This window comes from Salmo salar, chromosome ssa09 (genome assembly GCF_905237065.1).
Source record: "Salmo salar chromosome ssa09, Ssal_v3.1, whole genome shotgun sequence".
NCBI lineage: Eukaryota > Metazoa > Chordata > Actinopteri > Salmoniformes > Salmonidae > Salmo > Salmo salar.
The window spans coordinates 106,671,343-106,815,521 of record NC_059450.1 but is presented as its reverse complement, the minus strand read 5'-3'; the positions used below and the strand labels follow the sequence as shown (position 1 = coordinate 106,815,521).

The 144,179-nt window shown below is 42.7% G+C and overlaps 1 protein-coding gene and 1 long non-coding RNA gene across 5 annotated transcripts; one reads left to right on the top strand and one right to left on the bottom strand.

Moving 5' to 3' along the window:
• Window positions 1-40,056: 40,056 nt before the first annotated feature.
• masp1 (MBL associated serine protease 1) lies at window positions 40,057-124,407 on the top strand. 4 transcript variants are annotated; one of them, XM_014213411.2, is made up of 11 exons: window positions 40,057-40,215; window positions 40,606-40,834; window positions 49,277-49,454; window positions 49,823-49,954; window positions 67,628-67,824; window positions 86,239-86,386; window positions 87,199-87,320; window positions 105,632-105,710; window positions 109,345-109,482; window positions 122,255-122,329; window positions 122,568-124,407. In XM_014213411.2, exons 1-11 carry the CDS (start codon window positions 40,190-40,192, stop codon window positions 123,449-123,451), a joined length of 2,208 nt encoding a protein of 735 aa, XP_014068886.1. In that variant the 5' UTR covers window positions 40,057-40,189; the 3' UTR covers window positions 123,452-124,407. The 4 variants fall into 4 exon arrangements, with proteins under 4 accessions (XP_014068886.1, XP_014068887.1, XP_045580254.1 ...); XM_014213412.2 differs by lacking the exon at window positions 49,823-49,954; XM_045724298.1 differs by lacking the exons at window positions 86,239-86,386; window positions 87,199-87,320.
• Window positions 78,956-81,855, bottom strand: LOC123744699 (uncharacterized). The gene is made up of 4 exons (XR_006771104.1): window positions 81,632-81,855; window positions 81,466-81,502; window positions 79,678-79,782; window positions 78,956-79,243 (listed from the first exon to the last, which is right to left on the bottom strand). It is a non-coding gene; the product is annotated as an uncharacterized lncRNA (long non-coding RNA).
• Window positions 124,408-144,179: the final 19,772 nt, after the last annotated feature.

Below are 144,179 nucleotides of genomic sequence, written 5' to 3'. Positions count from 1 at the left end.
AAACCGCGGACTCAGCTTCCGGCGGGGCAGGCGGAGGGGCAGGTTTCTGGTAGAGAGCCAGACCCTGTCCCCCGGTGTGAACACTGGGGCCTCACTGCGGTGACGGTCTGTGCCAACATTCTGGCATCGTACGGCGCGCTGAAGGTGGATGTGAGTGGCGTCCCAGGTCTCCTCCGCGTGCCGGAACCAGTAGTCCACCGCAGGAGCCTCGGTCTGACTCTGATGCCAAAGAGCCAGAACCGGCTGATACCCCAACACGCACTGAAAGGGAGAGAGGTTAGTGGAGGAGTGGCGGAGCGAGTTCTGAGCCATCTCTGCCCAGGGCACGAACGCCGCCCACTCCCCCGGCCGGTCCTGACAATAAGACCTCAGAAACCTACTCACATCCTGGTTAACTCTCTCCACCTGCCCGTTACTCTCAGGGTGAATACCTGAGGTAAGGCTGACAGAGACCCCCAGACACTCCATGAACGCCTTCCAGACCCTTGACATGAACTGGGGACCCCAATCAGACACTATATCCTCAGGTACCCCGTAGTGCCGGAAGACGTGAGTAAACAGAGCTTCTGCCATTTGTAGAGCCGTAGGGAGACCAGGCAAAGGGAGGAGAGGACAGGACTTAGAAAAACGATCCACAACGACCAGGATCGTGGTGGAAGATCGGTTATGAAATCCACTGACAAGTGTGACCACGGCCGTTGTGGAACAGGTAAGGGTTGTAGCTTATCTCTGGGTAGGTGTCTAGGAGCCTTGCACTGGCCGCACACCAAGCAGGAGGAAACATAAACCCTCATTTCCTTAGCCAAGGTGGGCCACCAGTACCTCCCACTAAGACAGCGCATCGTCCGACCAATCCCAGGATGACGAGAGGAGGGTAACGTGTGAGCCCAGTAGATCAATTGGTCGCGGACAGCAGACGGAACGTACAGACGCCCAGCTGGACACTGAGGGGGAACGGGCTCTGCACGCGTCCAGCTCCCACACTACCGGTACCACCAAACAAGAGGCTGTGATTATGGGAGTGGGATCATGGACCGCTCCTCTGTGTCATACAGCCAGGACAGTGCATCTGCCCGTTCTGGGAACCTGGTCTGTAAGACAGGGTAAACACAAAATGGGTGAAAAACATGGCCCACCTTGCCTGGCGAGGATTCAGTCTCCTCGCCTCCCGGATGTACTCCAGATTGCGGTGGTCAGTCCAGATGAGAAAAGGGTGTTTAGCCCCCTCAAGCCAATGTCTCCACGCCTTCAAAGCCCTGATGATAGCCAACAGCTCCCGGTCCCCCACATCATAGTTTCGCTTCGCCGGGCTGAGAAGAAGGCACAGGGGCAGAGCTTAGGCTACGTACCCGAGCGCTGAGAGAGCACAGCTCCTATCCCAGCCTCAGAAGCGTCGACCTCCACTATGAATTGCAAAGACGGATCCGGATGAGCCAACACAGGAACCGAGGTAAACAGAGCCTTCAGTTTCCTAAAAGCCCTGTCCGCCCCAGTTGACCACTGCAAGCACACCGGACCCCCCTTCAGCAGTGAAGTAATGGGAGCAGCTACTTGACCAAAACCCCGGATAAACCTCCGGTAGTAATTGGCAAACTCTAAAAATCGCTGCACCTCCTTAACCGTGGTGGAGTCGGCCAATTACGCACGGCTGCAATGCGGTCACTCTCCATCTCCACACCTGGATAGGTGATATCCTAAGAAGGAGACGGACTGTTGAAAGAACAGGCATTTCTCAGCCTTGAAATACAGGTCATGCTCTTACAGGCGACGAAGCACTCTGCGCACCAGGGACACATGCTCGGTGCGTGTAGCGGAGTAAATTAGAATGTCATCGATATACACCACTACACCCTGCCCGTGCAGGTCCCTGAAAATCTTGTCTACAAAAGATTGGAAGACTGATGGAGAATTCTTCAACCCGTACGGCATGACGAGGTACTCATAATGCCCTGAGGTAGTACTAAATGCTGTCTTCCACTCATCTACATCTCGGATACGCACCAGGTTGTACGCACTCCTGAGATCCAGTTTAGTGAAAAAGCGTGCCCCGTGCATTAACTCAATCGCTGTGGCGATCAGAGGTAGCGGGTAACTGTACCCCACCGTGATTTTATTGAGACCTCGATAATCAATGCATGGGCGCAGACCTCCATCCTTCTTCTTCAAAAAAATGAAACTCGAGTTGATGGGTGAAATGGAGGGCCGAATGTACCCCTGACGCAGGGATTCGGAGACATATGTCTCCATAGCCACCGTCTCCACTTGCGACAGGGAATACACGTGACTCCTGGGAAGTGCAGCGTCTACCATGAGATTTATCGCACAATCCCCCTGTCGATGGGGTGGTAATTGAGTCGCCTTCTTTTTACAGAAGGCGAGAGCCAAATCGGCATATTCGGGGGGAATGCACACGGTGGAGACCTGGTCTGGACTTTCCACCATAGTAGCACCAACGGAAACCTTTACACACCTACCTGAGCACTCTCACGACCACCCCGTGAGAGCCCTCTGTGGCCAAGAAAAAGTAGGGTTATGACAAATCAACCAAGGTAGACCCAGCACCACGGGATACGCAGGAGTGTCCATAAGGAAAATACTAATTTTTTCTTTGTGATTCCCCTGCGTCACCATTCTCAAAGGAGCTGTGACCTCCCTGATTAACCCTGACCATAATGGTCGACTATCTAACGTGTGAACGGGGAAAGGCACATCCACGGGTACAATGGGGAAACCTAAACTATGAGCAAAAGCTTGATCAATGAAATTCCCAGCCGCGCCTGAATCTACTAGCGCCTTATGCTGGGAACGTGGGGAAAAATCAGGAAAAGTAACAGACACAAACATAAGTGCAACAGAGGGCTCTGGATGAGAATGATGCCTACTCACCTGGGGTGGCGCCAGAGCGCCCTGCCTGTTACCTCGATTCCCAGAGGAACTTACCCGGCACCGACCAGCAGTGTGACCTCTGCGGCCACAGATGATGCGCGAGCGGGAACCCCCTCCGGTCTCCCTGTGCACCCCCTCTCCCAGTTCCCTGGGTCTAGGAGAGGGGGTGCGGGAGGATGGAACAACCAGACCCCGATCTGGACGTCCGCGAGCAGCCAGCAGGTTGTCCAGCCAGATGGACAGATCCACCAGCTGGTCGAAGGTGAGGGTGGTGTCTCTGCAGGCCAGCTCCCGACGGACGTCCTCACACAGACTACAGCAGTAATGGTCGATCAGGGCCCTGATGGAACTGGGTGGATCGTGGCCAGGAAAAGGTCTAATTGGAGTAGGAAAACCCGGCAGGTAGCAGCACTTCCGTCGTACCCCTGAGGCATGGATAGACGAATGCCACCGGGTTCAGGTTGAGAAGGGGCGCTCATGATAGACACCGGTTGGGCTGGTGGAGGCGCTGGAAAAACTCCCTGTCTCTCCCAGCGGTCCATATTCTGGACAACGCGATCCATGGTGGCGCATAGATGGTGAAGCTTCTCCGCATTCTCCTGGACGCGCTCCTCCACCTTCATGTTCAGGGTACCCTCTCCTGCTGACTTCATATTTTGGTCTGAGATTCTGTCATCGACATGTGTGTAGGTGGCAAGGAAGTCAGGCACAGGAGAAACCAGCTTGGTATAACGAGTTATTTAATAAAGAATAAACAAACACAAACTCCAAAACCAACGTACATAAAAATAACATGGGTAAAAAATACCCGTAGCTCACCAATACAAAATACACGAAACCGATAACAAACAAAACAATCTCGGACAAGGACATGAGGGAAAACAGAGGGTTAAATACACAACATGTAATGAATGGGATTGAAACCAGGTGTGTAGATAAACCAGACAAAACCAATGGAAAATGAAAAATGGATCAGTGATGGCTAGAAGACCGGTGACATTGACCGCCGAGCACCACCCGAACAAGGAGGGGCATCGACTTCGGCAGAAGTCGTGACAGGGGATCCTGGTGAGATTAAGGTGAAGGGAAAACCGGTCACCTCTTACCTCCATTCTACTGGCTAATGTACTGTACAGTCACTTGATAATAAGATGGATGACCTCCGATCACGGATCTGTTACCAACGGGATTCTCGGAACTGCAATATTGTTTGCTTTTCAGAAAAAGGGCTCTCAGACAATATACCCCCCATGGCTATCCAACTCGATCGATTCTCCATTCACCGGGTGGACAGAAAAGGGAGATGGGGAAATGGAGGGGGGGAAGGGTTTGTCTCTTCATGAACTCCAACTAGTGTGCTAATTCCAGCTCGGTGGAAGTGTCTACACACTGTTTACCTGTCTTGGAATACCTGATGGTCAAATACCCTTCTCCTCCCGAGGGTGTTTTCAACAGTTATTGTGACTGCGGTATACATTCCACCTCAGGACAATAAAAACAACAAGCTAGCGCTTAACGAAATGTACAAGGCTATAAACAAGCAGGAAACCCTACACCCAGAGGCTGCATTTATTGTTGCTGGTGATTTTAATTCAGCGTCACTAAGATGCCCAACTTCCATCAACACGTCTCCAATATCACTAGGGGCGATAAAGTCCTCGACTACTAATATTCTACCCACAAGCAAACATACAAGGCCCTCCCTCGTCTGCCATTTGGCAAATCAGATCATGACTCCATACTCTTGTTGACTCCATACTCTCTGTTGACAAGCAGAAGCTGAAACAGGAAGTACCCGTGATTTGCTCTGTTGAGTAATGTTCACCAGCATCAGAAGGTATGCTATAGGACTGCTTTGCTAGTGCTGGAAGATGTTTCGAGACTCCGCCGATAACATCGAGAAGCTAACCACCTCCTTCGCAGAGTCATCAAACAAGCAAAAGGACAATATAGGAATAAGGTGGAATCATATTGCACAGGCTCCGATACCCGTCACATGTGGCAGGGGCTACAGTCCATTATGGATTACAAAGGATGACCCAACCGTGATCTGCCCAACCACCCCTCTCTACCAGACAAACTCAAAGCGTTTTGAACACGCTTTGACAAAAACAACAATCGAGCCGGGTGTGAGGGCCGTCACCAACCCATAGGACTGGGTGATCTTGCTCTCCAAGGCCGACGTGAGAAGGGTCTTTAATCAAGTCAACACCCTCAAGGCCCGTGGGCCCCAACTGTACTCCAGGGCCTGTCATGCCAAATAATGTCCCCCGGAAAATAGTGTCCCCCTCTACGTCACAATGGGATTCGATAAACTATTAGCGTCCGTTGCTATATTAGAATTTTGGAGATCATTACAGCCTAAATTATGTTCTTTTCATCATGGCTATGCAAACAAGGCTGATTTCCACAACAATTTCGCTGTTAAACAAGTTTGTTTTGCTAATAAAATGAAAACATTAATTCTATCTACTTTTGGGTACCTTGTTAACATTACAACATGAAATCCAGGCCTTATACGTTGCTACGTTTCGAAAATTGCAAAGAAAATATGTATTCTACTTGACACTTTAAAGTTACTTACCTTACAGATGACGAAGTCAGCTAATTTCCACTCCATTCATATGCAAATCCATTTGATTCATACACTGGCTTGTCTGGCTGTCATGTTTTTATTTTAACCTGCCCTTCCCTTATCTATAATGAAATAATATAATTTCAGTAGTCCTCTATGATTAATGTTTTTCTATGTCGCATAGCTCATTAGTGCGCCCCAGTGGTTGAATATATATGTATCTATTGTAGGTCCTAGGATAGAACAATGAATAATGTGGAACAAATAAGTACCATAAAAGGATACCTTATAACTTACAATAATTATTTTTTATTTCACCTTTTTTTAACCAGGTAGGCCAGTTGATAGCAAGTTCTAATTTACAACTGCAACCTGGCCAAGATTGAGCAAAGCAGTGCGACACCAACAACACAGACTTACACATGGGATAAACAAACGTACAGTCAATAACACAATAGAAAAGTCTATATACAGTGTGTGCAAATGTAGTAAGATTAGAGAGGTAAGGCAACAAATAGGCCATAGTGGCAAAATAATTACAATTTAGCAATTAAACACAGGAGTGATAGATGTGCAGAAGATGAATGTGCAAGTAGAGATACTGGGATGCAAAGGAGCAGAAAAATAAATAACAGTATGGGGATGAGGTAGATTGGTGGGATATTTACAGATGGGCTGTGTACAGGTGTAATGATCGATAAGCTGCTCTGACAGCTGTTGCTTAAAGTTAGTGAAGGAGATATCCCAACCCCGGCTAACCACTCCGCACCCCCCGCAGCTACTTGCCCAAGCGTCCCCTGCTTCTCCTTCACCCAAATCCAGACAGCTGATGTTCTGAAAAAGCTGCAAAACCTTGACCCGTACAAATCAGATGGGCCAGACAATCTGGACCCTCTCTTTCTAAAATTATCTGCCACCATTTTTGCAACCCCTATTACCAGTCTGTTCAACCTCTCCTTCGTATCATCCGAGATTCCTAACCCTAACTCCTATTCAAAGGGAGAGACACTCTAGACCGAAACTGTTACAGACCTATATCGATCCTGCCCTGCCTTTCTAAAGTCTTCGAAAGCCAATTTAACAAACAGATCACTGACCATTTCGAATCCCACCGTACCTTCTCCGCAGTGCAATCCGGTTTCTGAGCTGGTCACGGGTGTACCTCAGCCACGCTCAAGGTACTAAATGATATCATAACCGCCACTGATAAAAGACAGTACTGTGCAGCCGTCTTCATCGACCTGGCCAAGGCTTTCAACTCAGTCAATCACCACATTCTTATCGGCATGCTCAACAGCCTTGGTTTCTCAAATGACTGCCTCGCCTGGTTCACCAACTACTTCTCAGATAGAGTTCAGTGTGTCAAATCGGAGGGCCTGTTGTCCGGACCTCTGGCAGTCTCTATAGGGGTACCACAGGGTTCAATTCTCGGGCCGACTCTTTTCTCTGTATATATCAACAATGTTGCTCTTGCTGCGGGTGATTTCTTGATCCACCTATACGTAGAGAACACCATTTTGTATACATCTGGCCCTTCTTTGGACACTGTGTTAACAAACAATGCCATAAAACACTCCTTCTGTGGCCTCCAACTGCTCTTAAACGCTAGTAAAACTAAATGCATGCTTTTCAACTGATCGCTGCCCGTACCCGCCGCTCGACTAGCATCACTACTCTGGACGGTTCGGACTTTGAATATGTGGACAACTACAAATACCTAGGTGTCTGACTAGACTGTAAACTCTCCTGCCAGACTCATATTAAACATCTCCAATCCAAAATTAAATCTAGAATTGGCTTCCTATTTCACAAAACAAAGCCTCCTTAATAACTCACGCTGCCAAACATACCCTCGTAAAACTGACTATCCTACTGATCCTCGACTTTGGCGAAGTCATCTACAAAATAGCCTCCAACACTCTACTCAGAAAATTGGATGCAGTCTATCACAGTGCCAGCCGTTTTGTCCCCAAAGCCCCATATACTACCCACCACTGTGCCTGTATGCTCTCGTCGGCTGGCCATCGCTACATATTCATCGCCAGACCCACTGGCTCCAGGTCATCTATAAGTCTTTGCTAGGTAAAGCTCGCCTTATCTCAGCTCACTGGTCACCATAACAACATTCACCCGTAGCATGCGCTCCAGCAGGTATATCTCACTGGTCACCCCCAAAGCCAACACCTGCTTTGGCCGCCTTTCCTTCCAGTTCTCTGCTGCCAATGACTGGAACAAATTGCAAAAATCGCTGAAGTTGGAGACTTATATCACTCTCACTAACTTAAAGCATCAGCTATCTGAGCAGCTCACTGATCACTGCAGCTGTACACAGCCCATCTGTAAATAGCCCATTCAATTACCTACCTCATCCCTATATTGTTTTAATTTACTTTTTTGCTCTTTTGCACACCAGTATTTCTACTTGCAGACCATCATCTGTACAACTATCACTCCAGTGTTAATTTGTTAAATTGTAATTACTTTGCTACTATTTATTGCCTTACCTCCTTACGCCATTTGCACACCATGTATATAGACTTTTTCTATTGTGTTATTGACTGTACGTTTGTTTAATCCATGTGTAACTCTGTTGTTGTTTATGTCGCACCGCTTTGCTTTATCTTGGCCAGGTCGCAGTTGTAAATTAGAACTTGTTTTCAACTGGCTTACCTGGTTAAAAAAAGTTGAAATTAAAAAAATATATATGTCTCCAGCTTCAGTGATTTTTGCAATTCGTTCCAGTCATTGGCAGCAGAGTACCTTAATGAAGGTGCCAAAAGGAGGAGTTGGCTTTGGGGGGTGTCACGCCCTGGCCATAGAGGGTTTTATTCTCTATTTTGGTTAGGCCAGGGTGTGACTAGGGTGGGCATTCTATGTCCTTTTTTCTATGCTTTGTATTTCTTTGTTTTGGCCTGGTATGGCTCTTAATCAGGGACAGCTGCACATTGTTGTCGCTGATTGGGAGCCATACTTAGGCAGCCTGTTTTCCTTTGGGGTTTTGTGGGTAGTTGTTTTCTGTCTTGTGTGTTCACCTGGCAGAACTGTTGGCTTTCGTTTTCTTGTATATTTAAAGTGTCATTAAAGTTAATATGAGCACTTACCAAGCTGCAGCTTGGTCTCCTCTGTCAGACGATCGTTACAGGTGATGACCATTGAAATATACCAATATAATAATGAACACCTTATGAAACAGCTGTGAAAACCAACCTGGCAATATTTAAGATTTTAACCTGTTGTGGATAGGGGGCAGTATTTTCACGGCCGGATAAAAACGTACCCGATTTAATCTGGTTACTACTCCTGCCCAGTAACTAGAATATGCATATAATTAGTAGATATGGATAGAAAATACTCTAACGTTTCTAAAACAGTTTGAATGGTGTCTGTGAGTATAACAGAACTCATATGGCAGGCAAAAACCTGAGAAGATTCCAGGCAGGAAGTGGCCTGTCTGACAATTTGTAGTCCTTCTGTTGCATCTCTATCGAAATTACAGCATCTGTGCTGTTACGTGACACTTTCTAAGGCTTCCATTGGCTCTCTAAAGCCTTTAGAAAGTGGAATGACGCGTCTCCTGTCTCTGGACAAAGTACAGCAGCAGAGTTTGTAAGTGGACTGCCTGGGGACAGTGCGCATTCACAAGACCTCACTATTTTTTTTCTTTCACTCTTTGAATGAATACAACGTTGCCCGGTTGGAATATTATCGCTATGTTATGAGAAAAATAGCATAAAAATTGATTTTAAACAGCGTTTGACATGCTTCTAAGTACAGTAATGGAATATTTTGAAATTTTGTAACGAAATGCGCTCGCGCGTTACACTTTGGATAGTGACCTGAACGCACGAACGAACAAAACGGAGGTATTTGGATATAACTATGGATTATTTGGAACCAAAACAACATTTGTTGTTGAAGTAGAAGTCCTGGGAGTGCATTCTGACGAAGAACAGCAAAGGTAATCCAATTTTTCTAATAGTAATTCTGAGTTTAGGCTGCCACGACGTTGGCGGTCTGAATAGCTAGCCTTGATGGATGAGCTATGTACTCAGAATATTGCAAAATGTGCTTTCGCCGAAAAGCTATTTTAAAATCGGACATAGCGATTGCATAAAGGAGTTCTGTATCTATAATTCTTAAAATAATTGTTATGTATTTTGTGAACGTTAATTGTGAGTAATTTAGTAAATTCCCCGGAATTTTTCGGTGGGTATGCTAGTTCTGAACATCACATGCTAATGTAAAAAGCTGGTTTTTGATATAAATACGAACTTGATTGAAGAAAACATGCATGTATTGTATAACATAATGTCCTAGGAGTGTCATCTGATGAAGATCAAAGGTTAGTGCTGCATTTAGCTGTGGTTTGGGTTTTTGTGACATTATATGCTTGCTTTGAAAATGGCTGTGTGACTATTTTTGGCTGCGTACTCTCCTGACATAATCTAATGTTTTGCTTTCGTTGTAAAGCCTTTTTGAAATCGGACAGTGTGGTTAGATAAAGGAGAGTCTTGTCTTTAAAATGGTGAAAAATGGTCATATGTTTGAAAAATTGAAGTTTGGGTTTTTTTGAGGAATTTGTAATTCGCGCCACGCCTATCATTGGATATTGGAGCAGGTGTTCCGCTAAGTACAAATTCCTCTAAAATACAAAAACTTCAATTTCTCAAACATATGACTATTTTACAGCATTTTAAAGACAAAACTCTCCTTTATCTAACCACATTGTCCGATTTCAAAAAGGCTTTACAACGAAAGCAAAACATTAGATTGTCAGGAGAGTACCATCCCAAAAATAATCACACAGCCATTTTCAAAGCAAACATATGTCACAAAAACCAAAACCACAGCTAAATGCAGCACTAACCTTTGATGATCTTCATCAGATGACACTCCTAGGACATTATGTTATACAATACATGCATGTTTTGTTCAATCAAGTTCATATTTATATCAAAAAACAGCTTTTTACATTAGCATGTGTTGTTCAGAACTAGCATACCCACCGCAAACTTCCGGTGAATTTACTAAATTACTCATGATAAACGTTGACAAAATACATAAATTATTTTTAATTATTATAGATACAGAACTCCTTTATGCAATCGCGGTGTCAGATTTTAAAATAGCTTTTCGGCGAAAGCACATTTTGCAATATTCTGAGAACATAGCTCGGCCATCATGGCTAGCTATTTTGACACCCACCAAGTTTGGGGCTCACTAAACTCAGAATTACTATCAGAAAAATTGGATTACCTTTGCTGTTCTTCGTTAGAATGCACTCCCAGGACTTCTACTTCAACAACAACATGTTGTTTTGGTTCCAAATAATCCATAGTTATATTCAAATAGCTCCGTTTTGTTTGTGCGTTCAGGTCAGTATCCGAAGGGTGACGCGCAAGTGCATTTCGTGACAAAAATTCAAAATATTCCATTGCCGTACTTAGAAGCATGTCAAACGCTGTTTAAAATCAATTTTTATGCTATTTTTCTCGTAAAATAGCAATAATATTCCAACCGGGCAACATTGTATTCATTCAAAGGCTGAACGAAAAAAATGGAGTAGTCTCGTGAATGCGCATCTCAGTCTCACTGTCCCCAGGCTGACCACTTACAAATTCTGCTGCTATTCTTTGCCCAGAGACAGCAGACACCCCATTCCACTTTCTGGCGGCTTTAGAGAGCCAATAGAAGCTGCTGTATTTTCGATAGAGATGCAACAGAAGGACAACAAATTGTCAGACAGGGCACTTCCTGTATGGAATCTTCTCAGGTTTTGGCCTGCCATATGAGTTCTGTTATACTCACAGACACCATTCAAACAGTTTTAGAAACTTTAGAGTGTTTTCTATCCAAATCTACTAATTATATGCATATTCTAGTTTCTGGGCAGGAGTAGTAACCAGATTAAATCGGGTACGTTTTTTATCCGGCCGTGAAAATACTGCCCCTATCCCAAAGAAGTTAAAGTTCAAGCTGCATACAAACAGTAAGCAGCTACAATAACAGTTAGCTAGCTAGATAAACAGAAAGCAGCAACAATAACAGTTAGCAAGCTAGATAACATTAGCTAAATAAAACTGTCTGGCTGAGGTAAATAAGTAGCTAGCAGCTTAAATGATATATTCCTATTTAACAATATTTTGTTGTTTAAAGACAAATATACACTACTGGGCAAAAGTTTTAGAACACCTACTCATTCAAGGGTTGTTCTTTATTTTTACTACTTTATACATTGTGGAATATAATTTTACAATCCAGGGTTACTCCAAGCAGTTTAGTCACCTCAACTTGCTCAATTTCCACATGATTTATTAAAATATTTAGTCAATGATTTGTCCCAAAACAGCCCCCAATGCTTTTAGTTTTAGAAATATTTAGGATTAACTTATTCCTTGCCACCCACTCTGAGACTAACTGCAGCTCTTTGTTAAGTGTTAATCTACAATATGCAGATGACTGTGCTCCCCTCTCCATGCAGCACTAACTAAACGTGGTCTCCTCCATTTACAACTCCATCGGCCTCACCATCAACATCAAGAAGGTTCAAATCATTGTGCAACAACTCACCCCCCATCAAGAATTGCCCACCTTCCAGATCGACATTCCACAACTCAAAGATGTGCCTCACTTCACCTCAAGTCCAGGGTATTCCAGAACAGGAAACTGACAATACCCTCCATTATACAAGGCAGTGTGCATATCAACCTGAAGCCTGGACACTGTACAGAAGGTACATCAAAATCTTGAGGCCTTTAACATCTGATGTCCACAATGGATTCTGGGCCTAAAATGGGAGGACAGGGTACCCTACAAATCAAATCAAAACAAATTGCATTGGTCACATACACGTGATTAGCAGATGTTATTACAGGTGTAGCGAAATGCTTGTGCTTCTAGCTCCAACTGTGCAGTAATATCTAACAAGTAATTTCTAATAATTTACACAACATATACCCAATACACAAATCTAAGTCAGAATGAATTAAGACAATATACATATGGACGAGCGATGTCAGAGCACAACGGACTAAGATACAGTAGAAAAGTATAGAAAACAGTATATACATATATGAGTAATGCAAGATATGTAAGCATTATTAAGTGAATGAGTTACCGTAGAATAATATAGAAAACAGTATATACAATGGGGCAAAAAAGTATTTAGTCAGCCACCAATTGTGCAAGTTCTCCCACTTAAAAAGATAAGAGAGGCCTGTAATTTTCATCATAGGTACACTTCAACTATGACAGACAAAATGAGAAAAAAAATCCATAAAATCACATTGTAGGATTTTTTATGAATTTATTTGCAAATGATGGTGGAAAATAAGTATTTGGTCAATAACAAAAGTTTATCTCAATACTTTGTTATATACCCTTTGTTGGCAATGACACAGGTCAAACGTTTTCTGTAAGTCTTCACAAGGTTTTCACACACTGTTGCTGGTATTTTGGCCCATTCCTCCATGCAGATCTCCTCTAGAGCAGTGATGTTTTGGGGCTGTCGCTGGGCAACATGGACTTTCAACTCCCTCCAAAGATTTTCTATGGGGTTGAGATCTGGAGACTGGCTAGGCCACTCCAGGACCTTGAAATGCTTCTTACGAAGCCACTCCTTCGTTGCCCGGGCGGTGTGTTTGGGATCATTGTCATGCTGAAAGACCCAGCCATGTTTCATCTTCAATGCCCTTGCTGATGGAAGGAGGTTTTCACTCGAAATCTCACGATACATGGCCCCATTCATTCTTTCCTTTACATGGATCAGTTGTCCTGGTCCCTTTGCAGAAAAACAGCTCCAAAGCATGATGTTTCCACCCCCATGCTTCACAGTAGGTATGGTGTTCTTTGGATGCAACTCAGCATTCTTTGTCCTCCAAACACGACGAGTTGAGTTTTTACCAAAAAGTTATATTTTGGTTTCATCTGACCATATGACATTCTCCCAATCCTCTTCTGGATCATCCAAATGCTCTCTAGCAAACTTCAGACGGGCCTGGACATGTACTGGCTGAAGCAGGGGGACACGTCTGGCACTGCAGGATTTGAGTCCCTGGCGGCGTAGTGTGTTACTGATGGTAGGCTTTGTTACTTTGGTCCCAGCTCCCTGCAGGTCATTCACTAGGTCCCCCGTGTGCTTCTGGGATTTTTGCTCACCGTTCTTGTGATCATTTTGACCCCACGGGGTGAGATCTTGCGTGGAGCCCCAGATCGAGGGAGATTATCAGTGGTCTTGTATGTCTTCCATTTCCTAATAATTGCTCCCACAGTTGATTTCTTCAAACCAAGCTGCTTACCTATTGCAGATTCAGTCTTCCCAGCCCGGTGCAGGTCTACAATTTTGTTTCTGGTGTCCTTGGACAGCTCTTTGGTCTTGGCCATAGTGGAGTTTGGAGTGTGACTGTTTTAGGTTGTGACAGGTGTCTTTTATACTGATAACAAGTTCAAACAGGTGCCATTAATACAGGTAACGAGTGGAGGACAGAGGAGCCTCTTATAGAAGAAGTTACAGGTCTGTGAGAGCCAGAAATCTTGCTTGTTTGAAGGTGACCAAATACTTATTTTCCACCATAATTTGCAAATAAATTCATAAAAAATCCTACAATGTCATTTTCGGGATTTTTTTCTTCTCATTTTGTCTGTCATAGTTGACGTGTACCTATGATGAAAATTACAGGCCTCTCTCATCTTTTTAAGTGGGAGAACTTGCACAATTGGTGGCTGACTAAATACTTTTTTGCTCCACTGTACACATGAGATGAGTAATGCCAGATATGTAAACATTAAGTGACTAAGATACCGTAGAATAGTATGGTATACAGTATAAACATATGAGAAAGCTACAACTGAACACAATCCATCAGCATTGATGCACTCCTTGCCCAAAGACACCTGTGGTGGCTGGTGCACATGCCTCCTCAGCTCCTCCCTCTGCAAATCCTTTTTGGCCAGCTGAAGAATGGACAGAGGTCTGCTGGGGGACAAAATAAGCGCTTCAAGAACCACATCAAGACTATGCTGAAGCTGTGTGGCATCCAGCCTTTAAACCTGGAGAGCCTAGCAACCACCGCCATACCTGGCGTTCCACCTGCCACCTGTGTGTCACACACCTCCAGGACATAACCACAGAGAGGAGACTAGAATTGCATGTGCAATGACACCAGCATGCAACAGGGGCACCCATCTCTGGTGGAGAATTCATCTGCCCCTCATATGGCAAACCATGCAGGTCTTGCAATGGCATAAACTCAATCACTCTCAATTACCACAACTGGGAGCAAGGTCATCATCAACATCAATGGACAGTCATAACAAATGTGTATGTGTGTGTGTTTCAGAGCATTAACAGAGTGAGAGAGTCGCCACCCTACTTACAGGTGATGAGATGAATTGAAGAACCTCAATTTACATTATTTACCATTGACCTCCCACAGCACATCCTCATTTATTATACTACAGCGCCCGATGATGTCACTCATTCCCAACCCTTGATGAGAGAGGAGCCAATCGATCATGGCCTTATCCCTCCCCATCTGAAGATGCTTCTCCGATTATAATGACAGCGAAACCCTGGCGGTGAGGATATTTTAAAAGAAACTATTGAACCTTTAATTTAACTAGGCAAGTCAGTTAAGAACAAATTCTTATGTACAATGATGGCCTACACCGGCCAAACGCGGACAACACTGGGCCACTTGTGCGCCACCCTATAGGACTCCCAATCACGTCCGCTTGTGATACAGCCTGGAATCGAACCAGGGTGTCTGTACACCTCTACCACAGCGATGCAGTGCCTTAGACCGCTGCGCCACTCGGGAGCTCCAAATAATTGCCTGGCACTGGGCGTGAACTCATGATGCGCAGTGTCGAAACTCAGACCACTTCGCTACTGCAGTTCACAATGCTCTAAGGATGAAGTGAATGAAGAGAGTGTGATAGGCATTGCATTGGACGCCACATCCCCCCGAAGGGATTTATTTGAAGATGCTCATGTGAGATTACCTGGCCCTCTTTTTCTCCCACCTCTGTTCTCGCTCAATCAACTCTCGGAAGGTGCTAAAGGACATCAGGTCACACACACCGGCAGCTTTTGACTTTGGTCTCCTGTTAAAATCCCAAAGAGATGTGAAGAGGCCACAAGTGCAAGGGTTTAACTGCCTTGGGGGACATGAGCAAAAAGGAGGATGAGGAGCGAAGATGTAAGAGAGGTTGGGATAGAGGGAGTCCCTACTGTCCCGTAATATCTTGTGGTATACCCTGATGGAGAGAGCAGGCAGAAGAAGAAATAATAAAGGATGAATAAATTAAGGGAGAGATTGATAAACGGCTTTCTGGTTTATTGTTCTCTGTATGAATGAGGCCATTACCAACACAAAGGACACAAAGTCTCTTAATTCTGTCAATCAGGAAAACAAAGCAGCAGAGGGAATATGGTCTGTGTAGATAGTGGACCCCCTAAACCCCTGGACTACGCAGTAACAACCCTCCCATCCCCGGCCTGACAATCCCTCTACAATAACCCAACAACTCCCCTGAGCCTTCAGCCTGCACACACGCACACACACCACACACACAGAGTCCCATACACTGGCCATACAGCCACGACACAGTACAACAGTGAACGCCACAGCATAAATACACAGCATTAACTTTCCTCCCAAACTGTGAGCCTCCAAAACCCAATCCCACTTAATGTGCACTGAGACAACACTGATCATTTCAACAAGGATTACATGTTAAAGGGGTAATCTGCAGTAGCTACAGTGAGGGAAAAAAGTATTTGATCCCCTGCTGATTTTGTATGTTTGCCCACTGACAAAGAAATGATCAGTCTATAATTTTAATGGTAGGTTTATTTGAACAGTGAGAGACAGAATAACAACAAAAAAATTGAGAAAAACGCAAGTCAAAAATGTTATAAATTGATTTGTATTTTAATGAGGGAAATAAGTATTTGACCCCCTCTCAATCAGAAAGATTTCTGGCTCCCAGGTGTCTTTTATACAGGTAATGAGCTGAGATTAGGAACACACTCTTAAAACCTCTTACATCTACACGTTCCGCTAGCGGAACACCTGCTCCAATATCCAACTATAGGCGTGGCGTGAAATACAAACTCCTCGAAAATCCGAAAACTTCAATTTTTCAAACATATGACCATTTTAAAGACAAGACTCTCCTTTATCTAACCACACTGTCCGATTTCAAAAAGGCTTTACAGCGAAAGCAAAACATTAGATTATGTCAGCTGAGTACCCAACCAGAAATAATCAGACACCCATTTTTCAAGCTAGCATTTAATGTCACAAAAAACAAAACCACAGCTAAATGCAGCACTAACCTTTGATGATCTTCATCAGATGACACTCCTAGGACATTATGTTATACAATACATGCATGTTTTGTTCAATCAAGTTCATATTTATATCAAAAACCAGCTTTTTACATTAGCATGTGACGTTCAGAACTAGCATTCCCACCGAACACTTCCGGTGAATTTACTAAATTACTCACGATAAACGTTCACAAAAAACATAAATTATTTTACGAATTATAGATACAGAACTCCTTTATGCAATCGCGGTGTCCGATTTTAAAATAGTTTTCGGTGAAAGCACATTTTGCAATATTCTGAGTAGATAGCCCGCCATCATGGCTAGCTATTTTGACACCCACCAAGTTTGGTACTCACCAAACTCAGATTTACTATAAGAAAAATTGGATTACCTTTGCTGTTCTTCGTCAGAATGCACTCCCAGGACTTCTACTTCAATAACAAATGTTGGTTTGGTTCCAAATAATCCATAGTTATATCCAAATAGTGGCGTTTTGTTGTGCGTTCAAGACACTATCCGAAGGGTAAAGAAGGGTGACGCGCCCGGCGCGTTTCGTGACAAAAAATGTCAAAATATTCCATTACCGTACTTCGAAGCATGTTAAACGCTGTTTAAAACCATTTTTATGCGATTTTTCTCGTAAAAAAGCGATAATATTCCGACCGGGAAACCCTGTTTTAGTTCAAAGACTAAAAATCTAAAATGGACTCTTCGCGTGCACGCACGCGCCAGTCTCATTGTTCTCAGATCGACCACTTACCAAATGCGCTACTGTTTTTCAGCCATGGCCTGCAAAGTCATCATTCAATGTTCTGGCGCCTTCTGAGAGACTATGGGAGCGTTAGAAAATGTCACGTTACAGCAGAGATCCCCTGTTTTGGATAGAGATGATCAAGAAGGCCAAGAAATAGTCAGCTTCCTTTTTGGAATCTTCTCAGGTTTTGGCCTGCCAAATGAGTTCTGTTATACTCACAGACACCATTCAAACAGTTTTAGGAACTTTGGAGTGTTTTCTATCCAAAGCTAATAACTATATGCATATTCTAGTTTCTGGGCAGGAGTAATAATCAGATTAAATCGGGTAGGTTTTTTATCCGGCCGTGAAAATACTGCCCCCTATCCATAAAAAGTTAAAGGGAGTGCTCCTAATCTCAGCTTGTTACCTGTATAAAAGACACCTGTCCACAGAAGCAATCAATCAATAAGATTCCAAACTCTCCACCATGGCCAAGACCAAAGAGCTCTCCAAGGATGTCAGGGACAAGATAGTAGACCTACACAAGGCTGGAATGGGCTATAAGACCATCGCCAAGCAGCTTGGTGAGAAGGTGACAACAGTTGGTGCGATTATACACAAAAGAACTGTCAATCTCCCTCGGCCTGGGGCTCCCTGCATGATCTCACCTTGTGGAGTTGCAATGATCTTGAGAACAGTTTGGAATCAGCCCAGAACTACACGGGAGGATCTTGTCAATGATCTCAAGGCAGCTGGAACCATAGTCACTAAGAAAATAATTGGTAACACACTACGCCGTGAAGGACTGAAATCCTGCAGCGCCCCCCGCAAGGTCCCCCTGCTCAAGAAAGCACATATACATGCCCGTCTGAAGTTTGCCAATGAACATCTGAATGACTCAGAGGACAACTGGGTGAAAGTGATGTGGTCAGATGAGACCAAAATGGAGCTCTTTGGCATCAACTCAACTCGCCGTGTTTGGAGGAGGAGGAATGCTGCCTATGACCCCAAGAACACCATCGCCACCGTCAGGGGCGGAAATCCCGGGGGGGACGGGGGGGACACGACCCCCCCATCCTGGGAAAAATATGATTTGTCCCCCCCAATATATCACTGAAACATAACTATGTAATTTAAATAATATTAATAATATGCAATGAAAGCAATTGTGCTGATTATAGACACTTAATAGCGCGTTTTTAAGTTTCAAAAGATTACGACCCCCCCACCCTTTGCCTCAATGGTTTAATCCACTGCCAGTTCCTTAGTTGGCAAGGTAACAGAGGGGTCTGTCTACTGTCTGAAAGGCACTCAATGCACGTAACTGACGTGAGGTTAATCCAGTCAATTGCGCACACACACTAGCTAAATATGCAGAGCTAGCGCGCAAATATTAACTATTAAGCTAGCTAGTACCTATTCCATTTATGTGGCGTCGTCAAAGATGGAATCATTGCTATCGTCAATTTATTTCAAGATCAGCATGCAGATGATGGAAGTTAGTGCTTCAAAGTCCCTGTGATAAGGTTAGCGATAAACTGAAGTCCAAACTGAACAGAACTACACTCTCTTCTACCATTGTCTTAAATATACTTAATGGTATCGTTGCAAAAGCTAAATTGTCGCAAGGGAACTTTTATTTATTAATTTTATTTCACCTTTATTTAACCCGGGTAGCAAAGATTATAGCAAACACCACTAAAACTGAATTGGTGCTCGCTAGCTTTGCAAATTCAGCTATTGTTGGAAGCCAGCCAATATGAAACAAACTATTAAAATTACAAAAGGTTGCAGCATATGTTGTGTAAATGGTGAACTCATACAGCTGTCAACTCTTGTCATTTTAATCCGTTTCACATTTGCTCGCTAGCTTTTAGATCGAAGCCCAAATAGAATGATAGAAGATGATAGAAGCCCATCTCCTACTGTAAATAACCTACACACTGTGTGTGTGTGTAGCCAGCCAGGTAGAAAAATGGCAGAAAAATAAAAGACGGACATCAGAGTATTTTTCAATACACCAAAACGCATAGTAAGAACCCTAGTAGCCTAATATCTCAAAGACTAGTTGATAAAATGTTCATAAGAAAGAAATGAAATTCTAATGGAAATGTTTCACAATGATGTCATAAGGCAGAGCAGGCAACAGATGGCACACAGACAGCAGAGTTGGGGACAGATATGCAGGGACAGACTGGCAGAAACAGGGAGTCTCAGGTAAGTTTGTTGAGTCTTTGTTTGGCAACGTTATGAAAGGTTCTCAATTCTTTTGACTTGTAAAATAGGAACATAATTAGAAAATGCCATGGATACCCCCACTCTCAACTTAAACTGGTGACTGAACTAAGATTTGTTAAAGGCAATGGTATTGCTGTTGTGATTAGTTGTGTAGTTTTGGGTACCGGTAGTTAGGAGTACGGCAAACACCTTATTTATTTGGTTCCTCAATATACATTTACCATATTACAATGTAGGCTATGTGTTACAGCACTACTTTTGGTGTCCCCCTCAGGAATTGCTCTTGAGAAAATGTCATGTAATTGTCCCCTCCAAAGTTGATATGAGATTTTCGCCCCTGGCCACCGTCAAACATTGAGGTGGAAACATTATGCTTTGGGGGTGTTTTTCTGCTAAGGGGACAGGACAACTTCACCGCATCGATGGGACGATGGACGGGGCCATGTACCGTCAAATCTTGGGTGAGAACCTCCTTCCCTCAGCCAAGGCATTGAAAATAGGTTGTGGATGGGTATTCCAGCATGACAATGACCCAAAACACGGCAACAAGGCAACAAAGTAGTGGCTCAAGAAGAAGCACATTAAGGTCCTGGAGTGGCCTAGCCAGTCTCCAGACCTTAATCCCATAGAAAATCTGTGGAGGGAGCTGAAAGTTCGAGTTGCCAAACGTCAGCCTCGAAACCTTAATGACTTGGAGAAGATCTGCAAAGAGGAGTGGGACAAAATCCCTCCTGAGATGTGTGCAAACCTGGTGGCCAACTACAAGAAACGTCTGACCTCTGTGATTGCCAACAAGGGTTTTGCCACCAAGTACTAAGTCATGTTTTGCAGAGGGGTCAAATACTTATTTCCCTCATTAAAATGCAAATCAATTTATAACATTTTTGACATGCGTTTTTCTGGAATTTATTGTTGTTATTCTGTCTCTCACTGTTCAAATAAACCTACCATTAAAATTATAGACTGATCATTTCTTTGTCAGTGGGCAAACGTACTGTCACGGTTGTCGTAGGGTAAAGACCAAGACGCAGCGGGAAAATATATACTCATCTTCTTTTTATTTAGTGAAGAAGGGAAACACAATAAATGTATACAAACGAACTGGACAGTCTTGTCAGGAACACAGCTAAACAAGCACAATCTCCCACAAAAACCCATGAAAAACAAACTCCTAATTATAGGACCCTCAATCAGAGGCAACAATAACCAGCTGCCTCCAATTGAAGGTCCAACCCCAATAAACTAAACATAGAAATACAAATGACTAGATAGAAATATACTAACATAGAACAATGACTAACAAACCCCGGACTAATAAATCAAATACCCCTCTACCTAAACACATACACAAAACACACCCTGAACCACATAAAACAAACACCCCCTGCCACGTCCTGACCAAACTACTATAACAAATAACCCCTATACTGGTCAGGACGTGACACGTACAAAATCAGCAGGGGATCAAATACTTTTTTCCCCTCACTGTACATCCATTATCGATATGTACCCATTGGTTCAACTGTCATTCAACTGTCAAAACCCAAAATATAAGCTTTTTTTACTCCAATGTTTGTAAACAAAGTAAATGTAAACAATCACTATATAGGCTCAAAACATGATTAGTACTATACTTTTGATATCATGGATGGTCAGTTCCTACATCCATAGCTTTGAGAGTGGTTACATTTCTCCAGGCCTATCCCTCAGCTTTTTAGCGAAACAGTGGCAGGCAAACACTTTGTTATTGTTTCAACTGCTGATTGTCACTTTATGGGCAAGATACTATGAGAATGCATAGAATGGGCCCATTATACAACCAGACACTGTGCTAAAAACTGACTAACCACATTGACATTACACTTAACAGACAAGACTGAAGCACTTTCCTGTCAGAGTAAATACACAAACCCAAAACAAACAGCTTATTAGATGTGTCTGCCAGAAGTTGATGTCACCGTAACATTTCAATATCAGACTGACAGATACTGTAGAGTCATGCAAAGTACTTGCATGAGTTGTAACAGACGGACAAATCTGATCGATGTTCATTTTGTGTATGATTCGATCAGAAGTTAATATCTGACTAATGCCGGATTCATTGTTTTGTTAATTTACTTAACAAATTCTCTTTCTCCCTCATTAGTGTTGAGGTTTGTTGTTGAGAAGCCGACCAAAGTAAATGGTCCATTGGGTTGCGAGGGGCGGCAGTGGTTCATATTAAGCATGTATTGATTAGTGGGGTAAGCTAACGAGAATGAGCATACTCTTAATGTGCAAAGAGTAATAGCTCTCCCATTGTTTTATAACAAAGTCATGCAAGATGGAACACAGTCCTTACTCATGGCGATGGTGTTGAAAAGTGAGGGATTGGGAGACACCCAGGTAGACAAGGGTGAGCAGAGAGAGAGAGAGTATCTTTTTTTGTCCTTTTAGTACTTCAATCAAAGCATTTTAATTCCACCCTGGTCATATGCCGAAGCCTCCCGGGATTCCTCAGAATTGACCACTTAACAGCTGCTTTTATGTAAAAAACAGCTCCTTTACCGCTCGAGGGCCCCCTACAATTGGCATACAATTCAAGGTGAATGGTAGGGAATTAGGTTGTGCAGCCTAGCAGTGACGATAGGAACCTCAAGGCACAGACCGCTGCACAGAGGATGAACAGCACCCCCTAGTGATTCAAACACAGATGTACTCTATCTACCAAGGTGCATGTCCTTTCTCTTTACTATAACAATCATGAACCTTTTCTAAATGGAATGTACACAATCATTCATAGGGTAATATTTAATTCATAGGATCAACTTTTTAATCGCTAGTCCCAAGAGATCTATGCTGTTGACACACACACACACACAAACTCACACTGAGCTCACACCTAACAGGAAACTGTATCGTCAGACAGTCCTATTTAGTCTTATTCCCAGAAATTCCCAGAAAATGCAAGAAAATGCTCTTTGAAATACATTGTGTATATCCGCACGCACAAGAAAGCACATGCACACACACACATTATTTTTTTATATATATTATTTCTTACATTGTTAGCCCAGAAAATGTTGTGTTATTACGTACAGACGGAAAGAACTAATGGATATCAGAGCGGCTGTAACTCACCAGCACAACCAGCATTATGACCAGGAATACAACTTTCCAGAAGCGGATCCTTTGTTCGCACCACGCAGTGCATTTGAACTGATTCCAGAGGCCGATCCAAAACAACGCCGGCGGAAATAAGGGAATCGGAGCAATCTTCTAATCCGACTTAGGAGGTGCTCACACCACCCACCGCTTCCAAGTATATTACTTGCTAATGTTCAGTTTCAGGATAGCAAAGTTGACGAGATCAGGGCAAGGGTTTCTTTCCGGAGAGACATCAGGGATTGTAACATATTCTGTTTCACGGAAACATGGCTAACTCGGGATATACTGTCGAAGTCGGTCCAGCTATCTGGATTCTCAGTTCATCACGCCGACAGGAATAAACATCTCTCTGGGAAGAAGGAGGGCGGGGTGTATGTTTCATGATTAACAAATCATGGTGTAATTGTGATAACATACAGGAACTCAAGTCCTTCTGTTCACCCAACCAAGAATACCTCATTATCAAATACCGACCATATTATCTCCCAAAAGAATTCTCTTTGATTATAGTCACAGCCGTGTATATCCCCCCTCAAGCCAATACCACGACGGCCCTCAAGGAACATCACTGAAATTTATGCAAACTGGAAACCATATACAGTGAGGGAAAACAGTATTTGATCGCCTGCTGATTTTGTACGTTTGCCCACTGACAAAGAAATTATCAGTCTATAATTTTAATGGTAGGTTTATTTGAACAGTGAGAGACAGAATACTAGACCGCTGTTACTCCAACTTCTGGGATGCATACAAGGCCCTCCCCCCTCCCTCATTTCGGCAAAATAACCTTTCACTCAACGTCAAAAAAACAAAGGAGATGATCGTGGACTTCAGGAAACTGCAGAGGGAGCATCCCCCCCATCCACATCGATGGGACAGCAGTGGAGAATGTAGAAAGTTAAGTTCCTCGGCGTAAACATCACTGACAAATTGAAAGGGTTCACCCACACAGACAGTGTGGTGAAGAAGGCGCAACAGCGCCTCTTCAACCTCAGGAGGCTGAAGAAATTTGGCTTGTCACCTAAAACCCACAAACTTTTACAGATGCACAATTGAGAGCATCCTGTCGGGCTATATCACCGCATGGTACGGCAACTGCACCGCCCTCAACCGCAAGGCTCTCCAGAGGCTAGTGCGGTCTGCACAATGCATCACCGGGGGCAAACTACCTGCCCTCCAGGACACCTACAGCACCCGACGTCACAGGAAGGCAAAAGATCATCAAGGACAACAACGAATCGAGCCTCTGCATGTTCACCCCGCTATCATCCGGAAGGCGAGGTCAGTGCAGGTCCATCAAAGCTGGGACCGAGAGACTGAAAAACAGCTTCCATTTCAAGGCCATCAGACTGTTAAACAGCCATCACTAGCACAGAGAGTCTGCTGCCCATATACACAGACTTAATCATTGCCCCCTTTAATAAATGTAACACTAGCCACTTTAATAATGTTTGCATATATTACATTACTCATCTCATATGTGCATACTGTATTCTATACTATTCTACTGTATCTTAGTCTATGCCGCTCTGACATTGCTCGTCCATATATTTATATATTCTTAATTCCATTCCTTACTTAGATGTGTGTATTGTAATGAATACTTATTAAGGAAAAAGGTGTAGATTCACGCGCATAGCGCACGGCAGGTGTTTATTTCGCAGGAATCGTGGTCACAGGCAGGCAATGGTCATACACAGGTAGGCAAACAGGCAGGTGAATCAAAACTAGGACTGAAGGCTATAACTGGTTCTCACAAACAAGCTAAGAAAAGGCTTAGTAGAGTCAAAACTAACAATACCTCACAAAGGCACAAAAAGAATGAACTGAACTAATTAAGGAGCTGATGAGACCAGGTAAGTAACTAACACAGGTGAAATCAATGAACAGGGCTAAGTTCAAGAACACAACGAAACAGAACACAAGGTTGACTAAGAAAATAATTACAGAACCTTATGTTGTGAAATTGTTAGATACTACTTATTAGATATTGCTGCACTGTCGAACTAGAATCACAAGCATTTCGCAACACCCGCAATAACATCTGCATGTGACCAATAACATTTGATTTGACACACACACACACACACACACACACACACACACACACACACACACAGACAAACAATAATGCAAAGCACTGATTAGCCTCTTTCAGAACTACAATCTTCCTTTTTTGCTTTGCAAAAAGCTTTTGTTGAACTGAAATTAGTACTTAATGCAGGTAAAACTAACTACATGTTGATTTCCAAAAAGCTGAAAAATGTATCTGATGATTATTGCATATGTATTTGGATGGTGCCCACAATGATCGTGTCCCGGTTTATAAATGTCTGGGTATCTGGATTGACAAAAAGCTATCTTTCAAATTCTAAAAGTTGCACTCACGAACCAAATTTGGTCACATACAGTACCAGTCAAAAGTTTGGACACACTTACTCATTCCACGGTTTTTCTTTATGTTTTACTATTTTCTACATTGTGGAATAATAGTGAAGATATCAAAACTATGAAATAACAGATATGGAATCATGTAGTAACCGGAAAAGTGTTAAATAAATATATATTTTATATTCTTCAAAGTAGTCACCCTTATCCTTGATGACAGCTTTGCGTGAATGAGTAGGTGAGTCCAATCTTTTGACTGGTATCTATGTGCAGATACTGTATGTGTACCATGTCAATGCTCTCTCTCTCTGCTGTGTGTACATGTGCATCGAGGTTCCAATGAGCCGTTGGGCCCGCCCAACCTCATTGGATAGTACTGGGCAGGCCTTGACCAGCGTTCTTCTTTCACTGTGCAACCTCATTGGAACTGATCACATGTTTATGGCTTCTCCAGAAAGAAAAAAAAAGTCATGCACAGAGCTATCTCACTCGATTAATCTGGCCCGGGCTCCCAGGTAGGCGTATGTTGCACCTGGTGAAAGCTGACAAAAGGGACAGAATTAACCCCCTTGAGTTGATTGACCCACCGTTTCGTCAATCTAAGTAACATAATACAAAAATAAGTAAAGAAATAAAACAACAGTAAAAAGACATTTGAAAATAAGAGTAGCAAGGCTATATACAGACACCGGTTAGTCAGGCTTATTGAGGTAGTGTGTACATGTGGGTATGGTTAAAGTGGCTATGCATATATGATGAACAGAGAGTAGTAAATTAAAGTGACTATGCAATATGGCACGCCAACCAAATTTACTACTCTCTGTTTACTACTCTGTTCTAGCGAGCACGAGGACAGATGCAGAGCCTCGGTCTGACACCATTAAATGGGTTTAATGGGTTTAAAAACAAACTCCACAACCAAAGTACAAAATAACCTGGGTAAAGTATTCCCGTCGCACACCGATACACAAACTATGCATGCCATATTTGATTTCTAGACCAACAGTTCTTTATTTTATCTTTCCTGTTTTTATTTTGATCCACCTGTTGGTTTACTTCCTGTCTTTGAGTGTGGTGTGTGTTTTACTTTTGTTTGCCTGTTCTTGGGTAAGTTTACTGGGCGACCATGTTGGGCATCTTTTAGGTCCCAGTTGTTGTTGCTAGTACATTTTCAGTGGGTGTCTTTCAGAACCCATCCTAAAACCACCTGTTTCATTTTAGTTGTGGCTAGTGACTCTGGTTGTGGCCAGTGACTCGCACAAACTCTTCTGTTTGAGCGACATTATTTTATCTTGCTGGCGAAGTAACAAAATGGGGGCTCATCCGAGATATTGTTTCCCATGAGTATGGTATTCGTTCTGATCACCTACTCTGAAGCTCTGCTGTGCCCAGTTATTTGAGTGTTCAAAATACACTTTTGTGGTTGAGTTTGTCACTGAAATCAACTTTGAGGGGTTATAAGATTGGTTAAGTCATTTTGAAAGTTGCATAAAAAAGCCATGGACTGGATGGAAGCATTTGTGGAAAACCCAACATGGGAGATGTTAGATAAATGTATGACGGTGAATCTGCTCATCGTTGCAAAGCATTATGACATCAAAGTTGCAAATGCCGACTCAAAAGCAGTAGTCTATACTGCTTTGGTGGAGGAGGAAATGCTTCCCGAGAGGGAGAATGATTAAAAGCGGGCTACAGGTAGTGGGGTGAGTCCTATAGACATGCAAAATTGGAGCAACAGTGATTAGTTGGAGCTATCCCTACGCAAAAAGCAATCCAGCGAACTCGCCACCTACTGCAAGGTTTCAGTCCTTTTCTGCAGTGCACAAACAAAGATTGCAGAAATCATATTTTTTTTGTATCTGCCAGTTTGTCATTCCTGCCATGAGAAAGGACACATTGTCTCTGTGTCCTAAATTGAAACAGAATATTTAGATTTTTCTTGTGGGAGCACTCCAGCACATTAAGTCTCTGGTTGGAACTATATGTATGTATAAAAGTTAAATAAAATAAATATACATACCACCATTCAAAAGTTTGGGGTAACTTAGAAATGTCCTTGTTTTTGAAAGAAAATAACATTTTCAGCAACCATCACTCCTGTGTTCCAAGACAGATTGTTCTTGGAAAAGAAAAAGCCATAATTCAGACTGGCCAATAAAAGATTAAGATGGGCAAAATAATAGACACTGGACAGAGGAACCCTGCCTAGAAGGCCAGCATATCGGAGTAGCCTCTTCACTGTTGATGTTGAGACTGGTGTTTTGTGGGTACTAAACTCAGCAAAAAAAGAAATGTCCTCTCACTGTCAACTGTGTTTATTTTCAGCAAACTTAACATGTTTAAATACTTGTATGAACAGCAAGTACTACAGCAGTTGGGTGTAACCCACTGCCCCTCTAGTGCCTACCACCCAGAGTCTCAAGGTGCTCTTAAGAGATCATAAGCCCTGAAGTCTGTTGAGAGCTTACTGCATTGAGTTTGAGAAAGACTGGGATGAAGGGGTCCCTCTTGTGCTGTTTGTAGCGCAGGGGGAGGTTCAGGAATCTTGGTTTCAGTCCGAATGAGCTTGCGTTTGGACATCATGTCAGAGGTCCTTTGAGCTTGCTGAGAGAGTTGTTGTTGCAGGGCGACACCTTAAACACAAAAATAAATCTGTTGGAGCACGTTAGCGCTTTTCAGTACAGATTGCTCTGTGCCTGTTAGTTTGCCAGTGAGAGTCTGGAGAAGGCACAAAACTAAATTTAAAGTTTGGTATGATAAAAGCTCGAAACCACATTTTTGAGGTTGGTGACCAAGTCCTGGTTTTGTTACATGTTCTGGGGTCACCTTGGGAAGCTTGCTTTTCAGGCCCTTACTCCATAGTGAAAAAAACTGGTCATCTGGATTATATCATATCCACACTGGAGCGCAGGGAACCAACCTGGCTGTGTCATTTCAACATGTTGAAACCATACTTTGCTACGGTCAGGTAGTGATGTTCTGCTTATGGCCACTGCTGTCACCGTTGACTATAGTCTTCCTCAAAAACACGAGGAAAGCCCAGTATCCCTGGTGCCTGTGGGACAGCTGAGTAATTCAGAGATTCTAGAAAACCTTCATGTCTTTTTGGCATACTTGTCTCTGGAGGAAAAAGGCGTCATTGTTGCACTGCATTTAGAATCTATTTTTATTCTCAGATGTGCCAACTCAGACAAATGTACTATAGTATGACATTTACGTTGAGGACTCTTACATGATCAAACAACATGCCTATCGAGTGAACCCTGAAAAGAGAGAGAAGCTCTGCAGTGAGGAGGAGTTCATGTTTGAACACAACATTGCAACAGTCTGGCCCCATTTAGCTCAGTTGGTAGAGCATGGCGCTTGCAATGCCAGGGTTGTGGGATTGATTCCCGTGGTGGACCAGTACGTATAGTCGTGGCCAAAAGTTTTGAGAATGACACAAATATTAATTTTCAAAGTCTGCTGCCTCAGTTTGTATGATGTCAATTTGCATATACTCCAGAACGTTATGAAGAGTGATCAGATGAATTGCAAAGTCCCTCTTTGCCATGCAAATGAACTGAATCCCCCCAAAAACATTTCCACTGCATTTCAGCCCTGTCACAAAAGGACCAGCTGACATCATGTCAGTGATTCTCTCATTAACATAGGTGTGAGTGTTGACGAGGACAAGGCTGGAGATCACTCTGTCATGCTGATTGAGTTCGAATAACACACTGGAAGCTTCAAAAGGAGGGTGGTACTTGGAACCATTGTTCTTCCTCTGCCAACCATGGTTACCTGCAAAGAAACACGTGCCATCATCATTGCTTTGCACAAAAAGGGCTTCACAGGCAAGGATATTGCTGCCAGTAAGATTGCACCTAAATCAACCATTTATCGGATCATCAAGAACTTCAAGGAGAGCGGTTCAATTGTTGTGAAGAAGGCTTCAGGGCGCCCAAGAAAGTCCAGCAAGCGCCAGGACCGTCTCCTAAAGTTGATTCAGCTGCGGGATCGGGGCACCACCAGTACAGAGCTTGCTCAGGAATGACAGCAGGCAGGTGTGAGTGCATCTGCATGCACAGTGAGGCGAAGACTTTTGGAGGATGGCCTGGTGTCAAGAAGGGCAGCAAAGAAGCCACTTCTCTCCAGGAAAAACACCAGGGACAGACTGATATTCTGCAGAAGGTACAGGGATTGGACTGCTGAGGACTGGGGTAAAGTCATTTTCTCTGATGAATCCCCTTTCCGATTGTTTGGGGCATCCGGAAGAAAGCTTGTCCGGAGAAGACAAGGTGAGCGCTACCATCAGTCTTGTGTCATGCCAACAGTAAATCATCCTGAGACCATTCATGTATGGGGTTGCTTCTCAGCCAAGGGAGTGGGCTCACTCACAATTCTGCCTAAGAAAACAACCATTAATAAAGAACGGTACCAACACATCCTCCAAGAGCAACTTCTCCCAACCATCCAGGAACAGTTTGGTGACGAACAATGCCTTTTCCAGCATGATGGAGCACCTTGCCATAAGGCAAAACTAAGTGGCTCGGGGTGGCTCGGGGAACTAAGTTGCTCAGGGACAAAACATCGATATTTTGGGTCCATGGCCAGGAAACTCCCCAGACCTTAATCCCATTGAGAACGTGTGGTCAATTCTCAAGAGGAGGGTGGACAAACAAAACCCCACAAATTCTGGCAAACTCCAAGCATTGATTATGCAAGAATGGGCTGCCATCAGTCAGGATGTGGCCCAGAAGTTAATTGACAGCATGCCAGGGCAGATTGCAGAGGTCTTGAAAAAGAAGGGCCAACACTGCAAATATTGACTCTTTGCATCAACTTCATGCAATTGTCAATAAAAGCCTTTGACACTTATGAAATGCTTGTAATTATACTTCAGTATTCCATAGTAACATCTGACAAAAATATCTAAAGACACTGAAGCAGCAAACTTTGTGGAAATTAATATTTCTGTCATTCTCAAAACTTTTGGCCACAACTGTACTCACTACTGTAAGTTGCTCTGGATAAGAGTGCTAAATGACTCAAATGTATAATTAGTTTGCCCTTTATGTTAGTACCTAAGGCGGATGGGTCACTGTGGTTTTGTTACGATTTTCGGAAACTCAATGCCGTTACTAAGTCGGACTCGACCCTTTGCCCAGGTTTGATGATTGTGTGGGCCATGTTTGTGCTGCTAAGTATGTTAGCAAGTTCAATCTGTTGAAGGGATATTGACAGGTCCCTCTCACTGAGCGTGCCAAAGATTTGTCTGCTTTTGTCAGTCCTGATGGTGCACATCGTGCTACTTGGCCTGGAAAATGCTGAGGCATATTTAAACGATCTTGTCGTATTTAGCACCACCTGGCTCCATCACCTTCAGGATATTAGGAGTCTGTTCAGGCGTTTCGCAGCTGCCAACCTGACAGTTAACCTGTCAAATACCAAAATTGCCAGAGCAACAATGAAATATCTCGGCAAGGTGGTGGGGCAAGGGAACGTCCAACCGGTCCTGGTAAAAGTGGAGGCCATCAATAACCTTCTAGTGCCAACTTCTCGCCAGGGACTGAGCCAATTTTTGGGAATGTTTGGCTGCTACCAGGCTTTTTGGAATAATGGGAGGGGTGCCGGGGTTCTTGCACCACTTACAGATTTGGCCAGTCTGAAAGTAATTTTCCGCTGGAGCCCCGACTGTCAGGAGGCTTTTGAGAAGACAATGTAAGAGCAGGGGCTATGCTCCTACAGAAAGATAACAATGTTGAGCACCTGGTGGTCTTTACCAATCATAACCCTCTCATTTTCCTGCAAAAGACGAGGTCCACAAACCGCTGACTCCTTCGATGGAGTCTCAAATTTCAGGAGTTTCCCCTTGACATCAGACATGTCTGTGGTGAGGACAACTTGGTTGCTGATTGTCGATCAAGGGTGGGCAGTCAATAAGTTGTGTTCAGCCAGTGTGTTGCCCTGGCTCACAATTTATTTTGACTGCATGTTTTTCCGTATTGGAGATGAGTTTCGTTTTGATTGGGCTCGTTCCAAGGGGATGAGACTTTTAGAAACATATTTACATTTACATTTACGTCATTTAGCAGACGCTCTTATCCAGAGCGACTTACAAATTTGTGCATTCACCTTATGATATCCAGTGGAACAACCACTTTACAATAGTACATCTATATCTTTTTTGGGAGGGAGGGTAGGGGGGGGAGGGTTAGAAGGATTACTTAATCCTATCCCAGGTATTCCTTAAAGAGGTGGGGTTTCAGGTGTCTCCGGAAGGTGGTGATTGACTCCGCTGTCCTGGCGTTGTGAGGGAGCTTGTTCCACCATTGGAGTGCCAGAGCAGCGAACAGTTTTGACTGGGCTGAGTGGGAACTGTGCTTCCGCAGAGGTAGGGAGGCGAGCAGGCCAGAGGTGGATGAACGCAGTGCCCTTCTTTGGGTGTAGGGACTGATCAGAGCCTGAAGGTACGGAGGTGCCATTCCCCTCACAGCTCCGTAGGCAAGCACCATGGTCTTGTAGCAGATGCGAGCTTCAACTGGAAGCCAGTGGAGTGTGCGGAGGAGCGGGGTGACGTGAGAGTTCTTGGGAAGGGTGAACACCAGACGGGCTGCGGCATTCTGGATGAGTTGTAGGGGTTTAATGGCACAGGCAGGGAGCCCCGCCAACAGCGAGTTGCAGTAATCCAGACGGGAGATGACAAGTGCCTGGATTAGGACCTGCGCCGCTTCCTGTGTGAGGCAGGGTCGTATATGCGAATGTTGTAGAGCATGAACCTACAGGATCGGGTCACCGCCTTGGTGTTAGCGGAGAACGACAGGGTGTTGTCCAGGGTCACGCCAAGGCTCTTAGCACTCTGGGAGGAGGACACAATGGAGTTGTCCACCGTGATGGCGAGATCATGGAACGGGCAGTCCTTCCCCGGGAGGAAGAGCAGCTCCGTCTTGCCGAGGTTCAGCTTGAGGTGGTGATCCGTCATCCACACTGATATGTCTGCCAGACATGCAGAGATGCGATTCGCCACCTGGTTATCAGAAGGGGGAAAGGAGTAGATTAATTGTGTGTCGTCTGCGTAGCAATGATAGGAGAGACCATGTGAGGATATGTCAGAGCCAAGTGACTTGGTGTATAGCGAGAATAGGAGAGGGCCTAGAACTGAGCCCTGGGGGACACCAGTGGTGAGAGCACGTGGTGCGGAGACGGATTCTTGCCACACCACCTGGTAGGAGCGACCTGTCAGGTAGGACGCAATCCAAGAGTGACCCGCGCCGGAGATGCCCAACTCGGAGAGGGTGGAGAGGAGGATCTGATGGTTCACAGTATCAAAGGCAGCAGATAGGTCTAGAAGGATGAGAGCAGAGGAGAGAGAGTTAGCTTTAGCAGTGCGGAGAGCCTCCATGACACAGAGAAGAGCAGTCTCAGTTGAATGACCAGTCTTGAAACCTGACTGATTTGGATCAAGAAGGTCATTCTGAGAGAGATAGCAAGAGAGCTGGCCAAGGACAGCACGCTCAAGAGTTTTGGAGAGAAAAGAAAGAAGGGATACTGGTCTGTAGTTGTTGACATCGGAGGGATCGAGTGTAGGTTTTTTGAGAAGGGGCGCAACTCTCGTTCTCTTGAAGACGGAAGGGACGTAGCCAGCGGTCAAGGATAATTTGATGAGCGAGGTCAGGTAAGGGAGAAGGTCTCCGGAAATGGTCTGGAGAAGAGAGGAGGGGATAGGGTCAAGCGGACAAGTTGTTGGGCGGCCGGCCGTCACAAGTCGCAAGATTTCATCTGGAGAAAGAGGGGAGAAAGAGGTCAAAGCATAGGGTAGGGCAATGTGAGCAGGACCAGCGGTGTCGTTTGACTTAACCTCTTGCATCTAGACGTTCCGCTAGCGGAACCCCGTTCCGCCAGCGGAACCCCTAGCCAACAGCCAATGCCATCGCATGGCGCGAAATACAAAACCAACTAAAATACCACAATTCAATTTTCTCAAACAATCAATTATTTTACACCATTTTAAAGATAAGACTCTCGTTAACCTGTTGGGGCTAGGGGGCAGTATTTGCACGGCCGGATAAAAAACGTACACGAAATAAACTGGTTACTACTTTTGCCCAGAAACGAGAATATGCATATAATTAGTAGATTTGGATAGAAAACACGCTAAAGTTTCTAAAACTGTTTGAATGGTGTCTGTGAGTATAATAGAACTCATATGGCAGGCCAAAACCTGAGAAGATCCCATACAGGAAGTGCCCTGTCTGACAATTTGTTCTCCTTCTGTGGCATCTCTATCGAAAATACAGCATCTCTGCTGTAAGGTGACATTTTCTAAGGCTTCCATTGGCTCTCAGAAGGCGACAGAAAGTGGAATGTCGTATCTCCAGTCTCTGTGCGAAAAACAGCAGGAGATTTTGTGAGTGGTCAGGCTGAGAACAGTGACACTGGAGATGCGCGTTCAGGTGAATTCCCCATTTTTTTCTTTCAGCCTTTGAATGAATACAACGTCGCCCGGTTGGAATATTATCGCTATTTTACGCGAAAAATAGCATAAAAATTGATTTTAAACAGCGTTTGACATGCTTCGAAGAACGGTAATGGAATATTTAGAATTTTTTTGTCACGAAATGCGCTCGCGCGTCACCCTTCGGATACTGACCTGAACGCACAAACAAAACGGAGGTATTTTAATATAACTATGGATTATTTGGAACCAAAACAACATTTGTTGTTGAAGTAGAAGTCCTGCGAGTACATTCTGACGAAGACCAGCAAAGGTAATCCAATTTTTCTTATAGTAAATCTGAGTTTGGTGAGGGCCAAACTTGGTGGGTGTCAAATTAGCTAGCCATGATGGCCAGGCTATGTACTCAGAATATTGCAAAATGTGCTTTCGCCGAAAAGCTATTTTAAAATCTGACACCGCGATTGCATAAAGGAGTTCTGTATCTATAATTCTTAAAATAATTGTTATGTATTTTGTGAACGTTAATCGTGAGTAATTTAGTAAATTCACCGGAAGTTTGCGGTGGGTATGCTAGTTCTGAACATCACATGCTAATGTAAAAAGCTGGATTTTGATATAAATATGAACTTGATTGAACAAAACATGCATGTATTCTATAACATAATGTCCTAGGAGTGTCATCTGATGAAGATCATCAAAGGTTAGTGCTGCATTTAGCTGTGGTTTTGGTTTTTGTAACATATATGCTTGCTTTGAAAATGGCTGTGTGATTATTTTTGGCAGGGTACTCTCCTGACATAATCTAATGTTTTGCTTTCGCTGTAAAGCCTTTTTGAAATCGGACAATGTGGTTAGATTAATGAGAGTCTTGCCTTTAAAATGGTGTAAAATAGTCATATGTTTGAGAAATTGAAGTTATAGCATTTTTGAGGAGTTTGTATTTCGCACCACGCGAATCCACTGGCTGTTGACGTCCCACCTTGCCCAGGGAGGTTAATCTAACCACATTGTCCGATTTCAAAAAGGCTTTACAGTGAAAGCAAAACATTAGATTATGTTAGGAGAGTACATAGACACAAAAAACCACACAGCCATTTCCAAGCCACTAGCATGCATCACAAATACCCAAAACGTGATGTTCAGCCAGCCTCAGTACTGAGCTATTGACCTGCTATGTTCTACATATTATAAATTGTGTTCATGCAGGGCTCCCTTGTAAAATATGTCTTGGTCTCAATGGGACTCTCTTCTAAAATAAAGGTGAAATTAAAAATAACTACTTGACTTCTGTTTCATGTGACTACCTCTCTAAACACACAGGACTCAGGAATGCAAAGCAGGAAGGCTAATCGGCTAATTAACACATACTTACTCTGTCATGCTGAGACTAAACTAAGAGGCTGGGTTGGTCAATAGCTCAGTACTGAGGCTGGGTCTATGTAAATTACATCTCCCTCCCAAATTTTGCACTTGTAAATAATAATTTATTCAACTTTGATAGCTCTATCCATTACATAAAGACATCTCAAAGCACTGTAAAGCAACAACAAAAAACAAGCAATTTAAAACATGAGTATATCTACGGTCAAGAGACTGAAGGTTGAGAAAGTTAACGGGTTAATTGAGGTTAGCGGAGGGAGGAGATGGTAAAAGGGGCGAGATGGGAGCAGGCAGGCAGCACGTTGTCATCACGGTGTATCGCCATCCACGCTGTCTGTGGGTTCATAGCATGACTCAGTCAGATGAAGTTAGAGTTCCGTACCAGCCACTGGACTAGCTAGCTAGCTACTCTTCACTACTACCAAAATGCAGCACCCACTTTGGTAATGCTACGGCAGTCACGAGGCGCCAGAAAGCACACCACACTTCTATAGTACTTCAGAAGTAGCCTTATTACGTAGTCCTCCATATAGTCATGCTCATCTTTCAACTCTGTACACCTACAGTTGAAGTCGGAAGTTTACATACACCTTAGCCAAATACTTTTAAACTCAGTTTTTCACAACTCCTGACATTTTAGGTCAGTTAGGATCACCGCTTTATTTTAAGAATGTGAAATGTCAGAATAATAGTAGAGAATGATTTATTTCAGCTTTTATTTCTTTCATCACATTCCCAGTGGGTCAGAAGTTTACATACACTCAATTAATATGTGGTAGCAATGCCTTTAAATTGTTTAACTTGGGTCAAACGTTTTGGCTAGCCTTCCACAAGCTTTCCACAATAAGTTGGGTGAATTTTGGCCCATTCCTCATGACAGAGCTGGTGTAACTGAATCAGGTTGGTAGGCCTCCTTGCTCGCACACGCTTTTTCAGTTCTGCCCACACATTTTCTATGGGATTGAAGTCAGGGGTTTGTGATGGCCACTCCAATACCTTGACTTTGTTGTCCTTAAGCCATTTTGCCACAACTTTGGAAGTATGCTTGGGGTCATTGTCCATTTGGAAGACCCATTTGCGACCAAGCTTTAACTTCCTGACTGATGTCTTGAGATGTTGCTTCAATATATCCACATCATTTTCCTGCCTCATGATGCCATCTATTTTGTGAAGTGCACCAGTCCCTCCTGCAGCAAAGCACCCCCACAACACGATGCTGCCACGCCCGTGCTTCATGGTTGGAATGGTGTTCTTTGGCTTGCAAGCATCCCCCTTTTTTCCTCCCAAAATAACGATGGTCATTATGGTCAAACAGTTATATTTTTTTTTCATCAGACCAGAGGACATTTCTCCAAAAAGTATAATCTTTGTCCCCATGTGCAGTTGCAAACCATGGTCTGGCTTTTTTATGGCAGTTTTGGAGCAGTGGCTTCTTCCTTGCTGAGCGGCCTTTCAGGTTATGTCGATATAGGACTCGTTTTACTGTGGATATAGATACCTTTGTACTTGTTTCCTCCAGAATCTCCACAAGGTCCTTTGCTGTTGTTCTGGGATTAATTTGCACTTTTCGCACCAAAGTACGTTCATCTCTAGGAGACAGAACGCGTCTCCTTCCTGAGTGGTATGACGGCTGCGTGGTCCCATGGTGTTTATACTTCCGTACTATTGTTTGTACAGATGAATGTGGTACCTTCAGGCATTTGGAAATTGCTTCCAAGGATGAACCAGACTTGTGGAGGTCAACAATTTTCTTTCTGATGTCTTGGCTGATTTCTTTTGATTTTCCCATGATGTCAAGAAAAGAGGCACTGAGTTTGAAGGTAGGCCTTGAAATACATCCACAGGTACAACTCTAATTGACTAAAATGATGTCAATTAGCCTATCAGAAGCTTCTAAAGCCATGTTGTTATTTTCTGGAATTCTCCAAGCTGTTTAAAGGTACACTCTTAAACTTCTGACCCACTGGAATTGTGATACAGTCTATTATAAGTGAAATAATCGGTCTGTAAACAATTGTTGGAAAAATGACTTGTCATGCACAAAGTAGATGTCCTAACCGAATTGCCGAAACTATTATTTGTTAACAAGAAATTTGTGGAGTGGTTGAAAGACGAGTTTTAATGATTCCAACCTAAGTGTATGTAAACTTCTGACTTCAACTGTATGTACTCGGGCTTCTCTCCATCTTCAACCTCCGGGCAGTAGGCATAATTAAATCAAACCATTGCATGATAGCCAGCTAATATTAGCTAGCTGGATAGCCAAAAACCAACCGTCAACTTCAGTCTTAAACGTACTGGATTAGAAACTATTCAGCGGACAGTTCATTAATAAAATAAAGTTTGCAGGGAAAAATGCTATAAAAACAATTATGACAAATATTTACAAAATGTACAGGAGCTCTCTGCTTAGGTAACCTCATGGCGCCATGACAACGACGGAACCACTTTTTCACTTCCATTCATTGATTTGAAAGGAAATTACTGGTACAGTACGAGCCCACTAAGCCCACTCTCTAGCCCCTGCCTCCACCAATCCAATGCTTTTAGATTTTTGGGAAGTATGGGAGAACCGGGACAAAGGTAACACTTTTAGTTGTTTATATTACTCAGAAATCAAGAGAGCTTGAGACAACATTCTATGACAAACAACTTATGTCTTCTACCATTAGCAACTGTAATTTAATTTATCGGGTAAATTAGTTGAAATTAAATACACAGAACAGAACTACTGCAATGTTACTTTTGTTCCTGCCGGTAGCACAGATGGACACAGCCTTGGGACGGAAGTAACAGCTGGCTTATCTCCATATTTCTGGTTTTAGTACATTTGTTGAAAGTAACAAGTTATCAGCCATAATTTCATGTTTTTGTCGATTTTGAGTAATGAATGCTATAGGGTCGAAATTTATGAAAATGAACCATGCGTCAACATCGCAATGTTGCACAACCCCAATATTTTGCCTTACAATATTAATTGTACTAAAATGATCACAAAATAGCTATATTAACCATACATTTCTCATCTCACTTTAATGGGAATGTAGTAGCATATGTTTATCACCATTTTCAATGACTATTCATGTTGTGCCCTCCAGCTGTCCTTGTCATGCACACTTCTCATGTCTTGATAGAATAAAATGTTTTATTCTCTTCACAAATGGCAAACTCATCATGCTTATCACATTTCCATAGCATGACACAAGGTAATTGACCCTCAGAATCATAGATGTATATTTTAAGTCAGTCAATCTGGAACATTTCAAGAACTTTGTTTTTGTGACTGCACTTGAAGAAACTTTCAATCAAGTGCTATGATGAAACTGGCTCTCGTGAGGACTGCCACAGGAAAGGAAGACCCAGAGTTACCTCTGCTGCAGAGGTTAAGTTCATTAGAGTTACCAGCCTCAGATTGCTGCCTAAATAAATGCTTCACAGAGTTCAAGTGACAGACACATCTCAACATCAAATGTTCAAAGGAGACTGCGTGAATCAGGCCTTCATGGTTGAATTGCTGCAAAGAAACCACTACTAAAGGACACCAATAAGAAGAAGAGACTTGCTTGGTGTAAGAAACGCAAGCAACGGACATTAGACTGGTGGAAATCTGTCCTTTGGTCTGATGAGTCCTAATTTGAGATTTTTGGTTCCAACCGATGTGTCTTTGTGAGACGCAGAGTAGATGAACGGATCTCCGCTTTTGTGTTGTTCCCACCATGAAGCATGGGGGAGTTGGTGTGATGGTGCTTGGCTGGTGACACTGTCAGTGATTTATTTAGAATTCAAGGCACACTTAACCAGCATGGCTACCACAGAATTCTGGAGTGATACGCCATCCCATCTGGTTTGCGCTTAGTGGGACTATCATTTTTTTCCCAACAGGACAGTGACCGAGCATTTGACTAAGGAGAGTGATGGAGTGCTGCATCGGATGACCTGGCATCCACAATCACCCAATCTCAACCAGGCTGAGATGCTTTGGGTTGAGTTGGACCGCAGAGTTAAGGAAGAGAAGCCAACAAGGGCTTAGCATATGTGGGAACTCCTTCAAGACTGTTTGAGAGAATGCCAATAGTCTGCACAGCTGTCAAGGCAAAAGGTTGCCACTTTGAAGAACCTAAAATATATTTTGATTTGTTTAACACTTTTTTGGTTACTACATGATTCCCTATGTGTTATTTCATAGTTCTGATGTCTTCACTATTATTCTACAATGTAGAAAACAGTAAAAATAAAGAACCTTTGAATGAGTAGGTGTCCAAACTTTTGACTGGTACTGCAAATACTATATTTATTTATTCACAAAAGTAGTGCACTGGGCATTTACTAGTCCTGTATTAGCAGACAGATGTAGCCAGTAGATATTTTTTTTATCCCCAGTTCAGAAAGTCCCTCCTTATTTCAGTCAGTTTTCCTCTGTTTGACGTCTATTGAATATGAATACGAAATAGAGTTTTGCCTCACAAGTATGTTTGTGTGAGAGAGAAAGCGGGTAGAGTGATGGGGTAAAGATATGAAGGGAGGTGTCATCAAAAACACTCAAGAGGATACAATGCCTAGTCAACTGAGTCCTTGACAACTTTTGCAACGGAAGTGGATGTCATCTACAGTTGAGCCTGAGACCTGCAGACTTGTGTTAGCTCCAAGGTAATGTCTAGGCTTTAGGTCAGCGGGCTAAAACAATGGCGCCTAAATCCCTGGATTAATCCAGTCATCACAAAGACATACTATCCAAACAAAACCAGTGCAAATACTAGACATCGAAGATAAAGCAAAGCAAAACAAAAACAATGCAGGTCCTTCCTCCCAGGAATCTTGTAAATGCAATCGTATTTGAAGGAAAATTGATAGGCTTATTTAAAGCAATAGACTACTGCCTCTGCTAGAAGTGGAATATTGGTTACACAACTGCGGTGTTGTCCCAATCTCCAGCTGTTTCCATTCTGAATGTTGCGCATGCGGTTGGTAGAAGTGACGTGATCACTGGTTCGGAAAGTGTGTTCGTGTTTGTGCAGGGATGTCGTGTTCAAAGAAGCTCAGCTGTTTCGCACAGTAAGCGGGACATGGCTGCAACTTCGGCAATGATGGGGTAGGTGTAGGCTCGTATATACTTTTCAGATTGTCCTCTAAAGTAACCCACAGTAGCAATAACCTAAAATGTTTATGGGATTGTTATTGTTGTGGTTTGTTTTAAATGAATAACTGTTTATTCTGTCGCTGCATTGGGGGGGGGGTTGTGAATTCAAAATTGCTGTATCGAACAAGCTTTGTGATTTAGCCTACTTTAGTCTTAAACTAGGATACACATTTTGTTGGGGGAAACGATCAGAAATAACGTTAAGAAAAATATACCCCAAAACGAAAGTTTTTCCATCTATGTCATAGTCATTTGAGTTGCGATTTACTTTCCTTTGAGACAATTAGTTTTTATTATAACATGTCGATAAAGATAGATTTATCATAATACCTCTCTCTCCAGAGTAATACCGTTCCTGTTAGACCTACTGTCCATGGTCCCCGCTGGAGCTCAGGTAATTTCTCTGAGTGACATGTATGGCACGATCAACTCTCCGAACTTTCCAGAACCCTACCCTAAAGAGTCCGAGGTCCGCTGGAACATAAGCGTTCCCGACGGGTTCCAAATCAGACTTTACTTTCTGCACTTCGACCTAGAACCCTCCTACCTCTGTGAGTACGACTATGTCAAGGTAAGTGAATAGTGACTGCGTGTGTGAGTAAATGCCTCGAAAAGGGACACATTTCACATGTCCCACCTGGATTTAGTTCAGTCAATTCAATTATGAATTTAAATTCATTTTCAACTCTTATGACAAACATTTTTATTCTTTGAAGAGCTTTTTTTTGTAATAGAATATTTGCCTGCCTGGCACAATAGACCCTGGCATATTGCTAAACTATTTGGCATTAGTTTGTTCCTGAGAAGGTGTATGGGTTTAGCCAGCCAAAGATGTCAGTGTGCCAGCATGGGTCAGTGTAATAGGCTATGCCAGTGAAGAGAAGGATGATGTGCCAGGCGGCACTGGCGCAGGAGCCTGGTCGGAGCTGGTGCCAGTTCGGGTTGGTTTGCCAGGCTTTGGTGCCTGACCCATCTTTTGATTTCTAGGAACCAGAGTTATGCCAGAATGGTTGGAATTCTGAACAGGGTTTAGCATAGCAACAGTATAAGCAGCATGGAACTGTAGTGTGGAGTGCTCTTACTGCAGCAAAGCATTTGGGGGAAATGCTCCTGTCCCTTTTGTCTCTCTGCTGTGTCTGACACAGTATCTTCGGCCATGGTCCGATTCTACCCTTTTCCCAAAATGTGCTAATGAAGTGTGCTCTTCTATACTTTATGATCTGTTGTAAAACTGTGCGCATTAACTCCACCTGGAAAATGCACTCCATTTGCCTTTTGTAGTCACTATAGCACTCTTTATTTCCTGTGTAATTTGGCAATATTGGAATTAGGCCACGGCAGTTTGTAAAAGAAAGAGCAATGGCATATTTGATCACATTTCTGTAGGTGTGGGCAGAATGTTTCGATATTTTGCAGTGACCTTTTCAAACTAAACATAGCAAGTGCCTATCAAATTTTATGTCACAAATGCCGAATACATTGGTTGTAGACCTTACAGTTAAATGCTTACTTACAGCCCTTAACCAACAATACAGTTTTAAGAAAAGTAAGTGTTAAGTAAAAAAAGAACAAAAATTAAAGAGTAGCAGTAAAATAACAGTAGCGAGGCTATATGCCAGTTGGTACCGGTACAGAGTCAATGTGCGGTGGCACAGGTTAGTCAAGGTAATTGAGGTAATATGTACATGTGGGTAGAAGTAAAGTGACTATGCATAGATAATAAACAGAGTAGCAGCAGTGTAAAAGAGGGGGTTGGGGGATACAATGCAAATAGTCTGAGTAGCCATTTGATTAGTTGTTCAGGAGTCTTATGGCTTGGGGGTATAAGCTTTTAAGAAGCCATGACTAGTGTGGCTGGAGTCTTTGACAATTTTTAGGGCCTTCCTTTGACACCGCCTGGTATTAAGGTCCTGGATGGCAGGAAGCTTGGCCCCAGTGATGTACTGGGCCGTACGCACTACCCTCTGTAGTGCCTTGCTGTCGGATGCTGAGCAGTTACCATACCAGGCAGTTATGCAACCAGTCAGGATGCTCTCGATGGTGCAGCTGTATAACTTTTTGAGGATCTGAGGACCCATGGCAAATCTCTTCAGTCTCCTGAGGGGGAATAGGCATTGTCGTGCCCTCTTCACGACTGTCTTGGTGTGTTTGGACCATGATGGTTTGTTGGTGATGTGGACACCAAGGAACTTGAATCTCTCAACGTGCTCCACTACAGCCCTGTCGATGAGAATGGGGGCGTGCTCGGTCCTCCTTTTCCTGTAGTCCACAATCTCCTTTGTCTTGATCATGTTAAGGGAGAGATTGTTATCCTGGCTCCACATGGCCAGTTCTCTGACCTCCTCCCTATAGGCTGTCTCATCGTTGTCACTGTTGTGTCGTCGGCAAACTTAATGATGGTGTTGGAGTCGTGCCTGGCCATGCAGTCATTGATGAACAAGGAGTACAGGAGAGGACTGAGCACACATGTTGAGGATCAGCATGGCAGATGTGTTGTTACCTACCCTGTCCACACATTCTTCAAGATTGATTGTATATTGGAAACAATTTAAAAGTAGGCTACAGCCCACATTTATATGCAAACAATGAATTGTTGTTTTAATATTTTGTTTATCTATAGATTTTTGTGTTTCTATGTCCTGTCTTGGTATAGGCTCTGAGATTAAATGGGTTTATTATGTTGCACTCCTATTGCACAGCAATACTGTAGCCTACATGTACTGTCAAATATTTTACATACTGTAAGCTACCAGTCTATCTACTGTGTTGGCAGAATGTTAAAAAAAAGTATTCAGTAATTTATGGACTGTGACAGTTTCTGAAAGAGAAACCAATGGCACATTCTGTCAGCACAACGTTTGACTGATGTAAGGGCTGTCTTCAGGAAAGGACCAAAATGCAGCAGAGTTAGTATTCATCCTTCAATTTAATTGGAAAGAACACTATACAAAAACAAAAACAAGGAACCTGACAGCCAACAGTCCTGTCAGGTGCAACCACACTAAACAAGAAACAATTACCCACAAAACCCAAAGGAAAAACATGCTCCTTATGTGTGACTCCCAATCAGCAGCAACGAGCACCACCTGTGCCTGATTGGGAGCCACACACATGGCCCAAAACAAAGAAATACCAAAACATAGAAAAAGGAACATAGAACGCCCACCCAATGTAACACCCTGGCCTAACCAAAATAAAGAACAAAAAACCCCTCTCTATGGCCAGGGCGTTACAACTGAAACCATGTTTTACATTGACTTTTCCCCCAACCTCAATATGCTGGACTGCCCACGAGTTCTGAAACATTGTCTAGGCTACTAAAAACAAATTGAAATTACAGTAGGCTACATAGAGTAGTAACATGCATACATCTAAGTAAAATATACACTTTCATGATGCATTGCCTATGGGATCATTCACACCCTTTGACTTTTTCACATTTTGTTCTGTTACAGCCTGAATTTAAAATTGATTAAATGTAATGTTTTTTTGTCACTGGCCTACATAATGTCAAAGTGGAATTGTTAAAAGAAAAGTAACAAATTAAAAAAAATGTAAAGCTGAAATGAGTTTTAAACCTCGTTGTTTGGCAATCCTAAATGGGTTCAGGAGTAAAAATGTGCTTAAAAAGTCAAATGATAAATTGCATAGACTCACACTGTGTGCAATAATAGTGTTTAACATGATTTTGAATGACTACCTCATCTCTGTACCCTACAAATAAAATCATATGTAAGGTCCCTCAGTCAAGTAGTGAATTTCAAACGCATATTCAACCACAAAGACCATGGAGTTTTTACAATCCCTTGCAAAGAAGGGCACCTATTAGTAGATGGGTAAAAATACAAAAAGCAGACATTAAATATCCCTTTGAGCATGGTGAAGTTATTAATTACACATTGGATTGGTGTATCAATACATCAAGTCACTACAAATCTACAGGTGTCCTTTCTAAGTCAGTTGCCGGAGAGGAAGGAAACTGCTTAGGGATTTCACCATGAGGCCAATGGTGACTTTAAAACAGTTTAATGGCTGTGATAGAAAACTGAGGATGGATCAACAAAAATCTAAATGCAAAATAACAATTTCAAAGATTTTACTAAGTTACAGTTCATATAAGGAAATCAGTCAATTGAAATAAATTAGGCCCTAATCTATGGATTTCACATGACTGGAAATAAAGAGATTCCTCTGTTGATTAGATACCTTAAAAAATAGGTAGGTGCGTGGATCAGAAAATTAGTCAGTATCTGGTGTGACCACCATTTACCTCATGCAGCGCTACACGTCTCCTTCGCATAGAGTTGATCAAGATGTTGATTGTGACCTGTGGAATGTTGTCCCACTCTTCATCAATGGCTGTGTGAAGTTCCTGGATATTGGCGGGAACTGGAACACTCTTTCGTTCACATCGATCCAGAGCATCCCAAATGTGATCAATGGGTGACATGTCTGGTGAGTATGCAGGTCATGGAAGAACTGGGACATTTTCAGCTTCCAGGAATTGTGTACAGATCCTTGCGACACGAGGCTGTGCGTTATACTGAAATATGAGATGATGGCGGCAGATGAATGACACAATGGGCCTCAGCATCTCGTCACGGTATTTCTGTGCGTTCAAATTGCCATAGATCAATTGTCTTCGTTGTCCGTAGCTTATGCCTGCCCATACCATAACCACACTGCCACCATGGGGCACTCTGTTCACAATGTTGACATCAGCAAACCGCTCGCCGATACGACGCTATACACACTGTCTGCCATCTGCCGGGTATAGTTGAAACCGGGATACATCCGTGAAGAGCACACTTCTCCAATGTGCCAGTCATCATCGAAGATGAGCATTTTCCCACTGAAGTCAGTTAGGATGCCAAACTGCAGTCAGGTCAAGACCCTGGTGAGGATGACGAGCATGCAGATGAGCTTCCCTGAGATGGTTTCTGATAGTTTGCATAAATTCTTCCACAATTTCATCAATTTCAAGAATCCGGATGTGGAGTTGTGTTTACACGTGGTCTGCGGTTGCGAGGTCGGTTGGACAAACTGTCAATTTCTCTAAAACGACGTTGAGAAATTATAATTTAATTATCTGGAAACAGCTCTGGTGGACATTCGTGTAGTCAGAATACCAATTGCATGCTCCCTCATCTTGAAACATCTATGACGTTGTGTGACTATTGCACATTTTAGAGTGGCCTTTTATTGTCCCCAGTAAAAGGTGCACCTGTGTAATGATCAGGCTGTTTAATCAGCTTCTTGATATGCCACACCTGCCAGGTGAATGGATTATCTTGGAAAAAGAGAAATGCACAATTAACTTTTTTTCACAAAATTTTAGTGAAATAAGCTTTTTGTGAGTATGGAACATTTCTGGGATATTTTATTTCAGCTCATTAAACATGTTACGCCTATATTTTTGTTCAGTGTCGTTACACCACCATACTAACCTAATTGACAGAGTGAAAAGAAAGCCAGTACAGAACAAAAGTATTCCAACAAGGCACTCAAGTAATACTGCAAAAAATGTGGCACAGCAATTACCGTCATTTCAGGACTATTAAGCGCACCTGAATATAAGCCGCACCCACTGAATTAAAAAAAAGATATATATTTTGAACATAAACAAGCCGCACATGTCTATAAGCCGCAGGTGCCTGCCTACCGGTACATTGAAACAAATGAACTTTACACAGGCTTTAACGAAACACGGCTTGTAACAAAAATAAATAGGCTTTAACGAAACACGGCTTGTAACAAAAAATAAAAAATTAGCAGTAAGCTTTAGTTGTCTTTTTGCACTGAGTCAATTCCTCACGCTGCTGTTTCCAACGTCTTATCATCGACTCATTAAGACCAAGCTCCCGTGCAGCAGCTCTATTTCCTTTTCCAACAGCCAGATCAATCGCCTTCAACTTGAAAGCTGCATCATATGCATTTCTCCGTGTCTTTGCCATGATGAGGGTGACAAAATGACTACCGTAATCAGAATGATCGGAAGTTTGAGAGCGCTCGATTTAATCTAAACAGTAAACAAAAAAGTTGTTTGACCCTAACCCGTTCGGCAATTTCATTGGTCCAATGAAAGCTTCATGCCGCCAAAAAACTGAGCACGTCACAGAATGTGTTTTTTTGAGAGAAAAAAAATTGAAAGTGGGAAAAATCCATATATTAGCCGCGTCATTGTTTAAGCCGCGAGGTTCAAAGCTGGGAAAAAAGTTGCGGTTTATAGTCCGGAATTTACGGTAATGTTTTGTCCTGAAATAGAAAGTTATGTTTGGTGCAAATCCAATACAACACATTACTAAATACCGCTTTCCATATTTTCAAGCATAGTGGTGGCTGAATCATGTTATGGGTATGATTGCAATCATTAAGGACTGTGGAGTTTTTCAGTATTAAAAAAAAAAAATTGAATGGAGCACAAGCAAAATGCTAGAGGAAAACCTATTTAAGTCTGTTTTCCACCAGACACTAGGAGATGAATTCACCTTCAGCAGGACAATAACCTAAATCACAAGGCCAAATCTACAGTGGAGTTGCTTACCAAGAAGAATGTTCCCGAGTGGCCAAGTTAGTTTTTTACTTAAATCTGCTTGAAAATCCTGTGGCAATACTTAAATTATTGTCTAGCAATGACCAACAATCAATTTGACAGAGATTGAATAATTCTGTAAAGAATAATGGGCAAATATTGTACAATCCAGGTGTGCAAAGCTCTTAGACTTACCCAGAAAGACTCACTGCTGTAATCGCTGCCAAAAGTGATTCGAACGTGTGAATACTTAAATTAGATTTCTGTATTTCATTTTCAATACATTTGCAACAATTCTAAAAACATGATTTCACTTTGTCATTATGGGGTATTGTGTGTAAATAGGTGATTTGTTTTTATATTTAATCCATTTTGAGTTCAGGCTGTAACACATCACAATGTGGAATAAGTCAAGGGGTATGAATACTTTCTGAAGGCACTGTATTTACATAGCCCCAATGAAATGAGAGATGCGTATGGTAATTTGTTGTATGGTTACCTCAGAAATATGAACCCATCACTGCCAGAAAAGGTGAGAAATTTATTCCGCAATGGTTATAAAAATTAAATGTATTGGAAATAAATTCCTTGATTTGTTCTTCTCAGTAACGACAAATGGCTGCATCTTATGTTTTTATGAAGCGTGTCATCATATCCCCCATTTGCACAAAATACTTACCTGTTTGCAATACAGTACTTCAACCACTATAAGATATGCGAACACATGGTCTAACGTTTTCTTGGAGGAAAGGACATTTTTCAAGAAGCACCAATCAAATGCTTTTCAATGCATGAGGAAGTGAAGGGTAGAGAATTGGAACACAACCAGACTGTCATTACATCCCCTATGAGAACCAGAAAATAGCTGAGAGAGAGTGGCAAATTGTATGGATAATTCTTCTGCAGAACCAATCTCCCGCTGGGGGTAATCAAGTTACACTAATGTTGAGGGGCTGTGTGTGTGTGTGTGTGTGTGTGAGAGAGACTGAGAGGCTGTGTGTATGACAGACAGGCAGGTCAGCGTGCTGGTGTCCTGCCAATGGTGTTATTAGCATTCATTCCACTGTGACTCTGAAGCATTCACTTCCCACCAAGCTCATATTCATATTCAAATAACCCTACAGGGCACCACCGCAATGCACCCAGCGCCACACCAGCAGCCAGACACAAAAGGACAATAGAGGAACCAGATGACTGCTTTTCCACAATGCAATGCATTCTTGTCTGTGTTTTACAAGGGGGTGATTTTGTGTCTGGGTGGGTGGTGATTGTGTGTATGCGCTTGTTTTTATGTTTGTTGTAAGGCTTGATCATTACCGTCACTGCCACGCCACACATTATTTATCTCTGAAATCACGTGTTCCAATGCCCCTCCAAAATGTTACCTTTTTATGCATTGCCACTCGATGCTGATCTTGGGTCAGTTTGGCATTTTTCCCACTAATGGCTAAGGTTAGAATTGGATCTGTATCTAGTGGAAACTTTACCCCAGAGCGCGTCCAAACTCTAATAACGGCATAAGTAGCCTCCCAATTCCCACCGCCAAATTCACAGCTCATCAATGAGGCTCTTTTGGTTCCATTGTGAGGCGTCTGCTTGAATTCAACCACTTTGTCCAGACCCCCACTCCCTGGGGTGCAGCATGCATAGGGATCCTTGTGCATGCGCACACACACACACTCAGACGCTCACACACACAACACTACTCATCTACCCACAGTTCTCAGTCCTGCGACCAGTGACCGACACAGATAACATTGTGTTGTCCTCTCCTTGAATGAAGATGTACTGTATATGTCTGATGCTGATCTGTGAGTGTGTGTGAATGTATGCTTGCACATTTACATCAGAGTGAATAAGCACACAATGGAAGTGTTTTATAATATCTGTGGTATAACTGTGATTGGTGCTTTGCTTGTAGTTGTAGAAATGTTATAGTGTTGTGTGGTATTGGGGCTGTGGCCAGTGTGGCTATGCTTGCACAAAAGTGTCTCTTAATCTCCCACATGCTGCTCTGTTGTAGCTGGGGTTAACCGACCGTTCACTGACACACTCAGAGTAAACATGCTATCAGAGACCCAGATAAGACTGGTGTTCTAAAAAGTGTTTGTGCGTACATCTGTTTCACACACACACACACACACACACACACACACACACACACACACACACACACACACACACAGAGAGATGGTGAGAAACGGGGGAGATATTTGGAATGGATTAATTAGTTGAAAAAAGGGCCATTTATCGGTAATCATTAGAAAACTTAAACAAAAATATTCATTAAAACATTCCAATATTAATCTGAAATGCGATTTATGAAAAGCTTTACATGAGAAAATCAAGTCAATAGCTGATAAAGGTGGCAATTCATGTCAATGCCATGTACTGTAGGCCTACATATTTTTGTGTGTGTCTGCATACGTGCAGCTGTATGTGACTTTGTGCTCACACGTCTATTCTACTCTTTCTCTGCAGGTGGAGGCTAATGGAGAGGAGCTGGCAGTGTTCTGTGGGCGCGAGGACAGTGACACAGAGCAGGTCCCAGGAGAGCAGGTCATCAGCTCCCCTAGGAGCTCCTTCAGTGTCTCCTTCCGGTCCGACTTCTCCAATGAGGAACGCTTCTTGGGCTTCGAGTCCCACTACAACGCTGTCGGTGAGCGGCCTGTACTATCACTTCCATTCATTGTTAGCTAATGGTCACTAAAGTTAGCTGAAGTTTGTAGTGGCTGTTTAAAGGAAACCGGACCATGGATGACAGTCTTTTATGGCCCATAGACTACTTTTAGGGTGAGGAACCATCTAACACTGTTAATCAGTGTTCTTCAATACTGGGCCAGGCTAGACCCATAGGTTGTTCAGGCTTTTTTTCTAGCCCAGCACCAATAGGATATAATAGTTAATAAAAGTTCATTTGTATTCTATTTTAACACAGCTATTCAGCTAATCAAGGGTTAGGTGATTAGTTGAATCAGGTATGTTAGTGCAGGGTTGAGCAAAAAGTTTCTCTTTCTCTCTCTCTAGACGTGGATGAGTGTAGGGACAGGAACGATGAGGATCTATCCTGTGACCATTTCTGCCACAACTACATCGGTGGCTACTACTGCTCCTGTCGCTATGGCTACCTGCTGCACTCTGACAACAGGACTTGTCGAGGTATTGTTTACCTTCTCCCCAAACTCATAGCCGCAGGTTCTAGGCTTTTCATCTTTGCAAAGTATAGTTGGGGACACTAAAGAGTATATTTTCTATGACACGCTCTCACTAGGAGACGATAAAGCGCTGTGTTACACACACGACCTAACTGTATTTGTGAATAACTGTCAATTATGATGCATTATATGTTGAAGATTCCCCATTCCAAGCCCTTTTTTGAGTGCATTCCAACCTCCTTCCCTACATGCCAACTGTTTTTGATGTTGACATTTTTATTGTGTGTCGACAATACATTTCGGGAGGGGGAAACAAAGTGTTTAGCCGCTAATGCTCTGCGAAATATGAATGTATTTATGAAGGCAGTACGATTCCAATGTATTGGCCTATCGGATCTTTCCCCCAATGTGTTAACAGCAAAAACCACGTGGAATCTAATCTTCGAGTAAAATGTATTGCACATTCATAAACTCAGCAAAAAAATAAACATCCCTTTTTCAGGACCCTGTCTTTTAAAGATAATTCGTAAAAATCCAAATAACTTCACAGATCTTCATTGTAAAGAGTTTAAACACTGTTTCCCATGCTTGTTCAATGAACCATAAACATTTAATGAACATGCACCTGTGGAACGGTCGTTAAGACACTAACAGCTTACAGACGGTAGGCAATTAAGGTCACAGTTATGAAAACGTAGGACACTAAAGAGGCCTTTCTACTGACTCTGAAAAACACAAAAAAAAAAGATGCCCAGGGTCCCTGCTCATCTGCGTGAACGTGCTTTAGGCATGCTGCAAGGAGGCCTGAGGACTGCAGATGTGGCCAGGGCAATAAATTGCAATGTCCATACTGTGAGACGCCTAAGACAGTGCTACAGGGAGACAGGACGGACAGCTGATCGTCCTCGCAGTGGCAGATCATATGTAACAACACCAGCACAGGATTGGTACATTGGAACATCACACCTGCGGGACAGGTACAGGATGGCAACAACAACTGCCCGAGTTACACCATGAACGAACAATCCCTCCATCAGTGCTCAGACTGGCCGCAATAGGCTGAGAGAGGCTGGACTGAGGACTTGTAGGCCTGTTGTAAGGCAGGTCCTCACCAGACATCACCGGCAACAACGTCGCCTATGGGCACAAACCCACCGTCGCTGGACCAGACAAGATTGGCAAAAAATGCTCTTCTCTGACGAGTCACGGTTTTGTCTTACCAGGAGTGATGGTCGGATTTGCGTTTATCGTCGAAGGAATGAGCGTTACACCGAGACCTGTACTCTGGAGCGGGATCGATTTGGAGGTGGAGGGTCCATCATGGTCTGGGGCGATGTGTCACAGCATCATCGGACGGAGCTTGTTGTCATTTCAGGCAATCTCAACGCTGTGCGTTACAGGGAAGACATCCTCCTCCCTCATGTGGTACCCTTCCTGCAGGCTCATCCTGACATGACCCTCCAGCATGACATTGCCACCAGCCATACAGCTCGTTCTGTGCGTGATTTCCTGCAAAACAGGAATGTCAGTGTTCTGCCATGGCCAGCGAAGAGCCCGGATCTCAATCCCATGGAGCACGTCTTTGACCTGTTGGATCGGAGGGTGAGGTCTAGGGCCATTCCCCCCCAGAAATGTCTGGGAACTTGCAGGTGCCTTGGCGGAAGAGTGGGGTAACATCTCACAGCAAAAACTGGCACATCTGGTGCAGTCCATGAGGAGAAGATGCACTGCAGTACTTAATGTAGCTGGTGGCCACACCAGATACTGACTGTTACTTTTGATTTTGACCCCCCCCTTTGTTCAGGGACATATTATTACATTTATGTTAGTCACATGTCTGTGGAACTTGTTCAGTTTATGTCTCAGTTGTTGAACCTTATATTCATACAAATATTTACATATCAAATCAAAGTTTATTTGTCACGTGCGCCGAATACAACAGGTGAAATTCAACAGTGAAATGCTTACTTACATATTACAATATTGCAAAAAAGGTGTTAGGTGAGCAATAGGTAAGTAAAGAAATAAAACAACAGTAAAAAGACAGGCTATATACAGTAGTGAGGCTATAAAAGTTGCGAGGCTACATACAGACACCGGTTAGTCAGGCAGATTGAAGTAGTATGTACATTTAGATATGGTTAAAGTGACTATGCATATATGATGAACAGAGAGTAGCAGTAGCGTAAAAGAGGGGGTGGTGGGTGGCGGGACACAGCCCGGTTAGCCAATGTGCGGGAGCACTGGTTGGTCGGCCCAATTGAGGTAGTATGTACATGAATGTATAGTTAAAGTGACTATGCATATATGATAAACAGAGAGTAGCAGCAGCGTAAAAAGAGGGTTTGGGGGGTTGGGGGGGGCACACAATGCAAATAGTCTGGGTAGCCATTGAATTACCTGTTCAGGAGTCTGATAGCTTGGGGGTAAAAACTGTTGAGAAGCCTTTTTGTCCTAGACTTGGCACTCCGGTACCACTTGCCATGCGGTAGTAGAGAGAACAGTCTATGACTGGGGTGGCTGGGGTCTTTGACAAATTTTAGGGCCTTCCTCTGACACCGTGGTCCTGGATGGCAGGCAGCTTTGCCCCAGTGATGTACTGGGCCATATTCACTACACTCTGTAGTGCCTTGCGGTCAGAGGCCGAGCAATTGCCGTACCAGGCAGTGATGCAACCAGTCAGGAAGCTCTCTGTTGCAGCTGTAGAACCTTTTGAGGATCTCAGGACCCATGCCAAATCTTTTTAGTTTCCTGAGGGGGAATAGGCTTTGTTGTGCCCTCTTCACGACTGTCTTGGTGTGTTTGGACCATTCTAGTTTCTTGTTGATGTGGACACCGAGGAACTTGAAGCTCTTAACCTGCTCCACTGCAGCCCCGTCGATGAGAATGGGGGCGTGCTCGGTCCTCCTTTTCCTGTAGTCCACAATCATCTCCTTAGTCTTGGTTACGTTGAGGGATAGGTTGTTATTCTGGCACCAAACGACCAGGTCTCTGACCTCCTCCCTATAGGCTGTCTCGTCATTGTCCGTGATCAGGCCTACCACTGTTGTGTCGTCTGCAAACTTAATGATGGTGTTGGAGTCGTGCCTGGCCATGCAGTCATGGGTGAACAGGGAGTTCAGGAGTGGACTGAGCACGCACCCCTGTGGAGCTCCAGTGTTGAGGATCAGCGTGGCAGATGTGTTGTTACCTACCCTCACCACCTGGGTATGGCCCGTCAGGAAGTTCAGGATCCAGTTGCAGATGGAGGTATTTTAGTCCCAGGATCCTTAGCTTAGTGATGAGCTTTGAGGGTACTATGGTGTTGAACGCTGAGCTGTAGTCAATGAATAGCATTCTCACATAAGTGTTCCTTTTGTCCAGGTGGGAAAGGGCAGTGTGGAGTGCAATAGAGATTGCATCATCTGTGGATCTGTTGGGATGGTATGCAAATTGGAGTGGGTCTAGGGTTTATCGGATAATGGTGTTGATTTGAGCCATTACCAACCTTTCAAAGCACTTCATGGCTACAGACGTGAGTTCTACGGGTCTGTAGTCATTTAGGCAGGTTCCGTTTGTGTTCTTGGGCACAGGGACTATGGTGGTCTGCTTGAAACATGTTGGTATTACAGACTCAATCAGGGACATGTTGAAAATATCAGTGAAGACACCTGCCAGTTGGTCAGCACATGCCCGGAGCACACGTCCTGGTAATCCGTCTGGCCTCGCAGCCTTGTGTTTGTTGACCTGTTTAAAGGTCTTACTCACGTCGGCTACGGAGAGCGTGATCACACAGTCGTCCGGAACAGCTGATGCTCTCATGCATGCCTCAGTGTTGCTTGCCTCGAAGCGAGCATAGAAGTGATTTAGCTCGCCTGTTAGGCTCGTGTCACTGGGCAGCTCGCAGCTGTGCTTCCCTTTGTAGTCTGTAATAGTTTGCAAGCCCTGCCACATAAGACGCGCATCGGAGCCGGTGTAGTATGATTCAATCTTAGCCATGTATTGACACTTTGCCTGTTTGATGGTTCATTGCAGGGCATAGCAGGATTTCTTGTAAGCTTCCGGGTTAGAGTCCCGCACCTTGAAAGGGGCAGCTCTACCCTTTAAGCTCAGTGCGAATGTTGCCTGTAATCCATGGCTTCTGGTAGGGGTATGTACGTACAGTCACTGTGGGGATGACGTCCTCGATGCACTTAATGATAAAACCAGTGACTGATGTGGTGTACTCCTCAATGCCATCGGAAGAATCCCGGAACATGTTCCAGTCTGTGATAGCAAAACAGTCCTGTAGTTTAGCATCTGCTTCATCTGACCACTTTTTTTATGGACCGAGTCACTGGTGCTGTCACGATCATCATATAAATAATTGGACCAAGGTGCAGCGTGAGTAGAGTTACACATTTTAATGATAGTGAAACTTCTCAAAACAACAAAGATATAACGATGTGAAATACGTAGCGCACATAAGCACACATACAAAACAATATCCCACAACGCAGGTGGGAAAATTGAACACACTAAGTATGATCTCCAATTAGAGGCAACGATTATCAACTGCCTCCAATTGGGAACCATACACATACACCAACATAGTATATTTCTATCTAGAAACCCCCCAGTCACACTCTGACCTATTACACCATAGAGAACCCCGAGGGCTCTCTATGGTCAGGGTGTGACAGGTGCTTCCTGCTTTAATTTTTGCTTGTAAGCAGGAATCAGGAGGATAGAGTTGTGGTCAGATTTACCAAATGGAGCGCGAGGGAGAGCTTTGTACGCGTCTCTATGTGTGGAGTACAGGTGATCTAGAATTGTTTCCCTCTGGTTGCACATTTAACATGTTGATAGAAATTTGGTAGAACTGATTTAACCTCTATGGGCTAGGTGGGACGCTAGCGTCCCCCCCGTGGTGCACTCCATCAACAGCAGGTGCATTTCAAGAGCGGCAAATTTGAATCCAAATAAATGTCAAAATTCAAATTTTTCAAACATACAACTATTTTACACCCTTTGAAAGATAAACATCTCCTTAATCTAACCACGTTTTACGATTTCAAAAAGGTTTTACGGCGAAAGCATACATTTAGAGTATGTTAGGACAGTACATTTACAAGAGTTGTGTGTAATGTTTTGTCAATTCAAAGACAGGGTCACCAAAACCATAAAACCAGCTAAAATAATGCACTAACCTTTTACAATCTCCATCAGATGACACTCCTAGGACATTATGTTAGACAATGCATGCATTTTTAGTTCTATCAAGTTCATATTTATATCCAAAAACAGCGTTTTACTATGGCATTGATGTTGAGGAAATCGTTTCCCTCCAATAACCGGCAGTCAAGTCAACACCACAAATTAAATAATTAAAATTAGAAAACATTGGTAAAATATTATATTGTCATTTAAAGAATTATAGATTTACATCTCTTGAACGCAATCAACTTGCCAGATTTAAAAATAACCTTACTGGGAAATCACACTTTGCAATAATCTGAGCACTGCGCCCAGAAAAATACGCGTTGCGATACAGACTAGACGTCATGTTGGGGAGATCTAAAATCGAAAATACTATGTAAATAATCCATTACCTTTGATTCTCTTCATCAGATGTCACTTCCAGGTATCACAGGTCCATAACGAATGTAGTTTTGTTCAAAAAAGCTCATCATTTATGTCCAAAAATCTCCGTCTTGTTAGCACATGATCTAAGCCAGCCGGACTTCTCGTCATGAACGAGGGGAAAAAATATATTTACGTTCGTTCAAACATGTCAAACGTTGTATAGCATAAATCATTAGGGCCTTTTTAACCAGAACATGAATAATATTCAAGGTGGACGAATGCATACTCTTTTATAACGTATTGGAACGAGGGTACCCAACATGAACTCGCGCGCCAGGTGTCTAATGGGCCATCATCGTTCCATGGCTCTTGTTCGGTCAGATCTCCCTCCAGAAGACTCAAAACACTTTGTAAAGGCTGGTGACATCTAGTGGAAGCAATAGGAAGTGCCAAAATATTCCTCAGCCCCTGTGTTTTTCAATGGGATAGGTTTAAAGGTAATACAACACATCAGGTATCCACTTCCTGTCAGAAAATGTCTCAGGGTTTTGCCTGCCAAATGAGTTCTGTTATACTCACAGACACCATTCAAACAGTTTTAGAAACTTTAGAGTGTTTTCTATCCATATATAATAAGTATATGCATATTCTAGTTACTGGGTAGGATTAGTAACCAGATTAAATCGGGTACATTTTTTTTATCCAGCCGTGCAAATACTGCCCCCTAGCCCTAACAGGTTAAGTTTCCCTGAATTAAAGTCTCCGGACACTAGGAGGGCCACCTCTGGGTGAGTGGTTTCCTGTTTGCTTATTTCCTTATACAGCTGACTGAGTGCGGTCTTAGTGCCGGCATCTGTCTGTGGTGGTAAATAAACAGCCACAAAAAGTATAGTTGAAAACTCTCTAGGCAAGTAGTGTGGCTAACAATTTAGAGACTTCCTTAGATTTTGGGCACCAGCTGTTGTTTACAAATATGCACAGACCCCCCCCTCCCCCCCCGTCTTACCGGAGTGTGCTGTTCTATCTTGCCAGTGCAGTGTATATCCCGCTAGCTGAATATCCATGTCGTCATTCAGCCACGATTCCATGAAACATAGGATATTACAGTTTTTGATGTCCCGTTGGTAGGATATTTGTGATCGTACCTCGTCTAATTTATTGTCCAATGATTAAACGTTGGCGAGTAGTATTGACGGTAACGGCAGCTGTCCCAGTCGCCTCCGCTGGGTCATGACCAGGCATCCGGCTCTTTGTCCTCTGTACCTGCGTCGCTTCCTCTTGCAAATAACAGGGATGTCGGTCCTGTGGGGTGTTTGGAGAATGTCTTGTGCGTCGTCTTTGTTGTAGAAAAAAATCTGTCTAATCTGAGGTGAGTGATCGCTGTCCTGATATCCAGAAGCTCTTTTTTGCCATAAGATATGGTTGCAGAAACATTATGTACAAAATATGTTACAAATAACGCGAAAAAACCCCACATAATAGCACAATTGGTTGGGCGCCCGTAAAACTGCTGCCATTTCATCATATGTTAAGTTTGCTGAAAATAAACGCATTTGACAGTGAGAGGACGTTTCTTTTTTACTGAGTTTACATGATTCCATTTGTGTTATTGCCAAGTGTTGATGTCTTCACTATTCTACAATGTAGAAAATAGTAAAAATAAAGAAAAACCTTGGAATGAGTAGGTGTGTCCAAACTTTTGACTGGTACTGTAATATATCGTTTGGGTATATTGTGTTTGTTGTATTATTAAAAACAGTTGTGGGAAGCACAAATTAATCACCCAGAAAAACAGCTACATTCCTCCACAAATAAGTCCCCAATGAATACTTTAAATTTCCCGAACGGCATTAAGAACATTAAGAATCACCTAGCTTGTTGGAGACCCTAGGAACCTCAAACGTTAACCAATCCTGTGAACGGGTTGGGCAACTCAAGTGTCTTTACTTAAACAGAAAAGTTAGATAAGACGGAAGTTTATGGAGTAGGGCCTTGTCAGCAAAAAGGGAGCAATGTAGAGGTCTACGGGTCTTTAGCGAAGTCCAGCAAACCTTTTAATACAGGATGCAGTGATGAGAATCAAAACTGTCACCTGTAACAAAACTAAGGGCACTACAGTAGATGGCTTCCAAAGGTTTTAAGAGAATTATCAGCTTGACTTCGATAAATAATAATCACCATAATTAAGAACAGATAAAAGTTGACTGTTTAATCTGCTACCTACTGATTAGAGAAAGGCATGATCTGTTTCTGAAGAAAAAGGCAACTTTTAAATCTTAGCTTCTTTACCAGGTCATCTATGTTTTTTAAATCCATAAGTATTTATATGAAGGGAACACGCACAGACTGACACATTTTCAGGATGTCATCAACATAATTGGGTAAAAACATAGAATTATTATTTTTTTTTTTTTACAAGAGAGCCTTGTCTACATTACAATAAAAGCAGAATAATAAAACAGTATAATTCAGCAAACAATAAACCAAAGCAATCACATTCATCTACATAGAGGTCCTCAATCAACAAGGTCTGCCCTGAAAAAACATGACTTTTTGGCAGAAAAAGGAGACTTAAAATTAAATAAAATGTTATGTCACATGCTTCTTAAACAACAGGTGTAGACTAACAGTGAAATGCTTACTTACTTCCCAACAATGCAGAGAAAAAAACTAGAAATAATATAAAAATGATACACAATGAGTACATTTTACTCATTTAGCAGACGCTCTTATCCAGAAGTAATTAGGGTTAAGTGCCATGCTCAAGGTCACAGATATTTTTTTTCACCTAGTCAGCTTGGGGATACGAACCAGCAACCTTTCAATTAATGGCCCAACGCTCTTAACCGCTAGGCTACCTGCCGCTGGGCTACTGGCTACCTGCCACCTAGTAAGGATAACTTGGCTATATACACGGGGTACCAGTATTGAGTCGATGTGCAGGAGTACGAGATAATTGAGGTAGATATGTACATATACTGTAGGTAGGAATAAAGTGACTAAGCAACAGGATAGACAAACAGTAACAGCAGCGCATTTGAGTCAAAAGACTCATCAAATGCAGATAGTCCGGGTAGCTATTGGTTAACTATTTAGGAGTCTTTTGGTTTGAGGTAGAAGCTGTTCAGCGTCCTGTTGGTTCCAGACTCGGTGCATCTGTACCGCTTGCCGTGCGGTACCAGAGAGAACAGTATGACTTGGGTGGCTGGAGTCTTGGACCATTTTTATGGCCTTCCTCTGACACCGCCTGGTCTGGCTGGGACCTTGACCCCAGTGATGTAATGGGCCGTACGCACTATCCTCTGTAGCGCCTTGCTGTCGGATGCCAAGCATTTACCACACCAAGTGGTGATGCAGCCAATCAAGATGTTCTCAATGGTGCAGCTGTAGAACTTTTTGATATGGATGTGGGCGTGCTTGGCCCTCCTTTTCCTGTAGTCCACGATCAGATCCTTTGTCTTACTGGTATGTTGTGAGCCATGACCAGTCTTTCAAAGCATTTCATGGCTACAGATTTGAGTGCTGCAGGGCGATAGTCATTTAGACAGTTTTCCTTGGTGTTCTTGGGCACAGGGACTATGGTGGTCTGCTTGAAACATTTAGGTATCACAGACTGGGTCAGGTAGAGGTTGAAAATATCAGTGAAGACACTTGCCAGCTGGTCAGCGCATACTCTGAGTACACGTTCTGGTAATCCGTCAGGCCCTGCAGCCTTGTGAATGTTAACCTGTTTAATGGTCTTACATCGGCTACGGAGAGTGATCACACAATCGTCCGGAACAGCTGGTGCTCTAATGCATACTTCAGTGTTGCTAGCCTCAAAGCAAGCATACATGATACACGGTATTTAGTTTTAGATAGGTTTGCGTCACTGGCCAACTCACTGCTGGGTTTCCCTTTGTAATCTGTGATAGTTTGCAAGCCCTGCCACAACTGACGAGTGTCAGATCCGGTGCAGTAAGATTCAATCTTGGTCCTTTATTGACGCTGTGCCTGTCTGATGGTTCGTCATAAGGCGTAGTGGGATTTCTTATAAGCGCCCGGATTAGTTCCAGTTCCTTGAAAGCGGTAGGTGAAGCCTTTAGGTGCATCGATGGCATCGTCTCACAGTGACTGTATGTATATACCCCAACCAGAAGCTATAGATTATAGGCAACATCCGCACTGAGCTAAAGGGTAGAGCTGCCGCTTTCAAGGAGCGGTACTCTATCCCGGAAGCTTATAAGAAATCCCGCTATGCCCTCCGACGAACTAAGATTGAATCGTATTAGACCGGCTCCGACGCTCGTCGGATGTGGCAGGGCTTGCAAACTATTACAGACTACAAAGGGAAGCACAGCCGCTAGCTGTCCAGTGACACGAGCCTTCCAGACGAGCTAAATGCCTTCAATGCTCATTTCGAGGCAAGCAACACTGAGGCATGCATGAGAGCATCAGCTGTTCCGAACGACTGTGATCACGCTCTCCATAGCCGATGTGAGTAAGTATCACGTTCTAGGGAAGACCCAGATGCAGACAGTGTCGAAGTAACAACATTTTATAACTAGAACAGGGGGCAGGCAAAATGACAGGTCAAGGGCAGGCAGAGGACAGTAATCCTGGGTGGTGGGGCAAGGTACAGGACGGCAGGCAGGCAGGCAGGCTCAGGGTCAGGGCAGGCAGAATGGTCAAAACCGGGAAAACTAGAAAACAGGAACTATAAAAAAGACAGGAGCAAGGAGAAAAACGCTGGTAGGCTTGACGAACAAAACAAATTGGCAACAGACAGAGAACATAGGTATAAATACACAGGAGATAATGAGGGGAGATGGGAGACACCTGGTGGGGGGTGGAGACAAGCACAAACACAGTTGAAACAGATCAGGGTGTAACAGTAAGACCTTTAAAACAGGTCAACATTCACAAGGCCGCAGGGCCAGACGGATAACCAGGATTTATACTCCGAGCATGCGCTGACCAACTGGCAAGTGTTTTCACTGACATTTTCAATCTGTCCCTGACTGAGTCTGTAATACCAACATGTTTCAAGCAGACCACCATAGTCCCTGTGCCCAAGAACACTGAGGTAACCTGCCTAAATTACTACCGACCCGTAGCACTCACGTCTGCAGCCATGAAATGCTTTGAAAGGCTGGTCATGGCTCACATCAACACCATTATCTCAAAACCCCTAGACCTACTCCAATTTGCATACTGCCCCAACAGATCCACAGATGATGCAATCTCTATTGCACTCCACACTGCCCTTTCCCACCTGGACAAAAGGAATGCCTATGTGAGAACGCTATTCATTGACTACAGCTCAGTGTTCAACACCATAGTGCCCTCAAAGCTCAACACTAAGCTAAGGTACTGGGACGAAACACCTCCCTCTGCAACTGGATCCTGGACTTCCTGACAGGCCACCCCCAGGTGGTAAGGGTATGTAACAACACATCCGCCACGCTGATCCTCAACACGGGGGCCCTTCAAGGGTGTGTGCTCAGTCCCCTCCTGTACTCCTTGTACTCGCTGCATGGCCACGCATGACTCCAACACCATCAAGTTTGCAGACGACACAACAGTGGTAGGCCTGATCAACGATGACACGGAATATAGGAAGGAGGTCAGAGACCTGGCCGTGTGGTGCCAGGATAACAACCTCTCCCTCAGCATGATCAAGACAATGGAGATGATTATGGACAACAGGAAAAGGACCGAGCATGCACACATTCTCATCAACGGGGTTGTAGTGGAGCCGGTTGAGAGCTTCAAGTTCCTTGGTGTCCACATCACCAACAAACTAACATGGTCCAAGCCTAATCCCCCTCGGGAGACTGAAAAGATTTGGCATGGGTCCTCAGATCCTCAAAAAATTATACAGCTGCACCATCGATTGCATCCTGACTGGTTGCATCACTGCCTGGTATGGCAACTGCTCGGCTCCGAACGCAAGGCACTACAGAGGGTTGTGCGTACGGCCCAGTACATCACTGGGGCCAAGCTTCTTGCCATCCAGGACCTCTATACCAGGCGGTGTCAGAGGAAGGCCCTAAAAATTGTCAGACTCCAGCCACCCTGATCATAGACTGTTGTCTCTGCTACCGCATGGCAAGCGGTACCGGAGCGCCAAGTTTAGTTCCAAAAGGCTTTTTAAAAGCTTCTACCCCCAAGCCATAAGACTCCTGAATAGCTAATCAAATGGCTACCCAGACTATTGCCGTCCCCCCCCACCCCTTGATTGGGCCCAATTCTGCCGTTATAGGCCACTACACTAAGGCCTCTATGCTTAGCACTCAGCATTAAGGACATGGATTGGGGGTAAGGCCCTGCTTTAAACTAGCATTTTGTCCAGGGTGTACTTCTACACCAAGCTGCCTCACACTACAGAAACAGGAGATATATTCCTGCCCTATGGGCTGTTTTGGCTTGGACAAGGCTACTTCCACTAGGCTATTTGTTATGACAGGTTGCCTTTTTTGAGTGCACTGGGTGAGGTAAGAGCTGATACAGGTGCAGGTGTCCCAGACAAGGATAGAGAGAGAGACTTGAGGTTGCGTTTTAGAGTTTTAGCTCCCATTTATTTTCTCCCATTAAAAATCATCCATTTAATTCCATTGACTTATGTGCTAAAAATAAACAGTAAAACATTCACTTCAGCACATTTTACAACATAAATCCTTCTCATACACATAATGACACAATCTCAGAAAGCTGGTAGCCAAATGTCTCTATTGCCTCCTCACCATGATGTAGGATGACTGATCGCTTAAAATAACTTGTGGTGAGCAGTTTGGGCAGTCAAGGTAGAGGACCCCCATTTTGGGTTTGTCGGTGCTGACCATAAGGAGCCGGGTATGGCGCAGGGGAAATTGGGGTTTGGGTTTGAAACCCATTAGTCTGTGGACGAGGAGGTGGTTTCGGGGCAGGTGTAGGAAGAGGCCGATAAGGTGATGGTGAAGGAGATCGTGGTGATGGTGACTGATACTGTGATCCATCCGGATCTTGAACCTCCATCTCTGACTCATCTTGAACTCCTCCTGATCCGGACCTGGATCTTGAACCTGTGACTCCCCCTCTATCTCCTCACTGGAAGAGGAGAATGACAACATGACAGGTTGTGATGCTCTGCCTGCTCCTGTAAGCCCCTCCTCCCGCTGTTGAAGAGGGCCATGAGCTCTATGGTGGGGGTCAGGCACAACCCTTTGTGGTTGTTGCGCTGGATCAGGTTCACGGCTTTCCTGTTGGTTCATTTCTATGAAGGCTGCTATCATCCGAGCATCCTCCAGATCCCTTTCAGCTTGCAGTAGACGTCGCTGTCTTTCTAGACGTTTGGCTATGGTTTCACGTGCTTCAAAGGCTTGTCATGTTTGAGTGTCCAAATGCCTACACTCTTAATCAGCTTGAGTGTCCTCTATGATTTGGCGTTGACCTCTAGTTCAAGGAGCATCATACACTTCCTGAGAGCAGCAGCTTGAGTTACTCAGGGCCTCTGATGGGACTCCACCCCATGCACTCCCACAGCTCTGAGATGACTGGTATGAAGAGAGGCCCTCCATACTCATTGAATGAGATGATTTAGTGGATCTTAGAGATTTAACAGAACATTGCTCTGATCCCCCATTGTGCCTCTTCCATGAGGTGTCTTCCAGAGACTGGTGAAATAGCAGGCCTTCATGTGTTGGGGCATCCATCTGCTCTAAGGAAGAGTGCTCTAAGGAAGACCGTGTGGCCGCTGCCACTCTAACCTGGTGGTCCCAGCGCGCACGACCCACGTGGCGTTCCAGGTCTCCGGCAGCCTCTGGAACTGCCGGTCTGCGGCCAACAAGGCAGAGTTCATCTCAGCCGATGCTAACCTCCAGTCCCTCGACTTCTTGGCGCTGACGGAAACATGGATTACCACAGATAACACTGCTACTCCTACTGCTCTCTCCTCGTCTACCATCGTGTTCTCGCATACCCCGAGAGCATCTGGCCAGCGGGGTGGTGGCACTGGAATCCTCATCACTCCCAAGTGGACATTCTCTCTTTCTCCCCTGACCCATCTGTCTATGGCCTCCTTTGAATTCCATGCTGTCACAGTTACCAGCCCTTTCAAGCGTAACATCCTTATCATTTATCGCCCTCCAGGTTCCCTTGGAGAGTTCATCAATGAGCTTGACGCCTTGATAAGTTCCTTTCCTGAGGATGGCTCACCTCTCACAGTTCTGGGTGACTTTAACCTCCCCATGTCTACCTTTGACTCATTCCTCTCTGCCTCCTTCTTTCCACTCCTCTCCTCTTTTGACCTCACCCTCTCACCTTCCCCCCCCCCCCTACTCACAAGGCAGGCAATACGCTTGACCTCATCTTTACTAGATGCTGTTCTCCCACTAATCTCATTGCAACTCCCTTCCAAGTCTCCGACCACTACCTTGTATCCTTTTCCCTCTCGCTCTCATCCAACACTTCTCACTCTGCCCCTACTCGGATGGTATTGTGCCGTCGCAACCTTCGCTCTCTCTCTCCCGCTACTCTCTCCTCTTCCATCCTATCATCTCTTCCCTCTGCTCAAACCTGCTCAAACCTTCTCCAACCTATCTCCTGATTCTGCCTCCTCAACCCTCCTCTCCTCACTTTCTGCATCCTTTGACTCTCTATGTCCCCTATCGTCCAGGCCGGCTCGGTCCTCCCCTCCTGCTCCGTGGCTCGATGACTCATTTCGAGCTCACAGAACAGGGCTCCGGGCAGCCGAGCGGAAATGGAGGAAAACTCGCCTCCCTGCGGACCTGGCATCCTTTCACTCCCTCCTCTCTACATTTTCCTCTTCTGTCTCTGCTGCTAAAGCCACTTTCTACCACTCTAAATTCCAAGCATCTGCCTCTAACCCTAGGAAGCTCTTTGCCACCTTCTCCTCCCTCCTGAATCCTCCTCCCCCTCCCCCCCCTCCTCCCTCTCTGCGGATGACTTCGTCAACCATTTTGAAAAGAAGGTCGACGACATCCGATCCTCGTTTGCTAAGTCAAACGACACCGCTGGTCCTGCTCACACCGCCCTACCCTGTGCTCTGACCTCTTTCTCCCCTCTCTCTCCAGATGAAATCTCGCATCTTGTGACGGCCGGCCGCCCAACAACCTGCCCGCTTGACCCTATCCCCTCCTCTCTTCTCCAGACCATTTCCGGAGACCTTCTCCCTTACCTCACCTCGCTCATCAACTCATTCTTGACCGCTGGCTACGTCCCTTCCCGTCTTCAAGAGAGCGAGAGTTGCACCCCTTCTGAAAAAACCTACACTCGATCCCTCCGATGTCAACAACTACAGACCAGTATCCCTTCTTTCTTTTCTCTCCAAAACTCTTGAACGTGCCGTCCTTGGCCAGCTCTCCTGCTATCTCTCTCAGAATGACCTTCTTGATCCAAATCAGTCAGGTTTCAAGACTGGTCATTCAACTGAGACTGCTCTTCTCTGTGTCACGGAGGCTCTCCGCACTGCTAAAGCTAACTCTCTCTCCTCTGCTCTCATCCTTCTAGACCTATCTGCTTCCTTTGATACTGTGAACCATCAGATCCTCCTCTCCACCCTCTCCGAGTTGGGCATCTCCGGCGCGGCCCACGCTTGGATTGCATCCTACCTGACAGGTCGCTCCTACCAGGTGGCGTGGCGAGAATCTGTCTCCGCACCACGTGCTCTCACCACTGGTGTCCCCCAGGGCTCTGTTCTAAGCCCTCTCCTATTCTCGCTATACACCAAGTCACTTGGCTCTGTCATATCCTCACATGGTCTCTCCTATCATTGCTATGCAGATGACACACAATTAATCTTCTCCTTTCCCCCTTCTGATAACCAGGTGGCGAATCGCATCTCTGCATGTCTGGCAGACATATCAGTGTGGATGACGGATCACCACCTCAAGCTGAACCTCGGCAAGACGGAGCTGCTCTTCCTCCCGGGGAAGGACTGCCCGTTCCATGATCTCGCCATCACGGTTGACAACTCCACTGTGTCTCCTCCCAGAGTGCTAAGAACCTTGGCGTGACCCTGGACAACACCCTGTCGTTCTCCACTAACATCAAGGCGGTGACCCGATCCTGTAGGTTCATGCTCTACAACATTCGCAGAGTACGACCCTGCCTCACACAGGAAGTGGCGCAGGTCCTAATCCAGGCACTTGTCATCTCCCGTCTGGATTACTGCAACTCGCTGTTGGCTGGGATACCTGCCTGTGCCATTAAACCCCTACAATTCATCCAGAACGCCGCAGCCCGTCTGGTGTTCAACCTTCCCAAGTTCTCTCACATCACCCCGCTCCTCCGCTCTCTCCACTGGCTTCCAGTTGAAGCTCGCATCCGCTACAAGACCATGGTGCTTGCCTACGGAGCTGTGAGGGGAACGGCACCTCCGTACCTTCAGGCTCTGATCAGGCCCTACACCCAAACAAGGGCATTGCGTTCATCCACCTCTGGCCTGCTGGCCCCCCTACCTCTGAGGAAGCACAGTTCCCGCTCAGCCCAGTCAAAACTGTTCGCTGCTCTGGCACCCTTATGGTGGAACAAGCTCCCTCACGACGCCAGGACAGCGGAGTCAATCACCACCTTCCGGAGACACCTGAAACCCCACCTCTTTAAGGAATACCTGGGATAGAATATAGTAATCCTTCTAACCCCCCCCCCCCCCCAAAAAAAAAAGATATAGATGTACTATTGTAAAGTGGTTGTTCCACTGGATATCATAAGGTGAATGCACCAATTTGTAAGTCGCTCTGGATAAGAACGTCTGCTAAATGACTTAAATGTAAATGTAAATGAGAGTGTTGAGCCAGATAGCTGCTGTGGTTGTTTGGATAATCTCTTCTGAGATCGGTTATGTGGGGGTAAACCTCATTGTCTCTCAAATGGGTTGAGGGCTGTTTCCCCATCCAGCTCTTTCCACCCAAAACCGGCTCCTCTTTAGGCATAGCTCTTGCTGGATGTTTGTTTGCTGCACTTGACTGTGAGACAGTGAAGGTTCCACTTGCTTGCAGCTCACATGTGCAAGGCCTAGCTATGGGAGAGTCAGGTTGAGGTTTGCCATTGAGGTCCCCATCCATGGGAACACCTGTATCCCACTCCATATCCGGCCAAAGAACCACTTGTTATAGCAGCTTGCCTATTTTGAATGCACTGGGTGAGGTAGGAGCTGATTCAGGTGCAGGTGTCCCGGTTACAGGACAAGGATAGGGAGAGAGAATTTAGGTTGTGTTTGAACTCCCATTTATTTAATCCCTTTAAATCATCCACAGGGTATTGGACACACAGATAACATAAATAAAATTGATAATGCTGGAGAGGTTCTTTACAACTGCCTGGATTGTTTGTCACAGAACTAAAAGACAAAGGAACTCAGGTATTTAACAAGGGAAATTGGTTGAAGGTGTGCTCAGAGCATAGAGATGTATTGAGATCTCTAGTGCCCAAAAGCCTGTAAAACATGGGAAGCGCTATTTGAGGACTGATACGTAGTGATTTCTACACATCTCTATGGCTTAGAGGCACCTGCATTCAAAGGGACAGTTAACAAAAAGTGTGAGAAAAATTAGAGCCTTTTCCACACTATTAGTGCTAGATTCCTTGTTCTGTGCCACAAGACCAAGTGAACTGGTTGTATTGTGGACCATCACTGACCACGTCATCACCCTTCTATGGCACCTCTGGGACATTAAGCAACCTTCAACGCACCCAAATCCTGTGTGTGTGTGCGCGCCCGCTCACATGCATTTGTGCATGAATGCGTGAGTGATTGTGTGATAGTTAGAAAGGTCTGTTTTGTATCCATTCACTCCCCTCTTTCTATCTCACTGATAGCCGTCACTGATTGATGACAAATATTTACATTCAAGCAGCTGAAGATATGTGAAAAATGTCTGTTTAGTTCAGAGAGTTAGAGTATGTGTTGCAGATTCTATAATCTTCTCTTACTGCTCCAGTTGGTTCACTGTGCATGTTCAAAACTGTCACTGGAAATAAGACGTGTGTGTTCTATGCACTGTGTCTATAAATGGGTTATTACAGTATGTTGTGTGTATGGTGGATTTTCATGAAACTTGTGGAGTATTTATCACACATTATCATAAATCCTATTTTATTAATGTGTGCATAGAATGTATTGATTGATTAATTGTGTGTGTGTGTGTTCCAGTGGAGTGCAGTGATAATGTGTTTACGGAGCGGTCGGGGGTGCTTTCCAGTTCCGACTTCCCCAACCCCTACCCCAAAAGCTCTGACTGCCTGTACCACATTAAGCTGGAAGATGGATTCTTGCTCAGCCTGGAGTTCGACGACACCTTCGACATTGAGGACCACCCTGATGTCACCTGTCCCTACGACTATGTCAAGGTTTTTCTATTTATTTTGATTTGTATTCAACCTTTATTTAAAGGGAGTCATATTGAGACATGTCTTTTTTCCAAATGAGCCCAGTAGTACAAGAATACACATATTAAACATGAAATGTATCAATAAATAATAATAGTAATAACAATCAGACAGTTTCCCAATTTCCCACCCCAACAAGACAATAAAAGTTTTAAAATGCCCTTAAGTGACCAGAAGGCACTAGGAAATCTAATCTGTGTCCTGAAATTCGTTCCATGTATGTGGTGCGTAAAAACTAAAGGGCATTTTACCTAGATCAGTAGCAACAAAAGGAATATCAAGAATTAGCCATTCCTGGGAGTGAGTGAGGTATTTTGTTCTTCTGTATGTTAGAAGCCGTGTAAATGAACAGAAGGCAACGGATGTCTTCAAGTGGCCACACACCTCTCCAAAGTGTGCACAGTTCCTAAGTAATTTCAATACACTTTTATGACTCAAGGAAAGAGCTTTCAACTATTAGGTGCTTTTTTTGTGCTCTCTTGCTGTGCCGTTAAGGAACTGAAGCGAGGACACTTGTAGTGTGTTGTTTGGAACACAACCCTCCATCCCCACTGTTTTATTTTACACAATCCAAAAACGTTCCATTACAAATCGCAAACTGGCTCAGGTCGGCGTCATTTGAAATCTAACTTTATTGGCAACATGACTAGCTAAGTCAGGGATGGGCAACTGGTTGCCTGTGTAGGCCCGTGGATCAATTTCCCCAAATAAAAAAATAATAATATTGAAATAATGGAACTAAGTCGGGCTATCAACCTTCTGTTGAGAGTTAGCATAGTAGTTTAAAAAAAAAAAAATGTGGTTGTGCATCAGTCACTCAATTAGCCCATGTCAGCAAACATTTCTGAGACTGCTAAGTTATTCAACTGGCCAGCTATCTAAACTTGCATTAATCATGGTCAAATTACCCACCGGCGGGCCCCCATTTATTTTGTTTGTCACTCTCACTCAGGTATCTTATTAAAAACTGCTAATATTTATCTCCACCCTATGGCAAAACATGTAGAATTTCAGCAAGCTTCCTTTAAAACTGCAACATGTTCTCTACGCCTGATGGAAAAATGTGTAGAACTGCAGGAAATGAACTCTAAAACTTATTTACATTTTTTTTTTTAATTGCATAGGGCCCCCAAAAGGCTAGGGCTCTGACTGGGTATGGATGTGGGTACACAGACCAGTGAGCCACTGCAGCCCCTCATAATGAGTTCTGAGATTTGTTGGCCCCACCCCCATCCAAATTGCCCATCCCTGCTCTAAAACTTATTTTGTTTATCTTTGTGGTCAAGAGGAAAAATGTTTTGCTGGCAAGGTGATTTTGCTTAGGGCCCCCAAAAGGCTAGGGCCGGCTCTGACTGCATGTGTGGGTATGGATGTGGGTACGCAGACCCGCAAGCCATTGAGGCCCATAGTAATTTTTTGTGGTCCCCACCCCCTTCAAAGTTGCCCATTCCTGAGCTAAATATAAAATACAATCTTACTTTCACAAGGCGCTTCAGATAAATACACTTTTGGTAGTGCTTTTGGTGTGCCAAGAATGGAGTCTTCTACTGTTAATTTACTCCACCATAGTGGAGAACATTCTGTTCAGAACAACCTGGGGTTATGATGCAATGTCATCCCTGTAACTGTGAAATAGCGATCATGAATGTCGATAGGCCTACTGTAAATTACATGCGTTTTGTTATATGGAAAAGTAAAGAGCACTTTGGACTCAAAGCTGTATTTATTTTAATCCTTGACGTCTCATCTATCAGAACACACTTGCCCCTCACAGGTTAGCGTTTTTCGTCATAAATCTTGTGCTGGAGGCAGCTCTGCCTTGAAGGGAGAATTATGTGATTGATTGATTTAATAGGGAGGGCGGAGCTTCCATTTTAAACAGGCTGCATGCTCTGAGAGGACATTTGACCAGTCTGCTTTTACAGTGAGTGAGCATTTATAAGTGATTTATTGCATGATTATGGTTTTATAGATAATTGTATTTCTCATTTGAAAGTTGTTTCTATTCTAATCTCACAAATAAAGTGAACATTTTATATCTTGTTCACTAACTGTCCTGCCTAGCTGGTGGTGGTAAGATTTGTTAGCTAGCAAACTGGCTAGATGCTATTAGCAAAAAGTATTGTTGCTGTATTCTGATTATAGCAATCATTTTGCTAACATAGCCACATCATTAGCTAGCAATCTAGCAGGCTAATTGGGGAAACCACATTTAGCAAAGTTCTGTTTCGCAAGAAAAGGGTAACTACATTTTTAAAAATCAGACTATTAATTGCATTGTATAGATAGCATGAGCTAATAGCCCATGATGCCTTTCTGTCATAGTATCTTCCCTGGAAGCAGCACAGTTCATACCTTCTCTGTACATCTGCCCTCAGAGTAGCAAGAACATTGCTTACTCACCTCAACCTTACTCTCTCTCTGAGGTAGCAAAGCCAACAGTATCACTCATTCTGCCATAACTTTCTCCAATGCAGAACAACAATTGCATTACTCCTCTCCAAATTAATCTTCCTCTGAGGCAACAAAACAAAAAGTATTGTCTATTCTATAGCATAGCCTTCCTCAGAGGCAGCAGTGTTTTCAACGTAGCAATTCTACTCTAGTAACCTCATCTGAGGTAGCAATAACTGTACTAGATTACTTAAATTTTATTATCCTCCCTGGAGGCAGAAAAAAAGCCTAAGATGCCTTTCTGTCATAGTATCTTCCCTGGAGGCAGCAGCTACTTTTCCTGGGGTCCTGCAACATTAAGGCAGTTATATACAATTAAAAATATTACTTGACATTACATTTCATAACCCTTTTCACAACACATTAAGTGTGTGCCCTCAGGCCACTACTCTACTACCAAGTACTGTATCTACAATACAAAATCCATGTGTGTGTGTAGAGTGCGTGTGTTATCATCTGTGTGTGTCCACAGTCCCCGCTGTTCAATAAGGTGTATTTATTTGTATTTCTTTATCTGATTCTACTGCTTGCATCAGTTACCTGATGTGGAATAGAGTTCTATGTAGCCATGGCTCTATGTACAGTGAGGGAAAAAAGTATTTGATCCCCTGCTGATTTTGTACGTTTGCCCACTGACAAAGAAATGACCAGTCTATAATTTTAATGGTAGATTTATTTGAACAGTGAGAGACAGTATAACAACAACAAAATCCAGAAAAACGCATGTCAAAAATGTTATAAATTGATTTGCATTTTAATGAGGGAAATAAGTATTTGACCCCCTCTCAATTTGAAAGATTTCTGGCTCCCAGGTGTCTTTTATACAGTTAACGAGCTGAGATTAGGAGCACACTCTGTCCACATAAGCAATCAATCAATCAGATTCCAAACTCTCCACCATGGCCAAGACCAAAGAGCTCACCAAGGATGTCAGGGAAAAGATTGTAGACCTACACAAGGCTGGAATGGGCTACAAGACCATCGCCAAGCAGCTTGGTGAGAAGGTGACAACAGTTGGTGCGATTATTCGCAAATGGAAGAAACACAAAAGAACTGTCAATCTCCCTCGGCCTGGGGCTCCATGCAAGATCTCACCTCCTGGAGTTGCAATGATCATGAGAACGGTGAGGAATCAGCCCAGAACTACACGGGAGGATCTTGTCAATGATCTCAACGCAGCTGGGACTATAGTCACCAAGAAAACAATTGGTAACACACTACGCCGTGAAGGACTGAAATCCTGCAGCGCCCGCAAGGTCCCCTGCTCAAGAAAGCACATATACATGCCCGTCTGAAGTTTGCCAATGAACATCTGAATGATTCAGAGGACAACTGGGTGAAAGTGTTGTGGTCAGATGAGACCAAAATGGAGCTCTTTGGCATCAACTCAACTCGCCGTATTTGGAGGAGGAGGAATACTGCCTATGACCCCAAGAACACCATCCCCACCGTCAAACATGGAGGTGGAAACATTATGCTTTGGGGGTGTTTTTCTGCTAAGGGGACAGGACAACTTCACCGCATCAAAGGGACGATGGACGGGGCCATGTACCGTCAAATCTTTGGGGAGAACCTCCTTCCCTCAGCCAGGGCATTGAAAATGGGTCGTGGATGGGTATCCCAGCATGACAATGACCCAAAACACACGGCCAAGGCAACAAAGGAGTGGCTCAAGAAGAAGCACATTAAGGTCCTGAAGTGGCCTAGCCAGTCTCCAGACCTTAATCCCATAGAAAATCTGTGGAGGGAGCTGAAGGTTCGAGTTGCCAAACGTCAGCCTCGAAACCTTAATGACTTGGAGAAGATCTGCAAAGAGGAGTGGGACAAAATCCCTCCTGAGATATGTGCAAACCTGGTGGCCAACTACAAGAAACGTCTGACCTCTGTGATTGCCAACAAGGGTTTTGCCACCAAGTACTAAGTCATGTTTTGCAGAGGGGTCAAATACTTATTTCCCTCATTAAAATGCAAATCAATTTATAACATTTTTTACATGCGTTTTTCTGGATTATTTTGTTGTTATTCTGTCTCACTGTTCAAAAAACCTACCATTAAAATGATAGACGGATCATTTCTTTATCTGTGGGAAAACATACAAAATGAGCAGGGGATCAAATACTTTTTTCCCTCACTGTAGCACTGTGCGCCTCCCATAGTCGTCTGCTCTGGACTTTGTGATTGTGAAGAGACCTCTGGTGGCATGTCTTGTGGGGTATGCATGGGTGTCCAAGCTGTGTGCTAGTAGTTTAAACAGACCGTTTGGTGCATTCAGCATGTCAATACTTCTTACAAAACAACTGGTATGAAGTCAATCTCTCCTCTAGTTTGAGCCATGAGAGATTAACATGCAAATTATTAATGTTAGCTCTCCGTATACATTTAAGGGCCAGCTGTGCTGCCCTGTTCTGAACCACTTGTAATTTTCCTAGGTCCGTCTTTGTGTGCCCTCACCACACGACTGGACAGTAGTCCAGGTATGACAAAAATAAGGCCTGTAGGACCTGCTTTGTTGATAGTGTTAAGAATGCAGAGCAGTGCTTTATTATGGACAAACTTCTCCCCATCTTAGCTACTGTTGAGTCAACATGTTTTGATCATGACATTTTACAACCCAAGTTAAGATGACTGTCCCAAAATAAAGCGTTGCTCTGCCTTAACAGCACTATGAACAAGGCAGGTCCTACAGGCCCTCGTTTTGTCACACCTGGACTACCTCAAAGAGGAAAATTGCAATTGGCTCAGAACAGGGCAGCACGTCTGGCTCTTAGATGTACATTAATAATATACATGTCAATCTCTCCTGGCTCAAAGTGGAGGAGAGATCGACTTCATTGCTACTTGCATTTGTGAGAGGTATTGACATGTTGAATGCACCGAGCTGTCTGTTTGAACTACTGGCACACAGCTCAGACACCCATGCATACCCCACAAGAGATGCCACCAGGAAGGACTATGGGAGGCACACAGTACTACATAGAGCAATGACTACATGGAACTCTATTTCACATCAAGTAGCTCTTGCAAGCAGTAAAATTAGATAGAACAAACACCTTATGGGGCCTCCCGAGTGGCGCAGCGGTCTAAGTCACTGCATCGCAGTGCTTGAGGCGTCACTACAGACCCAGGTTCGATCCAAGTCTGTGTCACAAATGGTCGTGACCGGGAGTCCCATAGAGTGGTGCATAATTTACCCAGCTTTATCCGGGTTAGTGGAGGGTTTGGCTGGGGAAGCTTTACTTGACTCAACGTACTCCTAGCGACTCCTTGTGGCGGGAAGGGCGCCTGCAGGCTGACTTTGGTCGTCAACTGAAGTCTTTCTTCCGACACATTGATGCAGTTGGCTTCCGGGTTAAGCGGGTGGTTGTTAAGAAGAGCGGTAAGGCGGGTCATGTTTCAGAGGATGCATGACTTGACCTTCGCCTCTCCCGAGACTGTTGGGGAGTTGCAGCGATGAGACAAAATCGTAATTGAATCGCAATTGGATATCACAAAATTGTGGAGAAAAATACCTTGTGAAGCAACACAAACATAGGCACAGACACATGCATACAAACACATGATAACATACACACATGTACACATGGATTTTGTGTTGTAGATATGTGCACACACATAATGTGTTGTGAATATTGTAATGTTTTTAAAATGGTATAACTGCCTTTTTTTCTGGACCCCAGGAAGAGTAGCTGCTGCCTTGGCTTTTAGTTTTTGAAATATTTAAGACTAACTTTTTTCTTGACACCCATTCTGAAACTGACTGCAGCTCTTTGTTAAGTGGTTGTGCTCATGAGTAAGCAGGGGAAATGCCGGATGGGGGCTCTGCCCCCCATTAGACTCTGAGAGTTTTGTGTTTTTTTTTAATACCTGTAACTGCCATTTCCTGCAATTTAGAGCCAGGCTTATGAGAAATAAAGTTACAAAAAAAATAAAAAGACATAGTGTAACAGCCAGTCTACAAGGTGACGCAGCGCCCCTCTTACATTCTTTTTGGAGAACCTTGTTTTTATGTATTTTGTTTTCCAACAGGTGCCTAGCCCCCTCTCCGGAGTTTCCACAGCCCTTGAGGCCTCCCTTTCTGTTCTATTTTTGCTTTTTTTTAAGGGATATTGTACAGTCTTCAAATTTGGTATAATACTTTCAGTAGTAGGTTATTTCTGTTTTCTGTTACTCGTATCTGGCATCTACTTCTACGCCTCCCTATCTGCTAAACTTTGTAAGCATATTTGGGAATAACTTTGGAATATTCACTGGGATGCAACATTGTGTGTTCTGATTATTTGCCTGTTCTGAGAACTATTCCTGTTCTGATCGTTGCATTTCTAACTACATTTCCACTATTGAATAGGCAGAAGAAATCCCACACAGAGCTTTAGTGCAAGCCTTCAACAATCAATGTGGCAGATTATTTAAGGCTTGTTCTAAAGCTTTGTGTGGGATTGCGTCTGCCTGCTGTGTATTTCTCACTGCATTACCTTACCCAAACCAATCAGCTTCACTCTAATCACAAAAGCTGTGTTCGAATACTCATACTAACAGCACTAACCATACTATTTGTGACGTATGTAGTATGCTTATTGGTCTTAGTATGGATATAGTTAGTATGCCAATAGTTCCCGGATGTCGTACTAAATTTGCCAAAATTCGAAGTATACAAGCAGTGGACACTATTTCCGTGCTTTTAGGGCCCATAATGCAAAAAGGGCGTGGCTTCACAACATTTTCAGATTTAAGAAAATGGTGGTAAATATGCAGCCGAAGCCCAACGAGTGGATACAAATTCATTGCTTTAACTAATTATGACAAATGTTGAGCAATGTAATGAAGTAATGACTTTTCAAATAAGTTATGTTACACGTTATGTTGGCTGACAATTTATTAGCTACGCTATCCTTAAAAACCGCATACCATTACAGCAGCATGTACCGGTATGTTAGCTAGCTACCTAACGTTAGTTGGCTACTAATACAACGAACTTGCCAGTATATTAACTATATGCTATCTAACAAACTACCCAATGTTTATTGACTTGATTATTCACTTAATTCTTAGCTTAGCTAAGTGGTATAGTCATTGCGCGTTCTCAATGGACATTGTTAATTTGGGTGCTTTCATAAATTCACACTGGCTATCTACTCCAATTTCAGATCACTCTCATCTGAGTGTGCCAGAGCGCAGAATAACTGATAAATTGACGAATGCTCAACACCTGTTGAACATGGCCGATGTCAGTAAACATTGGCAAAAAAGCGTAATTAAATTGTTGCCAGTGGCACAGTTAGTCATCAACAGTATGGAAAACATGAAAACAGCCGAACCAGCTATGCTAGGGCGAGTAAAATGGTCAGAGTGAGGTGTTCTCTCATTTGTGTCTGGAAGTAGCTCGAAAGCTAGCCAACGTTAGCCAGTTAGCTTGGGTGCTTGACTGCTGTTGTAAGGTCAGAATGCTCGCATCTACCCTACTTCTCGGCCAGAGCATCCAGTGTTGACTCTGAATTTCCCCCGAGAGTGAAACACTATGAATTTCCGAACTAACGCTCTGAATTTACGAACGCCCAGAGCGCACTTTAAGCGCACTCTGGCACTCCAGATTGAATTTCCAAACACATCCGAAGTGTATAAAGAGGAGGAAGGGAAGCGCTACTAAGGTACACAATAGTAAATGTTGGTAGACAGAAGGTGCTCTTTGGTAAAAGGGGTGAGTTGGTCATCAAAAAGAAAGGAGGACCAAGGCACTCTTCATATAATTGATTAAAATGCCTTTATTAGTATGGCATGTTCAATAGAAACAATGTTCCGACACGTTTCGGCTGCATGTTCTTTGTCAGGGAGTACAAAGAAATAATACAATGTTCTCTTTTTAACAGCTTTTCCAATTAACCCTAATTTGAAGAGGGAGTGGTTAAAATTGATTGGACACACCCAGTAAGCAATACTGTACACACTTTAAAGTGAAGTAGCTATGTTATCATAAAAATGTAACTCCAAGCTAGAAGTATCAGAACACTTAGAAAGGTAGTTCTAACCTTAAATATGGCTGGGAGAAGTGTCAAGAATAAGAAAGCAATATATTCCATAGTACACTAGAACACAGCAAAACATGAACAACAAGAGTCTAAGCATAGCTGAGGGCAATTGAGCAAAATGTCCAATAGATGACAGCAAATGGACCCATCACAACCCTACAGGAAGGGTGAGAAATCCATATCTTCATTTAAACCTGGGTATTTAGTGGCCTGTAGTTTGTAAATCCCAAAACTTTCCCTTTGGTTTAACTGTTTAAGACGGTCCCCTTTTCTAATAGAGGCCGGGATATGATCAATACCCATAGCTTGTAGGGAGGCAGGGTTGCCATGGTGTAAGGACTTGTAGTGCCTTGCCATGGGGTAGTCTTCATTGCCTACCCGTATGGCGTACTTGTGTTCCGCTTGGCGATCTTGAAGGCGTCTCTGGAATATATTGCTTTATATTGCCAAATCAGTTATAGCCTTATAGCTAACTAACATTGAACCTGGTATGTTAGCTTTAGCTACCTGCAGATTCGTACTACAGCTATGACAATGATTGTATTGGTAGTAGTATGAGTTGGGATTATGCCAGTTCATTGTTGAGCTAACTAGCTACCTAGCTAGCTACAAGGCTAAACAAAGTCTCAATAAGCATATATACATGCCCGTCTGAAGTTTGCCAATGAACATTTGAATGATTCAGAGGACAACTGGTGAAAGTGTTGTGGTCAGATGAGACCAAAATGGAGCTCTTTGGCATCAACTCAACTCGTGTTTGGAGGAGGAATGCTGCCTATGACCCCAAGAACACCATCTCCACCGTCAAACATTGAGGTGGAAACATTATGCTTTGGGGGTGTTTTTCTGCTAAGGGGACAGGACAACTTCACCGCATCATTTGACGGGGCCATGTACTGTCAAATCTTGGGTGAGAACCTCCTTCCCTCAGCCAGGGCATTGAAAATGGGTCGTGGATGGGTATTCCAGTATGACAATGACCCAAAACACACGGCCAAGGCAACAAAGGAGTGGCTCAAGAAGAAGCACATTAAGGTCCTGGAGTGGCCTAGCCAGTCTCCAGACCTTAATCCCATAGAAAATCTGTGGTGGGAGCTGAAGGTTCGAGTTGCCAAACGTCAGCCTCGAAACCTTAATGACTTGGAGAAGATCTACAAAGAGGAGTGGGACAAAATCCCTCCTGAGATGTGTGCCAACTTGGTGGCCAACTACAAAAAACATCTGACCTCTGTGATTGCCAACAAGGGTTTTGCCACCAAGTACTAACTCATGTTTTGCAGAGGGGTCAAATACCTATTTCCCTCTTTAAAATGCTAATCAATTTCTAATATTTTTGACATGCGTTTTTCTGGATTTTTTTTTGTTATTCTGTCTGTCACTGTTCATATAAACCTACCATTAAAATGATAGACTGATCATTTCTTTGTAAGTGGTCAAATGTACACAATCAGCAAGGGATCAAATACTTTTTCCCCCCACTGTATGTAAACTTCTGACTTCAACTGTGTGTATATATATATATATATATATATATATACTATAAGTTTGGGGTCACTTTTTTTTTTGTCCATTTAAAATAACATCAAATTGATCAGAAATACAGTGTAGACATTTTTAGTGTTCTAAATTACTATTGTAGCTGGAAATGGCAGATTTAGTTTGATAGCATATCTATATACGGTTGTTCCTCCTTTTAAAAGTTGTGAGCTTACACCGCAGGACAGAGGTGCCCAGTGTCACAGCTTCATTGCTCCAGACCACCACAAGGGGGTGATTTGCAATTCATATATAGAGTAAAAAAACTATGCATATCTAACTCCCTTCATCTGCATTAATCTGAGGACACGGGATAGTATTTCAATGAAATACTTCATTTCAACCAGTGGAGAATGTGAAAAGCTTTATTGAAATAAGTTCATTATCCAGGTGTTATGAATACATAAATGCATTATAATTATGATAATTGTAATATTATAAATACAAGTTCAATCTGTACTTCAATGCACATATGGTGTGCATTATAAAACGAGGAAGAAAGACGAGGTGGGGAGAGAGGTGTAGAAGACAGAAAGGGAAAGAAGTAAGAACAGTGGCAGACGGCATTGTCACATACTTCGTCGTCTGAGGAGGAAGAATCATCGGACCAAAATGCAGCGGATAAAGTGTTTATCTTCGTATTTATTAAAGAACCACACTTAAACACAAAAACAGTCCCGTAAGGTGCACTGACTATACAAGGAAACAACTACCCACAAAACCCATGAAGGAAAACCCCTACTTAAATATGATCTCTAATCAGAGGCAACGAGGATCAGCTGCCTCCAATTAGAGATCAACCCAAACATACACAACATAGAAATAGAACTAGAAAGGAAAACATAGAAATAGATAACATAGATCAATCCCAAAACAAACACCACCCTGCCACACTATAATAACAAAATAACTTCTTTACTGGTCAGGACGTGACAGGCATATAACTCATGAATTACAGTGCTACCCTAATATTCCCTCAGTTCATCACAATTGCGGTGTCTCCTAACCAGCCTTGGGCCCCCAGTTGGCCCGAAGGTTATCTTAAGAGCGGGTGAGGTGTCGATGACGGGACTGGCTTCCTCTCTCACTCACATCAAAACATACCTTTAGACGACAGAGCATGATTAAGCCTTGTTTTTTTTATTCTAACACAGTCAGTCATTTTAAATCAGGAGGTGTAATGCAAAACTGACCTTGGATCATTAACTCTGGGACTACTACATCTCTGTCTGTATTTCAATGTAAAGCATCTCTTTAATAATACTTCCTGTTGACCCGACCAAGTGACATCTCACCTATGATCATGCTGTGCCCTCTGTGTCAGCCAGTTCAGATGTGGGAGGGGTTCACCAAAACAGCTGATATAACTTAGAGGATTTAGGGAGAAGGGTGAGAGGGATGAAGTGAAGAAGAGAGACTGTTATTGTGTGTGTGTGGTCTCACCTGGTGTCCACACTAAGTGGCTACAGAGTACTTTATGCTGAAAAACAGACACATGAGGACAAACAATAGAAGATACTGTATGTGACGCAGACACCTATCGGAGTGTACCTGAAACATTTTAATATAGAGGGCTATCTGTCTCACCACTTGGTTATTGCAAGGCTAACCCCTAGGTAAATCATGACTTGACAGCAACAGATAAACAGCCATTTTCACTGGACTATGTGGTGTAAATTAGTAACAGTAATTTAGCAGCTGACATCTGAATTTTTTTTTTTTATTAATGCATGTGAGACAGGTTCCATGTAAAACAAGACAGGCATAGATGGAGAAAAAGAACACAGAACAGTTTAATTACCTCTGGTTATGGACACTTGCCAGCAATAAAGTTTCCACGGCCTGTTCCTGGGACAGTGAACACCTGGCAATATCTATATTTTCGACCCCTTGGTCAGCTCGCTCTCTGAAAGTAAAGAAAACAGCTTTTTTTTTTTATAGATATGAAAACAATAACTGAGATTTAACCGTTCAATCTAAAGCAGCAGATGTCATTTTTAGGATACGTCAATACCAGGGGCGAAAATCTGATATCAACTTTGGAGGGGACAATTACATGACATTTTCTCAAGAGCAATTCCTGAGGGGGACACCAAAAGTAGTGCTGTAACACATAGCCTACATTATAATATGGTAAATGTATATTGAGGAACCAAAGAAATAAGGTGTGTGCCGTACTCCTAACTACCGGTACCCAAAACTACACAACTAATCACAACAGCAATACCATTGCCTTTAACAAATCTTAGTTCAGTCACCAGTTTAAGTTGAGAGTGGGGGTATCCATGGAATTTTCCAATTATGTTCCTATTTTACAAGTAAAAAAAATTGAGAACCTTTCATAACGTTGCCAAACAATGACTCAACAAACTTACCTGAGACTCCCTGTCTCTGCCAGTCTGTCCCTGCATATCTGTCCCCAACTCTGCTGTCTGTGTGCCATCTGTTGCCTGCTCTGCCTAATGACATCATTGTGAAACATTTCCATTAGAATTTCATTTCTTTCTTATGAACATTTTATCAACTAGTCTTTGAGATATTAGGCTACTAGGGTTCTTACTTTGCGTTTTGGTGTACTGAAAAATACTCTGATGTCCGTCTTTTATTTTTCTGCCATTTTTCTACATGGCTGGCTGGCTACACACACACCAGGGTGTAGGTTATTTACAGTAGGAGATGGGCTTCTATCATCTTATCTTTTATCATTCTATTTGGGCTTCGATCTAAAAGGTAGCTAGCAAATGTGAAACGGATTAAAATGACAAGAGTTGACAGCTGTATGAGTTCACCATTTACACAACATATGCTGCAACCTTTTGTAATTTTAATAGTTTGTTTCATATTGGCTGGCTTCCAACAATAGCTGAATTTGCAAAGCTAGCGAGCACCAATTCCGTTTCAGTGGTGTTTGCTATAATCTTTGCTACCCGGGTTAAATAAAGGTGAAATAAAATAAATAAATAAAAGTTCCCTTGCGACAATTTAGCTTTTGCACGAGACCATTAAATTTATTTAAGACAATGGTAGAAGAGAGTGTAGTTCTGTTCAGTTTGGACTTCAGTTTATCGCTAACCTTATCACAGGGACTTTGAAGCACTAACTTACATCATCTGCATGCTGATCTTGGAATAAATTGACGATAGCAAAGATTCCATCTTTGAGGAGGCCACATAAATTGAATAATTACTAGCTAGCTTGATAGTTAATATTTGCCCGCTAGCTCTGCATATTCAGCTAGTGTGTGCACGCGATTGACTGGATTAACCTCACGTCAGTTACGTTCATTGAGTGCCTTTCAGACAGTGGATACCACCCCTCTGTTACCTTGCCAACTAAGGAACTGGCAGTGGATCAAACCATTGTGGCAAAGGGTGGGGGGGGGTCGCAATCTTTTGAAACTTAAAAACGCGCTATTAAGTGTCTATAATCAGCACAATTGCTTTCATTGCGTATTATTAATATTATTTAAATTACATAGTTATGTTTCAGTGATATATTGGGGGGGACAAATCATATTTTTCCCAGGATGGGGGGGTCGTGTCCCCTCCGGGATTTCCGCCCCTGGTCAATACAGCCCAGTGCTGGTTACCTGAGATGTCATCTTCGTAGGGATCCGCTTTGACTTCCTTTGTGTTGGAAAAAAAGTTGCTTTCAGAACAATTATTTTTGATAGAAAATAAAAAAAGGTTTTGCTCTCGACAGAAAGACACATGTACCTCCATAGCATATAACAATTTGCCTGTGAATAACCATACCTTCATACGAACGTGCTACTGTATGCAGAATTCTTGACGCACAACCGAAGCTGCTGCCATATCCTGCCAGCACGCCCACTCAGGAGCAGAATGATGACGCGTGGAAGAGGGAATAGAATGAGATGGGAACAGCAATTTGTTGCAAATTGGGGAGGAGGGCTAATAGCTGAACAATAGACAATTCAACCTTTACTAAAGAATAGTCTAATAGCCGAGCTAGGTGTGAAAAAAAAACTCCTATCACAGACCAGATTTGCCCTGATGACCAAGGGGTAGCTTGCTACTCAATGTAATAAAGTAATGACTTTTCAAATAAGTTACCTTAACCTTACACATTTTGTTGACTGACAATTTGTTAGCTATGCTGTCCTTGCGAACCACATAGCACATCATTACAGCAGTATGTATAACTACTAACGTCATTCCAAACGTTAGTAGTTATACATCAAACTTGCCAGTAAATTAACTATAGGCTATCTAACTACCCAACGTTTATTGACTTGATTATTCTCGTCATTCTTAGTTTAGCTAAATGGTATAGTCGTGCTTTCTCAATGGACATTCGGGTGCTTTCGTAAATTCGCTCTGGCTGTCTACACGCTGGACAATAGAACGAGTCAAAACGGCTGAAGAACATTGGCTAAACTGGAACACTAGCGCGAGCCCATAGCAAATGAATGGAATCGAACTTTCGCATGAGCCTGTTTTGACTGGAGTGATGCTTAGAATTACATAAAAAAATTTATCCCTTTATATTTTACCACTACAATCTGTTCGTCGGACGAAACTGGAAAAAAAACAACTCATGTAGAAGGTAAACATCTGCACCTCAATGGTGTCAACTGTTCTTATGTCTGCGTAATGAAAAAGTAGGGAAAAAATAAAAACATTTACTATTTCTGGTCTAGCGATCTATGACAAACGAGCTCGCTGCCCAGGCTTATATAATTACAAAGAGGATATTCTCCTAATTTAAAATGGTGCCCGTGTAACAGTTTTGCTTCCGTCCCTTCTACTCGCCCCTACCTTCTACTCGCCCCTACCCATCGCTCCACAAAAGCCACGGCCCTTGCAGTGCAAGGGGAACAACTACTTCCAGGTCTCAGAGCGTGTGACGCCACCGACAAACGCTATTAGTGCGCACCCCCATTTCACACCGGTTACACCCGACTTGAAAAAAATCGAAATATAGTCTTTGGGAGATATTTGGCGAAATAGACAGACATGCTGGGAAATATGATCATATTATGAAACTGGGCTCCACAGTGGATGTAGAAAGTAAACATCCGCACCTCGATGGTGTCAACTGTGCTTATGTCTGCGTAATGAAAAAGTAGGGAAAAAATAAAAACTTCGGACTATTTATGGTCTAGCGATCGATGAGCGAGTGACGTCACCGATTGAAACGCTATAATATTAATCAAATTAATTAATCCACATTTCTTAATCAATCCCATATACTATGTTATTACAAAAAAGGTTTGACTTCATCACTACTTGTTTTTGTAAGAAGTCTTGACAAGCCGAATGCACCAAGCTGTCTGTTTAAACTACTAACACATAGCTCAGACACCTATGCATACACCACAAGACATGCCACCAGAGGTCTCTTCATAATCCCCAAGTCCAAAACAGACTAGGGGATGTGCATAGTTCTACATCGAGCAATGACTACATGGAACTCTATTCCACATCAGGTAACTGTTGCAAGCAGTAGAATCAGATTTAAAAAACAGATAAAAATACACCTTATGGAACAGCGGGTACTGTGAGGAGACACACATACAGGTACAGACACGCATACGCACACAAACGCTACCACACACAGTGGTGTAAAGTACTTAAGCAGTACTTTAAATTATTTTTACTTAAGTTGATTTTTGCGGGTATCTGTACTTTACATTACTACATTATTACTATTTACATTCCTAAGGAAAATAATGTACTCTTTACTCCATATATTTTATCTGACACCCAAAAGTACTTGTGCTTCTTACAACAGGAAATTGGTTAAATTCATGCACTTATCAAGAGAATATCCCTGGTCATCCCTACTGCCTCTGATCGGGCAGACTCTCTAAACACACATGCTTCGTTTGTAAATTATGTCTGAGTGTTGGAGTATGCACCTGGCTAAAAAAACAAGAAAATATTGCAGTCTGGTTTGCTTTATGTAGGTAATTTGAAATTATTTATACTTTTACTTTTGATACTTAAGTATATTTCAGCAATTTACTTTTGATACTAAGTTATATTTAAAACGAAATACTTGTAGACTTTTACTCAAGTAGTATTTTACTGGTTGACTTTCTATTAAGGTATGTTTACTTTTACTCAAGTATGACAATTGGGTACTTTATCCACCACTGCACACAAGTGCATTGTAATATTGTTGTATGGTGGTATTATACATTTTGTATTGTAGATATGTAGTGGTATAATAATGTTATATTATGTACTATTTTATGTTTTGTGTGATGTAAATGCCTTAATGTGTTTGGACCCCAGGAAGGCAGCAGCTAATGGGGATCCCTAATACATTCAAATACAAACACAAATTACTGTTAATATTTTTGTGTAATTGGATTACATAATCTAAATAAGATGTAATCCAAGTTACATGTCATCTGTTACTACCCAACCCTTTGTCAAGATATGTTGATTCTCTAACCTTAACCTTAGATGCAAATCCAAGTTACTAAATATGGTCAAAATCTGCAGTAGAATTACAGGGGTGCCACAATTAGCCCTCGCTGAGCTATACAAGTAGCACATCAGCCACAAGGCTTCCTCTCTTTTGGCTTATCAATCGTACCCTCAGTACTGTGAGTTTGAACTGTTAGCTTCGTCCTTCGGGAGCCGGTACAGAGTACCCATGCTTAAGACTGCTAAAGCTCAAGCATCTTTGATCCCCAAGGCAATAGCTGCAGTGAATTTTAAAGTGTGATTAACCTTGCTTGATTGACTTTTGGCCTTTGTACATTCGCACTACTTGCATTTTGCACTTATCGTCAGTGGTGGAAAAAGTACCCAATTGTCATACTTGAGTAAAAGTAAAGATGCCTTAATAGAAAATGACTCAAGTGAAAGCCACCCAGTGAAGTACAACTTGACTAAATTCTAAAAATATTTAGTTTTAAATATACTTAAGTATGAAAAGTAAAAGTATAAATCATTTCAAATTCCTTATATTAAGCAAATCTTTTTAATTTATGGATAGACAGGTGCACACTCCAACACTCCGACATAGTTTACAAGCAAAGAATTTGTGTTTTGTGAGTCTGTTAGTCCGCCAGATCAGAGGCAATAGGGATTACCAGGGATGTTCTCTTGATTCGTGCGTGAATTGCACAATTTTCCTGTCCTGCTAAGCATTAAAAATGTAAAAAGTACTTTTGGGTGTCAGGAAAAATGTATGGAGTAAAAGTACATCATTTTCTTTAGGAATGTAGTGAAGTAAAAATAAAAATAATCTAAATCTAAATAGTAAAGTACAGATACCCCAAAAAACGACTTAAGTACTTTACACCACTGCTTATCGTACTTGCACTTTTCCAATGTTGTAGCATTATATTGTTTTATATTTATACCTGCCTTTTTATATTTAACTCAAATTGCACTTCTGGGACAATGAAGATATACTGAACTGAACTGGTCATACCAAACATTCAAACTAAGATTTAGGTACATCATTTATCTGTAAACAACAGCCATTCACTACCACAGTTTTATCAGTAATTACCATGTGAAGGCAATTAACATACATTTGTTGACCCACTGATCTCTATAGAGTATGTGTGAGCCAATTTAGCCAAACCATTCAGAAAATGTATGAGATAAAATCCCGGCCAATGTTACAGCATCAGTGGGCAGCACACACACACACACACACACACACACACACACACACACACACACACACACACACACACATACCGCTGGCTTAGCCTCTGCTCCTAAAAGCTGTTATACCATTTGCCAAGAATAACCAACCAGACCAGGCTAGCCCAGGCCAGACCAGGGCCAGTCAGACAGGGTCACATTGGGCTTTCCTATCGTCACCCTCAGCCACAGCCACAGCTTTGGAAAATCTGGAATGCTTAGATTTTACAACCAAGCCAGTCAATGTCACCTCGCATCATGCACACAATTAATCAACTTAAACTGAAGGAGATTTGGGAGGGAGTGACTGCAAGCCAAAGCTGATTGGATTACTGTATGAGTGTTTCTTTGGAAGGGTTTGAGTAGGATATTTGGTCATGGGGTTGTGTAATAATGATGAGGAGGAGGATCGATGACCATGACAATGATGATTGTAGTCATGATGAAGATTGTAGTGATGACGACTATGATGATCATGATAAAAGCGAGACACCTTCATGAGACCGCGCTTCCTGCCTGCCTCCGGACTTTCTCTCCCCGCTTGACCACCTCCCTCAGATGACCACTCAAGGCATGAACCTTCTAATGACTGTCCATCTCATGATGTTGTGATGTTGTTTTTCTAAATTACGTATATTTTTTGTGCTTTGAAGCGCTTTGAGATTCTTTGAAAAGCACTGTATAAATTCTGATGATGATGAAGTGGTGGTGTGTTTGACCTGCAGATCCAGGCTGGAGAGAAGGAGTATGGTCCGTTCTGTGGTGACCGGCCACCAGGCAGGATCCAGACAGAGAGCAACAAGGTCCAGGTGTTCTTCCACAGTGATAACTCTGGAGAGAACATCGGCTGGAGGCTCTCCTACACCTCTTCAGGTCAGCCTCACTCTAAATATTCATATGTCATTGTGTCGGCTTTTCCAAAAATGCAACTTTTTTAACTCTGTTGAATGTCTTCATTTGTGTGAAGGAAGAAGGGGAAACATTAGTTGCGTACAGAATTGCACCCAAATCACTATTTAGTGCTCTATTTTTGACCAGGGCCCATGACTTCTCCCAACTAACCAGCAGCCCATACTTGTTATTTATGTAAATCTAAAAGGGTTTGGATAGGCGGTACACTCAGAGGGTTTTTCAGCTTGTCCGCGTAGGGCAAGGCTGCCCGATTCTGGAGGGCCGAAACACTTCTGGTTTTCAGCCTCTCCTTCTAATCAGGGACTGATTCAGACCTGGGACACCAGGTGAGTGCAATTAACTACCAGGTAGAAACAAAAACTAGAAGTATTTTTCTGCTCTCCAGGACCGGAATTGGACAGCCTGGGAAATAGGGGAACCTTTTATCTTTCTAGCCTAGATAGAACCCTGTGTGTTGTCTAAAATTCAGGTAACTTTCACAAAATTCCATGGTTTTCCAGAACATTCATAGAATACTAGAGAGAATAAGCAGAAAATTCAGAGTTGTCCAACCAGGATTTCTGAAGAAAATACCACTTCACTGATGGTTTTGGTCTAGTAACCCCAACAAAACACGTGAAAATGAACACACATGCAATACAAGTAGAATACAACAACGGAAACTATAAAACTGTAATAGCTTAAATAATCAATGAATTAATGATGTCCGTTGTAAGCAAAGAAATAGTTTCCTGGTTATCTAATTATCTGGCCTGTATCCTGTTTGTTTTCAGGAAGGAGTCAGTGTCCCGTCCCTGTGAAGCCTCTCTATGGCCAGCTGGATCCGGTCCAGATCCAGTACTCCTTCAAAGACCATGTCCTGGTATCCTGTGACCCAGGATACAGACTGATAAGGGTGAGACTGACAGACAGGTTGGGACCATACACTCTTGTTAAAGTCTTGTTCTCCACTGTAACAATACTCTTTATTTATATGAAGGGATGACCATCTGGCAACCACCCAGTCACCATGGTGAGAAAAACTATACTCTTAAAGATAACAAACTGCATGTTTGACAGTACCAGTCAAAAGTTTGGACACACCTACTCATTCAAGGGTGTTTCTTTATTTTTACTATTTTCTATATTATAGAAATATAGTGAATACATCAAAACTATGACATGGAATCATTTGGGAGGGAGTCATCACCCTTTGCCTTGATGACAGCTTTGCACACCCTTGGCATTCTCTCAACCAGCTTCACCTGGAATGCTTTTCCAACAGTCTTGAAGCAGTTCCCACATATGCTGAGCACTTGTTGGCTGCTTTTCCTTCCCTCTGTGGTCCAACTCATCCCAAACCATCTCAGGACAATAACATAGCATGATCAACAGTATCAACAACTTTTGACAGGTCCAAAAACAAAGCAACACATTTGATTTTAGTGTCTAAAGCATTGACAAGATCACTAACAACCAAAGTGGTTGCTGTCATAGTGCTATGCTAATGCCTAAAACATGATTGGTTTTCATTCAAAATACATTTCTCAGATAAGAAAGAGCAATGTTGTACATTTACCAAGGATTCAAGAATCTTAGCTAGAAAAATCGAATCAAATTTTATTGGTCACATACACATGGCTAGCAGATGTTAATGTGAGTGTAGCGAAATGCTTGTGCTTCTAGTTCCGACAGTGCAGTAATATCTAACAAGTAATTTAACAATTCCACAACAACTACCTAATACACACAAATCTAAAGGGATGGAATAAGATATATAAATCTATGGATGAGCGATGACCGAGTGGCATAGGCAAGATGCAATAGATGGTATAAAATAACTAGAAGCACAAGAATTTCGCTACACTCGCATTAACATCTGCTAGCATTGTGTATGTGACCAATATAATTTGATTTGATTTTTCTAGCTAAGATTCTTTAATCCTTGGTAAATGTACAACAGGCGGTGATACAGTGACAAGCCATATTTCTTCAGCCTCCTGAGGTTGAAGAGGCACCGTTGCGCCTTCTTCACCACACTGTCTGTGTGGATGGACCATTTCAGTTTGTCCGTGATGTGTACGCCAAAGAACTTAACTTTCCACCTTCTCCACTGCTGTCCCGTCGATGTGGATAGGGGGGTGCTCCCTCTGCTGTTTCCTGAAGTCCACGATCATCTCCTTTGTTTTGTGAGAGGCTGTCTCGTCATTGTTGGTAATCAAGCCCACTACTGTTGTGAAGTCGGCAAACTTGATGGTTGAGTTGGAGGTGTGCATGGCCACGCAGTTATGTGTGAACAGGGAGTACAGGGGGGGGGGCTGAGCACCCACCCTTGTGGGGCCCCAGTGTTAAGGATCAGCAAAGTGGAGATGATGATTCCTACCTTCACCACCTGGGGGGGGCGGCCCAACAGAAAGTCCAGGACCCAATTGCACAGGGCGGGGTTGAGACCCAGGGCCTCAACCTTAATGATGAGCTTGGAGTGTACTATGGTGTTGAATGAGCCTTAGTCAATGAACAACATTCTTACATAGGTATTCCTCTTGTCCAGATGGGATAGGGCAGTGTGCAGTGTGATGGCGATTGCATCGTCTGTGGACCTTTTGGGGCGGTATGCAAATTGAAGTGGGTCTAGGGTGGCAGGTAAGGTGTAGGAGATATTATCCTTGACTAGTCTCTCAAAGCACTTCATGATGACAGAAGTGAGTGCTACTGGGCGATAGTCATTTAGTTCAGTTATCTTTGCCTTCTTGGGTACAGGAACAATGGTGGCCATCTTGAAGCATGTGGGGACAGCAGACTGGGATAGGGAGAGATTGAATATGTCCGTAAACACACCAGCCAGCTGGTCAGCGCATGCTCGGAGGAAGCGGCTAGGGATGCCGTCTGGGCTGGGAACCTTGCGAGGGTTAAAACGTTTAAACGTCTTACTCAGGGGGCCGCGTCGGTTGCACTATATTATCCTTGGAAAAGGTGTGTAATTTGTCTGGAAGCAAGATGTCGGTGTACATGACGTGGCAGGTTTTCTTTTTGTAGTCCGTAATTGCCTTCATATGGGGTGATAATTATTAAGATCACTACTATCCACGCCATTATGGAGTGGCAGTACAAGAGCTGATTTCCATTGGTGTAAAGTACTGAAGTAAAAATACTTTTAAGTACTACTTAAGTAGTTTTTTTGGGTATCTGTACTTTGCTATTTATATTTTTTGACAAGGTTTACATTTTCTTCAGGAATGTAGTGGAGTAAAAGTATGTACTTTTTACTCATTACATTTTCCCTGACACACAAAATAACTCGTTACATTCAATATAAAGCTTTGTCATCCCTACTGCCTCTGGCAGACTCACAAAACACAACTACTGTGTTTGTAAATTATGTCTGAGTGTTGGTGTGCCCTTTCTGTCCGTAATTAAAAATAATATGAAAATAGTTTGATGAATTTGATGTACAGCATTTACTTTGTACTTTTACTCAAGCATGACACTTTAGTAGCTTTTCTGCCACTGTACTTAAGTACATTTAAAACCAGATACGTTTAGACTTTATCATAAGTAGTATTTTACTGGGTAACTTTCACTTTTACTTGAGTCCTTTTCTGTTCAGCTATCTTTACTTTTACTCAAGTATGACAATTTAGTACTTTTTCCAACACTGCTGATTTACCATACTTTTGGAATATTTCCTGATGTCCAATGTTAAATATAAAAAAATGGGTTATTGAGCCAACAATGATGGGGTGCTGCACACTTAAGCAGACCAGGATCCAGTTGGTCGGCCCCTGTATATTTCTTGTTGTCTGCTGCTAGCAAAGCATCCAGGACTTGTTTTTCTGTAAATAGCCTAAAAGAAAAGTGTTTCATTAATCTGATGACTGTTATTTATTTATTTAATCAACTAACTATGTTTAATTGTTACTTCGATTAAATAAATCATGTAACAATTAACTCATTAGGATTTGGGGCACCACGGAAGAAGTTGTTAAACGAGTTACCATCTCCCGAATTAAACTCTAGAAGATGTATAAGTTTGATATCAATAAGTCACTTATTAATCATTACCTCATCAATCTCATTCTGAACAGTTGTAATCTTCTTGGATCTGCAAGAACCCCAGCTTTGCTCATCATTCAGTCCTACACACATTGGTTTAATTATTTATTTACGAACTAACTAAATAATAACACAGAATACACTTGCATGAGACAAAGGCCCTAGTGGACTGACAAGATATGACAGCTTGTTACACATATGGAGATGGGGTGGGGAAAAAAGTGAGAGAAAGGGACATTTATTGTGGATACACGTTTGGAAAATGTAATGAATGTATTTAGGTGTGAATGCCGTTCGCCGTTTTTCTGTCGGAACTAGCCCCCCTCTGGAAGAATGTTGGTTTGGTGAGCCTTTCCTGTGGGCCACTTGTACATGCTCTGATTGTCCACCAGAGGTCACAATGTCCTTCTTCTTCGTTGTCCGGTCTCCAATGGGCTGTTTTCTAAGAACAGCTACTTAGCTGTACCAGTGATTGTCTGAGGGGAGTTTTCTTCTCCTCTTCCTCGGGTAGATGGTCAAAGTTCCAAACCACTTTATACACGCAACTACAGCCTGGCAGTGGTCTGGTAAATTCATTTTCTTCACCTCGTGTTGAGATTAAGTTCTTCTAACTATTTAACCTGTTAGGGCTAGGGGCAGTATTTACACGGCCGGATAAAAAATGTACCCGATTTAATCTGGTTATTACTACTGCCCAGAAACTAGAATATGCATATAATTATTGGCTTTGGATAGAAAACACCCTAAAGTTTCTAAAACTGTTTGAATGGTGTCTGTGAGTATAACAGAACTCATATGGCAGACAAAAACCTGAGAAGATTCTGTACAGGAAGTGCCCTCTCTGACCATTCCTTGGGCTTCTTGGCTCTGTTTATTGAAAATGTAGGATATTTGCTGTAGCGCGACACTTCCTACGGCTCCCATAGGCTCTCAGAACCCGGGAAAAAGCTGAATGATGTAATTCCAGCCCCAGGCTGAAACACATTAGCGCCTTTGGTAAGTGGCCAATCAGAGGACCATCAGACTGAGGCTCGTGCACAAGGGGATCCCATGTTTTTATTTTCTCTCTCTTTGAACGTAAACTCGCTTTTTTACGAGAAAAATGGCATAAAAATTGATTTTAAACAGCGGTTGACATGCTTCGAAGTATGGTAATGGAATATTTAGAATTTTTTTGTCACGAAACGCATCGTGCGCGTCACCCTTCTTTACACTTCGGATAGTGTCTTGAACGCACGAACAAAACAGAGGATATTTGAACATAACTATGGATTATTTTGAACCAAACCAACATTTGTTATTGTAGAAGTAGAAGTCCTGGGAGTGCATTCTGACGAAGAACAGCAAAGGTAATAACATTTTTCTTATCGTAAATCTGACTTTGGTGAGGGCTAAACTTGGTGGGTGTCTAAATAGCTAGCCCTGTGATGCCGGGCTATCTACTTAGAATATTGCAAAATGTGCTTTCACCAAAAAGCTATTTTAAAATCGGACATAGCGAGTGCATAGAGGAGTTCTGTATCTATAATTCTTAAAATGAACGTTTATCGTGAGTAATTTAGTAAATTCACCGGAAGTTTGCGGGGGGTATGCTAGTTCTGAATGTCACATGCTAATGTAAAAAGCTGGTTTTTGATATAAATATGAACTTGATTGAACAAAACATGCATGTATTGTATAACATAATGTCCTAGAAGTGTCATCTGATGAAGATCATCAAAGGTTAGTGCTGCATTTAGCTGTGGTTTGGGTTTTTGTGACATTATATGCTAGCTTGAAAAATGGGTGTCTGATTATTTCTGGCTGGGTACTCTGCTGACATAATCTAATGTTTTGCTTTCGTTGTAAAGCCTTTTTGAAATCGGACAGTGTTGTTAGATTAACCTCTCTAGGGTAGGTGTCACCAAATCGTCCCACCTACGTAACAGCCAGTGTAATCCCGTGGCGCGTTATTCAAAAACCTCAAAAATGCTAAAACTTCAATTTTTCAAACATATGACTATTTTACACCATTTTAAAGACAAGACTCTCGTTAATCTAACCACACTGTCCGATTTCAAAAAGGCTAATCATATCTTTTGCATTTTCTCTTATGGCTCCTAAAATCACATTCCCATATTAACACAAATGTCTTCATCATTTTTCACATTGTCTACACAACGTATTGGATGGAGACTTCATACCTGTAGTATAAATCCTTTTCAAATTACAATATTTCCTTTCTAACCTTTCTAATGACCTCACAAAATGAAAAACAATATGACATGATATTTCTACATCTAGTCACTGACCATTTCCCACATTCAGATGTTAGAAATATTGTTCCAAAGTTAACTTTTTGGACGTTAGAGTTTTTGGCTGGCAAAAGTCTGAACAAAGACATTCCTTTGGTTCATACTAGAGAGTCTGACAGTCCTTTGCTGCATAACATTAACGACCAGGTGTGAGGTGTCAAAAAGCGGTCACCAAGGATAATAACTCGGATTTAGTAAAAGAAGACGACAAACTAGTTAACTCCTCTGTTGCACAAAGGTTAGCTGAGGGAGGACGGTAGATCCCTGTAACAGTTATGGATACATTGTTCCCCAGACAAAGACTTAAAGATAGTAGATCAACTATTTTGGCAAAGGAAATGGATTTCAGTAATAAGACAGATAAATAATGTTTTATAAGAAGGGCCACTCCACCAACTCTACCCCGTCTGTCAGTTCTGAACACATTATAACCATCAATATTAATATCAGTCCAGAATGTCCCCAGAGATCCAAGTTTCATTCAATGTCCGGATTCATCTGCATAAACCAGATCTTGATGTTATCTAGTCTAGGAAGTAAGGTCCTCATGTTCAGATGCATCAACCTAAGTTCTTTGTGATTTTTAAAGTCACATGGAGTCTACAACTCAAACAAAATACGTTCAATAGGCAGTTGCAGGCCCTGTCTAATTTATTTAATATATTTTTACTTAGCTGACTTGCCTAGTTAAATAAAGGTTAAGAACACATTCTTATTTACAATGACGGCCTACCCCGGGCCAAACCCAGATGACGCTGGGCCAATTGTGCGCCGACCTATGGGACTCTCAATCACGGCCGGATGTGTGTCGTGGAAATTCAGTACTGAGAGAGACTTGGTCATTGGTCACAGTCTTGCCTGTTGAGCTGAGCAGCCTAACTGAAAATTAAAAAACTGATATTATATAGGACCCGAAAATGTTTAGTTAGACTGGTTCCATTTCCCATAAGCCACCTTGGTTATCTACACAGGATGGTGTTTTACCCCCCGGCTTAGTTTCCCAGATGCCAGGAAGATGAGACAATAAGGCATTGTTCATAACTCTTCCAGGCTATCTCTATCTCGGGTCACACACACCTCATCTTCCTGGTATTTGACGCATGCGTTTCTTGTCCCCACGCACAGTGAGGAAGATCGTTCAGGAGGCAAAGAAAAGTCCAAGGGTCACTGTTGAGATTTACAGAATTTGGTCGCATCTTCAGGTCACCAAGTCTCTAAATGTACAATTCGACACCCCCTCCATGCCAATAGGCTCTTTGTAAGGGTTGCCAGAAAGAAAAAAAATACTTTATTGAGAGCAACCAACAAATGTAAACACCAGGAGTTTGCTAAATGCCATTGGCACTTCAATTGGAACCAGTGCTATGATCAGATGACATGAAAATACATGTATTTGGCGACACATGCCAGTGGTGGGTTTGGTGTCAAGAGAAAGCTGCATATGCAGAAAATAACCTCATACTTCTACTGTAAAATATGGTGGTGCATCTTTTATGTCATGGGGATATTTAGCTTCCACTGGTCCTAGGGCCATTGTTAAGGTAAACGGAATCAGGAACTTCACGAAGTACCAAGACATTTTAGCCAAATACCTGGTTACCTCTGCCAGGATGCTGAAACTTGGCCCCAAGTGGATCTTCTTGTAAAACAATAGCCCCAACACACATCGAAATCCAAAAAGAAATGGTTAATTGACCACAACGTCAAGATTTTGCAACGGCCACCTCAGTCTCTGGATTAGCCCAAAGATTTGTTAAAATAAAAACCTTTCATATACTATATAATATCAAAAACCATCATCAGCATCACAATATAACAATTTCCTCACCAAGTCCAGTATACTTTGGCCCTTCCAAAATGTTCCCATATTGAAAGGATTTATTTGAACAAATCTTGTAAGTCAACCTTATCTGCAAACACTTCAAGTCTGTAAGGTCAAATGGCTTTTAAAATTGTAGGAAGTCAAGGTATGTGGGTGTGGTGGTAAGGAGCATAGTACTCAAGGATCAGTTCAGGGCACGCCAGGTAGTCCACAGCATGGGATAGGCAGCATGACCATTTGGGGACAGGCAGAGCCAGGAGTGATCAGGCAAGGTGTCCTCAAGCATAGAGCGAGATAAATAGGGTGATTAGTGGGAGCATTCAGATCCAATTTGTTTTATTGATATTCAGATTGCATAATTTTATGAACATATCATTACTACTGTGGAAAATCATGGATAGTCATGCTCCCGTCCAAAAATTAAGAGTTAAAGGTAGATCGAATGCCTGGTACAGTCCGGAATTATCAGAAGTCATTCATGAAAGAGATGATGTTTGGGTCAAAGCCAGGAAAACAGGCTTAGGCCCAGACTAGAAAGCTTTTAAGCAACTAAGGAATCATTTTTTGGCAGAAATGCCTTCTCGAACATGTGAAATTTCATGTGCCTTAATAACAAACATGTATGCCAGCTGTAATTACGAATACAATTGTTAAATTACGAGCCTTGTTGGTTAAGCCACAGAATAAGTGAGCAACCTTCCCACTAGCCATGATTGGCTGAGATAATGAGCGGGCTGGACATGCCGAGAGAGGAGTTTGGACTGGTCTGCCATATTGAAGGAGTCTGTCTATTTGAGCTCGTCAGTCTGTGTTGGTAATCCTGTCGAACCCGACTTTAAAAAACATTTATTGTGTAGTGGAGCTGCATAAGTGTTGCTCCATTTTCTGGAGGATCACGTTTTGAAATCAGTGAAATTAGAGTATGATAGCTAAAGAGATGGAGAAAACACCTGTCTCTGGATTACATCTTCAAACTAAGGGCAACTGTGGTATGGCATTCCTGATAGGGAAACATGTCCATGATGCATGTTGATGTATGCAGGTAAGATAGTCTAGTGTTAGCTAGCTACATTTTCAAATATTACATGTTTCTAATTTTGACAAAGTGGTTTCATTTCAAGCTAAAGTGTACTGTTAGCTAGCTAGCTAACGTTAGCTGGCTGGCTCCCTCGCTGATGTTATTATTTGTTTCCAAGACCCGTTATATTTTCTAGTTAGTCTATTGTTAGCTAGCTAACATTGGACCTAGTTGGTTAGGTCCCAGCACTGTGGCATTGTTGCCACTTTGTTCATTGTTGTTTAACTAGCTAGCTATATGTCTTAAGCTAATGTGTACTGTTAGCTAGCTAGCTAACTTTAGCTGGCTGGCTCCCTAGCGGACGTTATTATTCATTTCCCAGAGCTGTTTGCTTTTCTAGTTAGAGCCTAGTGTTAGGCATTGTTGGCACTTTGTTCATTGTTGTTTAACTATCTAACGTTAGCTGGCTGGCTCGTTAGCTAATGTTACATGACTTGTGTACAACACCCGTTGAATATGGCTGGTGTCAGTAAACGTCTGCAAAAAGCATAATGAAATTGTTGCCAGCAGAGCTGGTTAGGCTATTTTCATGTTGTCCAGAGGTAAACAAATCATCGGCCAGAGCATCAAGTGTGCGCTCCGAGAGCGAAACTAGATGGGTGGGGCTAAAGCGTAAGAGGGTGTGAACAACGCTGAATGGGTGTAGACAAAGAAGATCTCTTCACTTGATAGCAAAACATTCAAAGGCGAATTTCTCAAAAGTGAGTTTACAAGGTGATCAACTTTCAAAGCAGAATTACTTTCCCATTGTTTCTCTGAGTCTCTACTTTTATCCAATGTCAAAAACCACTTCACATTTTGCTACATAAGACCAAAATCCAGGTTGTGAGTCACAAATCAGAAAGGCTAAAACTGATTATTATGTAACCGCTCTTTCGGATTGTAAAGGGAACCCGGCTAAATTCTGGAAAACTGATTGACTTCCTCCTCTCTGCCACAACAAATTAATTCAGACACTGGTCTCATTACGTGGAAAAAAGCCATCATTGATGCATTTAATCACCATTTTATTTCAGCCTATTCACAATGATATTGGGCTGGATGCTGATAGGGGAAACCTGCTGAATGATCAGAGAAATCATAGTCAAAGCTTTTCTTTAAGACTATTGTTGTGGAAATTCTACATAGGGACATTCGAAGTCAATTTTAAATGTATCATTCTTTATTATCAGCATGCTGGAGAGGTTCCAACCAACTCAATGCACCAAGTACACATGTCGATCAGGAGCAATTCCCCGGGCAGTCCCGTTAGTTCTCTTATATACAGACAAGTTATATTTCCAGGATTTAGCTTATTCGTCATTCATAATTAATTCATCATTAACATTTGCTTCATTCATGTGACCAACCAATACAGGGTCATGCATGTGACAGACCAATACCTCACAAGGCTTCTTCTCTCTAAGCTGAGACCTTGAAACTGAGATATCCCTTTCTCAAAACAAGGTTCTGGGCGTACTGCCAAATTGCAGATACTGATAGTGAGGATTCGTTCAATCAGTCATTTGCATGAACACAGAAATTGGTTATTAGAAAAGCATATGGATATAACACAGAAATTGGTTATTAAAAAATCACAAACATAACAATTTCTATCACATTATTGACAGAAAAAGAAGCACTGGATGCTTTGCTAGCAATAGACAGCAAGAAGTCCACAGGGGGTAAGCAATTGGATCCCGGTCTGCTTAAGTGTGTAGTGCCCATCAATGTTGGCTCAATAACGCATATTTTGTTTTTAACAATGTTATCAGGAAATATTTCAAAAGTATGAAAATAAGCACTGTGCTGTCACTCCATAAGGGCAGGGATAGTATTGATCGTAATAATTATCGCCCCATTTCTAGGCTTCCTTGTCTTGCTAAGATTTTTGAATCCTTGGTGAATGTACAACTTTGCTCTTTAATTGTCTGAGAAATGTATTTAGAATGTAAACCAATCAGGTTTTAGGCCTTAGCATAGCACTATTACAGCAAACTCTTTAGGTCTTAATGATCTTCTCAATGCTTTAGACACTAAAATGAAATGTGCTGCTTTGTTTGTGAACCTGTCTATAGCTTTTGATACTGTTGATCATGCTATTTAATAGAATAAGTTGTCCTCGATAGGCCTGAGCACTGATGCCTGTTTGTAGTTTCATGATTATCTTAGTGTCACGTCTGCTCCCGCTCCCCCTCTCCCGCGCTTGAGGACACCAGTTCCCTCATTACGCACACCTGCCACCATCGTTACGCTCATTCCAGAGTCAGCATTGATACTGTTTCTCCTGTCCAGACGCTGTTCTTGTTTTGTTTCATGCCTATTTATTATTAAATCTACACCCTGTACATGCTTCTAGTCTCCCAACGTCTTTCGTTACAGTTAGTTACAGAACTCAGGCCATCGTGATTGATGGGGTTAGGTCTGAATTTCTTGAAGTACATAAAGGTGTACCACAGTGTTCGATTTTGGGACTTGTTCTCTTCACTATTTATATAAACACCATTGGTCAATCTGTAAAAAAAATAATTGTAAACTTCATCTAAACTCAGCAAAAAAAGAAACGTCCTCTCACTGTCAACTGTGTTTATTTTCAGCAAACTTAACATGTGTAAATACTTGTATGAACATAACAAGATTCAACAACTGAGACATAAACTGAACAAGTTCCACAGACATGTGACGAACAGAAATTGAGTAATGTGTCCCTGAACAAAGGGGGATCAAAATCAAAAGTAAGTCAGTATCTAGTGGGGCCACCAGCTGCATTAAGTACTGCAGTGCATCTCCTCCTCATGGACTGCACCAGACTTGCCAGTTCTTCCTGTGAGATGTTACCCCACTCTTCCACCAAGGCACCAGAAAGTTCCTGGACATTTCTGGGCGGAATGGCCCTAACCCTCACCCTCTGATCCAACAGGTCCCAGACGTGCTCAATGGGATTGAGATCTGGGCTCTTCGCTGGCAGAACACTAACATTCCTGTCTTGCAGGAAATCACGCACAGAACAAGCAGTATGGATGGTGGCATTGTCATGCTGGAGGGTCATGTCAGGATGAGCCTGCAGGAAGGGTACCACATGAGGGAGGAGGATGTCTTCCCTGTAACGCACAGCGTTGAGATTGCCTGCAATGACAACAAGCTCAGTCCGATAATGCTGTGACACATCGCCCCAGACCATGACGGACCCTCCACCTCCAAATCGATCCTGCTCCAGAATACAGGCCTCGGTGTAATGCTCATTCCTTCGACAATAAACGCGAATCCGACCATCACCCCTGGTGAGACAAAAACCACGACTCGTCAGTGAAGAGCACTTTTTGCCAGTCCTGTCTGGTCCAGCGACGGTGGGTTTGTGCCCATAGGCAGCGTTGTTGCCAGTGATGTCTGGTGAGGACCTGCCTTACAACAGGCTAACAAGCCCTCTCAGCCTATTGCGGACAGTCTGAGCACTGATGGAGGGATTGTGTGTTCCTGGTGTATCTCGGGCAGTTGTTGTTGACATCCTGTACCTGTCCCGCAGGTGTGATGTTCGGATGTACCGATTCTGTGCAGGTGTTGTTACACGTGGTCTGCCACTGCGAGGACGATCGATCAGCTGTCCATCCTGTCTTAGGTGTCTCACAGTTACAACATTGCAATTCATTGCCCTGGCCACATCTGCAGTCCCCATGCCTCCTTGCAGCATGCCGAAGGCACGTTCACGCAGATGAGCAGGGAACCTGGGCATCTTTCTTTTGGTGTTTTTCAGAGTCAGTAGAAAGGCCTCTTGAGTGTCCTAAATTTTCATAACTCTGAAGTTAATTGCCTACTGTCTGTAAGCTGTTAGTGTCTTCAAACTTCTTTGGGATAGGTGGGACATTAGCGTCCCACCTGGCCAACAGCCGGTGAAATGGCAGAGCGCGAAATTCAAATTAAATTACTATAAATATTAAACTTTCATGAAATCACAAGTGCAATACATCAAAATACAGCTTAACTTGTTGTTAATCCAGCAAAGGTGTCAGATTTCAAAAAGGCTTTACTTCGAAAGCAATCCTTGCGATTATCTGAGGACAGCGTCCAGCACACAAATGCATAACAAATCATTTTCAACCAGGCAGTTGCGACACGAAAGTCAGAAATAGCGATATAATATATGCCTTACCTTTGAACATCTTCTTCTGTTGGCACTCCAAAATGTCCCAGTTACGTTACAAATGATCCCTTTGTTTGTTAAATTCCTTCTTTATATCCATAAAAACTCAGTTTAGCTGGCGCGCTTCAGTCAATAATCCACTCAGTTTCCTTCCTTCAAAATGCATACAAAATGAATCCCAAACGTTACCAATAAACTTATCCAAACAAATCAATCAACGTTTATAATCAATCCTTAGGTACCCTAATATGCAAATAAACAATAAAATTTAAGACGGAGAATCGTTATTGTCTTTACCGGAGATAAACAAAAAGAACGTGCTCTCTCGGCCATGCGCTTGGAAACACTACAGCCAAAATGGGAGCCACTAGAAAAACTACAACTTCTCCCTCATTTTTACAAAAACCAGCCTGAAACTCTTTCTAAAGACTTGACATCTAGTGGAAGCCCTAGGAACTGCAATCGGGGATGATTTCGCCCTATTATAAAAGTGCCAGGCATTGAAATCAGTGGTATGCTGATTAAAAAAAATTAAAAATTATGGTTTGTCCTCAGGGTTTCGCCTGCTATTTCAGGTCTTTTATACTCACTGACATTATCCTGATCAAGGGATGTTTCTTTTTTTGCTGAGTTTATATGCGTATGATACTGTTATACATGCTATTACCCCGACTGTTGATCTGGCTTTGTCAAAACTACAGTTAGATTTTATAGCTATACAGGAATCCCTTACAGATTTAAAACTTTTTCTTAATACTGGCAAAACTAAATACATGTTTTTAATCTCTCATAATAATGTTTCAGATGAACTACATGTTCGATTGGAGAACCATCTAATGAGTGAACATGTTCCCGCATATAAATACTTTGTCATTTTGGATTGATATGGATTTGACGTTTAAAAATAGTAGTGTCATCCACATATTGATTAAGTTTACAATTTTTTACAGAACACCAAGGTAACCTGCCTAAATGACTACTGACCCGTAACACTCACGTCTGTAGCCATGAAGTGCTTTGAAAGGCTGGTCATGGCTCACATCAACACCATTATCCCAGAAACCCTAGACCCACTCCAATTTTCAACCGCACCAACAGATCCACAGATGATGCAATCCATCGAGAGCATCACCGCCTGGTATGGCAACTACTCGGCCTCCGACGGCAAAGCACTACAGAGGGTAGTGCGTACGGCCCAGTACATCACTGGGGCCAAGCTTCCTGCTGTCCAGAAACTCTATACCAATTTGCCAAAGACTCCAGCCGCCCTAGTCATAGACTGTTCTCTCTGCTACCGCACGGCAAACAGTAACGGGAGCACAAGTCTAAAAGGTTTCTTAACAGCTTCTAACCCCAAGCCATAAGACTCCTGAACAACTAATCAAATGGCTACCTGGACTCTTTGCATTGTCCCCACCCCACCCCCATTTTTACGCTGCTGCTACTCTCTGTTTATTATCCTTGCATAGTTGAGAAAGAGAGAGAGAGAGAGACCTGTTCAAATAATCATTACATTAATTGCATCTGGAGTGAAAGAATATATGAATTCTACTTTATAATTTCACTTTCTGTGAAACTATGAATAATGTTCTGTTAATGAGTTCATGCCAACAAATCCAATACATCTCATTAAAAATTGTTCAGTAAGGACAACTTTTATCAGACCAGGGGTGAAAACCTGATTGACTGAACACGGTATGCAACACACTGGCCTTCTTGCCTTTAAATCAGGTTAAGGAGGAAACTATAGCCTTTGCAGTCTGAATGGAGAATGTTTTATGTACAAACCGGTCCTTGGATATGAGTGTATTTATTTATTTTTTATTTAACCTTTATTTAACCAGGTAGGCCAGTTGAGAACAAGTTCTCATTTACAACTGTGACCTGGCCAAGATAAAGCAAAGCAGTGTGACAAAAACAACAACAGAGTTACACATGGGATAAACAAACGTACAGTCAATAACACAGTAGAAAAATCTGTATACACTGTGTGCAAATTAAGTAAGGAGGTAAGGCAATAAATAGGCCATAGTGGCAAAATAATTACAATTTAACAATTAACACTGGAGTGATAGATGTGCAAGTAGAAATACTGGTGTGCAAAAGAGCAGAAAAACAAATATGGGATGAGGTAGGTAGTTGATTGGATGGGCTATTTACAGATGGGCTGTGTACAGCTGCAGCGATCGGTAAGCTGCGCTAACAGCTGATGCTTAAAGTTAGTGAGGGAGATATAAGTCTCCAACTTCAGCGATTTTTGCAATTCGTTCCAGTCATTGGCAGCAGAGAACTGGAAGGAAAGGCGGCCAAAGTAGGTGTTGGCTTTGGGGATGACCAGTGAAAGATACCTGCTGGAGCGCGTGCTATGGGTGGCTGTTGCTATGGTGACCAGTGAGCTGAGATAAGGTGGAGCTTTACCTAGCAAAGACTTATAGATGACCTGGAGCCAGTGGGTTTGGCGACAAATATGAAGCGAGGGCCAGCCAACGAGATCATACAGGTCAAGGATTGGTAGGATAGTCAGAGTTTACAGTCTAACCAGACACCAAGGTATTTGTAGTTGTCCACATATTCTAAGTCAGAACCGTCCATAGTAGTGATTCTAGCTGGTCGGGCGGGTGCGGGCAGCGATCGGTTGAAGAGCATGCATTTAGTTTTACTAGCATTTAAGAGCAGTTGGAGGCCACGGAAGGAGTGTTGTATGGTATTGAAGCTCGTTTGGAGGTTTGTTAACAGTGTCCAAAGAAGGGCCAGGTGTACACAGAATGATGTCGTCTGCGTAGAGTTGGATCAAAGAATCACCAGCAAAAAGAGCGACATCATTGATATTTACAGAGAAAAGAGTCGGCCCGAGAATTGAACCCTGTGGCACCCCCATAGAGACTGCTAGAGGTCCTGACAACTGCCCTCCGATTTGACACACTGAACTCTGAGAAGTAGTTGGTGAACCAGGCGAGGCAGTCATTTGAGAAACCAAGGCTGTTGAGTCTGCCGATAAGAATACAGTGATTGACAGAGTCGAAAGCCTTGCCCAGGTTGATGAAGACGGCTGCACAGTACTGTCTTTTATCGATTGCGGTTATGATATCCTATTGCACACATTCCCTTTGGAGGTTTAGATGAAATTACTCAATATCGCTATCTGCCAGCCTTTGGGCTGTCTCCGGACATCAACCCCATTGAAAACCTGGGGTTTGAATTAAAGAGGACAGTTCATAAGCGCATGCCGAAGAATATCAAGGATCTGGAAGTATTCTGTATGGAGGAATTGTCTAAGATCCCTCCCAATGTGTTCTCCAATCTCATAAAACCTTTTAGGAAAAAGGCTCAGTGCCGTTGTCCTCACATGGTGAAGGTGGCGGAGTATTGAAAATATGGGTGCCTTTTTTATGGATGTTTTTTTAATACGTGTCTCCTTCTCTGAGCAATTGTATTAGTATAAATAATACAAATTCCCACATTTCTTTTTTGAACATTTAATATAGCTCAGTATTTGTATTTATTTTGTACATTCTTTTTTTTCTCATCTTTATCAAGGGTGATAATTATTTTTGTACCCAACTGTATATGTATGCCACTTAGCAGACACTTTTACCAAAGCGATTTACAGTCATGCTTGCATACATTTTCGTATGGGTGGCTCCAGTAGGAATCGACCCCATGACCAGAGGTGTGCACAGGGGCCCCCTCAGATTTGACTTATGTAATACTACTAGCAACTTAGCAATTTTAGCAAGTCGGCTTTAGCTAGCCCAGATAGGTTCCCAGCTCATAACTAGGTACCAAGAAGCCATTCAGGCTATCAATCAAGTTAGAGTAGCAAGCTTGTCTAACTATCTTAGCTGGCATGGCTGCTGACAAGGTTGGTAGACTTTAGAAATCAAGCAATAACTTACAGTGGGGGGAAAAAGTATTTGATCCCCTGCTGATTTTGTACGTTTGCCCACTGATAAAGAAAGGATCAGTCTATAATTTTAATGGTAGGTTTATTTGAACAGTGAGAGACAGAATAACAACAAAAATATCCAGAAAAACGCATGTCAAAAATGTTATAAATTGATTTGCATTTTAATGAGGGAAATAAGTATTTGACCCCCTCTCAATCAGAAGGATTTCTGGCTCCCAGGTGTCTTTTATACAGGTAACGAGCTGAGATTAGTAGCACACTCTTAAAGGAAGTGCTCCTAACCGCAGCTTGTTACCTGTAAAAAAGACACCTGTCCACAGAAGCAATCAATCAATCAGATTCCAAACTCTCCACCATGGCCAAGACCAAAGAGCTCTCCAAGGATGTCAGGGACAAGATTGTAGACCTACACAAGGCTGGAATGGGCTACAAGACCATCGCCAAGCAGCTTGGTGAGAAGGTGACAACATTTGGTGCGATTATTAGCAAATGGAAGAAACACAAAAGAACTGTCAATATCCCTCGGCCTGGGGCTCCATGCAAGATCTCACCTCGTGGGGTTGCAATGATCATGAGAACGGTGAGGAATCAGCCCAGAACTATACGGGAGGATCTTGTCAATGATCTCAACGCAGCTGGGACCATAGTCACCAAGAAAACAATTGGTAACACACTACGCCGTGAAGGACTGAAATCCTGCAGCGCCCGCAAGGTCCCCCTGCTCAAGAATGCATATACATGCCCGTCTGAAGTTTGCCAATGAACATCTGAATGATTCAGAGGACAACTGGTGAAAGTGTTGTGGTCAGATGAGACCAAAATGGAGCTCTTTGGCATCAACTCAACTCGCTGTGTTTGGAGGAGGAGGAATGCTGCCTATGACCCCAAGAACACCATCTCCACCGTCAAACATGGAGGTGGAAACATTATGCTTTGGGGGTGTTTTTCTGCTAAGGGGACAGGACAACTTCACCGCATCAAAGGGATGATGGACGACTTCACCGCATCAAAGAGATGATTTGACGGTACATGATGGCCATCTACCGTCAAATCTTGGGTGAGAACCTCCTTCCCTCAGCCAAGGCATTGAAAATGGGTCGTGGATGGGTATTCCAGCATGACAATGACCCAAAACACACGGCCAAGGCAACAAAGGAGTGGCTCAAGAAGAAGCACATTAAGGTCCTGGAGTGGCCTAGCCAGTCCCCAGACCTTAATCCCATAGAAAATCTGTGGAGGAGCCGAAGGTTCGAGTTGCCAAACGTCAGCCTCGAAACCTTTATGACTTGGAGAAGATCTGCAAAGAGGAGTGGGACAAAATCCCTCCTGAGATGTGTGCAAACCTGGTGGCCAACTACAAGAAACGTCTGACCTCTGTGATTGCCAACAAGGGTTTTGCCACCAAGTACTAAGTCATGTCTTGCAGAGGGGTCAAATACTTATTTCCCTCATTAAAATGCAAATCATTTTATAACATTTTTGACATGCGTTTTTCTGGATTTTTTTGTTGTTATTCTGTCTCTCACTGTTCAAATAAACCTACCATTAAAATTATAGACTGATAATTTCTTTAAGTGGGCAAATGTACAAAATCAACAGGGGATCAAATACTTTTTTCCCCCACTGTATGTACTGAATAAGACATTCCTTTCAGTATTTTACCCAGATTTTAGTAGATGCGTATTTCGTTTCTTAAAAAAAAATAACCACCAGTCAGGAGGACACAGACAGCTCAAGAGATATGCTTAGATATGCAGAAAAAAAGGTGTGTGTGTGTGTGTGTGTGTGTGTGTATATATATATATATATATATATATATATATATATATAAACTTTTTTTTTTTTTTTACATAGAATTATGCATAGTGATGCAGGAAAATGCTGTTTGAAAAATGCTACATTTTGTTGATCAATTGTATGTTTCCTCTCTCTCTTTTCTCTCTCTCTTTCTGAAAGGATGGAGAGGAACTGGAGCACTTTCAGATCGAGTGTCAGAAAGATGGCTCATGGAGCAGTTTTGTCCCAATTTGTGAAAGTAAGAAGTGATAATGTGTGCGTGCATGCCCGCATGTGTTTGTGTGTTGTATGGCATTGAATTTGGTTCAGTGCAGATTGGATTTCAATCCGAGTGTCATATTAATGTGATGTTTAATGAGGCCTCTATATCACATAGGAACTACCTGGTCCTTTCATTGTATTCTGCCTCTGTGTATATACAGTATCTCACAAAAGTGAGTACACCCCTCACATTTTTGTAAATATTTGAGTATATCTTTTCATGTGACAACACTGAAGAAATGATACTTTGCTACAATGTAAAGTAGTGAGTGTACAGCTTGTATAACAGTGTAAATTTGCTGTCCCCTCAAAATAACACAACACACAGCCATTAATGTCTAAACCGCTGGCAACAAAAGTGAGTACACTCCTAAGTGAAAATATCCAAATTGGGCCCAAAGTGTCAATATTTTGTGTGGCCACCATCATTTTCCAGCACTGCCTTAACCCTCTTGGGCATGGAGTTCACCAGAGCTTCACAGGTTGCCACTGGAGTCCTCTTCCACTCCTCCATGACGACATCATGGAGCTGGTGGATGTTAGAGACCTTGCACTCCTCCACCTTCCGTTTGAGGATGCCCCACAGATGCTCAATAGGGTTTAGGTCTGGAGACATGCTTGGCCAGTCCATCACCTTTACCCTCAGCTTCTTTAGCAAGGCAGTGGTCGTCTTGGAGGTGTGTTTGGTGTTGTTATCATGTTGGAATACTGCCCTGCGGCCCAGTCTCCGAAGGGAGGAGATCATGCTCTGCTTCAGTATGTCACAGTACATGTTGGCATTCATGCTTCCCTCAATGAACTGTAGCTCCCCAGTGCCGGCAGCACTCATGCAGCCCCAGACCATGACACTCCCACCACCATGCTTGACTGTAGGCAACACACACTTGTCTTTGTACTCCTCACCTGGTTGCCGCCACACATGCTTGACACCATCTGAACCAAATAAGTTTATCTTGGTCTCATCAGACCACAGGACATGGTTCCAGTAATCCATGTCCTTAGTCTGCCTGTCTTCAGCAAACCGTTTGCGGGCTTTCTTGTGCATCATCTTTAGAAGAGGCTTCCTTCTGGGACGACAGCCATGCAGACCCATTTGATGCAGTGTGCGGCGTATGGTCTGAGCACTGACAGGCTGACCCCCCACCCCTTCAACCTCTGCAGCAATGCTGGCAGCACTCATACGTCTATTTCCCAAAGACAACCTCTGGATATGACGCTGAGCACGTGCACTCAACTTCTTTGGTCGACCATGGTGAGGCCTGTTCTGAGTGGAACCTGTCCTGTTAAACCACTGTATGGTCTTGGCCACCGTGCTGCAGCTCAGTTTCAGGTTCTTGGCAATCTTCTTATAGCCCAGGCCATCTTTATGTAGAGCAACAATTGTTTTTTTTCAGATCCTCAGAGAGTTCTTTGCCATGAGGTGCCATGTTGAACTTCCAGTGACCAGTCAGTATGAGGGAGTGTGAGACCGATGACACCAAATTTAACACACCTGCTCCCCATTCACACCTGAGACCTTGTAACACTAACGAGTCACATGACACCGGGGAGGGAAAATGGCTAATTGGGCCCAATTTGGACATTTTCACTTAGGGGTGTACTCACTTTTGTTGCCAGCGGTTTAGTCATTAATGGCTGTGTGTTGTGTTATTTTGAGGGGACAGCAAATTTACACTGTTATACAAGCTGTACACTCACTACTTTGCATTGTAGCAAAGTATCATTTCTTCAGTGTTGTCACATGAAACGATATACTCAACTATTTACAAAAATGTGAGGGGTGTACTCACTTTTGTGAGATACTGTATTTGCATTGTACAGTACTCTGTCTCCTCTTTCCCTCCCTCCATATTCTCTCTCTCCCTCTTTCCCTACTCTCATCCACCACCATCCAGAAATGGAATCTCGGAGGAGCAGTCGATCTCTGCCCAGCATTCTAAGAAATCAGATACTGTACTAAAGCCATGCAGTGATGTCTAACCAGTATCCCTATACAGACTTGGTGTCTTTAAGTTCAGTGCTTCTCTAGATTACAAGGTTATAGCATTGGCAAGGAGAGAAGAGCAATTGTAGGAAGTCATAAGGAATCTTTTCCCCTTATCACACTGTACTGTTGACTCTGGAGTGTGACATCACACAGTGCAATAAACTCTGGAATCTTTCTTATTCAGTGTGTTTGTGTTTGTTTCACTGTAATACTTTATTTGTATTTATTTAGTTAACTAGGCAAGTCGGTTAAGAACAAATTCTTATATACAATGACAGCCTACCCCGGCCAACACTGGGCTAATTGTGCGCCGCCCTATGGGACTCCCAATCACAGCCAGATGTGATACAGCCTGGATTTGAACCAGGGACTGTAGTGATGCCTCTTGCACTGAGATGCAGTGCCTTAGACTGGTGTGCCACTCGGGAGCCCAATACAAATTGAATTGAATAACCACAGCCTAGAACATAGAATCTCAGAGCAGAAAGAGAAGCATGCTATATTTAGCATTATGGAGAATCTGCAACCTCTATGGTGGACTGAATTCTTTAGCGTCATGAGCACATGACGAGAGGTACAGTGCCACTAAAATATGCTTTCTCCCATTGGCTCATCTCTCTTCTATCAGTCATTTTATTGGTGATCATCAGACTCCCATCCATTCAGTAGTCTGTAATAGTCCGGGTTTTCCCCAAAGAATCTAAGAAAGGCGCTGTGTCACCTTGTGGACTGGCTGCACCACCATGTCAAAATTGGAAGAAGGAAATGTCAGTTACAGGTGTTCAGAAATGCAAAAACCTTGGCGCTTTTCATTTATCTGCATTTCCAGCCATTATATTTAGCCTCACAAAGTGTTTTACCATTTTATTTTCATGATAACCAAGTAGAACACAAACACATTTTTACATATACAGTTACATTCATGAGTTTTATTGACTAAAATAGGTCAGTCAAAGCAAAAACCTAATAAAAATGAATTTACAGTACCAGTCAAAGGTTAGGACACATCTAATCATTCAAGTGTTTTTCTTTATTTTTACTATTTTCTACATTGTAGAAGAATAGTGAAGACATCAAAACTATGAAATTACACACATGGAATCATGTAGTAACCAAAAAGTGTTAAACAAATCCAAATATATTTGAGATTCTTCAAAGTAGCCACCCTTTCCCCTGATGACAGCTTTGCACACTGTTGGCATTATCTCAACCAGCTTCATGAGGTAGTCACCTGGAATGCATTTCAATTAACAGGTGTTTCTTGTTAAAAGTTACATGTGAATGTTCGTGAGAGTCTGCTTTTCATTAATAGTTTGTAGCACAAACCATTTCGGACTCTACAGAGTTTCTTTTTAGATTTGGGGTTAGAAGTCCAAATCGCGCCGACGTAGCGGTGGGACTGATTGTGTTAAAAAAAAAAGAAACAGTGGCGAACCCTGAAGTCATTAAAAAAATCATTCATATTATCAAGTACATGGAGAATAAATTATATCCGCCCATCTAATGACATGTTTGTGCTGCTCATGTCCCATGTTTCCTCTTTAACCCTTGTCCAGTTGTCGATCCATTTCTTCAAACCATACAGTACTTGCTAATACTCTTTTTCCTCTCCTTCCTCTCTCAGTGGTGGATTGTGGGACTCCTGGGGAGGTTGCCATGGGTGACGTCATCTTCGAGAGCTCTGGCAACAGCACCCTGTTCGGTTCTATAATCCAGTACACCTGCAGGGAGTCCATGTACCAGATTCACCCCAAGATCAACAGTATGTTCCCATCTTAGGGCTCAAAGTTTTCTTGACCATGCAACCTAACCAGGAAAAACTCTGGTCCCTATAAGAGCCATGGCCCGGTTTCCAAAAAGCATCTTAAGGCTAAGTTCATCGATATAACCTTCATAAGGTAATCTTTAAAATTTCCGAGCCGCTTCCCAAAATCGTCTATTAACGTTGCACTTAAACGCTCGTACTATAACGCCTGCCTCAGAGCACTCTTAGAACAGCAAAGTGCGTCGTTAGATTTCCGCTAAACATAGAATGAAGATGTTTCTGTCGCTCTGTGACCGCTGAAAACGTAATTGTTAAATATAAATGCCCTAAAAAATTTGCTATGCACCAAGATGCACCAAAATGTAAAATGCACCAAATTATATGATAGCTAGATCGGGCAACATATTGACATTACTTTCATATGTATGTACAATCGATAGACCTACCTAGTTTTAAACCATTGGATTAGGCTACACCTGAGCCGCTTCAATATTCGTATATTAGGCCTATAGGCTACTATTAAATGAAAGCTCATGCATTTCACTGTAGCCTGACCAATAATCTAAAGGTCAACATAGAGGGTTGCCAGTTGATGTATGACACATCCTGATGGCCATGTTGGAAGCCCACCGCATCAATTATTTCGACAACTACAGCCGAGTGGCTACCCCATGCTGCATGATAACAGTGCCTAAAATAAATTCATTCATCATCATGGTCAATTTCTGTGCAGTAATTGGCTGCTCTAACAAAGCAGGAAAGACAACAGGATTATTATTTTTTTTTTTTTACAGATGACCTGCAATCATGAAACACCAACTAAATAAGTCTCAAGAACTGTCAGAAAAGCAAAGAAACCTTTTTGCCTGTGAAGATCTGAACCCACTGGTAAGTATGATTGTTTTTTTTGTTTTTTTTTAGCTGTTATGCTAAACAGGCGTTAAGAACAAGACTAAATTAGCCAACATTAGCTAGCTATATAGCTTGTAGTCTAGCTATTACCATGTCTCTTACATAGGCGGCGAGTGAGTTTCAAGTATTTCAGGAAGCATTTTTTTTTACCATAAAAATGCAGCTTTATAACGAAGGATTGTATACATGTATCATCGCATTTGCAGACTGTAAGCCTACTATTCCTAATGTGATGAGTAGATTGAATAGTCATAATTTAGGATTTTAATGAGTGTGTAGTGGAAAAGGCTTACCGGTTTCTTTCCTTTGCATGGGAAAAATGTGGCCTTTGATAAACATTTAATGAAATTCTACTACACTTTATATGACTGGAGACATGAGCAGAATCTTTTTTAAGATGACGATAGCCTAGGCCTACTCTGCTGACAGAACAATAAAACAACCTTTTCTTAGATGCAACCATGCAATCTAGGTTTATGAGAAGGGGTCATGGCTAGAAGAGATCCAGCTTGTGTCAAATTAATGTTAAAAGTATATTTCTTTTAGCATTTCAGCTGAACCTTTTCCTAACCTTAACCTAATTATCTTAACCTGCTGTGTAATTTCTACTAACCTGCTACAAAAAGTCAAATTTGATGTTCATTTGATAAAAGCTGGATCCTTCTAGCCATGACCATGAAAAGGGGAGAAACAAATTCTACAATATGATGTCCAAATAGCCTAGAAGAGGATATTATTGTCTAAAAAGACTCCAGTGGTACTGACCCAATGATAATTTGTTGAGAACTTTATTCATAAGAGGGGAAATGTATGGACATTACAGTCATAGGAAAAAGGCCTCAATGGGGTACGACAACCTGCTGTGTTGACTATTGGTTGTTCCAGCAATAGATTTAATCTTTATATAACACTAAAACACCTGAATGAATTAAACACAACCAAACAATCAAGAGCCCTGATGGGGCGGCAGGGTAGCCTAGTGGATAGAGCGTTTGGACTAGTAACTGTAAGGTTGCAAGTTTGAATCCCCGAGCTGACAAGGTACAAATCTGTCATTCTGCCCCTGAACAAGGCAGTTAACCCACTGTTCCTAGGCTGTCATTGAAAATAAGAATTTGTTCTTAACTGACTTGCCTAGTTAAATAAAGGTAAAAAAATAAATATAGATTACCTAATGAATTAACAGTATATTCTAACATCAGGTGTGCTTTTCATTTGTACTGTAGGTTCACCAGCTGACCTCTATCAAGACACCCATCGACTTGATTCCCACTGTGAAGATGAGCAATGCTGCAGCAGTTTACTACTTTTTCCTTTTCCAGATATGAAAAGGGACATCCCTCAATTATACAAGATGGTTGTAATATGCTGTGCTTTGGTCAATCTAAATGATTCTGTTCTGCCATTTGAGTACAAAGCACCTTCACCTTGTCCTCATGCCCCCTTAAACTGTATGACTATATAACATGTAATTTGGAACATGTAAAATACTATTGTTTATGAGTTTGTGAACATACTGTATTTCAATAATAGGCTATATTGTTGTATGGGTGAAATGAAAAGTATTTTGTGTCATCTCTGCTTTTCCTTGCCCCATTGAATAAAATGTATTTCTTATAGCCTAACTATTCTTTCTTTACAATTTAAACACATTAGTCAAACCATATTCATTGTCACAGTGGCAACTCCAAGTGCCACTGAGACCTTCTGGGAGAAAAGTATCTGTCATTAAACTTGGTGGTAGTAGTAGTTGTGTGTATGTTTTAAACTAAGGAGCCTAACATCCGCTTCCAGACATTTCACTAACTACATTATGTAGTTAGGTTGGATTTGCACTAAACAATTTCATGTCAGCGCAATGCATTTACAAAAACTAGTATAATGATTAGCCTCATATACATTGTCTACTGGTATCATTTTTAAATTGAGAACATATAGCTCAACACTATGTAAACAATGTGTGAGTTAAGCTATTCTTTGCTTCAGATGCACAATGTCAATGGATGCATTGCAAATGGCCATAAGGCAAATGCCATCATACTGTAGGCCAGTGGTTCCAAACTCCGATCCATGAGTATCCCTGACAGTACACATTTTTATTGTACCCCCAGACAAGCACACCTGATTCAACTTGTCAACTAATCATCAGCCCCTCAATGAGTTGAATCAGGTATGTTTGTCCGGGGTTACAACAAAAATGTGTGGGGTTACTCGAGGACTGGAGTTGGTAACCACTGCTGTAGGCCTATGGCTGAATTGCCGTTGCATGCCAATATCATTTGCTTAATGGGTTCACATGGCTGATATCCTGAAAAAAAGAGTGATAATCAAATAAAACTAATTGGAGAGCTTACAACTGAACAAAAAGTTAGTGTTCATTTGAGAATAAAACACAGAAACAGACAAATTAGAGACAGATTCCCTTCCTCTCTTTATTGCAGGATTGTGACCTGGGATTAATCAACATTGACACTAGTTCATCTTGAATAATAGTTTTAACAATTAAAACAAGTTTAAACACTTCACTTCAAATAATTAACACTTTCATATCATTTCAAAGTGTACAAGCTAACACAAATGTAAAGGTTAGTTGGACATCTTAATAACAAGTAGGCTATTATTAATAAAGCATAATTTCAGTCCATACCAGAGGTGGCCAACCTTGCTCCACTGATCCGTGATCTACTGGGTGAGCAGACTTCTATTCAAGCCCAGCAATAGCACACTTAATAATCAACTCATTAGGTTTGATAAATTGAATCAGGTGTGTTAGTGCTGGGCTGGAACAGAAGCCTGCACACCCAGCAGGGTTGACCTGCTCCAGTTGTAATAAGTATTTTTGTAAAAATATTTGTTTTATATATAAATATATATATACATTTTTTTGTAAAAAATAAACGCTGACATAGGTACACATATAACTCATGATATACAAGGATGTACCCTTATTCTCTTGGGACATTCATGGGCACCTCTTCATCTGCAAACGCAGAAAGGGTTTCACAGCTTTCTGTATCTGAGGACATAAAACATCACAAAGACACAGGCTGCTTTATACTCAAATTAGACAGCACTGAATATTATGTTGCTGTATTTATCTGTCCTCAGTTTCTCACGATCGGAGGACTTCCACAAGACTGACTCTGGTCTACCAACATGGTGCCTGGTGTTGTTGCTAGGTGATTTGTGAAGCAACTGTAAGCCCTCTATATTAGGTTTATGGTAACATCACTTAACATGTTTAATTATTTAGCCTCTCCAATATAATCAAGGTAGAATCAGGAATTCCCAGGGCAGCTATCTAGGTCCCTTTTTTCTATCTTTACTAATGGCAGGTCACTGGGTTTGAGTAAAGCAAATATGGCTATGTTTGAAAATGACTCAGCACTATACACGTCAGCTACTACAGAGAATTAAATCACTTAAAAAAAGAGCTGCAGTTTCAGAATGGGTGGCAAGGAATAAGATAGTCATAAATATTTCAAAAACTAAAAGCACTAAACTGCTTGGAGTAACCCTGGATTGTAAACTGTCATGGTTAAAACATGTTGATACAGCACTGGATAAGAGGAGAAGCCTGTCCATAATAAAGCACTGCTTTGCCTTTTTAACAACACTAACATCAAGGCTGGTCCTACAGGCTCTAGTTTTGTCACACCTGGACTACTGTTCAGTTGTGTGGTCAGGTACCACAAAGAGGGACCTCGGAAAATTGCAATTGGCTCAGAACAGGTCAGCATGGCTGGCTCTTAAATGCACATGGAGAGCTAACATTAATAATATGCATGTAAATCTCTCATTGCTCAAAGTGGAGGAGAGCTTGACTTCAGTGTTTGTAAGAAGTGTTGACATGCTGAATGCACCAAAGTGTTTAAACAACTAGCACATAGTACGGACACCCATGCATACCCCACAGGACATGCCACCAAAGTTTTCTTCACAATCACCAAGTCAAGAACAGACTATGGGAGGTTCACAGTACTACATAGAGCCATGGCTACATGGAACTCTATTCCACATCAGGTAACTGATGCAAGCAGTAGAATCAGATGATTTTTAAAATAAAAATACACCTTATGGGACTGTGAAGAGACACACACAGGCACACATGATAAGACACGCACTCTACACACGTACACATGTATGTTGTATTGTAAATATGTGATCGTTGAGTAGTGGCCTGAGGGAACACACTTAATGTATTGGGTATAGTGTTATGAAATGTAATATTTTAAACTGTATATAACTTTGTTAATGTTGCTGGACCCCAAGCCTCGGTAGCAGCTAATGGGGATCCTTAATAAATACAAATAGTGGAATATCTGTAGGCCTACTTGAAACTCAATTCCTGCCTGCCATTAGGCTACATTGTTTTGTTGCGCAATTCCGAAAATCATTATCATCATATGCTATTTTTAGGTCACGTTGATATTTTCTAAATGGCAATTGAGGGAACGAGCAGCTTTGACTTTATACATTCTTACAGGCTGACCACACCGCTCGCATCGCGTGCGTGAGCGTTGCAAAATAAATGTAGAAATCTATGTTATTCAATTATTGCACCCACACTGCTCACAGGCGCCAACAAGCGTATGCGTTGCCAAGGGCTAAAATAGAAATCAGTTATATTTCTGACACAGATTGCACTGCAAGTCCTGCCTCTCCCATCTCCTTATTGGTTTATAGAAGCAGGTACCCACGTGCCATCTTCTCATTGGTTATACCCACGTGGGTGACTGAAAGACGAACGAGGTCAATGCACCTAATTTATGAAAGTTGCCAATCGCAATATGAAGTCAAGAGAAGAAGAAGCCTGGAAGGAAGAGAGATGGCTAGAAATGATTCGGTTGACCGTTTTATGTGTGGATTAATTGGCGGAGTAGAGGACCTTGTGCATTTCAGGTAAAATAACAACTCAATGTTTATATCCCAGGACAAATTAGCTAGCAACAGCAAGCTAGCTAAATAGGACAAATTAGCTAGCAAGTGCAAGCTAACTAGCTAAATTACCATGAGTGTTCAATGCTTTTCGACCTGTCCCCAAATTAATATAATTGGTTCAGAGTTTTTTTAAATATTTTAACCTGTGTGTCGTGATCGCATTTGGTGTGGGGGGACAAAATAAATGTATGCACGATGGCACACGCTCGCAGCCGGTTTGGGTTCCGTGTTAGAATGCATAACACATGGCAAACATATAATGCAAAAACTTAAATATAAAGCTGGCGCCGAAGAACATGGCTGACGTTTTACATTCTCCCAACCAATTGTGCAATAATTTTTTTTTTTGCGTAACTTATTTTTTTAACTTATTGTGTACATAATGTTGCTGCTACCGTCTCTTATGACCGAAAATAACTTCTGGACATCAGAAAAGCGATTACTCACCACAAACTGGAAAAATCTTTTCCTTCAACGAGTCCGATGAGAAGGATATCCTGCTTTCACTGGAACAGGCCGAGATCCATGCCTTTTGCGTGAGGAAAGGACGCTGGGAAAAGGGGACGCAGATCGGGGATCCTTCTGAGAAGCTGGAGGCAAGCGAGTAAACTCCCAATGCCTTCCATTCTCCTTGCAATCGTGAGAAAACCAAATTGATGACCTATTATTAAGATTATCCTACCAATGGGACATTAAAAACTGTAGCATCTTATGTTTCACCGAGACGTGGCTGAACGAATAAACGGACAATATAGAGCTGGCGGGATTTTCCTTGCACCGGCAGAACAGAGACGCTACCTCTGGTAAGACGAGGGGTGGGGGTGTGTGTCTTTTTGTCAATAACAGCTGGTGCGCGATGTCTAATATTAAAGAAATCTCGAGGTATTGCTCGCCTGAGGTAGAGTACCTTATGATAAGTTGTCGACCACACTATCAACCAACAGTTCTCAACTGTATTATTCATTGCTGTCTATTTACCACCACAAAGTGAAGCTGGCGCTAAGACCGCTCTCAACCAACTCTATAAGGCCATAAGCAAAGAAGAAAATGCTCACCCAGAAGCGGCGCTCCTAGTGGCCGGGGACTTTAATGCAGGCAAACTTAAATCAGTTTTACCAAATTTTTACCAGCATGTCACATACAGTGGGGGAAAAAAGTATTTGATCCCCTGCTGATTTTGTACGTTTGCCCACTTACAAAGAAATGATCAGTCTATAATTTTAATGGTAGCTTTATACGAACAGTGAGAGACAATAACAATAAACAAATCCAGAAAAACGCATGTCAAAAATGTTATAAAATTATTTGCATTTTAATGAGGGAAATAAGTATTTGACCCCTCTGCAAAACATGACTTAGTACTTTGTAGCAAAACCCTTGTTGGCAATCACAGAGGTCTGATGTTTCTTGTAGTTGGCCACCAGGTTTGCACACATCTCAGGAGGGATTTTGTCCCACTCCTCTTTGCAGATCTTCTCCAAGTCATTAAGGTTTCGAGGCTGACGTTTGGCAACTCGAACCTTCAGCTCCCTCCACAGATTTTCTATGGGATTAAGGTCTGGAGACTGGCTAGGCCACTCCAGGACCTTAATGTGCTTCTTTTTGAGCTACTCCTTTGTTGCCTTGGTCGTGTGTTTTGGGTCATTGTCATGCTGGAATACCCATCCACGACCCATTTTCAATGCCCCCGCTGAGGGAAGGAGGTTCTCACCCAAGATTTGACAGTACATGGCCCAGTCAAATGATGCTGTGAAGTTGTCCTGTCCCCTTAGCAGAAAAACACCCACAAAGCATAATGTTTCCACCTCCCTGTTTGACGGTGGAGATGGTGTTCTTGGGGTCATAGGCAGCATTCCTCCTCCTCCAAACACGGTGAGTTGAGTTGATGCCAAAGAGCTCCATTTTGGTCTCATCTGACCACAACACTTTCACTCAGTTGTCCTCTGAATCATTCAGATGTTCATTGGCAAACTTCAGACGGGCATGTATATATGTATTCTTGAGCAGGGGGACCTTGCGGACGCTGCAGGATTTCAGTCCTTCACGGCGTAGTGTGTTACCAATTGTTTTCTTGGTGACAATGGTCACAGCTGCCGTGTCTTTTTTACCGGTAACAAGCTGCGGTTAGGAGCACTCCCTTTAAGAGTGTGCTCCTAATCTCAGCTCGTTACCTGTATAAAAAAGACACCTGGGAGCCAGAAATCTTTCTGATTGAGAGGGGGTCAAATACTTATTTCCCTCATTAAAATGCAAATCAATTTATAACATTTTTGACATGCATTTTTCTGGATATTTTTGTTGTTATTCTGTCTCTCACTGTTCAAATAAACCTGCCATTAAAATTATAGACTGATCCTTTCTTTATCAGTGGGCAAACATACAAAATCAGCAAGGGATCAAATACTTTTCCCCCCCCACTGTATGCAACCAGGGGGAAAAAAAATCCTAGACCACCTTTACTCCACACATAGAGATGCATACAAAGCTCTCCCCCGCCCTCCATTTGGCAAATCTGACCATAATTCTATCCTCCTGATTCCTGCTTACAAGCAAAAACTAAAGCAGGAAGTACCAGTACTCAATACGGAAGTGGTCAGATGACGTGGATGCTACACTACAGGACTGTTTTGCTAGCACAGACTGGAATATGTTCCGGGATTCATCCAATGGCATTCAGGAATACACCAACTCAGTCATTGGCTTCATCAATAAGTGCATGGATGACGTCATCCCACCGTGACTGTACGTACATATCCCAACCAGAATCCATGGATTACAGGCAACATCCGCATCAAGCTAAAGGCTAGAGCTGCCGCTTTCAAGGAGTGGGAGACTAATCCGGGTGCTTATAGGAAATCCCACTATGCCCTCAGACGAACCATCAAACAAGCAAAGCGTCAATACAGGATTAAGATTTAATCCTACTTCACTGGCTCTGACACACGTCGGATGTGGCAGGGCTTGAAAACTATTACGGACTACAAAGGGAAACCCAGACACGAGCTACCCAGTGACGTGAGCCTACCAGATGAGCTAAATGCCTTTTATGCTCGCTTCGAGGCAAACAACACTGAGGCATGCACGAGAGCACCAGCTGTTCGTGATGACTGTGTGATAACGCTCTCAGAAGCCGATGTGAACAAAAACTTTAAACAGGTCAACATTCACAAAGCCGCTGGGCCAGACAGATTACCAGGACGTGTACTCAAAGCATGCGCGGACCAACTGGCAAGTGTCTTCACTGACATTTTCAACCTCTCCCTGACCGAGTCTGTAATACCTACATGTTTCAAGCAGACCACCATAGTCCCTGTGCCCAAGGAAGTGAAGGTAACCTGCCTAAATGATTACTGGCCCGTGGCACTTACGTCGGAAGCCATAAAGTGCTTTGAAAGGCTGGTCATGGCTCACATCAACAGTATCCTCCCTGACACGCTAGACCCACTCCAATTCGCATTCCGAACCAACAGATCCACAGATGACGCAATCTCAATCGCACTCCACACCGTCCTTTCTCACCTGGACAAAAGGAACACATATGTGAGAATGCTGTTCATCGACTACAGCTCAGCGTTCAACACCATAGGGCCCACGAAGCTCATTACTAAGCTAAGGACTCTGGGACTAAACACCTCCCTCTGCAACTGGATCCTGGACTTCCTGACGGGCCTCCCCCAGCTGGTAAGAATAGGCAACAATACGTCTGCCATGCTGATCCTCAACACTGGGGCCCCTCAGGGGTGTGTACTTAGTCCCCTCCTGTATTCCCTGTTCACCCAGAACTGCGTAGCCAAACACGACTCCAACACCATCATTAAGTTTGTTGACGACACCACAGTGGTAGGCCTGATCACCGACAACGATGAGACGACCTATAGGGAGGAGGTCAGAGAACTGGCAGTGTTGTGCCAGGACAACAACCTCTCCCTCAATGTGAGCAAGACAAAGGAGCTGAACGTGGACTACAGGTAAAGGCGGGCCGAACAAGCCCCCATTAACATCGACAGGGCTGTAGTGGAGCGGATCGAGACTTTCAAGTTCCTTGGTGTCCACTTCGCCAATGAACTATCATGGTCCAAACATACCAAGACAGTCGTGAAGAGGGCACAACAAAAAGATTTGGCATGGGCCCCCAGATCCTCAAAAGGTTCCACAGCTGCACAATCGAAAGCAGCCTGACCGTTTGCATCACCGCCTGGTATGGCAGCTGCTCGGCATATCACCGTAAGGTGCTACAGAAGGTAGTGCGAATGGCCCAGTACATCACTGGGGCCAAGCTTCCTGCCATCCAGGACCTATATAATAGGCGTTGTCAGAGGAAAGCCCATACAATTGTCAGAGCCTCCAGTCACCCTAGTTAGACTGTTTTCTCTGCTACCGCACGGCAAGTGGTACCAGAGCGCCAAGTCTAGGCCCAAAATGCTCCTCAACAGCTTCTACCCCGAAGCCATTAGGCTGCTGAACAATTCATAAATATCGCCACCGGACAATTTCCATTGACCCAGTCCCTCTTGTACACGGCTGCTACTCGCTGTTTGTTTGTTACCTATGCATAGTCAGTCACTTTGCCCCCACCTACATGTACAGATTACCTCTAGCCTGTACACTGACTCGGTACCGGTGCCCCCTGTATATAGCCTCGTTATTGTTATTATTATTGTGTACTTTTTATTATTACTTTATATTGTAGATCGCCTACTTGGTAAATACTTTCTTCTTCTTGAACTACACTGTTGGTTAAGGGCTTGTAAGTAAGCATTTCACGGTAAAGTCTACACTTGTATTTGGCGCTTGTGGCAAGTAAAGTTTGATTTAATTCACAGAATATTTATTCTCCTGTTGGAAAAATGGTATTGTGTAAAACATGTTTTTAAAAATTATGACTTTGAATACATTTAAGATTTACAGTGACTTCTTTAGCCTATTTCTGGAGTAATTTTCACCACAGGACAGCTCCTGTAATGGCAGAGTCAAGTGTGACTTACAATGCATCATTAAAACACTCGTAAGCCTCAATTCCATCACTATTGGGAAACCGGGCCCAGAGTTTTTCCCAAGTCAAGTAGTCAGAAAACATTCTGGTTTCTTTCATTTGTTATGATGATTTGAGCCAATGCTGATATTTTTATTTATGCATATACAGTTGAAGTCGGAAGTTTACATAGGTTGGAGTCATTAAAACTCGTTTTTCAACCACTCCACAAATTTCTTGTTAACAAACTATAGTTTTGGCAAGTCAGGTAGGACATCTACTTTGTGCTTGTGTAACCGATGTGAAATGGCTAGTTAGTTAGCGGTGGTGCGCGCTAATAGCGTTTCAATCAGTGACGTCACTCGCTCTGAGACCTGAAGTAGGGTTTCCCCTTGCGTTGCAAGGGCCGCGGCTTTTGTGGCGCGATGGGTAACGATGCTTTGGTGGGTGCCAGTTGTTGATGTGTGCAAGGGTCCCTGGTTCGAGCCCGGGTTGGGGCGAAGAGAGGGACGGAACCTACACTGTTACACTTGACACAAATAATTTTTCCAACAATTCCAGTGGGTCAGAAGTTTACATACACTAAGTTGACTGTGCCTTTAAACAGCTTGGAAAATTCCAGAAAACTATGTCATGGCTTTAGAAGCTACTGATAGCCTAATTGACATCATTTGAGGTGTACCTGTGGATGTATTTCAAGGCCTACCTTCAAACTCAGTGCCTCTTTGCTTGACATCATGAGAAAAATCAAAAGAAATCAGCCAAGACCTCAGAAAAAAAATTGTAGACCTCCGCAAGTCTTGTTCATCCTTGGGAGCAATAGTACGTAAGTATAAACAACATGGGACCACGCAGCCGTCATAGCGCTCAGGAAGGAGACGCGTTCTGTCTCCTAGAGATGAACGCACTTTGGTGCGAAAAGTGCAAATCAATCCCAGAACAACAGCAAAGGACCTTGTGAAGATGCTGGAGGAAACAAGTACAAAAGTATTTATATTCCCTTTAAAACTTTAAATTCCTATATCGACATAACCTGAAAGGCCGCTCAGCAAGGAAGAAGCCACTGCTCCAAAGCCTCCATGAAAAAGCCAGACTACGGTTTGCAACTGCACATGGGGACAAAGATCGTACTTTTTGGAGAAATGTCCTCTGGTCTGATGAAACAAAAATAGAACTGTTTGGCCATAATGACCATTGTTATGTTTGGAGGAAAAAGGGGGAGGCTTGTAAGCCGAAGAACACCATCCCAACCATGAAGCACGGGGGTGGCAGCATCATGTTGCGTGGGTGCTTTGCTGCAGGAGGTACTGGTGCACTTCACAAAATAGATGGGAAAATGATGTGGATATATTCAAGCAACATCTCAGTCAGGAAGCTAAAGCTTGGTCGCAAATGGGTCTTCCAAATGGACAATGACCCCAAGTATACTTCCAAAGTTGTAGCAAAATGACTTAGAGTATTGGAGTGGCCATCACAAAGCCCTGACCTCAGTCCTATAGAAAATGTGTGGTCTTAACTGACAAAGCCTGTGCGAGCAAGGAGGCCTACAAACCTGACTCAGTTACACCAGCTCTGTCAGGAGGAATGGGCCAAAATTCACCCAACTTATTGTGGGAAGCTTGTGGAAGGCAAGGCAAAACGTTTGACCCAAGATAAATAATGTAAAGTCATTGCTACCAAATACTAACTGAGTGTATGTAAACTTCTGACCCACTGGGAATGTGGGTCAGAAGAAATACAAGCTGAAATAAATCATTCTCTCTACTATTATTATGACATTCCACATTCTTAAAATAAAGTGGTGATCCTAACTGACCTAAGACAGGGAATTTTTACTAGGATTAAATGTCAGGAATTGTGAAAAACGGAGTTTAAATGTATTTGGCTAAGGTGTATGTAAACTTCCGACTTCAACTGTATGTAATTTATTGACTCTCTGTGCAGGTATGTACACCTGTGGGGAGAAGGGAGAGTGGACCAACTCAGAACATGGGACTAAAACTCCTACCTGTTTGCCAGGTAAGCTTCACTATTGCAGGCCTAACTGTTGAGAATTTGTACAGTAAGAGTGTATGGATCCTATCTGTAGAGATCCGAGTCCCGGTCTCCTGTTCAGGAAAACATCATCTTAACTATTTCAAAATTCTCTCTTGGACCGAGCGTGCCACTGGTTTTAAGATGCAAACAGGGCTACCTCATCACGAGAGCATGAGTCCAACTCACACCCTGTGTGTGTGTGTCTGTCTGTGTGTTTCAGTATGTGGGGAGCCGTCCCAGCCCTTCCCAGCACAGATTAAGCGTATCGTCGGGGGGCGTAGCACTGTGCCAGGTCTCTTCCCCTGGCAGGTCCTCCTCACCGTAGAAGACATGTCCCGTGTCCCGGAGGACCGCTGGTTCGGAAGCGGTGCCCTGCTCTCCGAGTCTTGGGTCCTCACTGCCGCTCATGTCCTGCGCTCCCAACGCCGCGGCGCCACCATAGTGCCTGTGGCGCCCGAACACATCCGAGTCTACCTGGGCCTGCACGACGTCCGTGCCAAGCAAAACGCCACCAACCGCTCTGTGGAACAAGTCATCCTCCACCCTCACTTTGACCCTCGCAACTACAACAACGACATCGCCTTGGTCAAGCTGAGTCAGGCTGTGCCCGTGGGGGAGCTAGTGCGGCCCGTCTGCCTGCCCCCTCCCCAGGGCAAAGACAGGCCCCAGAGCCCCCAGCTCAACACCCTGGGCCTGGTGGCCGGCTGGGGCATCTCCAACCCCAATGCCTCTGTGGCCGCCGACACCACCGCGCTCTCCTCTGACCTGGGCATGGTGTCGGACGTGCTGCAGTATGTCAAGCTGCCTGTGGTGGCGCAGGAGGAGTGCAAGGCCAGCTATGCATCACGCTCCATCAACTACAACATCACTGACAACATGTTCTGTGCCGGCTTCTACGAGGGTGGGCGTGACACGTGCCTGGGGGACAGCGGGGGGGCGTTCGTGATGGAGGAGCCCGGAAGCGGGCGCTGGGTGGCCCAAGGCCTGGTGTCATGGGGGGGCCCGGAGGAGTGTGGGAGCCAGAGGGTTTATGGGGTTTACACCCGGGTGGCCAACTACGCCGATTGGTTGCAGAGCCAACTGGGGACGGGGCCATGGTGGTGAGAGGGAATAAGGGGGGGGGTCAGTTACGTCCCGATGACAAGCAATTTCCATGTCAAACTCGACTTGAAATCCTTGTGGATTCTTATATGATGAACTCCAATGTATCATTCCCCTCTGTTCAACCTATCCCCATCTCATGTCCTCGGTCTCCTGTGCACCCTCATCCCCTTTCCCCTTCATAACTCCTCTCTTCAGGGTTGGGGATCAAGTCCATTTAAATTCAGCTTTATTTAGGAGATGAGTTGACATTCCAATTTAAGGATCGAAAAGTGCCATTTCTTTAAAACTTTTCAATTGACACCACCCAATGTTATATTTTTATTTTCTATTGTGAATTCGAAAGATTATCTCCAACTCAGTCCCCACATGATACCAGAATAGCTGATCATGAATTGTTGTACTCCAACAATGCACTCCAACTTCATCTTATCACACTCATAAGCCCTTATATTTTATATGATTGTCAATTACGTCCCGATGACAAGCAATTCCATGTCAAACTCGACTTGAAATCCTTGTGCATTCTTATATGATGAACTCCAATGTATCATTCATGTGCTCTCAGATACAAACTGCACTCCTAAACTCATAATGCTGTAGCCATGTATATCTGACAAGTTACCCCTAATGTATAAGAGTAGGGACATACTGTACATGTCATCTAATGAGGTTTTATAATTTGCACATGGAATTGGCCAGTATTATTTTGTATTTCCTTGACATTATCATGGATGGTAAAATTGATAATGAAATAACCACATTTTTTGAGAAGGCATTGCAATGCTGTTGTGTTACTGAGGTTCTGTTCTTCTTGATCCCTCTCAGACCATAGCTACCAGTGTTGGTGTCAGATTACATTTTTCTGCAGTGGAATTGACAATTTAACAATGTCCATGTGCTTTCGACATCGTGGATTAAAATCTAGTCAATTGTGAATTAAAATATAATCAATTAAACTTTACTCTTAGTCTTCTGTAAGTATGTGTGTAAACTGTACTGTCAGCAGTTAGCAATCACAACACCTATACCATGAGTGTAAAACACAACCTCTCTAGGGGAGGTGGGACGAAATCGTCCCACACTATTCAACAGCCAGTGACAAATCAGAGCGCCAAATTTAAAACCACAAAATGTCATAATTCAAATTTCTCAAACATAAGACTATTTTACACCATTTTATAGATACACTTCTCCTGAATCGAACCACGTTGTCCGATTTCCAAAAGGCTTTACAGCGAAAGCGAAACATTAGATTATGTTAGGAGAGTACATAGACACAAAAAAACCACACAGCCATTTCCAAGCAACTAGCATGCATCACAAATACCCAAAACACAGCTAAATGCAGCACTAACCTTTGATGATCTTCATCAGATGAGACTCCTAGGACATTATGTTATACAATACATGCATGTTTTGTTCAATCAAGTTCATATTTATATCAAAAAACAGCTTTTTACATTAGCATGTGATGTTCAGAACTAGCATACCCACCGAAAACTTCCGGTGAATTTACTAAATTACTCACGATTAACGTTGACAAAATACATAAATTATTTAAAGAATTATAGATACAGAACTCCTTTATGCAATCGCTATGTCCGATTTTAAAATAGCTTTTCGGCGAAAGCACATTTTGCAATATTCTGATTACATAGCTCGGCCATCACGGCTAGCTAATTTGACACCCACCAAGTTTGGGACAACCTAAACTCAGAATTACTATTAGAAAAATTGGATTAGCTTTGCTGTTCTTCGTCAGAATGCACTCCCAGGACTTCTACTTCAACATCAAATGTTGTTTTGGTTCCAAATAATCCATAGTTATATCCAAATACCGCCATTTTGTTCGTGCGTTCAGGTCACTATCCGAAGGGTAACGTGCGAGCGCATTTCGTGACAAAAAAATTCAAAATATTCCATTACCGTACTTAGAAGCATGTCAAACACTGTTTAAAATCAATTTTTATGCTACTTTTCTCGTAAAATAGCGATAATATTCCAACTGGGCAACGTTGTATTCATTCAAAGACTGAAAGAAAAAAATGGAGAAGTCTCGTGAACGCGCATCTCCAGTCTCACTGTCCCCAGGCTGACCACTTACAAACTCTGCTGCTGTACTTTGCCCAGAGACAGCAGACACCCCATTCCACTTTCTGGCGGCTTTAGAGAGCCAATGGAAGCCTTAGAAAGTGTCACGTTACAGCACAGATGCTGTAATGTCGATAGAGATGCAACAGAAGGACAACAAATTGTCAGACAGGGCACTTCCTGTATGGAATCTTCTCAGGTTTTGGCCTGCCATATGAGTTCTGTTATACTCACAGACACCATTAAAACAGTTTTACAAATTATATGCATATTCTAGTTTCTGGGCAGGAGTAGTAACCAGATTAAATCGGGTACGTTTTTTATCCGGCCGTGAAAATACTGCCCCCTATACCACAACAGGTTAAGTCAGTTGTTGTCTTATCAGTTTTTAATGTCAAGGCCATTGCCAGTGGGAAAGAAGGGGGGTAGCTTACATTACATCAGAACTATATTGAGGAAGTGATTTGTGTCATAGTGTATGTATGGGGGGTGAGGTGGGGGTTGGTAGGGCAAGAGGGGTGGTCATGGGGTATTGATGTGCTTGCCATGCATCTACCTGTGGTGGGATCCCCTGCGGATTTAAAAAAAAATACACAGATTACATTGATTGGTATTCAATTTCATGTCTTCTAAACATTGTTGTAGGAATACGTTATTTCTGGCCTGATCCACTGTGGAGTTATTTGTAGCTACACTATTTATAAGAATGAACATGTTTTTCCTGACCTTGTGACCTGCTCCTCCTTATAGCCCATTATTAGGGCCCAGAGTTGTTCCTGGTCAGGTCACATGGCCCTATGTTATAAGTTAACAGCTGCTAGGTAGACGGCCCACTCCGATCCGGTCGATAGGAACACTCACTCGCCTACGTGGCAGTTCAGCAATTTTCCTGAACTTTCCTGTTCGAGGTGATGGAGGAAATAAACTGTCACCATTTACCTTTCACTTATCTGTATATGGTGTTTCCCCAGATATAGGTTATCTAAACCTAGTCCTGGACTAAAATTATTTCAATAGGAGAATCTCCATCGAGAAAGCTTTTTAATCCTGGACTAAATTTAATCTGTGTCTGGGAAACTGGCTCTATGTGTAACAGTCTAATCCTAGTGGATATTTTAAAACATGATTTCAATATATCGTCAATCTTATTTGAATAAACTTGAAAACTGAAAATGGATTTCAAATTAGCTTTGTGTTTACTGAATCACACTCCTGGACAAAAAATTAGATTACATTGCATGACCTGGTAAATCTTTTTCAATGTTTACTAAAATGAAAATTATAGAATTAATAATTTGTTAAACCTAAAACTCATTGTCCTTGGCTCGTTTTTTTGTGAAGAACATATAAAATAACACATTTTCATTGAGTGCACACTGTGCACCCCCCTACACATTTATATTACATATGTTGTGTTCGGGTCTACTGGACGGAAGGGTAATAAGTGTGGAAAAGTGTGTGTAGGTAAAAATTAAAAAGGTTTGCTGTGTGCCTTCACTCTGTCTTCCTCCTCCCTAGGCCTGCAGTTTTAACACAGCACCAAGAACCTGTCTGTCTCCCTGCCTGTCTGCCTGTCTCCTGCTTTTCTCACACTCTTTACCCTTTGTAGTGTGTGAAACCACACAATGTCTTGCAAGAACCTGCACAATGTTATTACAATACATTATTTCGATACATTGTGAAAAATGCAGTATTTTCCCACACTCTACCCCAGCGAGTTGAAAATTGGGGGAGGGACACAACAAATAAATAGCTTTGTATGTGTGGCTCCTTACCACAGTCATTCAGTATGGAAAAAAGAATCTCTGCTTAGAGGGCCTTAGAATTATTTTTTGCAGAGAGAGAAGCTAGTGTGGAAGGACTGTCTTCCACTTTGGAAGATTAAGAATTTCTGAATATGAGGATCATGTCTCTGAGTCTGACAGTGAGTTGGAAGAAGAGGATGAGATTGACCCTCAGCCAGCCTCAGGACCAGCCCGTCAGCAACCAGCTTATCAGCAGCCAGCAGGAGGAGAAATATGAATGTAAAAAAAAAAAATGGAATGGTCTTCTTGCCCAAGGAATGAGCTACGCCGCATGCCTGCCAATGTGATAAGGATGCAAGCAGGGCCGACGCGGATGGCGGTTACTCATGTGCAGGACATCGTATTCTTTTGAACTGTTCATCCTAGACACCATCCAGAAAATCATTCTGGACTGCATTCATTTGGAGGGAAGGCATGTTTTTGGAGAGAGATGGAAGGAGATGGACCAAACTCATTTACATGCATACTTTGGGTTTCTTATCCTTGCTGGTGTTTTCAGATCCAATGGGGAATCCATAAAATCCCTGTGGGATGCAGGAACTGGCAGAGAACTTTTCCGTGCAACAATGTCTCTGGAAAACTTCAACATTATTTCCAGGATTATTTGCTTCGATAACTGAGACACTAGCTTGGGAGCAATTGGGAGCAATTTCCAAATGCCTGAAGGTACCACATTCATCTGTACAAACAATAGTATGCAAGTATAAACACCATGGGACCACGCAGGCGTCATACCACTCAGGAAGGAGACGCGTTCTGTCTCCTAGAGATGAGCGTACTGTGGTGCGAAAAGTGCAAATCAACCCCAGAACAACAGCAAAGGACCTTGTGAAGATGCTGGAGGAAACAGGTACAAAAGTATCTACATCCACAGTAAAACGAGTCCTATATCGACATAACCTGAAAGGCCGCTCAGCAAGGAAGAAGCCACTGCTCCAAAACTGCCATAATAAAGCCAGACTACGGTTTGCAACTGCACATGGGGACAAAGATCGTATTTTTTGGAGAAATGTCCTCTGGTCTGTTGAAACAAAAATAGAACTGTTTGGCCATAATGACCATTGTTATGTTTGAAGGAAAAAGGGGGACGCTTGCAAGCCGAAGAACACCATCCCAACCGTGAAGCACGGGGGTGGCAGCATTATGTTGTGGGGGTGATTTGCTGCATAAGGGACTGGTGCACTTCACAAAATAGATGGCATCATGAGGCAGGGAAATCATGTGGATATATTGAAGCAACAAAGCTTGGTCGCAAATGGGTCTTCCAAATGAACAATGACCCCAAGCATACTTCCAAAGTTATGGCTTAAGGACAGCAAAGTCAAGGTAGTGGCCATCACAAAGCCCTGACCTCAATCCTATAGAAAATGTGTGGCAGGACTGGAAAAAGCGTGTGCGAGCAAGGAGGCCTACAAACCTGACTCAGTTGCACCAGCTCTGTCAGGAGGAATGGGTCAAAAATCCCCCAAGTTATTGTGGGAAGCTTGTGGAAGGCTACCCAAAACGTTTGACCAAAGTTAAACAATTTAAAGGCAATGCTACCAAATACTAATTGAGTGTATGTAAACTTCTGACCCACTGGGAATGTGATGAAAGAAATACAAGCTGAAATAAATAATTCTCTCTACTATTATTCTGACATTTTACATTCCTACCATAAAGTGGTTATCCTAACTGACCTAAGACAGGGACATTTTACTCGGATTAAATGTCAGGAATTGTGAAAAACTGAGTTTAAATATATTTGGCTAAGGTGTATGTAAACTTCCGACTTCCAAATGTACATATCTCCCTGGCATATTAGATCATTTATGCAGCAGAATACAAGACATTTTTGGATTCACCTTGATATGCTGTGCTCACTTGAACTGGAAGGCGACGTGGCAGTCTTTCGTGGCCCTACACTCTGCATTTTCCGCTGGCTGCCCCACCACCACAGAAAGCATTGAGCTAACCTGAAACATCTGGATTTTGGAGCTGCCTTACTCACAATAGCAACAAAAAAAAAAAGAGTTTTTATGCAGCTTTGTCAACTGACTTTTTTTATACATTGTTTGGGTACTTTGTTGGTACTTTGCTACCTGCCAACTTTACGGTTTTACTTTTTCATTTTTAATAACCATTTAATCAAATATTTATTTTACATATTGACCAATGTCTTAAGTTTTTTTCCTCTCGCTCAAATTTTTTGATTCAACTTTTCAACGCTTCATCTGGACATGGTTTTACATCCAACAGCCGAAGCTAAGTAGTAACATTAACACTATGCCATCTAATTGCAGTTGCTGTACTCATAATACATAGGAAAACTATTGCCTTATGGTGAGGATAGCCGTGCTGCAAGCCCAGCTTCAGACACAATCGTTAGGCAGTGGTAATTTAAGAGTAGGAAAGGATGAAACAGCATCTGTGCCATCAGTAAGTACAGATAGTAGTATAAATCCCCTCGCACAGTCCCCGCAGCTGGACAATTTTCTCAAGGATTCTGGAAGGAAATGCTGTCGGAATGCTCAACCGGTGTCACTCATTCAGCTGACAGAAACGTTCAACCAGTTCTCACCATTAAGCATCGAGTCGGAGTCAGAGGCCGAGCCTTCTCTGGTCTCTCCTCGACCCGTTATGGGGTCTGAGCCGCCGAAGCCTCCCACCATTAGCTCTGACTAATTGAAAACCCTAGTCATTGGCAACTCCATTACCCGCAGTACTAGACTTAAAAAAATTCATCCAGCGATCATACACTGTTTACCAGGGGGCAGGGCTACCAACGTAAAGGCTAATCTGAAGAGGGTGCTGGCTAAGGCTAAAACTGGCAAGTGTAGAGTATAGGGATATTGTTATCCATGTCGGCACCAACGATGTTCGGATGAAACAGTCAGAGGTCACCAAGCACAACATAGCTTCAGCGTGTAAATTAACTAGACAGATGTGTCAGCATCGAGTAATTGTCTCTGTCCCCTACCAGTTAGGGGGAGTGATGAGCTCTACAGCAGTCTCACACAACTTAATTGCTGGTTGAAGACTTTCCTGCCTTCCCAAAATATATAATTTGTAGATAATTGACCCTCTTTCTGGGACTCATCTACAAACAGGACCAAGCCTGGCATGCTGAGGAGTGACGGACTCCATCCTAGCTGGAGGGGTGCTCTCATCTTATCTATCAACATAGACAGGGCTCTAACTTCTCTAGCTCCACAATTAGATAGGGTGCAGGCCAGGCAGCAGGGTGCAGGCCAGGCAGCAGGGTGCAGGCCAGGCAGCAGGGTGCAGGCCAGGCAGCAGGCCAGGCAGCAGGGTGCAGGCCAGGCAGCAGGCCAGGCAGCAGGCCAGGCAGCAGGCCAGGCAGCAGGCCAGGCAGCAGGGTGCAGGCCAGGCAGCAGGGTGCAGGCCAGGCAGCAGGCCAGGCAGCAGGGTGCAGGCCAGGCAGCAGGGTGCAGGCCAGGCAGCAGGCCAGGCAGCAGGGTGCAGGCCAGGCAGCAGGCCAGGCAGCAGGGTGCAGGCCAGCCTGACAGCTTAGTGGAGTCAGCTCAGATATTGCCATTGAGATTGTGCATGTGCCTTGATCTAAACATGGCGGTGTTTAGATCATGGCGGTGTTCGCTTTAGCAATCTCACTGTAAAAAAGACCTCTCCATTCCTGACATTATTGAAAGAGATTGTGATCTCACATCTCAAAATAGGGCTACTTAATGTTAGATCCCTCACTTCCAAGGCAGTTATAGTCAATGAACTAATCACAGATCATAATCTTGATTTGATTGGCCTGACTGAAACATGGCTGGAGCCTGATGAATTTACTTTGTTAAATGAGGCCTCTCCTCCTGGTTACACTAGTGACCATATCCCCCGCACATTCTGCAAATGCGGAGGTGTTGCTAACATTTGCGATAGCAAAATTCAATTTACAAAAAACGCTTCTAGTCATGAAATCTATGCAGCCTACACAATGACTTTTTATGGCTACTGTTTACAGGCCTCCTGGGCCGTATACAGCGTTCTTCACTGAGTTACATGAATTTCTGTCGGATCTTGTAGTCAGATAATATTCACATTTATGGTGACTTTAATATTCACATGGAAAAGTCCACAGACCCACTCCAAAAGGCTTTTGGAGCCATCATCGACTCAGTGGGTTTTGTCCAACATGTCTCCGGACCTACTCACTGCCACAGTCATATCCTGGACCTAGTTTTGTCCCTTGGAATAAATATTGTGGATCTTAACGTTTTTCCTCATAATCCTGGACTCGGGGACCACCATTTTATTACGTTTGCAATTGCAACAAATAACCTGCTTCGACCCCAACCAAGGATCATCAAAAGCTGTGTTATAAATTCTCGGGCAACCCAAAGATTCCTAGATGCCCTTCCAGACTCCCTCCACCTACCCAAAAATAGGTTAACCACCTAACTCAGGAACTAAATGTAACCTTGCGTAATACCCTAGATGCAGTCGCACCCCTAAAACCAAAAAACATTTGTCACAAGAAACTAGCTCCCTGGTATACAGAAAATACCCAAGCCTTGAAGCAAGCTTACCGAAAATTGCCTTCCAGAAGACAATGTATACAAAATGCTTCAGTCTGGTTTAAGACCACATCATAGCACTGAGACTGCACTCGTGAAGGTAGTAAATTACCTTTTATTGGCATCAGACTAAAGCTCTGCAACTGTCCTCGTGCTCCTAGACCTTAGTGCTGCTTTTGACACCGTCGATCACCACATTCTTTTGGAGAGATTGGAAACCCTAATTTGGTCTACACGGACAAGTTCTGACCTGGTTTAGATCTTATCTGTCGGAAAGATATCAGTTAATCTGTGAATGGTTTTTCCTCTGACAAATCAATTGTAATTTTCTGGGTTCCTCAAGTTTCCGTTTTAGGACCACTATTGTTTTCACTAATATATATATATTTATATTACCTCTTGGGGATGTCATTCAGAAACACAATGTCTACTTTCACTGCTATGCGGATGATACACAGCTTGATGAAACATGGTGAAGCCCCAAAATTGCCCTCCATGGAAGCCTGTGTTTCAGACATAAGTGGATGGCGACAAATGTTTTACTTTTAAACTCGGACAAAAGAGATGCTAATTCAATGTCCCAAGAAACAAAGAGCTCTTCTGTTGGATCTGACAATTAATCTCTTGATGGTTGTACAGTCTCAAAGAAAACTGAAGAACCTCAGTGTTACTCTGGACCCTGATCTCTCTTTTGACGAACATATCAAGAATATTTCAAGAACAGATTTTTTCCATCTTCGTAACATTGCAAAAATCTGAAACTTTTTTTCCAAAAATGATGCAGAAAGCTAATCCATGCCATTGTCACTTCTAGATTAGACTACTGCAATGCTCTACTTTCTGGCTACCCGGATAAAGCACAAAATAAACTTCAGATAGTGCTAAACACGGCTGCTAAAATCTTGACTAGAACCTACAAATTTGATCATATTACTCCAGTGCTAGCATCTCTACACTGGCATCCTGTTAAGGCTAGGGCTGATTTCAAAGTCACTGCTAACCTACAAAGCATTACATGGGCTTCCTCCTACCCATCTCTCCGATTTGGTCCTGCCGTACATACCTACAAGTAGACCTCAGTCACAAGACGCAGGCCTCCTTATTGTCCCTAGAATTTCTAAGCAAACAGCTGGAGGCAGGCCTTTCTCCTACAGAGCTAAAACATTTTTGGTCTGCCCATCCATGTGAGCGACACAGACTCAGTCTTGACTTAAGTCTTTATTGAAGACTCATCTCTTCAGTAGGTCCTATGATTGAGTGTAGTCTGGCCCAGGGGTGCGAAGGTGAATGTACTGTTATAATCTCCACCCGGCATAGCCAGAAGAGGACTGGCCACCCCTCAGAGCCTGGTTACTCGCTAGGTTTCTCCCTTGGTTCCTGCCCATCTGAGTTTTTCCTAGCCACCGTGCTTATACATCTGCATTGCTTGCTGTTTGAGGTTTTAGGCTGGGTTTCTATATAGCTTCGGCTGTGACATCGGCTGACGTACAAAGGGCTTTATAAATACATTTGATTGAAATACATTTTATTTGATATGTGACACAAATTGCCAAAATAACAGGTGGGGCTCTGAATGACAAGTCGCCACTGGCTCCAGTGAAGGGCTATTTTGGGGCAGAGCCTGAAGCAGAAGTGAGCTCTGTCGCAGACACACAGGCCCAGACCAGCAGCCATCCCCAAAACATCGCATGAATACTGAAAGAACCTAGACCCCCAAGTCACAGAGCTGCTATGGTACAGTATCTCAAAGTTTATGTACAGAACACAGTCCAAGCCTATGACTAAGGGAAAAAAAGTGACTAAAAAAAGAGACTAACACAAAATAACTGAAAATTATCATATATAAACAAATAATTTGGCAAATAACCATACAATAAATACATAAAGAAGCAAACAATAGGACGGTTTGTCATAGTATTGCACTATCTTGTGGTCTATCCATTCACTTATTTGCAAACTGTATCTATCTATTCAGTCGGTTGAATTGTGGTGTGTGTGTGGTTTCAATGGGTTGTCCATGTGACAGCATGTACTAGATGTTAGTAGAGTTGAGTAGTTCGTTGACAATATTGTGTGTGATGTCATTGACTGGCCAGTCAGGGGCGTTGTGAAACTGATCAGTCTGGTTTAGCTGAGGTAGTGGCTAACATGTTGAGGTCACATTGCCATAATAAGCAACAAAAAAAATTAACAGGAAAACACAGTATACTCTGTACATTGTCCTGACTTTACTTTCATTAATCTGATGACTGTTATTTATTGAATCAACTAATTGTTACTCGATATGAGTTAATTGTTACATGATTAATTTATTAGGAATTTGGGGCACCACGAGAGTGGTTGTTTAAAGAGTTACCATCTCCCGAATTAAACTGAAGGTCTTTACCTATCATATCCATAAAACAGTCAACATATTAAATCATAACCTCTTATCATTCTGAACAGTCGTAACTTCATGCATCTGCAAAATACCCAGCCTTACTCATGATTTAGTACTACACAAATTGGTTGAATTATTTATTTACTAGCTAACTAACACAGAATAAACATACACCCTTAAAACATGTGAAAAAGGTTCCCTAACCGACTGACAACAAAGAACATTCATTGGTGGATTTTACTGGAGGGGAAAAGAGAGAGTCCCCTTTAATTTACGACAGGGTGTGAACTGTCAACCCCCACCAGCTCCCTCCTCCCCTCTTCTGTGGGTGAGAGAGGTCTGGTTATTGTCAACCATTGGCAAGCTGCTCTGACCTATTGAATCCTCACAGGACAGTCATGACAGTCCGCCTCTGGTGGGTTCACTCTTGGAAGGATTCTGCAAGTTGCAACCCACCATAAAAATTACCACCGGATATCCCGTCTTGTGGGTCATCGTAACAGTCCCCCCTCTGGTGGTTTACAGGATTTCTACCACCACAAGAATGGCCAGGGGATGTCCTGGTTGTGGATAGTAGTTCCGCACCTTTGTCCGGTTGTCCAGGCTGGTGGATCAAGGCAGTAACTTAGACGTTATTAACGCACAACACAAACTTGTTTGTGGCTCTATAACTTAAGTGTCAAAGAAAATCAAACAAAAATGAATAAAAACAAAAGATGTACAAAATATAAACTCAGCAAAAAAGAAACGTCCTCTCACTGTCAACTGTGTTTATTTTCAGCAAACTTAACCTTTTAGGGATAGGGGGCAGTATTTTCACAGCCGGATTAAAAAAAAAAAAAAAAAAATAAAAAAAAAATTCATCTGGTTACTACTCCTGCCCAGAAACTAGAATATGCATATAATTAGTAGATTTGGATAGAAAACACCCTAAAGTTTCAAAAACTGTTTGAATGGTGTCTGAGTATAACAGAACTCATATGGCAGGCCAAAACCTGAGAAGATTCTATACAGGAAGTGCCCTGTCTGACAATTTGTTCTCCTTCTAGTGCATCAATCAAAATACAGCATCTGTGCTGTAACGTGACATTTAAGGCTTTCATTGGCTCTCAGAAGGCGCCAGAAAGTGGAATGAGAGCTCTCCAGTCTCTGGGCGAAAAACAGCAGGGGTTTTTGTGAGTGGTCCTTCTGAGAACAATGACACTGGAGTGCACGAGACGACTCCATGTTTTTCTTTCTCCCTTTGAATTAATACAACGTCGCCCGGTTGGAATATTATCGCTATTTTATGAGAAAATGTATGCGATTTATTTTAAACAGCGTTTGACATGCTTCGAAGTATGGTAATGGAATATTTTGAAATTTTGTCACGAAACGCGCCACCCTTCGGATAGTTACCTGAACGCACGAACAAAACGGAGCTATTTGGATATAACTAGAACAGCAAAGGTAACCCAATTTTTCTTATAGTAAATCTGAGTTTGGTGAGTGCCAAACTAGGTGGGTGTCAAAATAGCTAGCCGTGATATGTACTCAGAATATTGCAAAATGTGCTTTCGCCGAAAAGCCATTTTAAAATCCGACACCGCGATTGCATAAAAGGAGTTCTGTATCTAATTCTTAAAATAATTATGTATTTTGTTTACGTTAATCGTGAGTAATTTAGTAAATTCACCGGAAGTTTGCAGTGGGTATGCTAGTTCTGAACATCACATGCTAATGTAAAAAGCTGTTTTTTGATATAAATATGAACTAGATTGTTCTACAATACATGCATGTTTTGTTCAATGTCCTAGGAGTGTCATCTGATGAAGATCAAAGGTTAGTGCTGCATTTACCTGTGGTTTTGGTTTTTGTGACATATATGCTTGCTTTGAAAATGGTTGTGTGATTATTTTTGGCAGGGTACTCTCATAAGAATCTAATGTTTTTCTTTCGTTGTAAAGCCTTTTTGAAATCGGACAATGTGGTTAGATAAAGGAGAGTCGTCTTTAAAATAGTCATATGTTTGAAAAATTGAAGTTGCGTTTGAGGTATTTGTAATTCGCGCCACTCTATACCATTGATTAGCGGAACGTCTGTCCCTAACAGGTTAACATGTGTAAATATTTGTATGAACATAAGATTCAACAACTGACGCATAACCTGAACCAGTTCCACAGACATGTGACTAACAGAAATTGAATGTGGCCCTGAACAAAGTGGGGGTCAAAATCCAAAGTAACAGTCAGTATCTGCTGTGGCCACCAGCTGCATTAAGTACTGCAGCGCATCTCCTCCTCAGACTGCACCAGATTTGCCAGTTCTTGCTGTGAGATGTTACCCCACTCTTCCAAGGCACCAGAAAGTTCCCGCACATTTCTGGGGGGTCTCACCCTAGCCCTCACCCTCTGATCCAACAGGTCCCAAACGTACTCAATGGGATTGAGATCCAGACTCTTCACTGGCCATGGCAGAACACTGACATTCCAGTCTTGCTGAAAATCATGCACAGAACGAGCAGTATGGCTGGTGGCATTGTCATGCTGGAGGGTCATGTCAGGATGAGCCTGCAGGAAGGGTACCACATGAGGGAGGAGGATGTATTCCCAGTAATGCACAGCGTTGAGATTGTCTGCAATGACAACAAGCTCAGTCCGATGATGCTGTGACACACCGCCCTAGACCATGACGGACCCTCCACCGCCAAATTGATCTCGCTCCAGAGTACAGGCCTCTTTGTAACGCTCATTCCTCCGACGATAAACGAAAATCCAACCGTGACCCCTGGTGAGACAAAACCGCAACTCGACAGTGAAGAGCACTTTTTGCCAGTCCTTTCTGGTGCAGCGATGGTGGGTTTGTGCCCAAAGGCGATCATTGCCGGTGATGTCTGGTGAGGACCTGCCTTACAACAAGCCCTCAGTCCAGCCTCTCTCAGCCTATTGTGGACAGTCTGAGCACCGATAGAGGGATTGTGTGTTCCTAGTGTAACATCAGGGCAGTTGTTGCCATCCTGTACCTGTCCCGCAGGTGTGATGTTCGGATGTACCGATCCTGTGCAGGTGTTGTTACACATGGTCTGCCACTGCGAGGACAATCAGCTGTCCATCCTATCACCCTCTAGCGCTGTCTTAGGCGTCTCAGTATGAATATTGCAATTTATTGCCCTGGCCACATCTACAAGCCTCATGCCCCCTTGCAGCATGCCTAAGGCACATTCACGCAGATGAGCAGGGACCCTGGGCATCTTTCTTTTGGTGTTTTTCAGAGTCAGTAGAAAGGCCTATTTAGTGTCCTAAGTTTCCTAACGGTGACCTTAATTGCCTACCGTCTGTAAGCTGTTATTGTCAAAATGACCTTTCCACAGGTGCATGTTCATTAATTGTTCATGTTTCACTGAACAAGCATGGGAAACAGTACCTCTTTGGGCTAGGTGTCCCGCTAGCATCCCACCACAACAGTCGGTGAAATTGCAGAGCGCGCACAATACAAAAATCATAATATTAAACATTCATGAAAATACAAGTGTCATACATCATTTAAATGCTTAACGCGGTTGTTAATCCAACCGCGTTGTCAGATTTCAAAAAGGCTTTATGGCGAAAGCTTACCATGCAATTATCTTAGGACAGCGCCCCACACCAAAATACTTTTCCAAACCAGCACAAGCGTCATAAAATCACAAATAGCGATAAAATAAAAATCACTTACCTTTGAAGATCTTCCTCTGTTTGCAATCCCAAGGGTCCCAGCTACACAACACATGGTAGTTCAAAAAACTCCTTTATATCCCAAAAATGTCCATTTAGTTGGCGCACTTCAGTCAGTAATCCACTCGTTCAACATGCATACAAACGATTCCAAAAAGTTACCAGTAGAGTTCGTCCAAACAAGTCAAACTATGTTTCTAATTAATCCTCAGGTACTCTAATATCTAAATAAAATGGTAACATTTAAGATGGAGAATAGTATGTTCAATAGGGAAGATAACAAAGCACCTCATTCATGCACTCAACAAGACTACTTTTCTAATGAGAGACACCTTGGAAAAACTACTCGTTCGTTTTTCAAAAAACAAGCCTGAAATCCTTTAAAGACTATTGACATCTAGGGGAAGCCATAGGAATTGAAATCTGGAAGGAATTCTTTTGAATATCCCATAGGTTTACATTGAAATGGCCTGTGACCTCAAAATAATTTCCGGATGGATTCTCCTCGGGTTTTCGCCTGCCATATCAGTTCTGTTATACACAGACATTTTCTAGATTTTGTTTTTACATTTTTTAATTTTTTTTAGAAACTTCAGAGTGTTTTCTATCCAATTATGTGCATATCCTAGCTTCTGGGCCTGAGTAACAGGCAGTTTACTTTGGGCACGTCAGTCATCTGGAATTCAGGATACTGCCCCTTAAGGTTAAGTTAAACCCTTTACAATGAAGATCTTTGAAGTTATTTGGATTTTTACAAATAATCTTTGAAAGACAGGGTCCTGAAAAAGGGATTTATTTTTTTGCTGAGTTTACATGATAGTGTTCAACTGTAAGGCACTAGCTTCGGACAGTGTACAGGGATGACCTATGGACCTGTGGGGAGAAACTGGTGATTAATGTAGCTGTAGAGTCAAAGGGGGGGGGTCAGGGTAAATTTCCAAATTTACCAAGGCTGATATTTTTCACTGACCCTTAAGTGGTCCTAGTATAAATCCTCATTAAATGTTCCGTTGTACTTGTGGGTTTATACTTACACAAGCACACATGCCAAGGGAAAGAAAACCAAATACCCTGGTAGGCTGCAACATGTTCAGAATGAGTCTGACTTCATCAGATAATTTCCGTGTCAATGACTATGTCTCAGTAAGAATCGGTGCAGATCTCAAGCCAAATGCCAAGGGGACCTGTGGTGTAGGAGCTAACCTCACAACGCAAGTACTCTAAGCACTGAACCAGTCGTACGCGGTGTGATCTAATAACTTTCCACCTGAATGGAGGGTTATATTCATTAGTGGAACGTGTGCTAACCATCAGAAGACCGTTTTGGAGATTCCCTTCCACGTGTTGCAATCTGAGTGACTACTACCTCCTCTGTCGCTGTTATCAAGGACAATTCGAATTGTTAGTACTCTAACCTTCTTACTGATTATTGCTGGACTGACTGTTGTTGGTACTGGTACCCAAGGGGACTAGCTATTCTACCAATTTATTCCGTAATGTTGTCCTACCGGAACACATGATTAGAGCATTTTACTAGTTGTATTGTAGTTGAGACTACACATGGCAAGGAATGATTATTGTTACCATTTGTTTTTGGAGGTGAAAAGTCCACTGGACTTCTTTTATGACCCGTGTGGGACACCTCAGTGACATCTCAGTTGTACAGTTGAAATTGGAAGTTCATATACACCGTTTTTCACAATTCCTGACATATTATCCTTGTAAAAAGCATCTTCACAAGGTCCTTTGCTGTTGTTCTGGGATTGATTTGCACTTTTCGCACCACAGTACGCTCATCTCTAGTGGCTGTCGTGGCCTGCCAGTTACCACAGCGTCCACGTGGCAACCGTTCCAGGCCCTGCGAACTGAGACGAGGATATCTTTCTGCAATATCGCACAGTTTTCACCAGTGGGAGTCATCAGGTCAGTGGTGGGATTGATGCCGTTAGTTTCGGTGTAAGGGGTTTCAGTCCCCCTCAAAGCGGAACATGTATCATCGGAAGTAGAGTCCACTCTGCACATAGAAGCTTTCATTTTGAGAAGGACAAGAGAAGTTAATCTTAGCTACAGTATTGCATGACTCCAAAGAGGGAAGTTTCTCACACAGAGACAGCTGGCTAGAAATCATGAAAAGAATAGTCAATCAGGTTTACTGATTGAATGTAAGAAGATATCGTAACATCTGCTTGAGTCAGTTTCTGCACCAAGAGGTGTCGAAACGTGTTTTTCCCCACGGATCCTTTCAACATATACGTTAGAAGACAGTGTGGTCAGTGGAGACAGCACAGATGCAGTATTTTTTTTTGTAAAAACTGTAGGCCTTAGCTTAATGGGATAACAGTCTTGAATCCCTCCAGACAACACGGGTTCGATACCCGGTTGGTCACAAATAAATCAGCCCACACGCAAGGTGTTAGTTGGCCATAAGTAGATATGGAAATTGTATTAAAATGAGAGGTTCATGAGGGGTTTTACACCCCATACTTGCTTTGTTACATTGCTGTATAAGAGTGGGCAGAACAATTTATAAAGTTGAGAATGATCGGATTAGCAAGACAACACTGTTTTTGCCTCCTGTTTTACCTGTCGTCAAGTGTCTATCCCAAATGGCACCCTATTCCCTACATAGTGCACTAATTTTGACCCTGGTCAAAAGTAGTGCACCATATTTATGGATTAATGTGCCATTTGGGATGCAGAATGTCACCTGTGTTTTATGTTCTCCTTTAATGTTCACTGTGTAACTGTGAAGCGCTTAAAGATATTAATTATGCTATTACACTTTGCGATTATGCGATTACACTTTGTAACTGGAGGTCCATTCAGTTAGTACCCTTTTGACATGTTATCCCTTCGTCAGTAGATTATGTGATATATTTTTCAATAGAGTTTAGTGACAGTGATTTCTAAACTGTAAGTCAGTCTCCTAGCTTGTCCTTTTGAAGACCTTGAGGCATGCGGTGGTGAGCTAATCCTTGTAATACCTGGATATGTCCCAAATTGCACCCTATTCCCTATATAGGGTGCCATTTGGACACATTGTTGATACCAGTCTGTCCTTGCTCTTGGCTGACTATTTGCATTTATTATGGATCCCCATTAGTTGCTGCCAAGGCAGAAGCTACTCTTCCTGGGGTCCAGAAAAATTAAGGCAGTTATACAATTTGAAAAACATTACAATGCATTCACAACAGATTTCACAACATGTCTAGTGTATGCCCTCAGGCCCCTACACTACTACCACATATCTACAACACAAAATCCATGTATACAAGATTTTGTCGAACTCCTGAGGTGTGCAGTGGTCTAAGACACTGCATCTCAGTGCTAGAGGCGTCACCACAGACACTGGTTTGATTCCAGGCTGTATCACAACCAGCCATGATTGGGAGTCCCATAAGGCAGCGCACAATTGGCCCAGCTTCGTCCAGGTTAGGGTTTGGCCTGGGTAGTCATTGTAAATAAGAATTTGTTCTTAACCTTTATTTAACTATAAGTCGGTTAACTAAAATAAACTCTGCCCTTGACCTTGCTCTGAACACCTCCAAAACAAAAGGTCATGTGGTTTGGTGTGATTGACTCTGTGGGTTTAGAGCTTGAGGTAGTCACCTCATACAAGTACTTGGGAGTATGGCTAGACGGTACACTGTCCTCCTCTCAGCACATATCAAAGCTGTTAAATCTAGACTTGGTTTCCTCTATCATAATAGCTCCTCTTTCACCCCAGCTGCCAAACTAACCCTGATTAAGATGACCATGCTACCCATGCTAGATTACGGAGACGTAATTTATTGACCGGCAGGTAAGGGTGCTCTCAAGCTGCTAGATGTTCTTTACCATTCGGCCATCAGATTTGCCACCAATGCTTCTTATAGGACACATCACTATACTCATCTGTAAACTGTTCATCTCTATATAGTCGTCGCAAGACCCACTGGTTGATGCTTATTTGTGACCCATTTCAGGAAACTAGGCGTATGTCGCTGGTCACTACTTCACAGGAGAGCCGAGGTAAGCTTTTTTTATTTTTATCAAAATGCATTTGTTTGGCAGAAATGCCTTCAAAAAACGTGTACATTCATGTGCCTTAATAACAAACTTGTATGCCATCGATGAATACAATTGTTAACACCTCTATGGGATCAGTGTCCCCCCTGTGGGAAGGTACATTTCCCAGGACATGGGCAGAAAGCTCAAATTATTGTTAATCTAACTGCACTGTCCAATTTACAGTAGCTATTACAGTGAAAAAAGACCATTCTATTGTTTGAGGAGAGTGCACAACAACAAAAAATGTATCACGGCAACTGGTTTGATAAATTCACCTCTGAAGGTAAATAATGTACTTACATTCAGTAATCTTGCTCTGATGTGTCATCCTGAGGGCCCCAGAGATAAAATCATGCATAGTTTTGTTTGATAAAATCAATTTATATTCAAATGTAGGAACTGGGTTCTACAGTTTGAACCCCTGCTGTGTCTGGCTAGACGGTTAGTGTTTTCTGTAGGAAAGCTAATTATCCATCATTTATGACACTCCTGGGAGTGTGTGAACTTAAATGTTTTATTACAATATCATTTTTGTATATTCTCTGTTATATACTTAAATGTATCAATTGACCAATTTGGCACATTTGGGCAGACTTGATAACATTGAACAGTAATACAATGGTTCATTGGATCAGTCTAAAACTTTGCACATACACTGCTGCCATCTAGTGGCCAAACTCTAAGTTGTGCCTAGACTCCTAAGTCATAATGGCCTTTCTCTTGCATTTCAAAGATGGAACATTTCTTTTTGAAAATGCATGTTTTTTTCTTTGTATTATCTTTAGCCAGATCTAATGTGTTATATTCTCCTACATTTATCTCACATTTCCACACACTTCAAAGTGTTTCCTTTCAAATGGTATCAAGAATATGCATATCCTTGCTTCAGGTCCTGAGCTACAGGTAGTTAGATTTGGGAATGTCATTTTAGGTGAAAATTGAAAAATAGGTTATGATCCTTAAGAGATCATTTACAAGCCTAGTTGGTTTAGCCTCAGAAAGTCAGCAACCTTCCCGCTAGCCATGATTGGTTGAGATAATGAGTAGGCTGGACATGCCGAGAGATTAATTTGGATTTGTCTGCCATATAGCACGCTTCTGTCTATTTGAGCTGGTCAGTATGTCTAGGTAATCCTGTTTAACGCAGCGGTACATTTCTTTATTGGGTAATAAAACTGCATAGATGTTTGCTCTCCACTTTCTGGAGGACCGAGTTTTGAAATCAATTGAATTTGAGTATGATGTCTAAGCAGAAAGCACCTGTCTCTGGATAACATCTAACTAAGGGCAACCATGGCATCTGACAGGAGATGCGTCCATCAATGATGTATATGGGTAAGATAGTCTAGCTAGCTACATTCAGATATTACAAGATTCAAATTTTTCACACAAAGGTTTCATTTCAAGTTAGTGTACTGTTAGTTAGCTTGCTGGCTAGCTAACGTTGCGTGTATGATTTTATTATTTGTATCTCAGAGCCATTTGCTTTGCTAGTTATAGACCAATGTTAGCTAGCTAACATTGAACCTGGTTGGTTAAATACCTGCAGATTCATGCAGGGTAGTAACTGGGATTATGGTTCATTGTTTAGCTAGCTAGCTACATGTGTTAACTTCTTTGGGATAGGGGGCAGTATTGTCACAGCCGGATAAAAAAAACGTACCCGATTTAATCTGGTTACTACTCCTGCCCAGAAACTAGAATATGCATATAATTAGTAGATTTGGATAGAAAACACCCTAAAGTCCTTCTGTTGCATCTATCGACATTACAGCATCTGTGCTGTAACGTGACACTTTAAGGCTTCCATCGGCTCTCTAAAGCCGCCAGAAAGTGGAATGGGGTGTCTGCAGTCTCTGGGCAAAGTATAGGAGCAGAGTTTGTAAGTGGTCAGCCTGGGGACAGTGAGACTGGAGATGCGCAGTCACGAGAACTCACCATGTTTTTCCCTTTGTCTTTGAATGAATACAACATTGCCCGGTTGGAATATTATCGCTATTTTACGAGAAAAGTAACATAAAAATTGATTTTAAACAGCGTTTGACATGCTTCTAAATACGGAAATGGAATATTTTGAATTTTTTTGTCACGAAATGCGCTCGCGCGTTAACCTTCGGATAGTGACCTGAACGCACAAACAAAACGGAGGTATTTGGACATAACTATGGATAATTTGGAACCAAAACA

Excerpts from the sequence above, each read along its gene's own strand:
- masp1 (XM_014213411.2), top strand. The coding sequence starts at position 40,190 with ATGGCTGCAACTTCGGCAATGATGGG. Across the intron at positions 67,825-86,238 it reads GTCCCTACGACTATGTCAAG|ATCCAGGCTGGAGAGAAGGA; the intron begins GTTTTTCTATTT and ends TTTGACCTGCAG. Across the intron at positions 86,387-87,198 it reads GCTCTCCTACACCTCTTCAG|GAAGGAGTCAGTGTCCCGTC; the intron begins GTCAGCCTCACT and ends GTTTGTTTTCAG.